The 111,983-nt window shown below is 41.9% G+C and overlaps 5 protein-coding genes and 2 long non-coding RNA genes across 10 annotated transcripts; 2 read left to right on the top strand and 5 right to left on the bottom strand.

Moving 5' to 3' along the window:
- Positions 1-1,371: 1,371 nt before the first annotated feature.
- On the bottom strand, positions 1,372-3,194 carry LOC112842019 (golgin subfamily A member 6-like protein 22). The gene has a single exon (XM_025897756.1). It carries the CDS (start codon positions 3,062-3,064, stop codon positions 1,661-1,663), a length of 1,404 nt encoding a protein of 467 aa, XP_025753541.1. The 5' UTR covers positions 3,065-3,194; the 3' UTR covers positions 1,372-1,660.
- A 4,410-nt stretch (positions 3,195-7,604) lies between these two features.
- On the bottom strand, positions 7,605-9,591 carry LOC109204721 (golgin subfamily A member 6-like protein 1). The gene has a single exon (XM_025897758.1). The coding sequence runs from the start codon at positions 9,459-9,461 to the stop codon at positions 8,139-8,141; it is 1,323 nt and encodes a 440-aa protein (XP_025753543.1). The 5' UTR covers positions 9,462-9,591; the 3' UTR covers positions 7,605-8,138.
- A 316-nt stretch (positions 9,592-9,907) lies between these two features.
- Positions 9,908-14,471, bottom strand: LOC100710163 (uncharacterized). The gene is made up of 3 exons (XR_002064215.2): positions 14,384-14,471; positions 13,115-13,270; positions 9,908-10,418 (listed from the first exon to the last, which is right to left on the bottom strand). It is a non-coding gene; the product is annotated as an uncharacterized LOC100710163 (long non-coding RNA).
- On the top strand, positions 14,384-34,278 carry pdzd7a (PDZ domain containing 7a). Its single transcript, XM_019366260.2, has 15 exons — positions 14,384-14,574; positions 15,455-15,592; positions 15,727-15,901; positions 16,309-16,485; positions 16,780-16,927; positions 19,680-19,740; positions 20,369-20,896; positions 23,303-23,458; positions 24,715-24,875; positions 25,829-25,920; positions 26,000-26,091; positions 26,253-26,321; positions 27,019-27,687; positions 28,023-28,123; positions 31,643-34,278. The coding sequence occupies exons 1-15, from the start codon at positions 14,385-14,387 to the stop codon at positions 31,817-31,819; spliced, it is 2,934 nt and encodes a 977-aa protein (XP_019221805.1). The 5' UTR covers position 14,384; the 3' UTR covers positions 31,820-34,278.
- Positions 33,836-90,400, bottom strand: lzts2a (leucine zipper, putative tumor suppressor 2a). 3 transcript variants are annotated; one of them, XM_013275576.3, is made up of 9 exons: positions 90,085-90,400; positions 62,387-62,503; positions 40,707-41,372; positions 38,523-39,185; positions 38,308-38,430; positions 37,907-38,053; positions 37,152-37,667; positions 36,823-36,927; positions 33,836-36,699 (listed from the first exon to the last, which is right to left on the bottom strand). In XM_013275576.3, the coding sequence occupies exons 3-9, from the start codon at positions 41,337-41,339 to the stop codon at positions 36,517-36,519; spliced, it is 2,370 nt and encodes a 789-aa protein (XP_013131030.1). In that variant the 5' UTR covers positions 41,340-41,372; positions 62,387-62,503; positions 90,085-90,400; the 3' UTR covers positions 33,836-36,516. The 3 variants fall into 3 exon arrangements, with proteins under 3 accessions (XP_013131030.1, XP_013131032.1, XP_013131031.1); XM_013275578.3 differs by lacking the exon at positions 90,085-90,400 and adding an exon at positions 62,982-63,002; XM_013275577.3 differs by lacking the exons at positions 62,387-62,503; positions 90,085-90,400 and adding an exon at positions 55,539-55,860.
- On the top strand, positions 56,839-81,750 carry LOC112841966 (uncharacterized). Its single transcript, XM_025897510.1, has 3 exons — positions 56,839-57,037; positions 60,615-60,620; positions 79,639-81,750. The coding sequence occupies exon 3, from the start codon at positions 79,641-79,643 to the stop codon at positions 81,489-81,491; it is 1,851 nt and encodes a 616-aa protein (XP_025753295.1). The 5' UTR covers positions 56,839-57,037; positions 60,615-60,620; positions 79,639-79,640; the 3' UTR covers positions 81,492-81,750.
- A 4,622-nt stretch (positions 90,401-95,022) lies between the features above and the next one.
- Positions 95,023-109,408, bottom strand: LOC102075882 (uncharacterized). Of its 2 annotated transcripts, none has more exons than XR_266745.3 (4): positions 109,283-109,408; positions 102,628-102,717; positions 101,642-101,716; positions 95,023-95,972 (listed from the first exon to the last, which is right to left on the bottom strand). It is a non-coding gene; the product is annotated as an uncharacterized LOC102075882 (long non-coding RNA). The 2 variants fall into 2 exon arrangements; XR_266744.4 differs by having other exon boundaries at positions 102,628-102,714; positions 109,283-109,402.
- Between the last annotated feature and the right edge of the window lie 2,575 nt (positions 109,409-111,983).

The following is a 111,983-nucleotide window of genomic DNA, read 5'->3' as shown; positions in this document are numbered from 1 at the left end:
AGTGACAACGATGAGGCCGCCTACAGGGAGGAGGTGGATCGTCTGGCTGAGTGGTGCAACAGAAACAACCTGCTGCTTAACACTGAGAAGACCAAGGAGCTCATCGTGGACTACAGGAGGAATGCTGACCCACATCCACCCACCTACATTAAAGGGACGGCTGTGGAGCGTGTGAGCAGCTTCAAGTTCCTGGGTGTCCACATCTCCAAGGATCTCATCTGGACGACCAACTGCTCCAAGCTGGTCAAGAAGGCTCACCAGCCCCTCTTCTTCTTGAGGACTCTGAGGAAGAACCACCTGTCCTCAGACATCCTGGTGAACTTCTACGGCTACACCATTGAGAGCATCCTGACCAACTGTATAACAGTCTGGTACGGGAACTGCTCTGCCTCGGACCGGAAGGCGTTGCAGAGAGTCGTGAAAACTGCCCAGCGCATCACTGGAGCACCACTTCCTGCCATAAAGGACATCTACAGGAAGCGGTGTCTGAAAAGGGCTGGGAAAATCATAAAAGACCCCAGTCACCCATCACATGGACTCTTCACCCTCCTGCCCTCTGGGAGGTGCTACAGGAGCCTCCGGACTAAGACCACCAGGTACCGGAACAGCTTCTTCCCCACAGCTGTCAGACTCCTGAACTCTGCCTCCTGACATCTGACCCACGTTAAACTCATGGACTGAACATACACACACCCACAACCACCTACACACACACACACAATGGACAACCGTACCCTCAAACACACAATAATAACATGGACTGAACCACCACTCACAACCACTAGAACTTTATACAGCCTCTGTAGAAATTATCCACATATCTCACTTATCTTAACTGCACTACTGTATAGTTCTGTGTAAATAATCATTCTGTAAATACAATAATTTTTAATCCTACAACTGTTTATAACTTGCATAGTTCACATTTCTGTATAACTGTATATCTCATATTTCTGTATAGTTTTTTTATTTCATATTTATATCCTGTTCATAGCCTGTACATAACTTGTACTCACTACAGCCTGTACATACTTATAGTTATAGAATATTCATAACATACTTCATACCGTGTACATTATAACATACCATAATAGACCCATTTCTGTAATATACTTACATATCTATATTATTGCTAATATATATTGTAATATATCTATCACGGCTAAAGCACTTCTGGATTGATGCAAACTGCATTTCGTTGCCCTGTACCTGTGACATGTGCAATGACAATAAAGTTGAATTCTGTTCTATTCTATTCATATTTAACACGTTTTATTACCTATTTATTAGTCTGTTTATCCACTGGTTTTTAGTTTATAGGGAAACGGGTTGCATAATTGTGCTTTCTCATAAAAAGAAATGCTTATTTAGTTCTGGTTATGTTCAACTTTATTTTTTATTAAGATACAGAGAAAACAGATCTTCACGTAGAAAGACCTGTCGATGGAGATGGCAAATGGAGGTTGCAGGGGTAGGGGGAAAGGAGGGAAGAAGGGGGTAGACGAAGGGTAGAGGGAGGTGCAGGGAGGTGCAGGGAGGATACGGGTGGGGTGGAGATGTGAAGGGGGAGAAGGAGGGAAGAAGGGGGTAGACGGAGGGTAGAGGGAGGTGCAGGGAGGATCCGGGTGGGGATGTGAATAGTAATGAAATGTAGAACCTCCTACAGTTGTCCAGACTCAGCAGCCTCTTCCACTCTCATCTCACCAGAACCTTTCTTACTCCTGAAAAACCAGCTCCAACAGCCTGTCTTCTTCTTCTTCTTCTTTCCTTTCTCTTTCTCTTCTACTTTGCTGTTTATCTTTTCCACCTTTTCTTCTTTCTCTACACTTTCCTGGTCTTGTTTTGGTTTTTCCTCTTTCTTGCTTGACTTCCTCTTGAAAAAGCTGGATCCTTTTTTCTTTTGCTGTTCTTGCGCCTGCAACTCATCGTTTTTCATCTCCAGTGTGTTATTTTCTTTGAGGTTTTCATTGTCTGCTTGAATCTTCTCAAAATCTTCCTGCAGTTTGTTAAACTTTTCATCCTCTTCTTTGCCCTTTTGTTCAAGCTCCTCTTGTTTCTGCTTTTTCTGATCCTCCTGGTTTTCACTGTTTCTGCTTTGCAGTTCTTTGTGAATCCTCTCAAGTTCTTCATATTTTTGAAGGTGTTGGATCTTCTCCTGAAGCATTTCTGTGCTCCTGTCCTGGACTTCTTTATGCTTCTGCTCAAGTGCTGTATATTTGTCTTCTACCTTTTCCTTCTCTTCCTCCAATTCTTTATTTCTGTCCTCCAGTTTTTTCTTCTTTTGTTCCATTTCTTTATTTTTGGCCTCTAGTTTTGTCTTCTCTTTCTGAATCTCTTTATTTTTGTCCTCTAGTTTTGTCTTCTCTTCCTCCAATTCTTTATTTTTGTCCTCCAGTTTGATCTCTTCCTCCAATTCTTTATTTTTGTCCTCCAGTTTGATCTTCTCTTCCTCCAATTCTTTATTTTTGTTCTCTAGTTTTGTCTTCTCTTCCTCCAATTCTTTATTTTTGTCCTCCAGTTTGATCTTCTCTTCCTCCAATTCTTTATTTTTGTTCTCTAGTTTTGTCTTCTCTTCCTCCAATTCTTTATTTTTGTCCTCCAACAGTGCCTGCTTCTGTTCCAGGTCTTGACATTTCTCCTTCAAATTTTGGACTTCCTCCGAATGTTTCTCCCTTAGAAATTGCTGGTACTCATTTTCTGCTTCAATTCTTAAGTATGCGTCTGACAGCTTTTCCTTCAATTCATCCGCGTCTAGCTGCTTCCCTTCTAGTATTTTGTTTTCTTGTTCCAGCTTTTCATTTCTTTTCTCCAGTTGCTTGTATTTGGACTCCATTTCTTCTCTAAGAGCTACAAGCCCATCCTTATGGCATAAATTCCTCCTCTCTGCCAGAAGACCGTTTAGGCGACTTCGCAGTTGGTACTCGCTCTCTCGTAGGTGAAGGTTTTCCCTCCTGCAGTTCTCAAAAGCTTTTCTGAGACCATTGTATTCACCGGGGGGACCGTACTGTCCAGCGCAGTGAGGAGGAGGTCCTCTGAATCTCGGTTGGTAGTGGTTTTGAGACATGGCAAAACAAACCAACGCAGTAGACTGATGTTCTTGTTTTTTGAAGACGAGTGAAAAATCTTTGCAAAAATTCAAAACTTGTTTTCAGAAATGTGGCGATGTGAACGTCTAACCGGCGAAAACACACTAAAGAAAAATACCGAACACTGTGCTTACTTCACAGACTGCACTTCACTGTAACAAACATTAAAACGTTCTATATGCAAATTACGCTGAGACATCGCGTTCGGCTAATGTCTACCACGTGACATCAAATCTGATTTAAAAGAAAACATATTTTCATGAATTTATTTATTTTGCCATTTTCAATAAAGTTTTAATTTCTTATTCGTCAACATATTTAGGATCCTTCTTACCGAGTGTTTATGTCACAGGTGTAAGTCAGAAGGGAACCCCTTCTATAACGGGGAAAGCAGCAGGGGGTGATCACGGAAACAGAAGACGTAATACCCAGTTAAAATAGTCAATAAAAATAAATGAACTTTATTTACAACACTAAAAATGCCCTGATCAGGGGAGAGAAAAAACCCATCAACCTCGGCACACTAAAAATATGATGATGCTCAGTCCATGAGCTAAGTCCCCAAAGTTCCCGATCAGGCTACGCCACACTTCCTGGCTGTGAAGAATCCGCCGATTCCACCAGTTGGTGGCGTTGTTCGTGCCTTAAGCGTTCACTGACGTCTCGCTGCCATCCACTGACCGAAGGCCCGCTCTCCTTCTACTGCGGCCGCTCCTTGCCGCCAGTTACCGCTCCGTGGCTTGCGCTACCTTTGGCGGTGTCCTACAGGGACCAGACATGAATGAAAAAGATACACAAAGATTGCAGAAATGCAGAAATCCAGAAAATAATATATTTATGACGAATATACAATATAATTGGACTCCAAGAGCAGAAACAGTTTGCAGCTCTGATTTCAAAGTTTTAAAACGATTTTTACATATTTCAGTTTTTGCAGCAGAACATCATTTTGACATGAAACCTGGAAACATATTAAACGTTACTGAGTCTTCTGTATCCGTTCTGGCATTTTTAATGAACCAAACTGTATCCAAATGGTTTGGAAAGTCAACGACTTATGATGATATTTAATTGAATATAGGCATCTGCCTCCATATGGCGCCTCGCTGACGCGTTGTTACAGCGCACAGCAGCAACCAGTGGTGCATCAGCGTGTTTATGTAGGCCTATCTGTGTTGTGTAGACATAATAATGTCAGATTAATAATGACAAACCAGAAATAAAATATCACTGCAAAGCCTTCAACTGACGTTTGTGTGCTTTATTTATTCAGTATTTCGCTGTATGTATTTATATTTTAGAGCATTTGTCTCTTAAGACAATAATGGTCACTTGGAGAACAAATGAGGTGGCATTAACGCTCCGGAGGTGTCCGTTAATGCGTCAGTGAGGCGGACCAGCTCAGTGCGAGCGCATCCACCGCAACATGGACACGGGAGGTAATGCTAATATTCTTTTTTACTTTATTTTAGAGTCAGCAAGTCGAAGATATCAACAGAACTAACGTCCACCTATAATTATGCCTCCCTGCAAACTGTCGCTCATATAAATTACTGTCAAATTAGGCCTGTTGATTATATGCGTGTCCTCTGAGTTGCTGTCCATGGTGCTGATTAAACGACAGCCACGGGAGTGCAGTGAGTGTTTCTTATCCGTACAGGTCAATACTGTGTCAGAATTAAAGGATTTCATTGTCTATTCTGCAGCTCTGAGGCCACATTACTCATCACAACATATTCTTTTCACAACAGGCATCCGTTTAATTAAACATGACCAGAGGGGAACAATGTTCCCTCTAAGCTGCGCACGTGCGCAATTGCGCACTGCTGGCACGGTCTCTGCGCACAGAAAATCTGCGTTGCGCACAAAAAAAAATCTAACCTGAATTGAAATTAAAATTAAAACTTTAACAATTCTGTTTTGCAGTGTTAGTCAGTAAGTGACTGGCTGCTCCTGTATGGGATTAGAACGATGCCACCTTATCCTATAGTCCAGCCAATAATGCGATTCACATTCGTATATACGCAGCCAATCAACGTGGTTGACAGGCTATGACAGCGTCCTTATGTGCCTACACCGGTGTTTTAGCTAGCAAAGCGGCGTGGCTGATGTGGAGTGAAGCCACGTTAATGACAACGTGTACAACCATTGGAGATGTGAGCAGGACAGACGGAACAACTGACGGAAAAAGTGTGGACTTTATACCAGTTTTTAAATTGTGTCGATAAGCCACGTAAAACCAGAGTTATGATAAAAAATATTTGCAATGTTTGGTTTTCTTCCTGAATACTATCGTTGTTTATATTTACTGCGGGAAGAAACGGTAAAAACGGCGTTTTATAAGGAAAATGCTCGAAAGCACTCTCCGCCTGTGAGCAAAAACGAAACCAAAAACCCCCCACCCTTTCCTATTGGTCGAAAAATGTACCATGTCGACCAATCAAAAAAATGATATGGCAACGTGGCATCTAGTTGTTAAGAAACGGGGGGAGGTTTTAGGAGTGACGGCGGTGTTTTGAGATGTGAGAGATTTGAGACGTTTAGCGCAAATCTTGTGTAGTTAGTGTGTAGTGTAGTCAATAGTTTTGTTGGTGTGTCAGAACAATGAGGCGACTGCTGAATGTTACAGGTGTTACAGGAGTGAGACATCTCCTGTTGTCAGGCCTGCAGGTATCAGGCTGTTGTTCTCCTTTATCTCATAGTGGACAAATTATTTTTTGGAGTGGCACAAATAATTTGTGTGGCATCAGATTTGATGCAGAACAGCTGATTGTTCTGTAAATAGTTTGAAATGTTTATTTAAAAAACGCCTTGGCTGCATTAAAAAAAATAAATAGCTGCAAAAAACTTTGTTGTTTGCCAAACTGAGTTAGTTTTTTGAAGAAGTAACTATATAATTAATTGCCCAACATTGGTCATTATATGTATTTTGCAGACAGAGAGTTATAGGACTCTCTCCCAGACAACAGAGTCATACTCATAATACAAGTCAGAGCTTTATGAAGAAAAAAAAAAAAAGAAAAGAAAAGAAAGTTGTGTTTTCAAAATTGGAGTTCAAGTTATTTTTACTTCCAATAGTGTTAACATACTACACAGGTCATGAACAGGATTTTTTTTAAATTTTCATTGTAAGTGGGCTAAAGCAGTTAATTAAAAGTAGTCTAACATAAATGTAATTGCTGTAATTTGATTATTTTAATAAACCATGTAACTTGGATGGATTAGATGCTGGCGTGACCACAGTGCACACGTCTGATGTCGCTCACAGTGGTCCAAGGGATCGCTCAGGGAGTTTGTGTGTTCGCTCAGACACATGAAAAATTAGAGGGAACATTGGAGGGGAATCACCTCTCTGTAGACAGCGGGCACCGGGGACTCTGTGGTTCCGGAGGGTACAGAGGACACTGTTGGATCACGCCAACATCTTTGATTTATAAGACCAGGATTATATCTGAGTGTGGGAAAATCCTACTCTTCAGTCATGGAGCTGTTCTTTTAGCCACCTTTTGTGTTTCAGTATGTGTGGTGGTGTTTTAGCTGTGTGGCTTCAGCTGAAGTCTGAGTTTTTTTCAACGTGTTTTCTATTTTTACGCTTTATCTACTGAATGAAACGGATGTCACTTGAGATTAGGGATGTTACCAGCAGCTTTTTTACTTGTCTCCTCTAGTGGGGTTAACGTTGGACAAGCAGGTGCTAAAGAGTCCATTTTAAAAGTTACTTGTCCCTCACTGCCTTTCCCCAAACCCTTGGCTCCATCTCTGCCATCCTGACCTGGGACTCCACATATCCTCCCGCCTGGATGACTGAGGGAAGAGTTTTTGGACAATTACCATGGCTGACTCCTTTCAAACTCCAGCCTGGAGGGAGATGACAAATGGAGGGGGGCACCCCCACTTTAAAAACAGAGTGTCTGCAGCGGAGGCTGGGCTGACTGTGGGTAATAAGCTGGTGGAGGTGAAAGGGGTCAGCCTGGAGAGCATCACCATGAGCAGTGCTGTCAAGGTCCTGATAGGAAACAACATGCTGAGGATGGTGGTGAGATGGGTGGGCAAGATCCCCGGCATCCGCTACTCTAAGGAGAAGACCACATGGTGAGGCCAGTCCACTCAGCAGGGCTGGAAACTACCAAGATATCAAACATGTACTGTAAAATATTTACTTCTAATAACTGTTTTTTTAATGAAATACTTATTGCTGAATATGTAAGAGACTACAGCTTTGGTATCACTGACCTTTGTGTGGCTCTTGTTTTGTGAAGTCATGTCACTTGACTATAGCTGAGGTGTCCACTTCCCAGAAGTCCTTACTGTATTTAATTTATTATACTCAAAGTGTTCAATAGTCTTGCTGTATCAGCTCCCTGGTATCTGTGTAGTTTCAAAAGCAGCCCAAATTCTCTGATAAAATGAATGCAATTTAAACAATTTGTGATCATTAAAATAACAAGAAGGCTAATTTATAGATAGAAGTACACAGCTAAAGAGAGACTCTCATTTTTGTGTGGTGTGACAGTATATTTTTCAGTGATTTTATGCACAGCTGAAGGGTGTACAATGTACACCATCCTTATAATTCCCCAAAAGGTGGCAGCATTTCTACCCCCTGAAAGCTGAATACTTGTGTTGCTTTAACAGGTTTCAAGTGGAGTCGCAGTTGGTCATATTTAACAAGTTTTATTACCTATTCATTAGTCTGTTTATCCACTGGTTTTTAGTTTATAGGGAAACGGGTTGCATAATTGTGCTTTCTCGTAAAAAGAAATGCTTATTTAGTTCTGGTTATGTTCAACTTTATTTTTTATTAAGATACAGAGAAAACAGATCTTCACGTAGAAAGACCTGTCGATGGAGATGGGAAATGGAGGTTGCAGGGGTAGGGGGAAAGGAGGGAAGAAGGGGGTAGACGAAGGGTAGAGGGAGGTGCAGGGAGGATACGGGTGGGGTGGAGATGTGAAGGGGGAGAAGGAGGGAAGAAGGGGGTAGACGGAGGGTAGAGGGAGGTGCAGGGAGGATCCGGGTGGGGATGTGAATAGTAATGAAATGTAGAACCTCCTACAGTTGTCCAGACTCAGGAGCCTCTTCCACTCTCATCTCACCAGAACCTTTCTTACTCCTGAAAAACCAGCTCCAACAGCCTGTCTTCTTCTTCTTCTTCTTTCCTTTCTCTTTCTCTTCTACTTTGCTGTTTATCTTTTCCACCTTTTCTTCTTTCTCTACACTTTCCTGGTCTTGTTTTGGTTTTTCCTCTTTCTTGCTTGACTTCCTCTTGAAAAAGCTGGATCCTTTTTTCTTTTGCTGTTCTTGCGCCTGCAACTCATCGTTTTTCATCTCCAGTGTGTTATTTTCTTTGAGGTTTTCATTGTCTGCTTGAATCTTCTCAAAATCTTCCTGCAGTTTGTTAAACTTTTCATCCTCTTCTTTGCCCTTTTGTTCAAGCTCTTCTTGTTTCTGCTTTTTCTGATCCTCCTGGTTTTCACTGTTTCTGCTTTGCAGTTCTTTGTGAATCCTCTCAAGTTCTTCATATTTTTGAAGGTGTTGGATCTTCTCCTGAAGCATTTCTGTGCTCCTGTCCTGGACTTCTTTATGCTTCTGCTCAAGTGCTGTATATTTGTCTTCTACCTTTTCCTTCTCTTCCTCCAATTCTTTATTTCTGTCCTCCAGTTTTTTCTTCTTTTGTTCCATTTCTTTATTTTTGTCTTCCAGTTTTGTCTTCTCTTCCTCCATTTCTTTATTTTTGTCTTCCAGTTTTGTCTTCTCTTCCTCCAATTCTTTATTTTTGTCTTCCAGTTTTGTCTTCTCTTCCTCCAATTCTTTATTTTTGTCCTCCAGTTTGATCTTCTCTTCTTCCAATTCTTTATTTTTGTCCTCCAGTTTGATCTTCTCTTCCTCCAATTCTTTATTTTTGTCCTCCAACAGTGCCTGCTTCTGTTCCAGGTCTTGACATTTCTCCTTCAAATTTTGGACTTCCTCCGAATGTTTCTCCCTTAGAAATTGCTGGTACTCATTTTCTGCTTCAATTCTTAAGTATGCGTCTGACAGCTTTTCCTTCAATTCATCCGCGTCTAGCTGCTTCCCTTCTAGTATTTTGTTTTCTTGTTCCAGCTTTTCATTTCTTTTCTCCAGTTGCTTGTATTTGGACTCCATTTCTTCTCTAAGAGCTACAAGCCCATCCTTATGGCATAAATTCCTCCTCTCTGCCAGAAGACCGTTTAGGCGACTTCGCAGTTGGTACTCGCTCTCTCGTAGGTGAAGGTTTTCCCTCCTGCAGTTCTCAAAAGCTTTTCTGAGACCATTGTATTCACCGGGGGGACCGTACTGTCCAGCGCAGTGAGGAGGAGGTCCTCTGAATCTCGGTTGGTAGTGGTTTTGAGACATGGCAAAACAAACCAACGCAGTAGACTGATGTTCTTGTTTTTTGAAGACGAGTGAAAAATCTTTGCAAAAATTCAAAACTTGTTTTCAGAAATGTGGCGATGTGAACGTCTAACCGGCGAAAACACACTAAAGAAAAATACCGAACACTGTGCTTACTTCACAGACTGCACTTCACTGTAACAAACATTAAAACGTTCTATATGCAAATTACGCTGAGACATCGCGTTCGGCTAATGTCTACCACGTGACATCAAATCTGATTTAAAAGAAAACATATTTTCATGAATTTATTTATTTTGCCATTTTCAATAAAGTTTTAATTTCTTATTCGTCAACATATTTAGGATCCTTCTTACCGAGTGTTTATGTCGCAGGTGTAAGTCAGAAGGGAACCCCTTCTATAACGGGGAAAGCAGCAGGGGGTGATCACGGAAACAGAAGACGTAATACCCAGTTAAAATAGTCAATAAAAATAAATGAACTTTATTTACAACACTAAAAATGCCCTGATCAGGGGAGAGAAAAAACCCATCAACCTCGGCACACTAAAAATATGATGATGCTCAGTCCATGAGCTAAGTCCCCAAAGTTCCCGATCAGGCTACGCCACACTTCCTGGCTGTGAAGAATCCACCGATTCCACCAGTTGGTGGCGTTGTTCGTGCCTTAAGCGTTCACTGACGTCTCGCTGCCATCCACTGACCGAAGGCCCGCTCTCCTTCTACTGCGGCCGCTCCCTGCCACCAGTTACCGCTCCGTGGCTTGTGCTACCTTTGGCGGTGTCCTCCCGCACAGCCAATTCTTGTGTTTGCGCCTGCCGCCACGCTACTCCATGGCTCTCCTGCTGCCCTACGACCGGCCACCCACGTCCTTCTCTGACCTGCCAGAGCTTCTTATTGGCCGCTACCAATAAGGGAGGCCCGATTGATTTCTGTTCCGTGTGCCCTTCAGGTGTATCTAATTGGGGAAGCAAGGGGGCAGAGTCTCTCGAGGAGAAGTCCCAATAAATGGAATAAAAGTATGCAACACTAAAATACACTCAACATTAAAACACAAAGCATGCAACCACTCGATAATAAAAATCCTTCTTCCTAGGATCAAATTTACATAAGGTGACCAAGGCCGATATTTCAAAGAAAAACGTAAATGAATCTTTGTATTGGCAGTAATAGTACAACACCGAAAAATTGCCCCTCGTGTGTTTGTTTCTTCTTCTGTTGTGGCCAGGGGCGATTCTAGGATTAGAGCTTTGGGGGTGCTGAGCACCCAGAGAGCTGCCCAGCCAGGCAAAATAAACTTTACACGTCACGATGAGACTTCTTCCCCGTCTCTGTCAGTCCCTGCATCCTTAAATGTCTCCAGTTGTCCCAAGTTCTCTATGACTGTCTCCTTGGTGCATTTAAACCCCTGTTCCTCCCTGTCCTCGTCGTCTGTTGTCTTCGTCTCCATTATCAGTCATCATAATTTTACCCTCTCTGTGCAAGTCTGCAAATTTCTTTATCATCATAAGATTCTTAAATTCATCAAGTCTCTCTGTGCCTGGGTCCTCGTCTCAAAACATGAAATCACTGTTCTGTACATTTTAACACAATTTAATCCCCACATTTGTGAAAGAAAAGCAAAACACTTTTTTGAAAAGTCTGTACCAAAACCATCAAATCTGATAAAGGTTATTTAAATGCTCCAAAAGAAGAATGGATTGGAATAAAAAAAAAAAAAATACATATCCTAACCTTAATTACTGGGGGAGAGTAATGAATGATGCTCATAGTGAGTAAGAAGTAAACTGAGTGCATTTTTTGGACAGAGATTCACTTTTAATGAGTATGTATAATATAATACAGATACATAAAAAATACTCCCAAAACAGAATAAGTTATTACGAATAAATTATTACAAAATATTAATAAAAAAAAATATAAAAATTGAGGCAACTTTACCTGTGGTAGAATGTATACAATGTATGAAAAAATCTTTACTGCAGATACTAATTTGACTAATTTAATAATACTAATTTTGTGTTGTAAGATTTATGAGTTTCATGCTTTCATAGTGGTACTTGGGAGAGCTTGACATTTTCTCAGGTGGTACACACTGTAAAAAGTTTGAGAAACACTGATAAGTGTATGTGTGCTTTTGGAAAACATTTAAAGCTGCTGTACAGAATCTTTGAAACAAGCTAGCTTAAAACATTAATGTTTTTCAGCTAAAAAGAAACATGGTCTGACTCCTACCTAACTATATACAGAGTAACTGCAGGTTAAATGCAGCTAATATGTCCTGTTTTCAGCCAGTCACTTACACCTCCGCTCTGCTGCGTCTCATAGTAGGTGTAGTGGTGAATTTCTGTCCCAAGCTTTGAAAAAATAATTCTTCCACTTCTTAATGTGAGCTGTCCAGATTTATTTCTGACTCGTACATACAAACAAATGATGTCACGGTCAAAAAACCATTTGCTGCTACAGCGCACATTTCCATTGCTGTTCTGGCGCATCCTAACCTGCTACCACACATGCGCTGTAATGTTTTCTTACCCGACACAAATTAAACGCGCAGCATCTATCCTCTAACATAACAACATATTATACAAAATCAAACATGTAACATAATAGCTGAAACAGTATCAAAAAATATTTCTCCATAGATTGGCTCTAACAGTAGGGGAGAGGCGAGCTGGAACAAACCATTTTGGGAGGGGGGGGTTATCTATACTTTTGTTGTTGAAATGTTATGTCTCAACCAAGTACTATATGCTTTTTATATTTTTAGTAGTGTGTCACAAAATCAGCAAATATTGTCAAAAAAGTAAGAAATCTCTGGGGGTGCTTTGATTCATTTTGGGGGTGCTGAAGCACCCTCAAAAATGGGCTAAAATCGCCCCTGGTTGTGGCCAAAAGTGGCAGTACAGGGACAGTAAATGTATTACATTAAATTCTGGCATTCAGTTAAAAACCAGACATGAGTGAAAAAGATACACAAAGATTGCAGAAATGCAGAAATGCAGAAAATAATATATTTATGACGAATATACAATATAATTGGACTCCGAGAGCAGAAACAGTTTGCAGCTCTGATTTCAAAGTTTTAAAATGATTTTTACATATTTCAGTTTTTGCAGCAGAACATCATTTTGACATGAAACCTGGAAACACATTAAACGTTACTGAGTCTTCTGTATCCGTTCTGGCATTTTTAATGAACCAAACTGTATCCAAATGGTTTGGAAAGTCAACGACTTATGATGATATTTAATTGAATATAGGCATCTGCCTCCATATGGCACCTCGCTGACGCGTTGTTACAGCGCACAGCAGCAACCAGTGGTGCATCAGCGTGTTTATGTAGGCCTATCTGTGTTGTGTAGACATAATAATGTCAGATTAATAATGACAAACCAGAAATAAAATATCACTGCAAAGCCTTCAACTGACGTTTGTGTGCTTTATTTATTCAGTATTTCGCTGTATATTTTAGAGCATTTGTCTCTTTTTTATATACAGCCTGTTGTGTTTGGTTTGACTATATTTATAATATCTTTAAACCGACTTTGTTAAAAGTGTGGCAAATTCTTGAGCAATGGCATGATGTAAAAGATAAATGACAACTTCTGTTTTCTGGAAGCCATGTTAACCACACTTACAACAGTCTCCTACCTAGCTGCTTTTCACGATCACTGCTCCTGCGCGTTGAGCTGGAGACCCACATGGATGTGACTAAACTAGCCACCGGGTGGGGTTGTTTACCCATCTTAACGGCGTGGCAGGAAGATCAGCTGCTCCCTTTTCCCCCGCCTTCATCTCTCTCCAGCTCTACCAAAGTCCAGTAGCACATTAATAAGAAAGTTTACTCGAGGACACGCTGGAGCAGTCTTGAGTGAGTGTTACTTCACTGTTTGAGTAATCAGTGTACTTACTCATCTCCAGCCCTAGCGCTAGTGGCTGCACAGTTGGGGTTGAGGGCTTATGTAAAAGACTTACACCTCTTAAGACAGTAATGGTCATCTGGAGAACAAATGAGGTGGCATTAACGCTCCGGAGGTGTCCGTTAATGCGTCAGTGAGGCGGACCAGCTCAGTGCGAGCGCATCCAGCGCAACATGGACACGGGAGGTAATGCTAATATTCTTTTTTTACTTTATTTTAGAGTCAGCAAGTCGAAGATATCAACAGAACTAACGTCCACCTATAATTATGCCTCCCTGCAAACTGTCGCTCATATAAATTACTGTCAAATTAGGCCCGTTGATTATATGCGTGTCCTCTGAGTTGCTGTCCATGGTGCTGATTAAACGACAGCCACGCGAGTGCAGTGAGTGTTTCTCATCCTTACAGGTCAATACTGTGTCAGAATTAAAGGATTTCATTGTCTATTCTGCAGCTTTGAGGCCACATTACTCATCACAACATATTCTTTTCACAACAGGCATCCGTTTAATTAAACATGACCAGAGGGGAATCACCTCTCTGCAGACAGCGGGCACCGGGGAGTCTGTGGTTCCGGAGGGTACAGAGGACACTGTTGGATCACGCCAACATCTTTGATTTATAAGACCAGGATTATATCTGAGTGTGGGAAAATCCCACTCTTCTGTCGTGGAGCTTTTCTTTTAGCCGATGTGTGGTGGTGTTTTAGCTGTGTGGCTTCAGCTGAAGTCTGAGTTTTGTTCAAACTGTTTTCTAATTTTAAGCTTTATCTACTGAATGAAACGGATGTCACTTGAGATTAGGGATGTTGCCAGCAGCTTTTTTACTTGTCTCCTCCAGTGGGGTTCACGTTGGACAAGCAGGTGCTAAAGCGTCCACTTTACAAGTTACTTGTCCCTCACTGCCTTTCCCCAAACCCTTGGCTCCATCTCTGCCATCCTGACCTGGGACTCCACACATCCCGCCTGGATGACTGAGGGAAGAGTTTTTGGACACTTACCATGGCTGACTCCTTTCAAACTCCAGCCTGGAGGGAGATGACAAATGGAGGGGGGCACCCCCACTTTAAAAACGGAGTTCCGAATGGGGGTTCCCACAGCACCACACGCTACATGGTGAAGAAGCAGCGCCACAGACGCAGGTCCTCCTCACCGATGGGCAGGGTCATTCTCATCAATGCACCTGTTGATGGTGAGATCTGGTCACAGTAACAGTTTTCTGCTACCATGGCAACACAGCAATTGGCTGCAATGGTGTATTCAGGACAATCAGTGACACAGATATTTGTCTAAAATTAATTCAGAGCAAGCTGATATACATATGTAAAATACTGTCTACAGAGTTAATCTTATGTGTTTTTAAGCTAAAAGTGAATGAGAACTGAGTTACTAAAAACTTTTTTAGTCAATCTCTTTTCTATTTTTTTAAGCAGAAATACAAACAATTCATTATTCAAGTATCTAAAATGTAAAATTTTGGCAGTCTTCTTCATTTTCAGTGATCATAAACTGAATGTTCGCAGTAGGCTTTATTCATTTAAGATGAGAGAAAAAAGATGTGAATGTGAATTTTGGCTTTGGATATTTCTGACATTTGAAAGACTAATCGGCCAATATTTAATTGAGACAACATCAGACAGAGTGATCAACACAAATGTTAATTCATGATTAGTTGTACTCACAGTAGGCACCACCCAAGCTGTGCAAAAGTTATGGCAGTTAAATAAAGTTGCTTTCAAAGATAAGCCTATAGAAATGCATTTTATTTGTCAGTTAACTTCATTAGAGTCTGTCGACCTGTGACCTGAAAAAGTTCATAAAGATGAAGCTTTTCATTTAAGGTTGATACATATTTTTTAGGTTTAACAGTCATTAGGTTTGTTATCAGTAACTTTTAAATGTTAAATTTATTGTTTGTCATTTATTGTCTGTTCTTTGTAAATGATTTTTTTCCCATCAGCTTTGAATTTTCAAATCATATTTTGTTGCAAGTGTCCCAATCTTGGGAATACTTGTGGTTCACACTGTGGAGATTTATGGTGGATTCATGTCGGTGTTTTGTGTGTTTGCAGGAGGCGATGACAGTGAAGACATTCACACAGTGACAGTAGATAAGAGTCCAGATGGGCGTCTGGGTTTCAGTGTCCGCGGGGGCTCTGAACATGGACTCAGCATATTTGTCAGTAAGGTGCAGGACAACAGCCCTGCAGGTTAGGAAGAAGTGTGTGTGTTCATCAGTCTGTGTATGTAAATGGTCACAACAAGTTTTTTTTTTTTCTGGTGTGCTTACACGTGGGAATGTTGTCTTTTGGTTTTTCATGCTGAATTCTGCCTGTGTCTGCAGCGGAGGCTGGGCTGACTGTGGGTGATAAGCTGGTGGAGGTGAACGGGGTCAGCCTGGAGAGCATCACCATGAGCAGTGCTGTGAAGGTCCTGACAGGAAACAACAGGCTGAGGATGGTGGTGAGACGGGTGGGCAAGATCCCCGGCATCCGCTACTCTAAGGAGAAGACCACATGGTGAGGCCAGTCCACTCATCAGGGCTGGAAACTACCAAGATATCAAACATTTACTGTAAAATTTTTACTTCTAATAACTGTTTTTTATGATGAAATACTTATTGCTGAATATGTTAGAGACTACAGCTTTGGAACTACTATCACTGACCTTTGTGTGGCTCTTGTTTTGTGAAGTCTTGTCACTTGACTGTAGCTCACACTGGTTATCTTTCTTTTGGGATATACAGTATCTTGGTTTCATGTGGCAGCAGTGGATGGATTACTGCTGTGACCTTTATGGCTATTTGATTATCTGATACTGACACGCCTGACTTCAGTGGACAGAGAGAAAGCAGTGTATATGAGTGTTTTCATGTGTGCATATAGAATATGTCTCCCTTTGTGTGTGTTTATGTGTGTGTGTGCAGGGTGGATCTGATTCATCGGCGGATGGTAGTGGAGGAGAGTGGTCGTACCCCGTCAGAGGCCAGTTCAGACAGCGCTCTCCGCAGGATCGTACATCTCTTCACCACGTCAGATGATTATTGCTTGGGCTTCAACATCAGAGGAGGAAGAGAGTTTGGACTGGGGATTTATGTGTCTAAGTATGAATACAAACACTGTTTTTTTAGCATCAGACAAAAAAATTAAATTAGTACCCATTGTAATCATTTGGGCATCGGTATGGTTAAGTTGGTGCACTTGGTGGAATCCAGGTTTACCCCACCTGGCTGCAAATAATAATATTAACCCCAATAATTAAAGATGATATCATAATCTCATTTGTAAAATTTATCTGTGTCTTTGCGGTAGATCAAAGCAAAGAAGCTCACATTTAAATTACATTAGTAGTTACATTTCTTTTTTTCATGTCTGGATTTTTTCATACTGCTCATCAGGTTGGACCCAGGTGGACTTGCAGAGCAGCATGGCATCAAAATGGGGGATCAGATCCTTGCAGCTAATGGGGTGAGCTTTGATGACATCACTCACAGCAATGCGGTGGAGGTCCTGAAGAGCCACACCCATGTCATGTTGACCATCAGGGTGAGCGAGAGAAATATATATATATATATGTATATATATATATATATATATATATGTATATATATATATATATATATATATATATATATGTTTAAAGCTGAGCTAATCAGTTTCAGGGTTTTTTTTTTTATACATTTTTATAATTAACAGGGTATAAGAGGACTGTCACAGTATGATGGCCGCATTTTTGTTCTTCCTTTTACAACCTGTGACTTAAATGTTTTGGCTCAGTTTCTCACAGTTTCAGACAGCACACACAGAGTGACTAGAGTAGAGGATTTAACAGCCAAAAAGCTAAATATATTCCAAGGAGTGAGAGGAACACAAGAAAAAGAGCTAAAATGACAGTATATATTGGGCTTTTCTTCCTCTTTTGGACATAAACATACCTCCAGTTGAATGCTGAGGTGTACATGAGCAACATTTTGTCAAACCACCAAACTAAAAACATACTCAGTGCTGTCTGAAATGAGACTGAAGTTTGATTTCAGGAAGTTCTCTAATTGCAGTGGAGTGTTAATAATTTGCTTCAGTTTAAACTTAACAGCTGATTGGAGCTTTGAGTGCTGACACAATAATAAATGCTAGCATGTAAACAACACCGGCTCTTCACAATGAGCCTGCACTGCTGAGCAGAAGCTGGTTTACAGCCCTCAAAGTCCTTATGTGTGCCTGAGTATGTGTGCAGGGCCGCAGCACTTAACCTGTGTCATTTCTGGATAAAGGTGCCGCGTGTAGGTGCGTATGAATCGGTGTATGTGTGCTGTGCGGCGTGCTCTCAGCTCGCTAGCATTGCTGCATGCTCATTTTACTCCTCTGATCTCAGGTTCCACGTGTGAAAAACAGCCAGGCACGACGTTCATTATTCAAAGGCAGGCGAGGATCAGGTTATAATCAACCGAAAGCCTTAATTTATGCCTTCCTCCTGTCCTGTATGGATTGATCACACACATAGTTAAGCAAGGTTTTGTTATTTCAGTGCTGATGAGGCAATTCCTTAAAAAAAAGTTGAGAGGGCATTATACAGTATTATGTGCTTACAAGAGCCACATGTTTTGTAATTCTGTGAACCACATAATATTTACCCTGACCTATACAGTAAATACAAGCACCTTAATATCCTTACAGCTTTACATTTGAAGTAAGGATTCATTTGAACTGGATATTAAAGCAATTACTGACCATTACTACAACAAACATAAGTACAATAAGTAACATTAAGGACAATAAGATGCTGCTCAGAGGTCAAAAGGTGGAAATTAAGCTGGTACACGTAACTGAAAATATCAAAGACAGAACAACCTGTAAGTCCAGTGCTGGCTTTAATATGTGGACAGCTTATTGATTTGTCCAAATATTCCAGTGATTCCAGGGATTGTCATTGCAAGTGGTGCCCAAAGGATAAAGACTTTCCTTTTGCCCTCTTCACCAAGTTCACATTTTGGTTTTCAGCATCATGTCTTAAAGATTAGTGTATGGACTAGCTTGAAATTGAATTTAGGACTCATGTCAAATGATAATACTTTGGTTAGCCATTGTTTTTCATCTGTGGTCGTCATCATGTCAAATTAATCTGCAGAACTAAAATGATACCTTCTCATCACTCTCAGCTGTATGTGACATGCTAATGAGCACACAGTAACGTGTTTGTTGTGGTCCCAAGAGTTTTTTTTCTATCTCTAAGCTTTGAATTGTTAGTTATCTGCTTGACTTTATCTTTCTGTTGAGATTTTTCTGTTATTCTAGTGTTTGAAGTTTGGGGTCTTATATTTGGCAGGCTAAATTTTTGGACTCCTGTTTTAATTTCCTCATTATTCTCTAGTGAGTCTGATGCTTTATAATATTATTAAGTCTCTGATTTCTGTGTTTACTTTATTCCTCCTCTAGTGAAGAGTTTTAGTTTTTGCTTTCCGTCCCATGCTTCTTATTCTAACTTTACATCATGTTTTAGTGCAAGTTTTTGCATCTCTGTGTTTAGTTTAAAGAAAACAGATTTCCCATTTTACTCATTTTGTTGTCGATTTTGTTTTGCTTTGAATTTTACTTTGAATTTTGCTCCCTTCTTTGCGATTGTCTGATGACTTTCACCCATGTTTTACTTCCTCCCTTTTCTAATTCCCATCTCGCCCTCAGTGTATGGATACAGTAGATAGCCCCGTCCTTCCCTTAAAGGTTTTGTCTCAACATCTGTACACCTTACATTCATGTGCTGACTGTTTTCCCTCTCTGGAGATTTTTTGGGGGGATTCAGGTCCTTTAATTGGATTCAAAAGACACTATTCCTTCTTTTAATATTAAATTCAGATTCAGATCCATATTCACCTTATTGCCAGTTCTTTGTGTATTTTCATACAAAACAACAAAAGGTGCTGTTTCTCTCCAGCTACATACAGTGCAATATGTACCAAACTTTAAATACAAACATAATTAATAAAAGCAATATAACTGTTGTCATGACTTGGTGCTGTCTAAATAAAACTGAATGGAACTGAACTTGCTGACGATCCTCATGTAAACACTGCTATTGTCAACATGTTGCTGTAAACTCTTGTTAAACAGTTCAGCAGCTGCAGATTGTGAATGTGGCTCACAAGTAACAAAAAACTACAGGAAAAAAATCCAAATGAACAAACGCTGGCTCACTTTTAAATGTTGAAGAGCTTCACTAACAGTCAAGAGAGTCTACTTCATAGTCATCATGCTGACAGTTTGCTGTTCTCGATAAACATTTTGTTTTTTTGATCTTTAACAGGAAGCTGGCAGATACCCCGCGTACAAGGAGATGGTGGCAGAATACGGCTGGATGGAAAAGTGTATGTTGACTGTTTTTACAGTCCCTGGACAATGTTTAACACAGGTTTTACAAGAGATAATGAACGGTGGCGTGAGAAGTACTGCCTTGACTAAACAAAATCAATGAAGATTTTATCTGGTTTTCAAAGCTACATGGTGGAGTCTCCTTGGAAACATTTAAAAATAAGTGGGATAGTGGCCTTGTGTAGCCTTCTTGAACAAGAAAGCTGTCATTCAGTTTCTTAATAGGACTCCAGCTCCTTGTTTTTCGCTTTGATACGAGCCCATCTGAACACAGCTAGGGATTAATTCAGTGTACTCAAAGGCAGCTCAGTCATCTGGAACGGAGCATGACTTGACATCTGTCGAGATGCCAAGATGCAGAGTCACTTTGGAGTTTCATTAGGAAAAAAGAAAAAAAAAGAAGTCCTGCTTTATTTTCTGTCTATCAAAAGCTCACAGGATTATGGGGATATGAGAACAGACAGGTTTTCATTCAAAGAAAGCAGAAATAAGAAGGAAGGAAATTAAGCTTTTATGGGAAAACTTTATCCACAGTATATTCTAGCATGTATATTTATGTTGCTGTAACATATAGCAGCTGTTACACACACTAATCCCTTATATTCTTTGGATTGTGTTCTATAGTAGCCAATGGAGGCCCTCCACCATCATCACAGGGTTCAGACTCCAACTCTTCTGCCTCATCATTGTCCTCCACCACCCCTCTCAGTTCCCTCAGTGGGCTCTCCCAGGTCCTCTTCCCTCCTGTCTTTGGCTCAGAGATGGTAGACATTGGCATCTGCACTGAGGACCACTCCCGACGTCCGAGCAGTACCGATCGAACTGCTGACTCCGCCATACAGACTGAACCCCAACCTCCAAACTACCAGGACCACCTATTGCCTAACGGGTCACACCCCGAAAGGCTGTCCACCACAGAAACAAGCCGGACTGTAGGTGCCACATTAGTGTTGAAGGACACGGTCATACGTGGGAAAGGAGAAGGGCCAAGGGAGATGGGAGGAGGTGCAGAGGGTGGACAGGGCCGGGTGAAAACGCTGTCATCGGGGGAGCAGGAAGTTGAGAAACACTCACCAAAGACAGCAGCTCTGATGGCCCTGAGCAGACCGCGGAAGCCAATCAGTCGTTCCCAGAGTCACATCACAGAGTCAGGTGAGGTCTGCAGGCTCATTGGGGTTGTTATATGAGGGGAACTGTGGATGCAAGGTAGTTCTCTATGTGCATTATTAATAGCTGACAAGTTTTTTCCAGCCTATTTAGGACATATTTTAGTCACAGTCTAGGTGTTTAATTAATGCGGTGCTTTCTGAGAAAACAAAACAAACACAATACTTTTTAATTACTTTATTAACTTTAGCAGCAGCAGTTAAACCAAGATGGTGGCATAAAAAATAAAGCTTTCAGTATTTTGGTAGTGAGCGTACAACATGCACAGTTTATTCATGTGATGAAAATATAAGCAGAAAGGTGATGTTTTACGTCACAGGTTTTAATTATGGACTGTATTAGGGACATCTTGCTAGTATCGGGTTGGGCCCTTTTGATGCCCTCAGAACTGCTTTAATTCGTCATGGCATAGTTTCAAGGTGCTGGGCACATTACTCATAGATATATACTAGATATACTCAAAGATCAATAAAAACAGTTAGAGATCATTGAGTTTCTGACATAGTTGATTATCTGTCCATCAGGAGATGGGTACACGGTGGTTATAGAGGGGTGGAGGTGGTCAGTAACAATACCCGGGTAAGTTGTGGCATTTAAACCATGCCTAGTCGATACTAAGGCAAGCAAAGAGTGCCAAGAAAATATCTCCCTTATAGCACTACAGCACCACCAGCCTGACCATTGATACAAGGCAGGAGGGACCCATGCTTTCATGTTGTTTATGCCAAATTCTGACCCTACCATCTGAAGGTCGCAGCAAAAGCTAAAAACTCATCAGACAACAATGTTTTTCCAATCCTCCATTGTCTAATTTTGGTGAGGCTGGACAAGCCTCAGGTTCTTATTCTTAGCTGGCTGCAGTAGTGAGGTCTTTTGTTGTAGCCCATTTGCTTCAAGGCTTGATTTGCAGTGCATTTAGAGATGCTCTTCTGCATCCCTTGGTTATAACGGGTGGTTATTTGCTTTACTGTTGCCTTCCTATCAGCTCTGTCATCAACAAGGCATTTTAGGACCATTCTCTGTAAAATCTAGAAATGGTTGTGTAGGAAAATTATCACTTAAATCACCTTTCTGCTTTAAAAACACCTCACTTTGAACTTCAGCGGGTTGTCTGACCACGTCTACATGCTTAAAGGCATGCATGCAGTTGCTGTCATGTGATGGGCTAAATAGATATTTGTGTTAATGAGCTGTTGAGCAGGTGTACCTAATAAAGTGAAGTGAGGGTTTAAGTTCTGCTCATCTAACCCTGGACATTTTGTCAGCAGGACACCATGAAAGCATGCAGAATGCAGTTACAAAAATGTACAGCAGCATAAAAAATGAGCCAGATGATCATGATTGGTAGAAAACACATGTGCTCATGTAATTATGCAATTATTTATAATGAATACTTATTGGTCAAAATACAAATACTAATATTGTCATGCACTGTGGCTGGTTCATCACATCAAAAGATGCTGTTTAGTCTTAAAGATTTAAAAGATACTTTTTACCAAACAATATTGCAACTTGTAGATCTGCAGTGTTGATATTATCCACCCCAGCTAAGAAATCAGTCTTTCCAGAATTGTGGCACTGTTATCAGATATTGAGCTGATGTTTGTGACAGTTCACTGCTTCTGGGCTCTTCCTATAGTACACGCATCAGTTAAACGACGCCTTAACCCCTTTATCACTCCAGAAAGTGAACAAGAACATTCAGACTCTCCACGGCTGATTTAAGCTCCATACAGAATTTGTCTATGAGCACAAGGTTGCCACAGACTCATGATTAATCACTGCCCTTTACTCTCACTTGTTGTACCTCTGTGAGAAATGAATAAGAGCAAGCATATGGAGAAATATCTATCCAAGCCTTGGTGGGGCTGTTGAGTTATTAGCCTTTCCTTTTCAATTTCTCCAGCTCACTCATAGCTTCAGAACCTGGCTGGGGCTCGGGCAAAGCTTAGGTCTGATTGGACATTTGTTATGTAAGCGGGAGCACGTCTCTGTAGTGCTTCTAATAGATGGGGGTGTGTTCAGGTTGGTGAGGCTGCAATTCATCAGTGATACACTGTTGCTTTCCACAGTGTCAGATTTACTGCAGTGAAAAGAGAAGCTGACTGGAAGAGAAATGAAAAGTCTGTGCTTATAAAGGAGAGTGCGTGTCAGCCACTGTTACTGGCTTACAGTTAAGCATTGAGCACAAGGCCTAATGAATTATGTTTTCAACACCCAACACAGATATGCAGAATGTCCTACTCCTGCTGTGGCTCAGTCAATTTTCCTGTGTACAAGACATAACTGCAAAAAAGATGACATGTAGTCTATAGTTTGTTTAGTGCACAAAGTACAGTATGTGTGTTTATTTAAAAAGAGATATTTGTCTGCTTTTCCCCCCACCTTTAGAAGAGAGACAGAAGAAGAAAAGGCAACACAGAGAGAAAAGCTCAGAGGAGGGTAAAACTAGTCTGAAACGCTCCAAAACCTTTGTCAACCTCTTATTTAAGAAAGACCGTAAAGAGAGGAGTCGCTCCAAGTCGCCGTCTCACCGTGCAAACAAAGGTGAGAGAGCGGTCACAGGGTGTGGGTTTTCTTTCACATACTGCAGCCTGCAAAGTGAAATGTTGCTTCAGGTTTGGAACAAATTTTGGAACATGACTCAGAGGTCGTTAAATTGACTAATTATAATACACAGTGTCTCATTTTAAGGCCACACTTTTAATTATAATCAGGGAATAGCGTTCTCTGAAGGAGATAAGTGAGGACATTATGCACAGCAGAATGTGAGGGCAGGTTTCCCAACAGTCCAGTTGTAGATAAAGTCTTTAGGAGTGTGTGAGTTTCTAACTTGAAGCAGAGATGAGTGAGCTTGGACAGAGGGGCACTGGGTTGTCCTCAGGGTCGTAGGAGGTTGAGAACGCAAGTGAGGTGAGATGGAAAGGCTCCTTAGAAGGAGTCATTGTGGGTAGTGCTGGTTTGAAGGTGGCAGGTGAGAAAGCTCAGGTGGGTCTTTTCTTCAGCTGGTCAGCAAAATCATGAAGACATAGAGGTGAGAACAAGAATAGCTAGGAGTAACCAAGAATGAGGCTGTTTACCAATCTAAGATAGCACACAGTGGTGTGGTGTGCTGTGGTGGAGACTCAGTATGGAGCTTCCCCTTTAATACCAGCTCCTGATGAGGTCAGTGAACTACAAGTGTGTTTTCTGAACAGCAGGAACCCACGCTCCGACCTCCCAACCAATCCTACAACAAAGAGAGAGAGAGAAAATGACCCAAAGACAAGAACCCAGTGCTCTACCATGACAGAGCTATAATACAGAATTCAAATGTTAAAACAGCCTCGTGAGATGACAAGTTTACAGTAATAAGTAAGATTTTGAAACTTTTTGCATTGCTATCCCTGATTAATAGAGGTGGTCCATTATGTTTAGGGATTTATTCATCTCTAATGTTGTAAAGTCCTGTAAGAGTGTAGCATTCATGATGACAATATCCAGTTAATTGCATAAAAATAGGGTCTTGGCTGATGTGTTGTAGAAAACTTAGTTACAAAAAGAAATATTATTCAGATGTGTTAGAAGCAAAAATGTAACCAAAAGCCGAAGAGCATAAGTTAAGATGCCCTGAAATGCTTGATTTCTTAATTTAATATCTTAATTTAAAGTTAGTATAAGTTCTCCTGATGGTAAAAAAAACCCTGCACAATTTATTTATAGATGTTGAGAGGGAAGTCAAACATCTAACTGGAAGAGTTTTAAATGCCATCAGGACAGTTTCTTCTTTGCACATCATTTCTTTTATTTCCATAATTCTTTAGTTAAGGAACGGGGGCGCCCATTCCACCTCTTGACCTCCCCGAGGGAATCCCGAGCTGGCAGCCCACTGCCCCGACTCGAGGTCCTGCAGCACGTGGAGGACATGGCAAAGAAACTGCTCAGTCAGGATGAGGTGGCTGCTGTGATGAGACACTGTCGGCGAGTGAGTTTCCAAACTGAAATTACCATCTCTCACACCTCAGAGGCACGCTGCTGTGAGAGTGCAGTGAGTCACTGAGTATTCTTTAGTCATAGAAGTGTCGTGTAACAGCTGTGACAAAAGATGGATTTTCCTGTCGTTTATGATCGGGATCGAACATAAGCTGTCATTTGATTCTTTCTCAGTCCACCTTAATCCTAAAATATTCAGCTCCTTGGCTAGCCTGTTGTCTGACCTCAGAGGGTATTGAAAAGAGAGCATAGAGAGACGGGACAAAACAAAAGGGAGGTCGAAGACAAAAAAGTTAGCACTTGCTGCAGAGGTATAAACATGTGCTCAGTTCATCACGTAAAGTTCTTCTGCACGCTGAGCTTTTAGTCACAATAAGTGCTTTAAAAACCATACTTCCCCTGATCTCTAATCTGTAATATGTTTTATCACAAATTTGTCTCACGCTGTAAATGCCTATCTTGAGAAACTGGAGCCTCGGTGTGTGAAGCAAACCTTTCTTGAACAAGCTGAGATGTATCCAGAGGTGTAAAAACTCCTAGCAGAGATGACATTATAAAACTAATTTTATAATCCACACTCAAAAAACGATTCTTTGCTCTGATAAAGATGAAGCAATAATTTTGAGCAAAATCATACTGAAATATTTAAAATCAAATGTTTATTGATTCAAATAATTGTTGATTAAGCAAAATATGCTTGATGTAAACTGAATGTATACTAATCAAGTACATTTCTGTTGCTCAATTTCAATTAAATTAATGCTTTTTTAGTGCATTTATGTAACAAAATTACAAGCATGTTTTACATGTAATCAAATTTACTTAAAGTCAGTATTCTGGGTATAAATATTTTTTTGAGCTCAGTCAGATCCTCAGTGTACATGTCCAGCTGGTTCTTTTTGTTTGCCTACTTTAATTTGTGCACCAATCAAATCCTTCCTACAGTTTCTGTCCGACTCTGTGATCGAGGACTTGGTGCGTCCCCTTCTGGCAATCTTGGACAGGCCAGAGAAACTGCTGCTTCTCAGGGAAATAAGGTGAGATACTCAAGGCATAATACTGCTTTATGTGTTTACATGCTGTATGAACTACATGTCTGGTTTATATCCACTGCAGAATGCTGATACCAACGACTGAGTTGGGTCGCTTCGACAGCATGGTCATGCCTTTTGAGCTGGAAGCGTATGATATTCTCAAGAGTCGCTCATGTAAGCATAGGATGTACCTGACATCACTTCCCTGATATTTTGTTGTTGTTGTTGTTTATTTATTCAGTTTTACAAGATTAAATTCTAAGCTGTGACAGAATAAAAAACAGTAAAGAATTTTTCAAGTGAGATAAAAAAAAAAAAGAAGTCTTTCTTTTTAGCGCGTTCCCCAGCTCTGCGTTCTCCTCGTAGTGGAACTCCTCGTCGTCACCTCATCACCCCAATCCCAGGTACATGGGCTGTATCTCTTGCTGTCGCACTCTCCTTATCTAGACCTCGGTCCTTTCTTCAACCTTTCTCTCTATCTGCTTGATGGCTCCTGTAGGAATATAACTTATACAGAGGCTCAAACCTCTCTCTGTCTGTCTCTAGTTTTCTGCCACTTTATTCCTGCCTCATCTTATATTCATAGAGTCAAACCCAAACACCTGCACACGCAGACCATATCCTGTCCCTGGCACACATTCCCCACCCTCATATAAAAAGGACACACACACACACACACACACACACACACACATCGAACAGATCAGGTTTCCCGTGCTCGTGCTGAAGAGGGTTGTTTTACATCTCGGTGGCATACAGAGAAGATAGAGACGTGCTGTGTGACACTTCAACAATGCAAAGATGCTTTGAGCATTTACTTCATTTAAAAGCAATGGAGACACAATCAGTACCATCTTCAGACTGATTGCAGTCGCCTCTCTTTCTGAGGTCAAAGGCCCGGGTCAGAGGGTCAGTATTATGAAAACAGCAGATATCTGTCAAAATGTCTCTGAGCTGTCATTGTTCTGTCTTCTGCCAGCATAGCTTAGTTTTAACATGGAAGTAGAAAGCACGGATGAAACTCACAGCATTGATTCTGCTCCATCATAAGCTTTATAGTATGCACTGACTCAATCACTCACAGTTTATATGTTTGTACAGACTACAAGGGTGGATTTTATCTGCAGCCGGTCCACAACAGACTGCATGAGCGCCGGTTGATCGAGGAGTTGGAGAGACTGCGTGTGTCAGGTCAACGGTCTGGCCATCTCTCTCCATCGCGTGCCTTCACCCCTCTGCTGGATGTACCTGTGGACAACTATGTATCCTCTGTGCGCTCCCGTTCCCCAAGCCCCTTGCCCACTCACAGCTTCCTCCTCCAAGAATCACCACACAGCACTAAACATGGCCACCAACCCCATCGATCCCCAATCAGAAGAGAGAATGGGGCGTCGTGGTACGATGAGGTCTCCTTGTTGTCCGTGTCTGACCGAGGGGACGGGGCTTATGAACGAGGGCGGTCACCTGTGAGGAATGGCCATGGGAGAGCGAGGAGAGAGGGCAGTCCTGACAGTATATATGGCAGACAGAGGAGGCAAGAGGGCTACACGGAGGTCAGCGTACACGTTCCCTCACAGCGGAGAGGTAGAACCCCTCTGGCTGAGGTATTTGATCCCCAGAGGGAGAAGAGCCCGTCCAAGGCCAGTGGGAGTGCTCAGCAAGTGAATGGACACTCACAAAATGGTCAACAAGTGAAAGGAAGTCAAACTCTACCACCCAAGGAGTGTGAAATCGCCACTTTGACCATTTCCAAGGCCAAGCAGTCACTGGGTAAATAAAAAACAGCACTTGTTGTGACTTTCATTTAACTTAAAACTGAAATTTCAAGGTTTGCTTTAATGCCAGCTTCTAAAATCGTTTTTAATCTGTGACTGTATATGCGCTTGTAAGCACAATACAAACTGCTTAGTGACTCATCCTAAGCTGTCTCTTACATGACCAGTAGAGGTCAGGGCATCACTAACTGCTAAACTAAAATGCATTTATAAGAGATTATGCAAAAAAAGACCAAACGGCATCTATAGAGTGTAAGACTAGTTACAAAACATATGGTACTGCCAAGCATGCCCTCAGTTTATTATTATTCTTTTTCTGTGTGTTTACAGGTATTAGTGTCTCTGGAGGTGTAGAGTCTAGAATCCAGCCCATGATAAAGATTGAGAAAATCTTCCCAGGCGGAGCTGCATCTACAAATCAGGCTTTGAAGGTCAGCATCAAGCATGAACATCAAAATATATATATATGTTTAAAAAAAACATTAAAAAAATTACATCTTTCCATCTTAAATACTGAGAATTAACTTTCATAACAACCAGATTTTATAACTAATGTGTTTGTCTGTAGCAGATTGTGAGAGGTATGTGCCAGCCCTCAGGCCTGAGGTTATGAGTTGTTGCTATGAAGTAATTGTGTCTATGACAGAGACGTGTGCAATGAGGAGTGGAGAGTAGATGAGAGCCATCTCAAGTAGCCCATCACTTTCATTATTGATGAGGTACATGGGTGCTGGTCTGCTAATGTATTGGTAATATATTGCCTGCAAAGTAACTTAACAGTCTTCTTGGCCTGGTTCACTGAAACACATATGCTACACATGCGCTCATTCACTAAAGTTAATCACAGACTCATTCTTAAAGCTCAGTGGAATTAGAGATGCTTGGGAAGAAATGTTTGTGTGCAAAGTTGAAACATACTTATTCCGGCAATAGGAGGCTGCTAATATGTACAAGTGTTTGCTGACAAATTCGCATGTTTCCTAGCTGCAAGTTATCAGTTGACAACTACTATCTGAGTGTTATTCCTGATCGGTGTCAAACAAGTTGGGCAATCCCATATCTATCCAACTTTTCCTGGCCCTCAGTGTACAGATACCTACATTCACATTCATACAAACTCCACATCTCTGTAGGTGCATCTCAAAACATTTGAATATTGTGGAAAAAAATCAATATTTTCCATCAGTTTAATAAAAAGGAAGATTTAGGATATCCTAGACTTACTGTGCAATTAAACTGTTTTACTTTTGACAGTTATGGCCTACAGAAAAAAAATAATAGAAAAAATATCTCAAAATAATAAAATGTTGATTTTTTGAATTTCAAACAGTATAAATACTGTGTATCTCTCAGGCTAGTTTAGTACATACAACCACAATTATGGGGAGGACCGCTGACCTGACAGTTGTCCACATGAAACTCATGGACAGCCTCCACAAAGAGGGTAAGCCACAGGTCATTGCTGAAAAGGCTGGTGGTTCACAGACAGCCGGATTGAAGCATATTGATGGAAAGTTGACTGGTAGATAAAGGAGCACAAGCGACAGGGGAGACTGCAACCTTGAGAGGATTGTCAAGAAAAGTTGTTTCAAGAACTTTGGAGAGCTTCACAAGGAGTGGACTGAGGCTGTTGCCACCATTCACTACGTCTTCAGGAGAGGAGCTAGAGCTGTAGTAGTCCTAATATCAAACCACTTCCTAACCACAGACAAGAGAAGTGCCTTAGCTCAGCTAAGTAGGAAAGAACTGGACTGTTGCTCAGTGGTCCAAATTCCTCTTTCAAGTCTGGAGGAAGAGTAGAGGGATACAGAATCCAAGTCCAGTGTGAGGTTTCTGTACGTTGTGATGATCTGAGGTGCCATCAGGTGTCATCTGCTGGTGTTTGCAGTGGTTTGTCCCCTGTGTTTTTATCAAAGTCCAAACTCCACCATCTACCAAAACATTTTAGAGCTCTTCACTGTTCCACCGGCTGAAAACTTTATGCAGACTTCCTTTTCCAGCAGGACATAGCATCTAGCGACAGGGTTACTTGTTACATAATAGTTTTGATTTTAGTACTCAAGTAAGGTTTTCGACATATTAAAGATAACTGAGGTGCTAAATGTTTGAGGATCACCAGTTATCCTAATGAGGAACATAATGCTCTGCATAAAATTTACTCAAAACCAAGCTTTAAAACAAAACAAAACAGGGAAACATTAAAGGTTTTCGCTCTAGGACTCAACAAAAGAATATACCAAATGTAATTCATCAAATATTTAAAGCAACATTTCAGTCTGGGCCAAAGTAAGGGATTCAAGCAACATTGCATCCTAATGACACTATGATCTTTTCTTAGCCATCTATCCAACATGACTAAAAACAGGCAGGTTGTTGGCTATAAGGGTCAGACACAGATATATGGCTACTCACTAGCACTTCTGTGCTATCTGTGGTCTCCTCCTCACACCTAACAACCAGACATGTCAGCTTGCTCATATCAGCTCCACGGCTCAGTGTTATCTCCATGTATTCTGCAGAGGGAAGTGAGATCAGGCAGGCTCAGTGTTAACACGCATCCTGTTTCCTTAGACCCACATGATAATCACACCAGTGAAGAATATTGTATTGTGTGTGTATTAGTCATAAGACACGTGCTGTCCTGTTCATTAGACGCTGCCATCTGCCTTCACCGGCAGGAACGTGGACGTGAGCGAGTCACGTCAGCGTGACAGCTGAGTTAATACCTGCAAAATGACATTCCCAACAGCTGGACCTGCTGATTAGTGCTGCTTAGCAGAAGCAGGCATGTTTACATGCAATCCTAATGCAGTAATTCTTTAAACACAAGGCAAAAAGAAAAAGGGTTTTTTTTAGTATTTTAGAGAAAGTTATTTCAAAATTTGAGCAGCCACGAACCACTGTCCTGAACTACAATTAGAGCATGAGGCTATAGTGGTGTTACATTTATGATAACCAACACTCTGAGCTATACTTCTCCTCTCAGCCCAGTACATGAGCTGTTTGGCCTCAGATCCCCCCATGCAAGCTGTAGTTATTTTTACAGGCCATGTTATTTGTTGGCTGGAAAATAGAGAACCTCGTAAATGCTCAGTATAAATGGCCGTAAAGAGGATGGGGCAGATTAGGTTGTGATCTATTTAATTCAGATAAATTACTTTTCAAAAATGAAAAAGCACTTTTTAATCTCCTCTTTGGTTAAATGGAGCTAAATCTTTTGATACTGTTTGCACGGAGGGCTATAGGGTTGTTTGTGAACACCAGACTGTCTGGCCTGAAAAAAAAGAAAAAAAGAAAAATCAGCAGCCCGGATCTAACCTCATCCATACAGGCCAAATAGGTTTGAGCTGTAACAGATGGAACAGGGTGGTAGAGAATGAAGGGAAAATAATCTATTTGTGTCTAATGACTCGAAAGGAAAAGGGAAAGGGAAAAAAAAGAAGGTACAACAATGGCCGTCGGCCTTGTGTGTTTCTGTGTTTCTAACCTTCGCTGAGGTTGAGCACATTAGGCAGGTGCATCCTTGGCAAACGCTGATGACATCAGAGGAAGTTCCTCTCCTCGAGGCTGCAAAGATTTGCCACTCTCTGCTCGCATCCTGCAGGAAACAGCAAGCATAGTCCTAACTGTTCGGCTGTCTCAGTGTATATTCTTTTTCCAAAGACCTTGTGCTAAAGGGGAAACTTTATACGTGCGCTAGTGACAGCCTTCAGTGTGAATGCATTAAAGAAGTGGGAGAGCTCCAACTCTCTTTGGCATAAATTACATTTTTTCACAGAGGGGCATAATCTCTGCAGTGTTATGGAAACTGTCTTTAATGTTGCTCTGAAAAAAATAGTCACAAAAAAGAGATACACAAATGGAGGAAAACATGCTTACAAAGGATATTCAGTCTTTTTCTGTGGCTTTTCAATGTTCACTTACCCTTTTGCATGTGTTTGAATCTGCAGGCAGGGTATGAGCTGTTGTCTGTAGACGGAGAGAGTCTGCAGGGAGTGACTCATCAGCATGCTGTGGATGTAATTCGGCGTGCATTCAGCAACAAGGCCAAAGAGCCGATGGTTTTTGTGGTCAAGGTCCCTAAGGTCTCTACCGACCCCAGCAGCCCCAACAGACTTGCTGACTAAACTCTGTGTGCCTCACAGCCAGGCTGCAGCTCGGGCATGAAGGACAACAAAACCTGCAGCTCCTCTGGGACTTAATAAATACAGGATTCACCCCAGAAGAAGAAATATGGGATAGGTAGCGCTCCGGTCACAGCGGAGACAGTCAAAGGCAAAGTTATGACAAAATATACCATAAAGTATGTCTTGCATAAAGGTTGCATGGTTTTGAAGACTGATACAGCTGCATATTTGTCAAGATAAAGGTCACATTTGCTATAATGTAATGTGAGATGAAACCCAAATGTTGCAATTGTATGAATTTTATATGATTCTTAGTTTTTACAAAAAATTTTAACAAACGCATATGTTGCACGTTTTCTAAAAGACGCTTTTGTGATAGGATCGTGTAATTCATGATCTTTGGTTAGAATAGTGCCACTATTCAACACGTGGCAACTTTGCCGTGACCTCTGAGCACTGTCTGATAGTGGAGCCAGTGGTCTGCACTTTTTACTTGAAGCATCTCAGCCCAGCAGCCCTGCAGGCATGCCAGAGGGAGATTACCTCAGCCAGCATTATGAGATAGATTTATACCCAGATTAAATCCCTGTATTATGTCAAAACTGATAGTTTGGGTTTAGAGGATGTCTGGGGAGATTATTGCAAATTGCTGCTCAGTATTTTTTTGTGCTGTATTTCTCTGGCAGAGGTGCCTGTATTCTGGAGCCATCCGCCACTTTAGAGGCTTAATTACACCATGCTGTGGATGGAGCTTATGAAGACATGTGGAAGAGTTGGAAAAACATGTCAATGAGAAATGCAGTGCCAGTAGCACAAATAAAAGTAGGGTTAAAGAAATATGGGTGGGAGAAAGCAGTGTGCTTAGTGCCTTAATTCTATAGATGGGCAGTCGGGAAAACGCTGAAAAAATGTTACTCAAGTTTGATTTTAAAAAGTGATAGAAAAGCTGAATTGTTTATATCCCTGCATGGAATTAAATTCTTAAGATGAAAGTTTGTTTCATCGTTGTTAGATGCACTTGTTCACCTGCTCTTTAACGGACCTATCTAATCAGCCAATCAGATGCCGGCGCATCCGTGTGTTTAAGCGCATAAACTTAGTCAAGACAAACTGCTGAAGTTCAAACTGAGTGCGGTATGCCTGGTGGAGTATTTCAGAAACTGCAGATATATTGGAATTTTCTTGAAGAACTATCTCTAGAGACAGACAAAGAGAAAACATACAGTGATCTGCAGTTTTCTGAAATGAAATTCTGAAAATGCCTTGTTCATGTCAAAGGTTAGAGGAGAAGGGCCAGCCTGCTTTGAGTTGATAGGAAGGCAACAGTAACTCATATAAAAAGCATTCAAAGATTGGAAAAACATTTCCTGATTTGATGAATCTTTATTTGTGCTGTGACATTCGGTAGGTAGGGTCAGAATCAGGTGGATACAACATGACAGGACCCAACCTGTCTGGTATCAAGGGCTCAGGCTGCTGGGGTGGTGTAATGGTGTGAGGATATTTCCTTGGCACACCTTGTCCTTGCTCTTGTCCTATAGTAGCTGGGATGGGCTCAGCCCCCCTGTGATCCTGATAAGGATAAGCAGAAGAGAATGAATGGATAAATGGACTTTGGGTCACTTGCTGCTTATTGATGTCACAAAGTTCCAATAATGTCAAACAGGTTTCTTGTACATGAGTTCACTGCACTCAAATGGGCTCCACAGTCACCAAATCTCAATCCAGCTGACCACTTTGGGATGTGGTGCAATGGGAGATTTGTTTAATGAATGTGCAGCCGACAAATCTACTTCAACCTTGTGATGCATCGTGTCAGTATTGAGGATTTTCTCTAGCACCACGAAGAATTAATACCGCTCTAAAGGCCAAAGGAGGTCCAGCCCAGTGCCTGCAAGTGTACCTAATAAAGTGTCAGATGAGTGTATTTTACACTGTAATGCAAAGTTAGTTCATTCAACCTAAAAATAAGCAAATTTTTTTTCAAAAGCAATTAAATCTGCAATCACTTCAAGATGTGACAACTTGTTCTTTAATTAAAAACAGTCATTTGTACAAGAAATGTACACATAAAAATATACATGGACAACTACATACTCTATGAATGAATGAAGACACAAAGTAAGCAAATGTTTGAAAAAAAAAAAAGCACATAAAAGGATGGGGAAAAAGCGCCACAAAAAGAAAAAGTGTGTTACGTTGCTTTGGTCTAGTCACAGTGGCTACATTTGAAATAGATATTTTGTCTAAATAAAAGACAATGTCACTCTGTTATACTATTTAGTGTTTTACATATTTACACAGAAAAATGGTCATGCAACGATGAGGGGGAGGAAATGGGAATCCGATATGCACACAGTACTTTGGAGTGAGGGAGTCTGCTTTCGAACACCTGTGCTTGCTGCTAATATGAACCTGTGGTGAGTAATAACAGTCTAGGCTTGGTTAACAAAGTGAAAGTGGTTGGATAAACTCAGCTTGTTCCGTTCAAAGTTACTTCCCATGGCTTTACTTCGCAATCACAATTTATGCGCAGACCTTTGATGCTCCACAATACCTCCTCAGCCACAGTGATGTGGTGATGTCATGCAAAATATAGCCAAATATAGCCATAACCATTCCTCTCTCTGGCCATAACTTAATAACGAATCCCTCAAAAATGACTCGTGCAGTTTTAAACGAATGACGTGGGAAAACCCGACGACGACAGCGTGAATGAGCGTGAGATTACGATGCGGACAGTCAAGTGAAAGATCAATCAAAACGGAGAGACAACAGACCAAAAAGTAGCCTAAAATAAGAGCTCCCCGCTGCTCGATCACCTGCAAGGTTTGGTCATTAGAAGGTTTTCCACACAGATTATATAATGTAAACATTAAATTTTCATGCATTACAGTATTAGGTGCACTCTTCCTTTGTCGCCGCCTCCATTTGCAATTGATCCATCATTTGAAATATTGGTATGAGATATACATTAATCCACACACTTATACCAGTACTACAACAAAATATCTTCGGGTGCTATATATATATAAAAAATATACAACATCTCCTCCATTATATAGATTTTCATTTAACTATTAATCCTCGATATAGACTCTTTGCAAAATAAAAGCTCTCAGCAGCCCACTACCGCCATGCTCAGTCGTATGCACAGCCCTGCATAATACCGTGAGAAAAACAGCAGCGCAACCCACAGTTTTTATATGTAACATGCTCCTCGCCGGTTTATATTTAGGCCCTCAAAAACTGACCTGCCTTGAGGACATTCAGTGCTGGAGCTACTGCATCTGCAAACTCTCACCTGACTGCTGCGTGAACCAGCTTCTTCTGAAATCTCATACAACAAAGACATGCAGACATGCCAGTCTCACTTCCTGTATAGCAGTCAGTGAAGAGTATAATCTAGTGGGGGGGGGAATGGGAAAGGTAGGAAGACTTTATAAGAGTTATTTGGCTTTGCTTTGCCAAGAGGTACATAAAGGGCACTAATGGGAGTGAAGGGAGATAAATGGAAACTCTGAATAAGAATGCAAACAGTTCAAACACTGGCTTAAATCTCTGTAATACTGTAAATATGCTCTATTTTTAGTTTCCTGATACCAACCACAGAGGTGCCTTTCACTGTTATAAAAATAGCTGAGTAAGAAGCAAACAGAGAGAAGAAAAAGACAGAGAAAGAGGGGAATTGGCAGCATCCTGGAAATATCAGTTATATAAAACGTTTATGTGAGATCGGCGCATTGTCTAAAGAGTTGACACGAGTGCAACAGTTGGTGGTCTAGAAAACTTGAGCAGAGTTCATATAAAGCATTTCCTTTGAGCGTTTGGTTTGGCGTCCCCAGCAGGTTTTCGGCGCACGTCAGTAATGGTTTGTTTGAATTGAAAACAGTTGAGTCCTGAACAAAAAGAGGGCAGGGAAGTTGTGCAAAATAACAGCGTGCTTCTCAGATGCTCTTGTTACTGCATTTCTCAGAAGTGACAATACATTCCTCATCAAATACGCACAAGCAAAAGAACAAAATATTGGTATTTTTTTAGACTTTGTAAAATGAACTGTTGATGCTATCAACACCATGAAATACAAACAGCAGTTAACAGTAATATTTGGGGTTGGAGGACTGGTGCAGCGGGGGTTTGTGTTGCCGATGAGCACGGTTCGCGCGGGTGATGAAGTCAGCTTTAATAACCGGGTGATTGATTGGTCATCTCTCGAGGTGCATGAGTACATGCACGCTGGTGTCTGAGTGTTTCACGTCGTGTGCTACCAACAAAGTTGTAACCAGATTTCTCTGTGTGTACTAATGTTTTTTTGCTTTAAGGTTCCCATCGATTTTCAATACCCTGATCTGAACGTGGTCTGAGAAATAAAACACTTCTTTCCCTCCTCTCGCTCCCACAGATGGAAACAAGTCTTTGTGCTGGCTTTGTAGTGGAATAAAAACCCATTAAAACCGCAGTGGGAGACACCTTATAAGGATTTATTGGGAGTACATTTGTGTTAGCAGGAAGTGAGAATGCACCTTTTGGGAGAGCTCCCTTTTAACAGTGACGTGTGGTGAGTGCTTGCTCGATGATCCGGGCAAAGTCACGTTGAAGATAGTGCAGTATTTGGCCCAGAGTTGATTGTTTAGTTTACACCTTCAGAGTGTTGCCATGGTTTTTATTTGGACTTATTACTTGCAGCGCGTGGGTGTTTATATCTCTGTGGCAGTGATTTCCTCAAAGTGGATGTCATTGCTGCCGCTGCGCACTTCATAGTCCTCCATGTCCCTGTTCTCCAGCTCCAGACTCAGCTCCCTCATCACTCTCTCCAGATCACGGTTGCGACGGTACATCTGGATGTAGTTCTGCTGCAGCTGTTTCTGGTAGTGGATTACCTGAGTTGATGGAAAAACAGCATTTGAGTTAAGTACATAGGTAAGGAGGATTAGCATAAGCTTTAAAATCTAGTTTGACACGTGTCACGCTCAAGGAAAAAGATTAAAAGTCGAAATGTTTACCTTCTCCTTTTCCTCCTGCCACACCCGCCTCTCTTCGTCGAAACGTGACAGCTGCTCCTCACCAGTCCTCCTCTCATACATGAGCTCAGCCTTCAGCCTATCCACCTGTTTCAGTGTATCATGTTTAGTTCCTTTTCTTACAGAAATTTAAAGCAAAAAACTTGTAATGCTCGTCACTATACGGGCCCATAAGCTACATAATACATAAAGGACAGCACAGAACGTCAATATTCCTATCAAAAGGCCACAAAACTGAGCTGACACAAAACCTTGCTAGATGCATCAATTTTCATCACATATGCTTGCAAAAGTTACTGAAAAACACATACCTGTTGCCTGAGTCCCAACACTGTTTCTGCATTCTGCCTCTGAGCCTTGGCTTCATCGCTCTCTCCACCCCAGACCAGATGAGTCTCCTCTCCGTTGCGGAACACAGAGGGACTGGGACCTCCCCTTCCTGCCACAGCTCTACCCTGTTGCAGCGTCAGGCTCATGCATTGCCCCTTCATGGCTGCATTTCCAGGCAGAGTAGGTCCGCTGTGACCAGTCAGAGCATCACGTAGCCGGGCTGTCTCCTCTTCCAAACGCCCCACTTTCTCCCGGAGCAGCTCAGCTTCACTCTTGCGCCTCTGGAGTTCGTTTTCGCAGACCTCCAGCTCCAGTGACCGAGTCCGCAGGGCAGTCTGGGCCTCCTGGGATCGAGCCTGGCTGGCTTGCAGCTCAGAGCGAGCTTCTCTAAGCTGGGCCTTCAAGACCACAATGTCTCCTGCCTTCTGGCTGAGCTCCGACTGGATCTCCTTAAGCTGCTGCTTCAGGAGAGAGATCTCTCCTGACTTTTGACACACCTGGTGAACAACAGAAAGAAAGTAAGAGAGAGGCAAACCTCAATTTCCTCCAAGCTTAGACGCTTGTTTCTGAATTTTATGTTTTTATTAGTTGGTAAACAGTAAGAGATGAACAGAAAATGAAAAGAGCAACTGACAAACAAAAATAGGATCACACAAATTCACAGCTGAGACATTTAATCACTGCGCTGCTTCTGACAGATTCATGACTGACTATCAGGTATCTGGCTTTCACCCACCTCCCACTTTGTCTCCTCCAGACGTGGCCCTAATTGGGTCTGCTCCCTCTGGATTGTGGCGCACCTCCTTTCCAGTGTCTCTCTGTCCTGCAGGAGAGAGGAGAAGTCCTCCTGTAGCTTCTTTTTCTCCTGCTGTAGCTGAAATACCTGGCAACACACAAAGATGCACATGTTCACGCTTTCTTACAAAAACACAGATATGCTAATCTGAAGTAAGACACGTAAGTGTGGAGAGAGAAAACTACTAAAGTATAAGACAACATTAAAAATAACTGGAACAAAAACAAACACATTTGTAGCAGAGTTTAGGTTCACTGCAATTTTATGTGTAATGGATTAATCGAGCTTTCTAATTTAACGCTTAAATTTCTTCATTTAATATTTTTAAATACTTTGCATACCTGTAATTGAAGCACCTGCTGTGCTCTCTGTGCCTTCTGAGAGGCCTGCTTCATCTTTGTGGCACAGCTCTGTCTCAGCTCCTCCATCTCTCTTTCACAGCGGCGCTGCTTCTCTTCGTACACCTGTCACAGTAAAAGACGCGGCTGAGAGGTCAAACATCAGATCCTCATCATATCAAGTTTATGATCGGTGTTTTAGGGTGACAGTGTCTCACCTGGCAGATGGCAGCTTCATTCTCGTCCAGATTTTCTCTGAGCTGCTGGAGCTCCAGGTCTCGTTCCCTCAGCTTCTCCTCCAGCTCCCTCACCACGGCCTCGTAACCCTCTACGGGGGGTGGAGAGTGGCCACAGGACCCGCTGTCTGACAGGGGCTGCCCGCGCCCACTAAGCGACCCCGAGCCTGTGCTCTTGCTGGACGAGGAACGTCCACTGTCCGAGTTACTGTGACCGTGGCTCCCGCTTCCACCAGAAGTGTTTCGGCCGATGCCCGACACAGGCTCCAGCTGGCCTCCCGACCCAGAACCAGCACTGGAGCCCTCACTGGGAGCCAAACTGTAACCTGTGCTGCTGTGAGTAGGGAGGCTGGAGAGAGAGTTCCTCCCTGAATCTGACATGGAGCAGGACTGGCTGCTCCGAGCATTGCGACCACCGATGTAGGAGGTGCACTTCCCTTCAGAGTTGGAACTGCTGCTTCCACCATTCCCGCTTGTACCGCTGGCACTGCAGGATCCTCCATGGGGCAGCAGAAGGTTGAGGCTGGCCTGGCTCTCCGACAGAGTGCTGGCACCTGGCCGTGGCGAAAGGTACTGTACCGAGTGCCGATTCTTGGGAACGACAGGTTTGAACGCTGTTGGACGGATCAGCACTTTCTCCATGTTCTGAAAGTGTAGATTATTAAAAAAATAGCATTAATGACTGTTGTGCTAATTAGTAACGACTGAGTAAAACTCATTAGTAAAGGGTGAGCGATGTGCTGGCAGGCCACCCCACAAGGCTCTGATTAGTTTGGTTTGGTTTAATTGATATTTAAAGGGTTCATTAAGCAATTTCCTTAATGATATTCCTATCGCATAAGATGGATAGACAGACACAAGACGGAGAAGAGTGGAGGAGAGGAAAAAATCTGATTAAAGGGCAAAGAAAGAAAGGGCACAGACGAGAGCGAAGGAAGAGTCGTGACAAAGACTGAGAGCGTGAAAGCATCTTCTCCTCTGTAAGCATTTTCTTAATGATCTTTCTCAGAGTTCACTAAAGACGTCACTGGGTGCGAGCGAGCCCTGACACTCATCATGATGTGTCTGCAAGGTGAGCAGCTGTCAAATGATCCATCTGAGTCTGTCAGGCCGGTTATTAAGCTTCCCTCCGGATCGATAGGAATAAATAGCCAATTAGACAGCTGAGGTAATCTGCTGTAAAACGTGTTCACGCAGGCAGCAGTGATAACAGATTAAAAAAAAGTCCTCAGTATGATATTTGATGTCCTGGTGGGTGATATTGAGCTGTAATTTAAGAAGAAACTGACCTATAAATATCTTCAGATTAGAGGTCAGGGGCACTGACAGAGGTGCTGGGGTTTCAGTGTCATGCTGAAAGGCACTTTCCACTTTCTGCACCACCCTTCAGCCCCAAAGGATGTGAGATATGCAAAGCAGTGAGGTATGGTAAACGATTAATACACGGTTTAAGAGCTTTCAACCACATTTCATAGATTTCTTTAGCGGATGAAGCTGTTCAGAAGATTGGCGTGGACTCAAAAGCACGGCCAATTGATTTGGAGAGTTATTATACTTTTTTATTTTTTTATTTCGTTTTGACTTTTTAAAAATTTTGTTTAGTTTCAATTAGTCACAAGATTCGGTTTGCTAGTTTCAGTTTAGTTTTATTAGTTTCAGTGTTAGTTTTAGAGTTTTGTCAATATTATTGTATTTATTGCAAATGTCAGAGGCAAGAATATTTTTATTCTTATGTCTGACGTATAAACTTCTGTTTATATTTTAATAGATATTAAAATATAAAAAGAACTTTTTGAAAGCAGTTGTCTCACAGCCTTTGTCCCATGTTTTATTGCCTTTTTATATAAAATATTAACCCTAAATCTCAAGGTGTCACTCCTGTTTTTCCCATTCCACCAATTCATTGTGGCAGTGTAGGATATTTAGATTTATTCTATGTGTCAAGGTCGACTGATGTCTGTAAAGCAATCTGCCCTGCAGCCACATTCAAGTTTTATTCTATTTTGACTTCAGTCTTGAACTTTTAATACGATTTTGTCATTTATCACAAGCTGCTATAACCCCCTTTGAGCTAAATACTGCATCCTCTTGTTAATTATCAGCTAAATTAAATCAGCGTATTAAATCAGCAGCATCTTCCCAGATTACCCCGGTACTTCTCCTCACCTTCTCCAGCTGTCCAGACACTGGGATGAGTTTGGGAGGAGGTCCACCAATGTTCCCATTTAGAGTCCTGTTGTCTTTTTGGTCCTCTGAGTCGCTGCAGGGGCTTGCAGCAGTCAGCACCAGGTTGTCGTTCCAGTCTCCAACCACCACCTCCTTGCTCGCATACCCAAAGTTCCCATTAGTGCTGCCACCGACACCGCCTACTGCTCCAGCAACCGTTCCACCCCCTCCTGTCCCAGCAGAGTTTCCAGGCCGTGGCTGCTTCTTTGTGGGAAGCGGTGGAGGCAGAACCTGAGCCTGAGGCTGTGTTTGGTTGCTGATAACCAGCAGCTGCTCCAGGGAGCTCCCACTGCGGAGGGTATTATCGTGGAGCCGGAAGCAGCTGGTAGCTGGCGTGGAGCGGCGTGGCTTGGTGTTGAATTCGCTGGCAGCCCTGCAGTGTCTCTCTTGGTACGTCCGGCCCGATATGAGACTACTCACTGATCCCATGGCTGTGTCAGAGCTGCAGTGCCCACAGGGGCCAGAGCAGGGGCCTGAGGGGGAATGGGATGATAGCGGCCGGCACTGTTGGACGTCGAGGCCTGGATTCGGGTGGTCACTCACGGTCAGGGGTAGTGCCTGAACCAGAGCCATGGTAGCCCGACGGTGTCAGACGCACCACACACTCTGATAAGAGAGAAAACAGACACAAAATGTTACATTTATACCCCAGATGCAACTATTACACAGGCTTTTTATTCAATAGTTAAAAAATGTTATACGTGTATTAATATCATCTATAAATGTACCCCCCCCCCCCCAGAAAAAACTTGTCTTGCAATGGATGTATATGTAATATGAATATGCACAATTAACAAACAACAAAAAAACCTCCCCTGAAAAAAAACACAACACTAGGCGCGAGAAAAGATCACAGCAGAAAGCTGCACTGTGGAGGATCAGTGAAACTACATCAGCGTGGGCTGTAGCTGCAGAGCAAAAGTAGCAGCAGCCGTATGGAAGGGCTCAACTCTGAACTGACGCTTTGCTCCACTAATAATAAAGTATGTCAATCAATATAACATATCTAAACTAATCTATTTTATTTTAAAGCCCTGCAAGAGATCAAATTCTGTGGACATGCATTTCAGCTGATTTGACAGGTGTAAAAACTTGGAGCATGTAAGACGCTTTGGAAGGAAACATTTTCTCATGTAGAACCTTTGGCTCCTCTGTCCACAGCTGTCTCACACATCATGGGTGGGAGGAGATTAAACTTAATGAAAAAAAACCCTCATATTACAAATCACCTCTGAACTCTCTCCAATGTGTTGCCATTATTAACAAAACTTTAAATGCGGACATATGTTTTGGAAGAAATGGTGTTTTGTCCTCACAGTAGAGTTCCAGAGACTTGAAGAATCAATGTTAATGAATTACTTCTTAACTCATTCAATAATATGGCAAACAACCAGGTTATTCTTAAACTGTTGTTCATATTAAAATGATTAAAAACACAATTTAATATTAAAATATCTAAATATCATAGATCTACTTTGCAGCAATGAAGCAAACCTATTTTTTCTGATTCACTACACCCACTTTACAGCTGTGTGAAATATTTCAAACCCCCTCCCCCGTGACCTCCACAGTCACAGCTCATCCCTCATTAAACATACTGTATCTACTGCTAATTGCCAGTGTCATTAACGAGGCAGGAGGAGAAAAAAAAATGAGGATGGATTTAGTAAAGGGTGAGGAGGGTGAGTCACAATCATCTCCAGCTCCAGCTGCTCTGTGATATTCCTGCGTGTCCTCGTCTGAACCTGCGAGCAGTCATCTGGGTATTATTCCTAAAGTGGTTTGAAATTTATTCACTTTACCGTTTTATGATGACAAGGCTCACACCCATCAAAGAGCATCTTTGAAGGAAATGAATATTAGCTTCAGTCAGTTGCTGCACTATTTTTAGGCAGTGAAACATGGATAGATATTATTAACACAATAAGTGGCAGCAGATTAAGTCTTCCATTTGCAGATAGCATTATCAGTATTGCCCAGGGGGGCATAGACGGGACTCGCGTCCTAGCCTGCTGTGCCAATCTGAAACCCGTCTGGCCAAGTGGAATAATCCTTTGGTGCCATGGCTGCACGCGGTTATGTCCAGACCGACCGTTCATGAACATCCATTCTTACAAAATGGTTACAATAATCACCCCCTAAGAGAAGTCTGTATTCTTGGAAATACAATAAATACAAACACCAGCTGTGGATTAAAGCAAGTGTGTTAACTCATGTTTCAGATCACACAAATTGAGGCAACAGTGCAACTCTCACAAAATCAACAACTCCCACAGAGCAGGGTTTATCAGAGACTACCTCGAGAATTTGGGAGTGGAGCGGATGGATGTCAACCCTATCGAACACTTGTGGGATCGGCTCGGGCATGCTGTTCGTGGCAGAGTGAGAACAAAACCACACTGGCTCGCTTTTCTGCACAAATGTGGCAGCATTTAAGGAGAAGTAAACAGGCTTTCCAACGGTATAAGATTTATTGCCAAGAAGCAGTGTTACAACAAAGAAATTATCAACCAAACATAAATTTCCTGACTTTTTATGCTAAGCTTATATACACCTGCTCGAGCAGTATACCAGCAGGGTTCATATATAATCAGCCGATTTTAGCCATTTGCCGGTATATCGGTATCAGCATTCGTAACAGTCAAGTAAAGAAGAGACAGGACAAACACCCATCAGCCACGTTAAGAGTGTTGATGTTGGATAGTTTGTCTGCCAAAGATTATCCTGAAACTTTTAAATGTTGTCAAAAGGTGTTTGGGACACAACAAACACAAGAACCAGCTGATCCGAAGAGAGTCAGCAGCATGTAAATGACTTACACAACTGACTTTTTAAAATGCATGATCATCTTGTCTTAGTAAGAACATATACATAACTGTATATGAAAACTGTTAGGGAATTCTGTTTCTTTCATGTATCTTATTGAAAATACTGGCGGATGTTGACCAGTAGTATTGGATTTTTAGATGAGTGGCCCAAATGGGTGAGTGACATTGATTCCATCCATCACAGACCACTACTGAAGTAGGTTTTTTCTTACACTCAGTATTTCACTCTCCAACAAAAGTCGCTCATCAAACGACCCATTTTAATTTGGAAGAAAAGCGGTCTTTTAGCTGCTAACCATCCGCAACAACTGCACAGCTGAATTAAGAAAAGCTAAACTATCCGCTCCACCCCTCTCTCGTCACATCTAGTTTCAAAACACCAAGATGGCAATGGTGAAAATGCTCATCTCAAGGCTTAAAAATGGGACTTAACGAATTAAAGGTTTATATCATGACGGCATGCAATCCTCAAGTGGTCACTAGAGGAACTGAGGTTTTTGGCACTTCAATGTTAGCCTCATTTTGTGTGCTCGAGGTTGCCTCACACATGACACACAGCAGGAAACAGTCAAGTTCAGACATGTTTGTACTATTGAAAATACTGTGTGATTTAGATGAGAGAGCCTTATGGGCAGAGCGTGCAGCAACTCACACATCACACCCGCTCGCTAGTGGTGAATGTAACAGATATTAACTGTGCTGTTTGAATACTGGTGCAATCGGATATCACATGGACTTAGTACTTGGAAGCTGGGAGGTTAACTGGGAATTTGCTGTTTCACATGCAGCTCTGTTGGGTAAGAAAATATTTTGATTGTTCGTGAAAGTATGTTGAAATAATGGATTTTATTTGTCATTAATGATTGAATCTTGATCAAGTAATCAAGTTTACAGTATCACGCTTTGATTTTATCCCTGAAAAAATACAACTCACTGGATAGGAGATCGGGGAAAGCATATGTAACAGCTCAAACTATTCATTCGTGATCAGTAAGCAGGATGATTCAATTCCTGCCAGTTCACTCCATACTGACTAAACTGTCTGCGAGTATGTGGCGGAGAGTGACGGGGAGTTAAAGAGACGAGACAGGCTTCGTGAGTACTCGTGAGTCAAGGAGATAAAGATATGCGTGGTATGTGATCATTTCCAATGCCAAAATAATCACGCCTCACACAACCTCCTTTCCCCTTTGATCCAGCCATCACTAACCCCCACCCTTCTCCTCTTCACTCCCAGCCCTGACAAGGACCTCTCAGGCAGGGATAATAGAATTAACAAGCCTCTGCGACCGTCAACCGTGACCCCCTCCTCCTGAGGAATGAGGTGGGGGACGGCTGGTCTGATTCTGCCCTCCCCTCCCACCCCTGTGACCTCCGAGGGCAGGGTTTTGTTCTGGCTACTCGGGCAACAAATCTCAAAAGCTAATTTCCCCCTCTGATGTTGCTCACTGGTTGGTTCTTAAAAGTTATTGAAGGCCTCCTCTCCTCCTTGGTTCCTCTGAGAAAGTGAAAATACTTTCACAATCCGCTCCATCCGCCCTCGCCGCTTCCTCCACCTTCCTCATTACACGCATCCTCCTCTGCTGTCAGCAGCACAAGACAGGCAGAGAAAAAACAGCCATCACCACTAAATATAGAAAACATCTCAAGTGCCTGAAATCATTCTGATAGTCTTTCATGAGGCATTTCTCCCGGTGAGGCATTTGATTCGGCGTTCAAAAATAAACTCCAATAGTGTTACAGCTAGCTGTGATGGGGTCAACCCAGGGGCACTTTACACCACATCCTGACACTCTAAAACTATTAAATGATGCTGAACCGCTTAAAGGCAGCCTTACTGCTTCTGACAGTAACTGGAAATACACCAAGTGGATGCGAGAGTTTAGCGTCCACATGGTACCAACTGGCTCAGGATGAACAGGAGCAGAGCTGATAGAAGAAAGAAGTTCCCAGGTAGCTCTCTAACAAGATCCAGAAGTCAGTTCTGTGACGGGGAAATAATCCCGTTATGATAAGTCTGTTAATAATGCCAGTCCTACCCAGGAGAGGAAACCCCATTATTGTGCAGCGGTAGATCACCCCTTGCAATCACACGCAACCTCAGAGCTGTTCCAGAGACTCTGCTGGGCTCAGAACAAACTTAGAAAAGTGAGAATACGAAGGAAGAAAAAGAAAGAGGATAAGGGGTAAACACACAAAGGAAGGCTAGCTGAGAGTGTTGCCCGGGGTTTTAGGGGATTTTCCAATATCAGGTTGCCCAAAAAGAGAAGCCAAACAGAAATGAGCTTCAGGGAGAACCGTGCATCCATAATCCTGTTTATCATTATTTTGCCAGTGCAGAGACACAGAGGTCTGAGCACCTTAACGTCTCAAATCAAATGTGAAGCGAGACAACTTGTCTTTGCTGAACCACCTCCTGCTGACCGAGCAAAAATGCTGTTACTCATGTCGGCTTGCAGGAATTTTCCTTCAACCCAGCAAGCCAAAGACGGCAACAACATGCAGTGAAATCTGCATGGCAGGCCACAGCTGTGTTATGGCTGTGAAAACAAGTCATGCTGAAGCATCTTTGGTCCTGTAAAACCCGAGGGTTTATGAGTACATGCGGTCAAGCAGCTGAGTGTGGCAGTCTGTTTAAACTTAAATATTGTAACTAGCAAACAGTGCTTTCCTTTGTAATCCAGGACATGCAGTTTGATGACATTGTAAAAAACTAGCGTATGCCCGAATCATGATAAACGTATCCATTACTGACACACAGTGCTAAATTTGCTTAATTAATCCTTTAAAATTTGAACATGTTTTGACAAACGACACAAAAGTCCCCATTTTAGACTAATTTTAATAGAGCAAAACAGCAAATGCTCACACTGGAGCAGGAAGAAAAAGGAAATGCATAAACTGCAGTGTGCTTTCTGTTTATTTAAACCTGCATTAGATCACCCCAATTAAAGTACATCCAGTATTCATTCTGCTTTTATCTCAGGTCTATTCTCCACCAAATATCTTCTTGTTTCTAAATATCTAAATATCTTCTATATTTCTGATATCTGTATTTTAACTTCACTGTCTGCCAAAAGCTCTCAAAATCCTGTCAGAAAAATGTAATTTATTGAACAGTTTCTGATGAATAAAACTGAAAAAGGAGGAGGAGGAGCCCCACCAACCCTGACTTCAAGATGGGGGCATCGCAACGGTAATAAAAACTTCGCTTCCACTGTTGTGAATTTAAAGCCGGCTAAATAAGCCATACACAGAGCACTGACCAGGATTTATGCATGAACCTGCTTGCAGTGGTGTTTAAAGTGCATTGTTCCGCCTTGTTAAGGAGCAAAACCATTTTTCCTTGCTTTTCCAAATTTACTACTGGAACAACCTCAACTCGTGAGTTACACCCTCAAAACACCTGTGGGTGTGACCTGGCCAGCGAGCCAGCAAAGTTTGCCCCTTTAATGATGCTGCAGACTTTTCCACCTGTGGTGATAATGTTGCATGGATTGTAAACATTGCTGTGTTTAATCATATAAGAACATGTTGCAAGTGAGTATTTATGTATTTCACATTGTTACCAAAGGTACTTTTGTTTCCTCCCTTTTTCACAAGGAGTTTGCATGTTTGATTTGGCAGCATTTTACATCTATACCCTTCCTGATGCTACCCCAAAGGTGGATTTGTGTTCCCAATGAACTAGCAACCGAGCGCTTTCCAAGAAAATGTGTAAACCACTACAGTATGGAGCCACTAAAAACATTTCAAGAATAGGCAGAAGTTTTGAAATTTGAGGAAACATAAAAAACATAAGGCCCAGGGGCCAGAGTGGGCCCAGCAAAGACCCAAATCCAGCCCAGTGGACGGCTTTAAAGAAAAATTTAATTAGTCACAAATTTTGGATTTGTAACTGTATTTTGACAAGTTTTACAGCTTTCCCTACTGATAAGATCCTGCCCCGTGGCCATTCATGTAAACTAAAGCAATTAAGTAATAGATAAACAAATAGATTACAGAAGATAGACATTTCTATAGTTCATAGAAATACTCACTGTTTTTTTATATAGTTTTGTTACAGTAAAAAAAAGTCCAAAGAATTGTGCTGACAGATTTCTTCGATTCGAAAAACTGAGATGTACTGTGGAAATTGCACTTGTTTTTCATATATTAAGATATCTCAGGAATTAAATGTGTAGTTAGCTTCTTTACACTGACACAAAAGGCAGTTTTACTAGTTCGGCCCAGACTAAAGTGGGCTGTATGATTTTGGCATCCCTGTCCTACCTTTGACAACTAAGTTATAATTAGTACATATTTAAGTCCAAGTGGATGTTTGTGGTAACATTTTAAAGAAATTCTTTCAAGGTGTTCCTCAGATGTTGCATTCATGAGAATAAATGATGACCTCAACTTTCTTCCTCTCATTTCATCCTCTTTAGCATTTCTGCTCAATTTCACCCGTTTCCCCTCTGATTTTCTTGCTTCTTTGTTTCCTGCGCTTCACTGTTGCTCCACCTCTCTCCTATCACTCCTCCTTTTCCATCCTCACCATTTCATACCACTCCCTGCTCACTAGTCTATGCAGCTAGATTTTCAACTGCTCATTCTTTAACTGCAACACCACAGTGTGACTAACCAAAGGTAAAGCCAGTGTATAGATCAGAGCAACAAGTGGAAAGAATAAAAATCATCAGATGAGAGTCGGCGCTGCAAAAATATCAGTATGCAAGTGGTGATAAGAACCACACATTATGATGGATGGCCGCTGGGCTGTATATTTTGATCAGTGGCATTCAAGTACTTCCACAGCAGGACAGTGAGAGTGCATGACATGAAATTGAACACTCGCAGCAGAAATATGCCACTCTGGTATACAGATCCTGGGTGGCCTTGATTAATCTTGAGACAAGTGATCGCAGTGGATGGAAACAGAGAGAGACAGAGGTAGAGTGAAAATCAACAGGCTAGGTGAGTCACAATAATCCTCGATGGCTGCTAACAAAAGAGAATCCACAAGTACAGGCAAGGCAGCGACACACAAGCACACACAATAAGGCAATCAGTCCACCCCTAATCTGCTCACCTCTTTATTTGTCACACATCTACTTGCTGAAACGCCGCAATAAAACTTCAAACGGGCAAGAAATGGTATTATAATGAAGTAAGCCGACACCACTGTAAAATGAGACACGTCTTTTAAAGTTTTGCCAGAAGACCTGAGGTTATATTATTCCATCATTCCTGCACAATGACTGTCTGTCTGAGTGGGCGCTCACTGTCACCTACCCCCACATGGCTAGGCTTTACAGTCTCAGTCTGTGTGTTTTGCTGAATGCATGCATACTTTCTTAGTCCTCATTAACTCATCACCCTAGAGCCAAATCTCTCTTCACTCAGGAGAGATATTGTCCTCTTTGTTTGACACTCTAACTTGTTTTGTGTTGAGCTCTGACTTCATTTTTTCATTTTCTTTGTCAAAAAACCCCCAAACAAACAAAATAACTGGAGAAATAAGTTTTCTAACAAAGTGCAAGTCTGTGCAGGACTAACTGGCAACAGGTCCTCCTTTGCTCCATTTTTTTCCTTCTGTGCTTTTACAACCAACTTGTTGCTGTTGCAGACCTTAGCCTCTCCCTCTGTTTGGAAGCGTTGCCATGGCATTTGAGGCCCACATTTTTCATGTGCATGGCGAAATGAGATAGAGTCAGGAAGTGTGGGAAAAAAAAGAAAGGAAGGGAAAGAGTGATAGAATAGGTGAATAGGTGAGTGAAGGAGTGTGTTTTGTGCATTTGTGACAGTTTGACAGCAGACAGGTTTGGTTCTTTAGCATCTCAAAGCATCTGGCCTCAATTTGAACTTGAGAGCGGGCTTACCGAAGCCCAGATTCTCTTGCTGTCCTATCACGCACAGGCACGCGCACACACACACATATAGCTGCAGGGGCAAATCATAAAATTCTCGTGGGGGTTGAAACTACTGAAAATGGGAAATGGAAAGCCATTTAAGTTGACATATAGCCATGAATAGACCTTGGGAAGATTATTTCTAAGTTCAGTTTGGAACACACTGCCGTGTTAGATTCTCCACAAACAACCACAGCTGACTTAAGAACTGAATCTACTCATACATTTTGTCAAGATGCACCAGACGATACATGTGGTCACACACAGACCAAGTTTCCACAGCCAGTATGTCACTAATAAATGGATTATACTTACTTACAGATGCACACATGGACAGCTGCAGACAACATAGACGAGCAGTTAGAAGAACAGTTACATTACCATTACCAAGTCTAGTCTAGTTTTAGTGTGTATATGCACATGTTTTGTTTATTCAGCTACTCCTTTTATACACTTCAACCTTGATGGGTTTATGGCTGAGGTGGTGTACCACTGTTACACCAACACAATGGATTTTTTTTAAATCATACAATGATATACATGATGTGAAGAGAGTTTTACAAAAGTAGCGACTTAACTGTTTAGGACATTTTGATACATAGTTCGCCATTTAGGCTCAAAAGTAACTGGACAATTGACTGACAAGCAGATTCACTGCCAAGTGAGACCTGTTCCTTCATTATTCCATTGCAAGATGAGAATAAAAGGCATAAAAGATCTAGAGTGGATTGCAAGTACTTAACTTGCATTTGGTAGCTGTTCACTGGAAGTCTCAATTAGGCTCAGAGATGTCAATGAAAGTTAAGAGTCCTTTACTAGGCTTAAAACTAAAATACACCTCAGAGAGACAGCAAAAAGTTCAAAAGTGATCAAGTCAGCAATCGAATGAACTGGCCCGGTGAACAAGGGTAACAGGTCTGAAAAACCAAAGAAGACAACTAATGTGCATGATCGCAGATTTATTTCCATGGTTAAGAAAAACAAACTCTAACCAAGTCAAAACCACTCTCAGGGGGGTAGTCCGTAATCAAGAGATGCCCTCATGAATGAAAACACAGAGGGCTTACAGTAAGGAGCAAAGCACTAGTTAGACTTTGCCAGAAAACAATTTAAAAAAAAACCCTGTCCTGATCCAAAAGAAATTCTTTGGAAAGGTGAGACCAAGATGAAAGATAAAAGATAGATCGTTAAAAAAAAAAGAAAAAGCATGGATAAGGAATCAAACAGCTCATGACAGCATACCACGTTATCCGTCAAACACAGCGGAGGTAATGTTATGTCATGGGCATGCATGGCTGCCAGTGGAGCCAGGTCATCAGTGTTCATTGATGATATCACTGCTGATAGAAATAGCAGCATGCGTATGAATATGAATTTAACATGGCATTAAATTTTAGGTCTGACACATTTAAATTTGTATTAGAAATGACAGAGGACACAATACCCAGCCTTTAACAGTGCTTCAGTCAGCTGACGCTGGAGGAAACTGAGGTAGCAGCATGTGTAAAAAGGGGAAGATGGCTGACATTCCTGGTCTGCTCCAAATGTTGGATTTTCCAGGAGGTTTTCCAGCCACTGAAAGTTATCCAGCAGTGGTCAGCGGTCAGACCCACAGACACTGGAAATACCAAGAATGCCGGTGGTAGAGACACATGGATTAGTCTGGCCAGTGGACTACCGTTTGTCAGGATCAATGACCAGTTCATACTAAAGTATTTCACTTAATTTATGAAATCTTATCAGTGAAAAGTCATGTCATCTGGTCTTTAACAACATGGCTAATCCAAGCTCTGTTTGGAGGCTCATTGTCCCAACAGTGGTGAGAAGAGCAAAGTTTTCCCTCCTAAACTTCCCTTCCTTCCCCCCTGCTGCTTTGGCTGTACGACAGTGGAGGGCCATTGTTTCAGTTTAACAAGAGGGTAGAAAGCAGAGAGAAAAGGCCTGTTATCTTACACTGAAAGCAACCACACTTTGGCACACAATGTGACCTATAATGCCACGCAGAACAAAGACGGGGTAGCGAGCGATATGACTTTCTCTTTACTGGCATCCTTCAATGAGGAAAAGTAGGACTCGATATCTGAAAAGTCTCAAATTTTTCTTATGTTTCACAGAAAGTGTCACAGCTCGAGAGTGAAATCAGTAATCATAGCTGAAGCAGAAGATAACAAAGACAATGCCACCCACACGCACACACAAAAAACACAGAGTGCTACTAAATACAGCCAGGCAAATGAGTTCCACAGCAGCTATTACATAAGCAACAACGCCTCGCTTTAACTGTGCCAGCCTCACTGCATAAATTCAACTCCACTCATGTGGGAAAATATCTGACATGGCGAAGGAGCACATGTGCAGACGTATTCAGACATACTGTCCGTGCCGCTGCAAACTCGAGAAAGACAGAGTGGGGACAGGCTGGCTTGGAAAATACTCATTCAGCAAACTGAGCACAAGCCAGGCCGACTTCGAATCTCTTGCCGTCTCTCTGTCTTCCTGCATATCTGTCTGTCTCTGTCTCCATTCATCCACCCTGCTCTTCAACTAGAGGCTTTACATAAACACCTGGCATGAGATTTAGCTAAATGGGATCATTGGAAAACAATGGAGCCGAGCACAGAAAGTGTGAAAGGGGCTAGTAAAACTTTATGGAATCTGAATCCATCCTTATAATTCGGTCTTTTTGATGAACTTGGTGCCCATACACCAAAGAGACAACCACTGCTGAATGGGTACATGTATTTCAACACGTAATTTGTCCTATCGCTTTAACAAAAACAGCATTTTGTTGCTCTGCTGCAGCTGAGAAAGTAATAAACGATACATGGGAAAGAGCTGTAATTCTAAGGTACATAAATAACAGATTTTTCTCCAGGTACGATGCACTCATCATCACCTGAACCGTGACAATGTAACCCCCGTGGAAGCCTAAGTTGTAGCACTACTGTAACCAAAAAACAAGTTCCTAAACTAATATGAGACAAGAACAATGACATTTCAGCTTTTTAAAAGCATTCTGCTGTTGTTTTATTGACTTTGGAACATTTGCCGTTCTCAGTCAATCATGTTAGTGCACGATTAGCACATAGATTGTAAATCACTACAGTTTGTTTCTTTTCATGGGCGAGTGCTGTCGAAAACCAGTATGAAAAGCAATAAAAGCCTTTACTTGAGAAAGACTGAATAGTTTTGAATAACATTTTTTTTAATTGTATCTTGTTTTATTTTAAGGCTACTGCCATTAAAAAGTCACTGTTGCACATGTTGGTTATATTCAGAGGTTATGTGCAGCCTACCGTACATCTACCTTTAAATGCTTGCATAGCAAGCTGATACTGATACTATATCCTCCACCAAGTAAACAGAAACAAGCTCATTTATTTCCTTTGGTGTGACAGCTGAAGTCAAACTGGAAGCTTGCTAATGCTGTTGTAGGACCCCTTTATTCTCACTGTTCTCACCCTCTCGCACACAGGGCTTTGGTGTTATTTCGGCCGGTACCTCTCAGATGCTGATTGTTGTTAGCATTTATCCCTGTGTGGGTGCATCAATGGCCACGTGCACATTTATAGAGAGGTATCAGGTTATGGTGTAGTGTTTCAGAAAGGGTTTGAAATTATGACATACCTACAGCATAGGCACATCTGGTGAGTAAAGAAGCGAGCCCTAAAAAGCTATTCGTTCTTATCGGCCAGCAGGGGGCGACTACACTGGATTTGGAATAAAGTCTAGTTGTATAGGACAGCAGTCCCCAACCTTTTTTGCGCCACAGACCGGTTTAATGTCAGACAATATTTTCGTGGACCGGCCTTTAAGGTGTCGCGGATAAATACATTAAATTGAAATGATACGACCAAGACAAAAACTGTGGTATTTTGTAAATATAATAATAAACGCAAATTCACTGTGTAATTGTGTAACTTTATTAGCAGCGTCCTACTGAAATGCGCCAACATCATTGAGAGTAACATCCTCCTCTCTGCCCCTTAATGCTCTCTGGTCGCTATGGTAACACGTAAATATTTCTTCCAAAATAAGACACACAACTACAACACGGGAAAAGACCCAGGGAAACAGAGTTAACGATAAAAACCCTGAAAACCATGAATTTCACACCCGAGCCTCAACTCTTGCGGCCTGGTACCAAACGACTCATGGACGGGTACCAGTCCGTGGCCCAGGGGTTGGGCACCGCTGTTATAGAAGTCATGGAGAAAACGACCCTTCTCTTGACTGTGACCTCAGTAACACGGTTTAATGATGGCCTCAATCACTATTTTTAAGTCTTACTTAATACAATGTGAGATTTATTTTGTGAATTTGATGTGATTGGAGTCACAAAGAAGGATAAAGCAGGGTATGTTTTACAGTTTGACTGACTAGCATCTATCACGAGTGTCCCTCAGTTTTTCAGTTAGAGCCACTGCCTTCTCATCACATCCAATTTCAAAATACGAAGATGGTGCCTGTAAAGCAGTTGGGTGACATCATGGTGGCTATGGCTATCCTTTCTTTAGGGTAAATGACAAATGATCTAAAGTTTTTGCTGGCATTCTGTGTGAGAACGTGACTTTAACAAACTGGAACATGATCTTAAATGAATCCAGCCCACCTAAGCTCAGCCTAAACAGAGAGTGGATAAAAGGTAAAGGACTTTCAAAAGAGAAAGAGAGCCACAAAAGGTCTCAATACCTGTTTTTGAAGCTGCTTAACTACCTTTTAGTACTGTGCATACACACCCACAGCACACAGGAAGCATTAGTCAACACGGCTGCAACATGTGACACGTTACCTCATTTATTTTGTCCAAAGAAGATGAGGTAACCCTTCTTTTCCATCTCTGCCCCCATTCTCACTCCCCTTCACCTTACCCTTAACGTCACGTCAGCGTTTGTGCATTTATAGAGTAAAACGTCACTTCTGCAAACTCTGCCAAATCCCATTCTGGGTAATTACAGTCTTCTCCTAGCAAGCCCTCAAATGAAGCCTTAACATGATACAATCAAACACAGATACTACAAAGAGTTGAGTGAATGGACGGCACTGCGAGCTGTCTATAAACATATCTGCTGACACACCACTCTCGGGCCAAAACAAACTTGATGAGAAACTACAATATGTGGCCCAAGGCGCATGAGGAGGCTTGTAATTACACACATAGGGAAGACATGAGAGGAATAGCAGCGGGCTCTACCCCCAGTGCTTTGTCATCAAAAGAAACACAAAGATTCCCTTTGAGTCTTCTGGATGAAAACATGTTGTTTTGCAGGTCACACTTTTGAGATGTGGCCTAATTGTCTGCTTTGGTGCAAGTGTACATGCTGCCTCATGCTTTTCTTATCTTCACTGTGAGTGTGTGTTAAGACAGATTGAATAACACCCTCCTCCTCCTCCTTCTTCTCCTTCTTCCTCCAGGCCAACTGTCCAAAAAGGGGGGCAGCTTTTCTTAAGGCTGAAATTTCAAATCAATACCCCCAACAGTGTGTAATGAGTAGATTAGCCAGGGTCAGGATTAGAAAACCTGGGCTCAGACACCACAAAAACCCCTCATCATCCCACCTCAACAAATCCAGGCAACCAGTTTTGTTTGTCCCTGCACAGAAACTCTCCAGGGTCATTTAGCCCAGCCACAAAAGTGACAACTTCAGAGTGGTAACTTCAAGCTTCTGAGTCTGTCAGCTGACTGAAGTTTGTGAATCATCATTTAACTATTCATTACTCAGTTTTTAGAAGTCACCAGCATTTTTTCTTTACTAAACTAGTTTCCATTCGAGTTGCAAAATCCTTGTTGCACGCGCCTGCCTGTCCATGTTGCTTGCACCTTTCGTTAAATGTAACTCACCCTCATAAGGGGCTTCACACACAGAGTCAAGGTGCTCATGAATACAAAGTTTATTCTCAGGCGAATTTGCATAAATTTAAACGAAGCCAAACGGCAATGGAAAGCAGGGTGAGGAGAGCCTGAGTTTGGAGAATCTGAGGCATATGCACTGACGTTTCTCATACAGACACATGTAAGAGCACACACACTCTCTCTTTCCCTCCATACTCACTCCAGTGAGAGCCCTGCATCGCTGCCTTCACTTGTCTCTCTTGGAAAAAAAGTTTAAAAAAAAATCACTCCGGTGCTGTGATGGTTCAGATTCTCCGCGTCTCTCCTTCCTTCTTCTGTCGACTATCTCTCCCCTACAGCATTCCAGCTTCCTGCCGTTGCCTCTGCGCCGCTCCTGGACTTCATATCCTGACACAAGGACTTTCAAATGGAAGCCCTTTTATTTTCCTGTTCTCTCACCACCTCCTTCTCGGTCTTCTCACTTCACTCCACTGTTTCTCTTCTCAGCTTTCCTTCCCTGCTGTCTGCCTTAGCACCGCCTCCCCCACCGCCTCCTCCTCCTCCTCCTCCTCCTCATTCCTCCCTCCCCTCTCCCACTTTTGTCTGCCAGCCCCTCTGCCTCTAGTTTCCCTCTTTTAGCACACACACTACTCTCTTCTGACTCCCTTTTTCTCCTCCCCCTTCTCTTTTTAGCCTTAGAATCAACCCCCTCCTCTTTCACATATACTCTCTGCATCAGCACAGTCCTGCGTCGGATATGACATTTTGGGAAATCTTATCCACTATTTCTGTTAAGTGGATTTGTTTCTGAGCACAATGGCCCCAGGCACTGGGGGAATACCCCTTTCAACACGGTTTACAGCACCTATCCCCTTTGGCTAAATACTAGGCCTAGTTACACCCAATTAACAAACATCATCCACCACATGAAGAGCAGCAGCCGCTACAGAGGAAGAAAGAGGGCGGGTCAATTATCTCAGATGGGGTATATTATATAACATCTTTGTGGCTGTGTGCACCTCATGTTCTCCAGTGCACATGAAAGTGAGTGTGGGTATTGTTCAGCAGGTATTAGGAAGATGCCCAGGTCCAGTGGCTGCAAAAACAAGCCCAATTCATCACCCCTTCACTACTACACTGACAGCTGATAGGAGGTCTTTGTGCTGATATACTGTGCTTGGTTTTTTCCAGACATGGCGGTGTGTGTATTATGGCCAAACATCTACTTTGGTTTCAACGTTGTTTCAGAAATCTTGTTTGTTCAGATGCAACTCTGCAAACCTGGCAACCCTTCCAAACAAGCCAGTACTACTGACATTATCTTTAACATTTAACATACCAACTGTAGAGTCAGAGATGTAACTCTCTCATTTCGTCATAAATTTACTTCAAGTTTTTTATGATATTAAGTGCTAATGTTATCAAAGCACTATCATTGTTAGCGCCACTATTGCTAAGTCCAGCCTAATACAGCTGTAACAGTGGGTACAGGCAATTAATTGATCAGGACAGCTCAATTGTTGAGTTATTTTTTTTACAAATAAATTCATCATTTAATCAATAATTAAGTCACTGACTGTTTCAGCCCTAATTTACTTTCAGATCACACACTTGGCTCTTGTGTGGCACCCAGCACTTAGCACTCTTGGTTGGTTGTTGTGTGCTGCCATGGTGGAAAACCAATAAGAGGACTGAATAATGGTGTGTGTGTGTGTGTGTGTGTGTGTGTGTGCCATCGCTTTCTCCCTCCTTACTGGAACTCCCCCATTCCTCCCTCTGAGTCCCACGGTGGTAAAGCGAGAGAGGGGGAAAAAAAAAAAAAAAGACTTCACTTTTGCTCCCTGACTTGGCACTTTGCTACCATTAACACAGCCCACCTCTCTGGGCTTAAAATACAACACCAGAAAGCTTTTGAGTCTTTTATATGTGTGTGATACTGAGTGAGTGTGTGTGAGTCAGCAAGAGTTTCTATTTCAGCCTTTGAATAGGTAATAACAATCCACAAAACCAGTGCATCAGCTCAGTTTGAGTCAGTGAAAAACAGGACTTGTGACGTATTAAAGAAAAGTGAGAGACTTTGTATCTAAAACTAATATAAATCATTTAAGTGGACATATTATGCTATTTTCAACTCCATATTTCATTGTTGAGCTCTACTAATGTAGTTTTCACAGTTCAAAGTGATACACAATATACTTTTTACAGCTCCTGAGTTCATCCACTGTCTGAAACAAGCAGTTTGACCTTCTTTGTTGATCCATTTGATTGACCTGAGATGGCGCCAGCAGTATGCACGGCGACACGTCAGTCAACTCTGCTAGCTTTGCTTTGGCTTTCGCTAACCTTATCCTTTTCTATTTTATTCCAAAATGCTCTCGCTCTGCGTGTGTACAATCGCCAGTTAATCTTAGAAATCAAAGCATCGTATGACCTGGCTCTTAAACAAACGGAGACAGGAGATGATTATGGGCCTCCTCCACCACTTTTTGAGCCCTATATTCTGGTTTATCTGTGCCAACACTCCTACACTACTTCCTGGAAGAAGCGCCCAAGGAAACGAGGAAAGCGGGCTGGTACACTCATCAAAGTCCGAGCTCTTCCCCGTGCTTCTCGTGGAACTACTGGACCAGCAGAGTGCATCTTTCGATGGATCCTGCCTGTTGTCCCTGGAGCTCCCATGACACTTGATCCCCCGCTCTCAGCTTTCTATTTCCCTAAGCGGCCTCGGACCCGTGGATGCGGTGTGGACCACAGAAATCTTCGCACACTTAACCGAGCTGGAACATCTGATGTTAGGATCTACACACTCCAAATGGCTTTACTAAATGTAAGATCATTAGCAAACAAGACGTTTGTATTAAATGACTTCCTAAAGTCACAACAGTTGGACTTTCTGTTTCTGACAGAAACATGGCTTCAACCCGGTGAGTCTGTAGCTTTTTCGGAACTGGTTCCTCCTAATTTCTCATTCTTCAGTCTCCCTCGGCCCTCTGGTGGGGGGGGAGGGAGGGGCTTAGCCACTGTGTTCAACGCTTGATTTCATTGCCATCAAACATTACAGCACGACTCATTTTCTAGTTTTGAACTCCAGCTACACCTAAACTCTGCTGCGCCTTTGCTGTGTGCCCTCCTATACCGTCCTCCCAAGTTTAATAAGGATTTTAACAAAGAGTTTTCAGGTTTTATGGCTGGAATTGTTCTTAATTTCGACAGTTTTTTAATCCTTGGTGATTTTAACATCCACGTCTACTGTGACTCTAAACCTTTGGTCAAGGACTTTTTAAATACTAATGACTCTTTTAACTTGACCCAGTGGGTTACCGGTCCCACGCATGAAAAAGGTCACACACTGGACTTGGTGCTCTCCCATGGGCTGGATGTGTGATCACGGAAATATCCGAGTTGCGCATCTCCGATCATCTTCCTGTGTTGTTCACTCTAACGCTGCGCTGCTCGGTAGATAAGCCGTACGCTCCAGCGCGCAAAAAGCGAGCGCTTAATGCTCTAACAGCGCCCGATTTTTCTGCTGCCTTCATGGATTCTGGAATAATGATCTCCAACTGTAAAAGTGTTGAGGACCTTTCGGACATTCTTCATTCTACCTGCACTGATATCTTGGACTCTATTGCTCCGCTCAGGACTGTGCGCGCTAAACATTTATCAGAGCCATGGTTGAACGAACATACGCGCTCCCTCAGACGTGACTACAGACGCGCCGAAAGGAGATGGAAAAAGGACAGATTGCACGTTTCCCTACAGATTTTAAGGACTCGTCTTTCTGCTTACCAAGAAGCTGTAAAAACTGCAAAGACAAAGTTTGTCTCAAACTTAGTGTCAGTAAACAGTCACAGGCCTCAGGTACTTTTTAATGTCCTTAATCGCTTTCTTAGTTCACGTGATAATGCTGGAGTCATTTCTTCACCAAGTATGTGCGATGATTTTTTAGCATTTCTTAATGACAAGATTCTATCGATTAGGGCTCTTGTCTCGTCGTCTGCTGCTTCAGATCCGAGTCTTTCTCCGGTGTGCTCAGCTGTCTTAGAGCAGTTTGATCCCGTCTCCCTTAATGACTTGACTGCGGTAGTTAGTAACCTAAGATCATCACACTGCCCCTCTGATTGTCTCCCTCCAAGCTTGCTTAAAAGCACTTTTAATACTGTTGGGCTGTTTATCCTGAGATTAATTAATATGTCCCTTGCTACAGGCTGCGTTCCATCATGCTTTAAACAAGCTATAGTTCAGCCTCTTCTTAAAAAACAAAACCTGGACCCAACTGTTCTGTCCAACTACAGGCCTATCTCAAAGCTTCCTTTTCTATCTAAAGTCTTGGAGAAAGTGGTCTATCTACAGTTGCAGGCCCACCTTGATTTTAATATGATCTCTGAAAAATTTCAATCTGGTTTTAAATCACTACATAGCACTGAGACGGCACTTTTAAGGATTTTTAACGATATTCTTTTAACTCTGGCAGCCCTGCTGCCCTTTTATTGTTGGACTTGTCAGCAGCTTTTGACACGGTCGACCATGACATCCTGTTATCACGGCTAGAATTTCATGCTGGCCTAAAAGGATCTGCCCTACAGTGGTTTCGGTCCTATTTGTCAGAAAGGTCTTTTCATGTCAATATGGGCCCCCACAACTCCAAAATAGCCCCTCTTAAATACGGTGTACCTCAAGGCTCTATTTTGGGTCCTGCCCTGTTCGCACTCTGTTTGTTGCCATTGGGCTCCATCTTCTCGCGGTACAGCATTTCATTTCACTGTTTTGCTGATGATTTGCAGATTTATCTACCTTTAAAAGCAGGGTCATACCATCCCCAGCTCTTATTACGCTGTCTTGACGATGTCAAACAGTGGTTGTCATTAAATTTTTTAAAGCTAAATGAAAATAAAACTGAGGTTGTCATTTTTGGCAACTTTAATCATATCGACAGCACTCTGGGCGCCCTTTCCTTGTATTGTAAAACACATGTAAAAAACCTCGGTGTCTACATTGATTGTTCTTTTAAATTGAATAAGCAGGTGAGTGCAGTAGTTCAGTCCTGCTTTTTTCAGCTAAGACAGCTAGCCAAGGTAAAGCCATACCTCCCGGCTAACGTCTTTGAGCGTGTTATTCACCTTTTTCTTACTTGCAGATTAGACTACTGCAATTCATTGTATTATGGTCTAGATCAGGCCTCCATCTATTGTCTTCAGATGGTTCAAAATGCAGCTGCTCGCCTGCTAACTGGTACCAAACGGAGAGAGCACATAACCCCAGTTTTAGCTTCTTTACACTGGCTTCCTGTCTCCTACAGGATCCAATTTAAAGTTTTACTTTTTGTTTTTAAGTCACTTAATGCCCGAGCCCCTGCTTACCTGTCTGAGCTCCTCTCTGCCTATGCTCCAGGAAAAACCATGAGGTCTAGCTCAAAATGAATGCTGTCCATCCCACGGACTTATCTCAAATCCCGTGGTGATAGATCCTTCTCTGTGGCAGGTCCCAGACTCTGGAATAGTCTCCCCTTAAATATTAGATCTGCACAAACACTTGAGCAATTTAAATCATTACTAAAGACACATTTTTATGCCCTGGCTTTTAACACACTATGATCCAAGCATTTTGGTCTTATTTGAATTAGTTTTAGTTATTGTTTTAATTCTTTTATTGTCCTATTATTGTTTTTTATTGTTATTATTGTATTACATTGTTGCTTTTTAATGCCATTTTTATATTGTTAAGCACTTTGTGCAGCATTGGCTGTTTGAAATGTGCTATATAAATAAATTTGACCTTGACCTTGACCTTTCCTTTCTTCTAATTGGCTGCCCTTCTCAAACAGAAACTTTGAACAGCACTTGGGAGGAGCAGCTGAGTGCCTGGGATATCTGCTGTCAGTGACATCATACAGATCCAAGAGTAGAAAAAATGTTTGAAACCAAGCTTTTAGAGCAGTCTGAAACCAGAGCTTTTGGACCACAGGGATTAGTTGAATACACTCTGGCCAATTTTACTGTGAACTTGTACCTTAAAACCCAGAAAACATTCATAAAGATGCTGAAACTCTCTGTACAGATGAGGACAAAGTGCGCTTTGGTTTATCACATTAAATCTCCTCATTTTACCCAGCCAAATACAGTTCAGTGTAGGGTTAGCATTTACTAAACAGGTATCAACCAAAAAATGAAATATTAAGTAGGACTTTGTATTCTGAAAACGACCTTCTAACACAGGTGGTGAGTTGTGTTTTGGGACAGATAATGAAGGAAGGAGACAGCTGGGCTGAGACAGGGAAGACTGGAGGACAAAAATGCAGTGGAGATAGCAGATCTGTAATGGATACAGTGGAAAGAAGAGAGGAAGACAGCTGCTGCTGCCTTGACCACATAGTATTATCACCCCAAATATCTTACAAGTGCTGCCATTTACTGTTCTTTAGCTGATAGAAATGATAAGGGGTTAATGTCAGGATCGAGTGTTGTGTGACTGCTTTTGAAGAACAACAAACACAAAAAAGTGCATAATAATCTCTGCATTAGCTATATTAGGTGTGGGAAAAAAGCGAATTGCGAAGAAAATTGTGTTTTCTGGACGAGACAATTTGATTAGCAGCACCTTCAGTGCCTTATGTGAGACACTTGACTACAGTATGGAACAGCATGAGCTCAGCCGCAAATTTCTAACCTCTTGACCCCCTCATCTCTTCCTCTACTCCTTCTAACCCCTGTGTCACATTCTCCAACTGCTATCCTTCTCCAAATCTAGTCCCTAAACAGAAGCAGCAAAGAGGCCAAGACCCCTATTTCCATAAATGTGCTTGCATCTGTGTGACAAAATGAGCACACTCTAATCTGAGCCCACACCTTGTCAGTCCACTGATCAGCATTCACAGCTCCTATGAAAAGAAAGAAGAAAAGAAACAGAAGGGAGAAAGAACAACGCAAAAAGGGAGGGCAAGAAAGAACAAGAGCGGGTAGTAGGAGGAGTGGGGGATGCTTGAGTCAGCAAATACTGAAGGTCAGCGTTATCAGAGAAGGGTTTTGTCTGCAGAGGGTGTTTTATTTTTTGTTTTTTAGCGTGGTTCTTTACCTCAGTGTGTCATCCAGCGTCCTCCTCCTGGTGGTCTGGGGGAGAGAGGAAAATGGCAGAGAGCTTTCATCCCAGGACTTTGCTTCTTTCTGGGATTCTCTTCAGGTGGACCGTGGCCTGAGGAAAAACAAAGAGTTAAGATGAACTAATCTGACCAGTTGTGTCCGTCAGGTAAGAGTGAACTGAAACAGTAAAGGCCAAACATCTAAACTCTACAGTGTGGATTTGAATTTATCTAAAATGGTTAGCAAATTATTTCTGCTTAACAGAAATCCATATTAACATCCATGTGAAAACAAAAACACAGTCAGATATAGCAAGTATGATGACATCACAGTGACCACAATCCTAACATGAAGCTGAAAATGCACTTTTTGATCAATAAAATCTACAATCCTTGATCTCTTCCTTCCTCCTTCTGTCTTTAAACAAGCCACTTTTGAGCTGTTCGTATAGTAACTTAAGTCTCACGCGTATGACAGTAGATGTTTTTTCTGCAAATACACAAATACTTATCTTTATACATCACGCTTTTATTGTGCAAAGGCTAAAAAATAATCATGAAATTTGTACAAATTGTAAATTAAAATGTCACCTTGTATTGTGGCTCTTACAGCTGGAGTTTTGCACAAGTTTCCTCAAACTAAATGTGGTTCCAATCTTTGGAAGAGACATGGAAAAATCCTCATTAAGGCTATAAAATGAAATGAAAAAGAGAAAGAAAACTTATCTATAAGCAGATAAAGAATATGTGTTTGCCCATAATATCAGCTCTGCTTCATCAGAATACCCTTGTGTGTAAATACCTTATCATAACTTCAAAGAGTAAATGTAGTTCCATTAGTACTACCACCCTCTGGTGTCCAGTAATATTAACTATAGCATTTTTCTTGTGGTTTGCAGTACATGCACATGGGAGGATTTTATCTTCCACACCCACCAAAAAATGCTGCTTTGCTGGGGGGTTTTTATTTGTAATTTTCATAATCTTTCGATGGCACTATTTTTTCCTCTTTGCTTCTTTTCCACTATCTTCACTGGCAGCCGATGAGGTAATCAGTCAGCTTGTTACAGTCTGAAGCGATATGATACGACTATTGATTTTGGCCCCCATGTCCCAGTGGAGCAGGGGGTCAGTAATGCCACATCACCCGACCTCCAGGCCAGGATTCAGAGCGGCTTTCAGGAATCACAGACCAGTGCTGACCGGGCACTGACAGCCAGTGCCACCAACAGATAGACTGTAAGAACACAGACCATCAAATTGACAGATTTTCCTAGAACTACTGAGACCAGCCGGAGTTTGGTGTTTTTTCTGGTCAAACTTTAAACAACAAAAAGGACCGGAGCATCACACAGCTCACACATCAATCTAAAGCATATATGTCAAATTTTTTTTAAACATTTGTCCTTAATTGTTTGTGTAACTTTGTGTCCAACAGAATACAGACAAAGTCAGAAAAGAACAGCGATCATCATTGGCTTACAATGCAAATGCATTACGTTTTATATAAATCAATACAATCCATTTAATTCAATCAAATGACCACATAAAACACAATTATTGACTAATTTGGTTCCCATATGGCTCGCATGCAGCTGAAGCCCAAATAGCATCAATATGGAACAACAATGAAACAAAACCGGGTGTCCATCTGTGTCTGTTAACAGGATAGCTCACAAATTTAGAACCAGATTTCAATGAAATACAGAGGTCAGTAAGGCTTTAAGCCAAGGTATGACTGATTAAAGTGGCAATCAGGGTCTGGGATTTCTGCCATTAGATGATTATTGTGCTCCAGGCCTGATTTGATGGACACGTGATTTGTAGCTGCTAACACCACGAAACAAACAGTAAAGGAAACGTTGTGAGGGAGAAGGTGCGAGAGACGGGGTGGGCCAAGGGCATCTAGCATGTTAAATTTATTCACCCTCTTTAAGCTTCACAGATAAATGAAGAGTGAGCGCAAGCAGTGTCCCATAAGGCCAGCTCACAACCAAATACAAGAAAATTTTTTTTTAGAAACACTAATGTGCAAATACATCAATATATACATAGATTTATAGATCTAACCCTGGTCTGCCTGTCTTTTAATTGTCATAAAACCCACTGCAAGGCAATAAAACATGACCTGTGATGTTATAATGATCTCTGCAGTGGTTTAAAGGCTTCAACACACACATACATGCACAGGCATAAAAACTTGCTTCGATGCTCTCTGTCTAATCAGGCGATGAGATCTCACCCAGTATGATGGGCTGATGTAAACCCATGGGTGCAGATTAGATAGAGATTATTCATCCTTTAGATCACTGCTAGATAGATTACATCGCAAAAGCAGCATATGTCCTCACTGCAGGGATGACACTGTATGTCAGGACAATGACACTGTGACTGAGGCTCCTCCACGGTGCTGCAGTATTAACTTCAGCTGAGGGTGGCGGTAAGGTCATGCAGCTTGTGTGTGCGCTTGGCTGCCTTAGGCTCACTTTGTAAATCAAAGCAATCCTTATGTTAGTAGTAGTTTTCGGTTACTGGAGAGATGCAGTATGGTGTGCTGTTGAGGGAGGAGCGAAGGAGGATGAAGGGGAAAGTCGCTACCGTCACCCAGAAGGCGCGGCTAAATCTGTGCCAAGGTGACTCTTGCACAATGAAGCAAGAGAGACAGAGAAGTGTTCAGTTCGGTCCATTAATACACGTATTGGATGTATCTAAGCGTAGTAATGGGAGAAATTTGTCACTGTATACATCACTGTATAATACAATATCAGCAATTATTCTCTAGTGTGTTTGGTCAGTGTAAAAAAAGTCAGGTAATCATGAAAAGTTGACCATTATCAGATTCCCAAGTTAAATGGGAAATCTGAAAATTAAAAAAAAAAAAAATGGGAAAAAAGAAGGACCTTATGGTGCATTTCATCTGAGGTCGGAATTTTTTAACTGGAACGCCCCCTCAAGCCGGACTTCCAAAATCAGACAGTGAGAGCAGCCCCACCAACCCTAACACAATCCATGATTGCGTCAGTGCATGTAAACAGCAGTAAAACCGTAAAATGTGTGACCAGTTAATAAGTCAGGGTCTATCCACGAACGTGTGGCAATGGTGGTTTTAAGTGCTAAAAAACAAACAAACAACAAGTCATTCCACTGAATTGATAATGATGCATGAATATTTTTTGTTTTTGTTTTGTTTTGCTTTTGCCAGCTGGATAGTGTAGTGGTAAGACTACACACCTTCGGAGCGGGAGTCACAAGTTCGATTCCCACCCGGTATCCAGTAAGGGTCCTGGCTAGACCCCTCATGCTAAAAACAAAGCCCTGGAATGGCACGGCTATGTCTGCAGCCTGTCCGCAGCTCGGACACAAGAGTTTCACTACATGTTGTACTCTGTATAACTGTGTATGTGACAAATAAAGGTTGTTTGACTCTATCTTGCTAAAGAGCGAAACTAATCCTGTTATTCCTTGTTTTTCCGACTTCACTACTGGAACACACACAGCTCAGGAGTGACATCACTTCCTCCTCAGTCATCCAACTTCTGAGGTAAATAGAAAGCAGCATTATAGGTTCCTTATACTTTTCTGATGACCTGCAGGATGGAAAATACAAGAATCCAAGAATAAGCTAAACTGCAAAAGTGAGAGAATGCACACCTTTGATACTAGCTTCCAGCTCCCGGTTAGAACCTTTGCGTTTTTTCCAAACATGCTGATTTGCATATCTCAGGTAATAACCTGTTGAATTCACAGCTACTCAGCCCCTCCCCCCACTGCACAGTGTACTCAGAAAGCATCCTGACCTAAACCGAGCATCAGCATGACCAACTGTGTTCTCCTTGTGTGAAAGCATAACCTCAGACAAAGACCAGATTCTCCTTCATTCTGTTGTGAAAACAGCCTAGGAGAAAATAACCCAACTTCTCACCTGACTTGATAGCGCAGTAAATACTTTCCTGGTGAGTTTCAGTTGCTATTTTTATCCAGTTTTTTCTGCTTATCCAACTCTAGGTTGGAGGGTGGGTTGGAGCCTATGGAAGCTATCGTCAGGTGAGAGGCAAGGTACAAAGTGGACAGGTCGCCTGTCTGTCACAGACCTAACACATTAACTCACACTAATTTACAATCACTGAATAACCTAACAAACATGTCTTTACACTGTGCAGGAGAACATGCATGTTCAGTTTGCCCACACAGAGAATCCTCAGCCAACTCATTTCTTCATACCAAAGACCTTGTTGATGTGAGAAATGCTAATCGCTACAACACCACGCTCCCCGTTGTATGTATCTATTTATTTTTATAGCATAATAATAACAATTATGTTAATTATCCTCCCATTTAGAGAAAAATACACAGTAAATAAGGGTACAATTTAGGCTAGATTAACAGTTTGCTACTCTATTAGCACTCAGTGTTCTCAGTTTCACAGTTACCTCACTGATGTTTCGAAAAACCTTGAGGGTGATATCAAAAATACTGAACTCACAGCTTTAAAATGGGAGTCAAGAAACCAGTGGGTGATGTTCATCATATCAGCATTCAACTTCTATGCCCAAAACTCACAAATATTATGCACATATATTAATGGAATAAGAAGGGAACACTGTGAGGGGAAAGTAACCAGACAAGAACAGCTATTTTTGTTTAAACAAGCAGATTACACATCAGTTCAATAACACAAAGTTTTTTTTTTCAGTTTGAGCCACTGCTCATATTAACCATGCACTGTCTTTGTAAACTATTTCACATTGGTTCAGACTGTTGTTCAGACAAAAAAGTGAATCTGAGTTTAAAAAAAAAAGAAAAAAAAAAGAAAGAAAAAAATCATCATCATTTTTTATTTTAAAAACATTTTTAAAATTTCAACTTCACACCATTTTCTGAAATTTAATTTAATCCATCAATATCCAGGAAAATAAATACTGGCTGATAATGAAAGTGAACAACCGCTGCTACTTAAGTGCCCCAAAACACCTGAAAACATATAAGTGTAAACTACTTCTGCATAATGTGAAAAATCGGGACATGTGTCGAGCGTCTCGCATCCATTCTCACATTGCTCATCCTCGGATGCTCGTATTGAGTAATGGAGCTGGCGAGTGAGTCAACAGCACCTTTTCTGCACCAGAATAGAATCAATGGGAATCGTAAAGCACTTCCCAGGAAAAGAGCAGTCGGGTAATGCAGTTTCTATGTATCTTTCTTTCTATTTTCTCTGTCATTAGCCATGTTGTACTCCGTGTCTGGCACTCTGGCGGTTGTGGCTGCCGTTTTCCCAAGAAAGTGGAAAGCTGCTTTGTTGCCATAATATGCCCTGTGTGATGCTTGGCCCACTTTCCATCTTGCTTTCATTGTGTAAGCACACATACATAAAACATGATTTGCTGCTTCAATTTCTGACTTTTATTCAGCTGGGATTTGGTGGCAGACAACATCAGAGCCATGAAAAGCAGAGCGGAGCAGTGACGAAATGCAGCTCTCCCTCTGATCCTCTGAGTGAGGAAGGAAAGAGAGAGAGAGGGAGACAGAGAGCTGGCTACGATACAAAGAACAAGGTTTAATCACTGACCTCTAGACTTACAACTAAAGACAAATGGCCATGATTAATGAGGCCCATTCATCTTACAGGTTAAAGAAAAAAAAAAACCCAGCAGGGACTGTGTGTGCCCGTGATGCTCTCGAGCTTCAGTCCTGTTAGTTTGCACTTCACTTGTGAGTCCAAGGAGCTCAGATCAGGATCACTGTAGATCCAGCATTGTTCACTAGAGGGCAGCCTGCAATGATGTGAAATCTGGCATCTGCAATGATGGCTGCTCACACTCAGTCCTGAGTGGAACTTGTTCATAGCAACAAATAACAGAAGGAACAGATAATATAGTATAAAGTTATTTTATTATCTGCTGTGCAAAACTATTGCACTAGCTATTTAAATGATTATTTTAACCTTCATTTAGGTTTATTGCTTTTCCTATATTCAGCACTCTATGTGCATTGCTTTAAAAAGGTACATACGGCCACATTATTGAGACTTGTCACAATGGGTTACCACAGTTGGTAGCTCCACTTGGGAGACTTTTATGCAGGATTTCCTTCCTAATGCAACCCAAAAGGGAATTTGTGTTTTTGGCTGGAATTAATTCAGTTATTTTACTTTATTTAGCTGCTTATTCAGATATTTTGGGTCTTTTCTAGTTTACTGAGCTGCCTCACTGCACTGGGCCACTTTATTTTACTTATACTTGTTTGGGGGTTTTTTCAGTTTCTGCTGCTATAACACAGAAATCCATTCATTTATCATCTATCTAAGCTAAGTCTTTCCCATACCGGAGATTGGCCCCCTCCAGTGGTGCATGAGAATAATTAGGGCGATTAAAAAAGTACAAATTCTCTGTTCATTTGACTTTTCTCTAACCTTTGCTTTTCTTATGAAATAATGCTTTGCACTGTGTAAACATGTCTTGTTGATGCCATGAAATGTTTATCCAGAGAACGTTGCTATCTATCATCTTGAAGCTGATAGACAGAAAACAGTCATTCAAATAACCGCTTTTTAAGACCAAGGTATGCAGAAGAGCAGCTCTGAGTGCACAACACATTAAACCTTGAAGCAGATGGCCCACACCAGGTGTCACTTCTGTCAGCTAAGAACATGAAACTGAGGCTACAGTTCACACAGGCACCAAAATCATTCCATAAAAGACTGGAGAAATATGGTCCGGCCTGATGGGTTTTGATTTCTGCTGTGAAATTCACATCTTAGGGTCTAAATTTAATGTAAACAGCATGAAAGCATGGACCCATCCTGCCTTGTATGAATGTTTAGGGTGGTAGTGGTGCAATGGTGTAGGGGATCTTTTCTTGGCACATTTTGGCTCCCTTAGAACCAGATGAACATTATTTAAACACCACAGCCTACATGAATATGATTGCTGATCTTGTCCATCCCTTTATTACCACCGCATGCCCATCTTCTGGCTGCTCAAATGGCCTCCACTATCACCAGATCTCAATGCAATAGAGCACCTTTGGGATGTGGTGGAACAGGGGATTGATAGCACAGATGTGCACATGACAAATGTGCAGCAGCTGTGTGATGCTATCATGTCTGTATGAACTGAAATCACTGAGGAACGTTTCCAGTGTGTACCTAATAAAGTGGCCAGTAAGTGTATGACAAGACATCCAGTTTGGTTACTATAATAACCATGCACTCCTGTTTTTTTGTGTAACCAAAATGATAAAATCTGTGAGTAAAAAAAAAAAATAAACAAAAAACAAATTTACAATATTTGAATGAAAGTATTTAGTTATGTCAGAGGGGAGTGACCTCATCAGTACTCTCCACCCTAAAGTGAAAGGTCTAATCGATGCACTCCAACTCTTCGACCCCTATCTCCACCCCTATAATGTTTCTAAGGATCTTAAGTCATCCTCCTTTGAGGCCAGATTAGATGAGATGACACGAGATTGCAGGGGATGGTTGCAGCAGCAGCGGTGGGTAAAGCGGTGGCTCTGTAACCGAGCTCAAGAGCAGCAGCTGATGTGCGGACACAGCTGCACACAGTCAACCTCTTATTAAAATCTTGGCAGAACAAATGATGAGTTTGCATGTTCGCCGACAGCTGATGACTAATGAGGGACTTCTGTGCAGAAACAATGCAACATGGGCAGGATGAGCAAAAGGTGACCACACAGAGGAAAATTAAGTGCGCAGGGGAAGATTAACAAATGAGAAACAATGACCGCAGGAAAAATTTTCATTTTCCTTTTCAGTGCTTAAATCACAGCCGGAGCTAAAGGCTTTGTTTTGCTTTTGTCTGTTTCCAGCTCTATCAGCCCCAACACTGTTGTTGTAACAATTTGTCTGTCTGGAGGATATGGACCATCTCTCTTCATTCACACGCTTTTTCTCCTCTCTTATTATTCCCATCCTCCCTATCTTTAGCTTTTCTTTCATTATTTCAAACACAATTTTCACACAGATTCCACCTTTTTTGAAGCTCCTCAAAAACACAATCAAGCACCTGTCTAAAATGCTATAGTATGGGAGCTGCTGCTTCACAATGGTTTTCTATCATGTTTAAGCATCTTTTATTGACTGCACAACAAAAATGCATTATTAAGAAACAATAAAAGTTGTCATTTTTCTCAAATCAAGAGATTATTCTCTTGAAAAGTTCTTCCAGTACGTGCTAGCGTACATTGCAGGAGTGAAAGCACATGATCACTCTTCCTGCAGACGCCTGCACATGTGCACGTAGTGAATGCTGTTTTTATGTGTGTTCGTGAATGTGTACCCTCTGTCACAGAAAGTGTTATTGGAGCGGGGTTAGCCAGGGGGAAGGAACAGAAGAAACAAACGAGGTCCTGTGCAACCCCAAGACTGTTGCACGAATCATCCATAAACTTGTACAGTAGCTGGCCAGTTCTCACAGCATTCAGCTCACCAGTAATAACTTCCTATGCAACATGGCAGGTGCTCAAAATATATATTACTGACCAAATGTAATAAATATATTTATATATTTGCAACAGAGGCACAAATGCAAGAACATAAAAGCAAAACTACCTCCAGTCAGAAATGCTACTGCAAATAACCAACATAAATAAATGTGTGGGGTTTTTTTTTTTTTCAGAAATACTGCACTCCTGCATTTAATCAATTTAAACGATTGTGCATTTTTGCCTGTGTGTGTGTGCGTTTGCCTGCAGCAGCAATGACATCAGACTCAGACCACAGTTAGACTGGGTCGAGTGAACATGCTTCTCCCTCTGAAACACATGCATTCACCTTCACGTGTACCTATAGCTGTACGTACGAAGGAGACCGCGGGAGGGAGGAAGTGAACAGATATGCAAATGTGATCTGGGAACAAAAAGGAGCTTGAAGAGATGGTGTGATTAACTTATTCCCAAGATTAAGAAGTGAAGGCAGGAGGAAATGTCAGAGGAACACAAAAAAAAGTCTCTGTGTGTGTTCTGAATCCTCTCAGAAGTGCAGCCTTTGTCGAAGAGCTGAGCTGAATAGTGTGCAGTTTTTGCCTATTTTCTGTCACACACCGTTTAACGAATATCTCCAGCATGTCAGTGCTTCATACACACACACACGCTCAGATCTGCTGGTGTGTAATTTTCCTTTACTTCAGTGGCAGGTCAGCGTACCCATGTTCTTGTGACAGCCTGTGTTTACATCCTCGGGGTATATACAGAACTTATATATATAGTGCGTGTTTGTGCGTGGAGCTAATGGAGACTGACATGAGGGCTGACATGGACACTGAGCTGTGCTGCACTGGACCATGCGGTTTAACCCAACAGCAGGGATAAACTATAAATAGACTCTCTCATCCACCCCCAAAGCTCCCCTATTCCCCCTTTTTCTTCCTGTTTCCTCTTTTCCTTTTGCTTTATCTGCAGATCTTTATAACCGTCGCTGGTAATAAAGATTGTGTCTTCCATTTCCTTCTATTCCTGATGGTTGTCTCTCTCGCTATGTCTCTCCAACATCTCTCCCTGTTGTCCCTCCATTTGCAGTCTCCAGCTGCCTCCTGTCTTTATGCATTTTTCTCTTGAAGAGGAAAAAAAAAGAACAGAGAATCAAAATACTGGAATAACAAAGAGGCCAACACCAATCGAATGGTCTCAGAAGAGAGGGAGAGCGTTTGGGGAGGGTGGGGAAAAGGGGGGGGTATGCTAGTTAGGGGGCTGGGGGGTAGGGGAGATGGAGTTATGTAAGTGAGGCTAATCCCCTCCCAACCCTGCATAATAAATGAGACGGGATGACACTGGCCTCATTTCATCCGTTCATCCCTGCATCTGCCGCCACTAGCCTTCCAAACCGCTCCGTCTCCACCTTAATCTGTCTGTTTGATCTTTGACAGCAGACTAGGGCTTCATTTTAAACTCCGCACACCAGCAAATCCTGCTATGTTGAAAACTTGTATAATTGTATAAGCATCTTGTATAAATATCTTGTATAATAGCTCAACAGCAGTTACACAAGATATTTGAAGTTTTAATTGGGAAAATGCTGCCAGAAAAGAAAAATGGCATCAGTTCCTCCTCTTTTATTCCCCCCCCCCGATATCAAAGATAACATCAGATTTTTGAAAGCCTTCTTGCGTAACACAGGCCAATGCGGGACAGCAAGAATAGAATTTTAAAAAAAAACAAAAACACACCAGATCCCCTGAAGTTTTTAGAGCGCCAATGATAACATGTCAAAGATTATGATACAATCATTTGAAGTGCTGTCCTCCACAGCTTTCTCTTCTCAATCCAGACATCCTAATCTGCAAAGGCATGCTTCACAAGGGTCAACATGACCATTTTAAACATGCTATTAATGCTGAGATGCATATCAATTATACCCCACAAGACCCTGCTTCAGACTGTGTCAGACACAGAAACCTAATCCCACCGACTGATTTATGATCTGCTGCTTTGAAGCGTAAAGTTTCACATCTGGGTGATCAAGATCTGGGCATTTTGAAACCTGATGTCCTCAAATTTAGGCAAGAGGGTCGAGTTGATCATGCAGTTCAGGGATATTAACATGGATGTTAATGTTGGCTTAAGAGAAAAAAAGGCTTAAAATAAAAATGCCTTACCAAAAAAAAAGAATTTCTGACTCCTTAGAGGCTCTCTTAGTGCAACCAAACACAAGAGACACCAAACAACTTGTCAATCACAAGATAGCCACCCTAACACCCTAAAACTGCCTGCATCATCTATTTTACTCTGAATGGGACTACCGTTTGCAAAATGAACACCATGCTGTATAGAGAAAGACCTGAAACTACTGATGAAGTCCATGAACTCATAGGAATTCATAACCTAACATCTTTTGGACCCATGCTTCAGACCTGGTGGCTACGTCCATCTTTTATATACAGACTGTGTTCACACGGACATAAAGGAAATAAACAAAGGACATGTAACTTTTCACGAGTTAAATGTTTCTGGTTTAATAGTTCAGTGTTGAGCAAGTTTTAAGGCTAATTATCACACTGCTTAGGACATTTTATCACTGAAATGGCAACCGATACTAAATTTACATATGCAGAAGCTCAAATATCAGAATAAAAATAGTGCATTAGTACCCTAAACAGTTGAAGGATTGTTGCTTGTTGCATTCTAATGCATTATTTATGCATCTGCACTGAATAAGCACAACTTAACCATGTGGTCAATGTCGTTGCCAATATTTATACTCGTGTGTGGTACTTTGCAATTTTACCACCAAAAGAGTCGTTCGCTGGGAAGTTTCTCCACTTGAGGTGATCAATTCTCTTCTAGACAGTTCAAAACAGAAAATAAGGCAGAAGATGACAGAAGATAAGCCAGTGTATGGTTACATTTCTAGGGAGGTGCACGTCAGGTTATTGCATAGGTTATGGTGTAGGGTTTCACAGGAGTTTGTGGTTACAGTGTATCTGTGGCGCAGAGACCCTGCACCCACCATTACTCATGAGCAGAGTCGGTTAGACCTGTAACTTCACCCAACACTGTCACAGTCACACATAATGGGGTACTTTTCTTCATCCCCACAGCAAGGTGAGCAAATCCATTACTAGAGGTCAGTAAAATCAAGAGGTTGTTAAAGTATCTTTTTATAGATACTTATTGTTTTTTAAAGAGTTCTCCAAAACAAATGCAAGAAGATATATTACATTTGAAGACATTTACATTCATTCATACGTAGTCCGCTTTTTATAAATTAAATTCTATTATCTTCTAAAATGAATTTTAAGCTTTTTTTTCCTTTACAACAGCAGAATTTCATACATGTACCTGAGAGTGCTGCGTGAAATCACTGCCGGCTAAACCCCATTTTAATGCAATCAACTGGATCATTACTGATCTGTAGCACAGACTGTATATACAGATGTGGTGATGAAGAAATCTATGTTTATTTTATACAGTCTGTGATCAGTGGAGTATTTATAAGCAGGATTAGTACCAGGTAATTAACTCCTTTATAAGTACCATGGCTGTTATTTTAAGCAGTTTTTGAACTTTGTTAAACTTTTTAAAAGTTTTAATATGAAAAAACAGAAGCCCCCACCATGTAGGAAGGAGGTCCCTGGCACCAACAATGCCCTTTAATACACGTGTCCATATTTATGTTTCCAGATTGTTTGTATAGTGCACTTTCTATACTGTGCTCTTGGTACAGTTTTTATTCTTGCTGCTTTTTTCTTGCATTTTCCACTTGTGTGACTAATAAATGCAGTGTGTGTGTGTGTGTGTGTGTGTTTGTTTGTGCAACATTGGCATTTGTTTACTCAGATCCAAGGCAGGCCAAACCTCTGTGTTACAGCCATATCGATACAAAAGACACACATTCACAATATATGGGTACACAAGTCTGTTTTATTTCAAAGTGTTTCAAACTGTACAGCGTTTGCAGACCCAGTGTTCATCATCCCTGCATTTGGCACAGGTGAATTTCTGACATGTTGCACATTTAAACCTGCTGCGATTCCTGTTGCAGCTCTCTTGCACCTGGCACTGCGTTGTCTTTACAGTCCCTGGCACAGCAGCTGCAGCAGCTTCAGCAGCCTGTGCAAATATTTCCTTGTGCTGCATGAATCGGCAACGAAGTTCCTGAGCTAGAAGACTCAGAAACAATCTTCTTTTGCCTGTCCACCCTGTACATGCGTTGTACAAAATGTAGGCATTCCCCGCCGCCAGGTCCAGCATATTGTAGAAAACTGCTACTGGCCACCTGTGTGTTGCTGCTCTTACAGAATACATCCGTGCAAGTTGAGGAAGTTCACGCCGGATTTTATTCACCGTGTCCAGTAACGTTGTTTTGCGCTCCAGCAGTCTGTGCGACAGTGACAGTGAAGTAAAGAAATTGTCCGTTGTGACGTTTCTCCCATCATCCAAAAACGGCTCCATCAGGTTCATGACCACGTTCTCTGCCAGCCTCTCTCCCTTCTGACGACTGGGGTCCTTTCCCAAGTAAGGAGATGCACTGCAGACATATTTGGTGTCCAAATCCGTGGCCATCCAGAACTTGATCCCAAATTTGTCTGGCTTGGTTGCGATATACTGTGTGAATGGACAACGAACCTTGGTAGGGAACAGCTGTTCATCTATGGTCATGTGTTCTCCTGGAGTGAAACTCTTAGCACAGTTCTCGTTGAAGCGTGTCCAGATGTCGGAGATCGCCGCAAATTTGTCTGTTTTCACCCGTTCTGTCCGCGTGTCCTTGTCATCAAATCGAAGGTGTTGCATAATTGAAATGAATCTATCTCGGGGCATTGTCTCTTTGATTACTGGCACCAGAAATCTTTCTGACCAGCAATCCACAATGGCACCAACGGGACACATGATTGCTCTTACAAACAGGATTGAAATGAATGCCATCAGTTCATGAACTGACAAATTCCAGTCCGGCTCTGTTCTGCGGGCTTGATGGACCGTACACTCCCTGATGGTGTGCAGCATTCCCACGTCTAACAGGCAAAGGAAGCTTTGGAGCACACTTGTAATCTTACGCTGTTGGAAGATAAACAAATAGAGAATGGTAAATTTACATGAACCTCACTCTAAATGGGTTTATATAAATATCATATGTAATATGGCAATGACAAACCTTAGCAGACTCTGTGGGTCCAGCTTGTGCAGTGAAGCACGAGCGATTTGCTACTGCACTGGGCATTCCAATGTCCTCCTCAACCCACACAGTGCCGTCTTTTGCCGTGTGGCTCTGGCTGGGCTTCCCAGTACCACGGGGCCTCTTCCGTGGAGGCATGTTGGGTTCTTGTTCCGTCTCCTTTTCAGATTCTTCTGAGGAGGCATCAGTGGCCTGCTGGACAAATGAAACTTCTCCTCCATCAGAATCTGCTGCGTCCATTTCCTGAAGCAAGGCCAAAGTCTTTTGCGCAGAGAGGTTCTTCCTGCGTGGCAGTGATACGGAGGCCATCCTGATGTGCATTCTCAGAAATGCGAAGAAGAAATGATTCTCCCTCCTGGTCGGTCTGCTTTTATGCACAGCACTGTGCTGTAGTCATGCAATGCCACTCCTACACATACACAAATCTCTCCTGGTTGGTGGAGGGTGTGTTTGCACAACAAAAGCAGGAGAACAAAGGAGCTGAAGGCCTGTGAAAATCTCAGCGGGGTGCTAGCACTGGAATTACTGAGCCTTTTTTTTCCTGGTGCAAGTCTCTACCACTACATTTACTAACCCTGCGCATATTTGTGTAAATTCCCCTGAACCTAACACCTCATAGCACCCTGCTGAGATTTTCACAGGCCTTCAGCTCCATTGTTCTCCTGCTTTTGTTGTGCAAACACACCCTCCCCCAAACCCCAACCAGGAGAGGTTCAGGTCTTTCCTTCCAATCATTTCAAGACTCTACAACAAGTACCTGCAGCCTCCAACACACCATGGTAGTTTATATGTGCAATATTTTTCATATGCAATATTAGTTCTTGTCAATCCTTGTCACTACATTGTGTGCCTGTCCATAAAGATATATACACAGTGTTGTACATATAATTATATATCCACTCTGTACATAATATACATACAGTCTATTTATACATACATACATACACACATACATAATACACACACACCAATATTTTTCAATACACGTGTCCATATTTATGTTTCCAGATTGTTTGTATAGTGCACTTTCTATGCTGTGCTCTTGGTACAGTTTTTATTTTTATTATTATTTTTGCTGCGTTTGTCTTGCACTGTCCACTTTTCTGCAATGACAATGCAGATTTTCCACCTGTGGAACTAATAAAGACAGATTAGCTGCATTTGTGTTTGTGCAACATTTGTATTTGTTTACTCTGAGTCGCGAATTTCTGACACAGGTTAACCTGCTGCTATTCCTGTTTGTTTTTTTTGTTTGTTTGTTTGTTTGGTTTTTTTTGTCTGTCCCATTTGGTTCTTTAGCCGTCAGAATTGTTGTCTGAAGACCAACAAGGATACCAAATGGATTTATTTTGCCAAATGGATCATCATGGCATTGCCGTATTGGTCCATTTGATCAAACTTTGTTGTTATCATTTATTTTATTTTCAGTTGTTACAGATGGGACAGACATGACTGGGGGATAGGAAAGGGAGAAAGAAAGAGAGGAAGGAAAAGAAAAACAGAAGGGAAAAGGGACAGTGAGAAAGGGCACTTATAAAGACAAAGAGAAAAAAAAATCTCCTGGATCACCTGTTGAGCGAAAAAGAAGAGAAGACAAGCAAAAAAAAAACCAAACAAAAACTAAGCAACATACTAAACACAACACCATCACGTTAATCTAGCTGAGTGTGAACAGCAGTAAATACTAAATATTGAAAGTTGTTGTGCAGCATGCAGGACAGACAGCGCACAATGTGCTTTGAAGTAGCAGCTAAGAAAGGTGTAGTTAATGTCTACGAACAGTGAACACCCGTGTGCACACCTGTGTGGATCAACGCGCTTGTATACAAAAGGTTTCCCCATGTAACGGTCTGCTAGAGGGTGTGGAGGGCCATAGCCCCGTCCCCCAGGGCATGAAGCAGGCATGGAGGAGATCCAGGCTCCAGACATCCAGAGGCCCCAGAGTGCTTGAGCCCAAGGAGTACCACCGGAGGGGCATCCGTGCCACCCTCCTGGGAAGGGCTGAGGAGATCCCCAGACGAGGGGGTCACCCAGTAGCCCCGGAGCAGAAGCCAGAGGGGGCTGCACTGGCGTGCCCGCCGGCTCTGCCGGCAGCCAGCTGTGCCAGAGTGAACCGAGTTGCAGGCCCCGAGGCCGGAGGCCCGAGGGCCCCCTTTGCCCCGGAAGAGGCCTGACCGAGCGACAGGCACCAGGCCCCGCCAAGTAGCCACCGGGAGTGAGCTGGTGCATACCTGAGCGCCCAGCCCCGGACACCAAGAACCACCAATGCACCAACCCCTGAGGGCATCAGTTACCAGCAGGGAGTGTGGTGAGGGGAGATAGGCCTCCACACTTGGAGGGCCTGGGAGTACCCAGGGAGGTGGAGTCTAAGACCCGACCTGACATATAGACACAGACAAACAGGCACACACAGACATAAACATGCTTTCCCACCCTCATGCACACATATACAAACACTCAGCACTCACCCAACGTAGGGATAGACATACATGGACATGTACACACAATCATACTCCCCAAACATACTCTATGCCCCGGGTCCAGGTACCCTCGCCCCCAGAGGGGGAAACGGCACCCAGACCCAAGAGATGTGACCCTTTCCCCCGGGGTGGAGGCAAGCAGACCGCCCCAGGCTCCGCAGCAGCAGGGAGGCCAATCGGACAGCCAACACCTCCTCCCAGCCCCCGCCCCGATGGCTAGTAGAGAACGGGGTGTGTGAAGACCCCATACCTCCCTCCTCCCGCTCATGTGTAGTGTTGCTGCGTGTTGTTCTAAAGTGCATTTAAAACAAGGGAGGGCATGGTGCTGTTGCCAGAGAGCAGCAGGTGTTAGCACGGCCCCTCCTGAGAACCCTCAATGTCTACATGGATTTAAAATTGAGAGGTGGGCACCGGCGCCAGAGTGCTGCGATTCCTGTTGCAGCTGTCTTGCACCTGGCACTGCCTGGTGCAAGACACTTCTAAGCACTGAAGTGGAGAATACCTCTCGCTGTGTAGTGTCTTTTGCAAGTTGAGGAAGTTCTCGCCGGACTTTATTCACCGTGCCCAGTAACATTGTTTTGCACTGCATGAAGACATATTTGATCTCCAAATCCGTGGCCATCCAGAACTTGATCCCAAATTTGTCTGGCTTGGTTGCGATATACTGTGTGAATGGACAACGAACCTTGGTAGGGAACAGCTGATCATCTATGGTCATGTGTTCTCCTGGAGTGAAACTCTTAGCACAGTTCTCGTTGAAGCGTGTCCAGATGTCGGAGATCGCCGCAAATTTGTCTGTTTTCACCCGTTCTGCCCGCGTGTCCCTGTCATCAAATCGAAGGTGTTGCATAATTGAAATGAATCTATCTTGGGGCATTGTCTCTTGGATTACTGGCACCAGAAATCTTTCTGATCAGCAATCCACAATGGCACCAACAGGACACATGATTGGTCTTACAAACAGAATTGAAATGAATGCCATCAGTTCATGAACTGACAAATTCCAGTCCTGCTCTGTTCTGTGGGCTTGATTGACTGTACACTCCCTGGTGGGGAGTAATTAAAATAATTAGAGAATGGTAAATTTAGATGAAGCTCACTGTAAATGGGTTTATATAAATATTGTATGTAATATGGCAATGACATATGGCGCCGCATATGGATGCCCTGGTGCTTCAGTGCGTTACTTCTGTTTTGTTTTTGTGCATAACTTGTGTGTCTAAGCACTCCTCTGGATATTCTTACACCAGAGAAGAGCTTTTTAACTACAGGACTACAACACCTGTGGATTTACTTCCAATATTTGTCGCATCTGCGGCAGATTTACTGCAGACTTTGACCAGGAAAGTGAGACGCCGAAGGAGAGGAAAGCGAGCCGGCGCACTCGTGCGTCTGCGAACTGCTCTTCCTGGGATCTTCCTTTCCAACGTATGCTCACTCAGGAATAAGATGGACGAGCTGCCCCTGATGAGAAGCATGAACAGAGACTTTGCCTCCTCCTGTGTCTTATGTTTTACGGAGTCGTGGCTCTGTGAGGACATCCCGGACTGCGCGCTCAAGCTGGAGGGTTTTCATCTGCTGCGCGCGGACCGGCAGGCCTCTCTCTCTGGCAAGACCACAGGTGGAGGTGTCTGCTTCTACATTAATAGTGGCTGGTGCACAGATGTAACAGTGATTGCTCAGCACTGCTCTTCCTCTCTGGAATACCTTTTTATTCACTGCAAACCGTTTTATTCTCCGCGGGAGTTTGCTTCATTCATCTTGGCCGCTGTTTACATCCCGCCAGATGCGGATGTGCAGGCAGCTCAGTGCGCACTCGCGGAGCAGATACTGCACATGGAGCGGACATTCCCGGACTCTCTCATTATTGCTCTTGGGGACTTTAACAAAGTCAATCTGAGCCAAGAGCTTCCCAAATACAAGCAGTATATTAAATACCCGACCATAGAGGAGAGGACATTGGACCATTGTTACAGCACGATCAGCGGGGCCTATCGTGCGGTGCTCCGCGCTTCACTCGGACTTTCTGACCATGTCATGGTCCACCTGATCCCCGCGTACAGACAGAGGCTGAAGCTCTCCAAACCTGTCGTGAGGACTAAAAAACTGTGGAGCAACAAGGCTGTGGAGGAGCTTCACACGTGTTTGGAGTCTACAGACTGGGACACAATGAAGGCTGCTTCTAACAGCTGGGATGAGTTTACGGACACTGTCACCTCCTATGTCCACTTCTGCGAGGACAGCATTGTGCCATCATGCACCAGGGTGAGTTATAACAATGACAAACCCTGGTTTATTCCTAAACTCAAAAAGCTGTGGCTGGAAAGGAGAAAGGCGTTCAGAAGCGGAGACAGGGAGTGCTACAGAGAGGCCAAGTACAGGTTCACTAAAGAAGTGGACATTGCTAAACATCAGCACTCTGAGAAGATGCAGCAGCAGATTTCAGAGAATGACTCGGCCTCTGTGTGGAAAAGTTTTAGGAATATTACCAACTACAAGCCTAAAACCCCCCACTCCACTGATGACTTGCTCTTGGCCAACACCCTTAACGACTTTTACTGCCATTTTGACGACCCATCGAGCAGCCTTCACACCTTCAACGGCCCCAACAATAGAGACACTTTGGACACTCATTCCCCCACCTCTCCCCCCTCCATAGAGCCATCACCACCATCAAAAACTTCACCTACAACACCTCCCTCCACACCCCACACCAAGGAGGATTTCACACCACCTTCTCCCACCACAACTCTTCATATTCATGAAGCAGATGTGAGGAAGCAGTTCAAGAGTCTGAATGGTCGAAAAGCTCCTGGCCCAGACGGTGTGTCTCCTGACACCCTCAGCCACTGTGCAAACGAGCTGGCCCCAGTGTTTTCTGGCATTTTCAACTCCTCACTGCAGGCATGTCATGTGCCTGCCTGCTTCAAGTCCTCTACCATAGTCCCTGTCCCTGAGAAACCAAGAATTTATTTTTTATGTTTTTTGTTTTTTTAATTTTTGCTATTTTTACATGAACAGGCAGAAGAGAGAACATGCAAAGCTGGAGAGATCACATATGCCACTCATGCCATTATATTAACAACTATTGATTCTGTTTTCACACAATTTTTTATAAATTAAACAGACTTGTTTTTCCATATATTGTGAATGTGTGTCTTTCATATTTGCAGGTCAGTCAATGTGTGGGATATTTTGTATAGATACAGCAGGCATTTTTGAGGGTTGTAACACAGATTTTTCTCTTGCCTTGGATCGGAGCTACTCTCAGTGAACAAATGCAAATGTGCCAGGCCTCAAAGACAATGGGTGGTTTGCACAACAAAAGCAGGAGGAGAATCGAGCTGACGACCTGTGAAGATTTCAACAGGGATGATAAACACCTCGGGACTTCCACCAGAAAATAAAAAAGTCAGTAATTCTAGGAGGTCTTAGGTTCAGGGGATTTACGCAAATTTGCGCAGGGCTAATAAATCTAGTAGTAGGGACTTGCACCAGGAAAAAAAAAGGCTCAGCAATTCTAGTGTTAACACTAGAACGTTAGTGTTAACACTAGAATGTTCTAGTGTTAACACTAGAATTACTAAGCCTTTACTAATTTAATTTAATTCCTTCACTAGATTTACTAAACCTCCGCAAATTTGCGTAACTTCCCTAAACCCAACACCCCCTAGAATTACTGGGTTTTTTATTTTCTGGTGCAAGTCCCGAGGTGTTAAGCACCCCTGCTGAGATTTTCACAGGTCGTCAGCTCGATTCTCCTCCTGCTTTTGTTGTGCAAACCACCCATTATCCTTGAGGCCTGGCACATTTGCATTTGCTCACTCAGAGTTGCTCAGATCCAAATCAGGCCAAACCTCTGTGTTACAACTTTCAGAGATGCCTGCCGTATCTATACAAAAATCCCACACATTGACTGACCTGCAAATATAAAAGACACACATTCACACCTTCCTTGACTCTCAGCAATGATCTTCCATTGTTACATTGTCACTGTGTATGTGTAGGAGTGGCATTGCTTGACTACAGCACAGTGCTGTGCATAAAAGCAGACCGACCAGGAGGGAGAATCATTTCTTGTTCACATTTCTGAGAACGCACATCAGGATGGCCTCCGTATCACTGCCACGCAGGAACAACCTCTCCATGCAACAGGCTTTGGCCTTGCTTCAGGAAATGGTGTATTGTACGCTGCAGGTAAGGAAGGAAAGTAGCTTTGCAGGTAAGGAAAGACCTGAATCTCTCCTGGTTGGGGGTTGGGGGAGGGTGTGTTTGCACAAAAAAAGCAGGAGAACAATGGAGCTGAAGACCTGTGAAAATCTCAGCGGGGTGCTAGGAGATGTTAGGTTTAGGGGAATTTACGCAAATTTGCACAGGGCTAGTAAATCTAGTAGTAGGGACTTGCACCAGGAAAAAAAGGCTCAGTAATTCTAGTGTTAACTCCCCCTCCAGCTCTCCTGCCCAGACAGGACGCTCCACTGAACTTTGACCTACTTCTGTCTGCCATCAGTCTGGGCTCTGGGAGGAGGAGGAGGAGGAGGTGGGGGCACCAAGGCCTCAAACGCAGCGAGCTTCACGCTGATCCAGCCTGTTAATAATAATAATAATAATAATATGAATATCAAAGGTTTATTTGGACAATACATCTTTTGAAGGTCAAATCACAGAGTGAAGCTGGGGGACGCTTGAGGACGTGTGCATGTGAAATAAGCAGAGAAAGACTGAACTCATTGTTTAATACAGTTCCTCTAAATTTTAGCCGGGCACACACTCATGGACACATGCTGAGGGACTTGGTTTTACTTTTCCACCGATCAGCCACAAGACAAGCCCTGTCTTTCTTCGTTTTATCCTTTCCGTGCCTTTCATTTCCAAGAAATCTCATTTACCAGATGGACACAATCCTCTGCAGGATAATGCCAAGCAGACAAAGACACCATGACAAAGAGGCAGACAGCACCTCCAGGATTCAGCTCTGTCAGTCTGAGCCCAAGCCTCACTGAAAATAAGCAGAAACCAAGTAACAACATCACTCCATAAACTGCAAGTAAGTTTAAAAATATGCCAAATGTTTCATAAGCGCAGGACAGCTTCCAGGCCAGCTGAGTCCTGGCAATCCACTTGTGACAGGACAGCTTCATAAACTGAGGGATGAAGTGTTGGCTCGGACAGGAGGGCGGTGGGAGTTATGTTGCCAAGATTTGGGATGGGATCCCAAGAATTCTGGGAACATCGGGGCCTTACATGTGTGTATGAGAACGAAAGCGATTGAGGCACAGATGATGAGAGAGGAGACATCTGTCGCCAATTAAAAAGGAGGGATTGATCCCAAGGTTACACCAGAGAGATACAGTATGCAGCGATACTCTAGAGTCAAGATGTAAACACTTTTCTCATGGTTAATAATTCCCAGCCCCCAGCCTCCTTCCCCTCTCCGCTTCCACAGACAAGCCAACCACAGTTTACCCAAGCAGTCAGCTGATGCAGGAAAGGGGGAGGAGGGTGGGGAGCTGCATGGTACGCATTCTGCAGAGAGGTCATCTGGCAGATGCATCCTCCGGGCTGGCTTCACTCCGTCGAGCACACACTGGGGAAGAAGGCAGGCCAAGAGGGTGGAGGAAATCTAATCTATAAATCCAACACATGTCCAAACAACTGGGTGTCAGGAGATCTTTGCTTATGTTATTAGCTCAGGGGTGTCGCACTGTAAGTTGTAAGCTGTAAAACACGCTGATTCAATTCGAATGAGGTTTGGCAGGGCTAAGAACAAATATGCAGTGTTTTCCTATCTAAAACTCGACACCGGCAGGCGCTGATGAGCTTTTATACTGGATCAATAACTCATGCTTTGTTTCCCTCGCTGGCACAAATCAGGTTTCCAATAAAGGCAAATCAACCAACAGCTTAATCAATGACTTTCACGCTTAAATGGAAGCAGGCCTCTGTTAGTCAAGTTAGGAACTGTGCAACCAACAGGCAATTTCTTTCCTAGCTAGAAGGAAAAAAAAGTCTCCTGAATGAGTTTTCTCATAAAAACAAAGACTGCTACCATTAAGAACTAATTGTTGCAGCTGCAGGTCGTCACCTCCCCACCTCTTAAAATATTTCATCTGCCACCAGGCAACGAGCCTCAATACTGGGCCTAATACTTGTGTCATCCATCAATCTTGCGTTTGTGTGTGTGTCTCCGTGCGTGTGTGTGGTCTGCTGTTTCAGCACTGGCCATTTCGGTCCTCATACATCACCCTCCCGACAGCAGTGAAGTGATGCTTAGTGACATATGATGCCACTTTACCTTCTCTTCAGAAAAAGAGAGAAAGAGCTGGAGAAAGGCCTTGCTGTTCCCAGATAGATGAAAACCATTTCCATGTGCAATGACGACACTTTCCTAACGGGACGGCGAACGGATTTGTGCACTGCAAAGGTTGAGCACGTAATAACCGATTTTTGTTGCTCCAGACTTTTATTTCAGTGACTCTGAGAAGCTTCTCTACGGGATCTTTCGGGTGCTGTGAACAAATACATAAGTGTTGAGCAAACACAGTTTGATTGGTCTACTAATGGATGTTTGGAGCACTTGGCAGACTTCAGCACTGCTGGTTCTAATGTGATCTGTGCCAGAGCTCTGCTCACTAATGTCCATTATACCCTGACTTACTCCACCCTGCATTGATTCCGGCTCTTCTTACAGACTGCGAGGGCTTTCAGAGCCCATCTCCGCCTGCCATCGCAGTTATCAGATTGCAATGGCAATTTAATTGAACTGCAATCTACTTACGCAAAGAAAAAAAGGGAAAAAAAAAAAACACATTTTGAGTATCCTTTGGCGCTGGAAAGGTTCTGTAAGAGCATGATAATTGACCTGCTGCATGCATGTTCATGGGCCATCTCATAGATGCTTTTCTTTTGTAAAAAAAAAATAAACTCAAAGGAGATAATGGCAAGCTGAGGCTATGGGCTGTTTGACAATAAGAGAACAGCAGTGGTCCACCTTAGTCTGTATGGCCACATCTGTCTCAGTAAGCTCGTACAGCTTCAAATACAGAACTCCTGCGGTTCACCTTTCGCTGACATCCCAGATTTACCTGTAAATTTATATCACAGTAATTTCATTAAATCTTGGGTTTCTGCTGCCTATTTTGATTTCTTTTAGATTTTAATTATTTTTGCAGTAAAATAAGTATTTTCTAGCTTAAAAAATGAATAACAACACCTCATTGCTGATCCAGCCTATGGCTCATGGTGTTATTCACACAATTAAGGCACTTTATATGTGAAACTGCCTGGTGGACGATAACTTTTCGCTGAATACGTAAGGATGTGTCTCAAAAGTGTGCAAGGAGGAAGGAAGGTTTAGAGACACTTGATTCACATTCTTTAACAAAAAGAAGTATAATACTAAACCTCTGGAGTACCATTTACCCCCACCTACCCTTGCCTCTCTCTGCAGATCTGACCTGATCTCCTGCAGCTTGATGGATAAGCCTGCTGCACGTACACATGACTTGATAAATGTGGGTTATTTCGAGTGTCGCAGTCAGAAGAATCGAATCTGACTTTATTTTGCAGACCAACTGCACCTCATGTGTACTCATTTCCTTCCTTCTTTTGCTTTCCTCTGACTAGATGCAGCAGTGCGAGATTCAAAGATTTGATCCATTTAGTAAAGAGCTTCATAAACCCAAAATACCACCTGGATTTCTTGTCAGCATTACAGGGTCAGAAAGTCAAAAGGCCCCAGCTTTCATTTTTCTAATGGGTTCAAAAAAAGCTTTGAAAGTATGCAACAGAAAGGATTCAGAAAAAAATGACGAGCGCATTCTCACAACAGTGTTTACAGGAAACAGCCACCACATGATTTCTGATCCAGTGCCACTTGTTGATAAGAATTTTGCTTGCCCATTACAACATTTCACAGTGCACTGCTACTGCAAGAATCCTTTTTTTTTTACTAAAGCCATCAGTAACTCAAGATTTCATGAAATAAAATTAAACTTAACCGTGAAAAGCCCTCCTGATGTCTTTTAATATTTAACAAGGAAATGATATAGATTTGCTGTAGTCAAGCTTCTTACAACAACTTCACTTCAGTAGTAGCAGAAAAATCTAGTCATCATTATGTGATCCAGAACTAACCTCAAATGATGATTTGTGATCTTGATTTTATTCTGCAATTTAAATACTGAATGTCAAACTTAAAATTAATGTGACTTCATTTCTTTCTTAGAGTCTGAAATGTGTAAAGCAATGATACGTCTGCAGGAAGCTTAGAAGTGTCTACAATCAGCCTTTAACAGTATGGACATTACTAGTACATGCATTATTTTTAAATGCTAAACTCTGAAAGTTATCTGATGATCGATCACAGGAAATAATCAATAGCAAATAGAGGAGGAATGATCTCATCCAGCGCTCTTTTCTAAAAGAATGGTGCAATCACAGGACTGCAAGCTCGGGAAAGCCTTTTTAAAACTAATGAAGTATAAATGCTTCATTTAAAATTACTTCAGGAGTCTGCTGGCCTACGCTGAGCGATTCATATGTAGATCCATAATGAGTCTGTCTAAATAACTAACCTGATCAACAGTATAACACCTCAAGTGACTTTAAAAATGAAAACTCCATGAAGATACTGTAAAGTAAAGTCATTAGCGGTGCTGCAACATTTATGGTCCTGAATGGGCCTTTTTTAAAAGGAAAAGAAAGGTCACTGCAAACCCAGGCAGCTACTAATTACAGTCTCACATACAAGGGCAGTCTTTGTGCGCACGTGTGTGTGTGTGTGTGTGCGCGTGTGTGTGTGTGCGTGTGTGTGTGTCTGACTGACAGCTTGTCTCTCCCCTGCTGTGCTCCTGCTCATGTCCTGTTCTAATAGGCTGACAGCAAGAAACTGTGACGGAAATCTTAGTGACGCACTGCTAGAAAAATCACAGCTGAGGGGAAACTGAATCTTGGAACCAACACGCTCAAAAAAAAGAAGCATATTAGACACTGAAGTACTACATAAAAATCAAACAGTGCTTCTCTCTGACATGCAATTGAAGACATGAAATGGAGGCACAGGAAAAGACAAAATATCAGATGGAGAAAAGGTATCCGTTGAGCTCCTCTGAGTGCGTTTGACTCTCTCTGAGGAATTCAAGGCTCCTGTGGTGCTTCCACACAGAGGAGTTTACATGTTAGAAAGTTAGAAAGAAAGACACTTCCTGTTTTCTATCAATTGTACTTGCAGTGTTTGTTAAATAAGAGCAGCGTGAGATAGTTTGAGCTGCACGAGGCTTTTGCAGTCTGCATTACATCCAAACAGATGACATTGCTGACACGCTGTTTGCACACCTTTTAATGACATCACCATCATCATCACTGCAGAGTGGTAGTTTTCTGGATCAGATTGAGCTGTATTTATACACCTTAACAATAAAACCACCAACCTAATACTTAATAGGCATCCATTAGTATTTCTGACTGATCAGGGGCCCTCTGGCACCTTCAGGTTTGGTAGGGCCTGTGGGTTAGATTAGATTAGATCAGATGAAACATTATTAATTTCTCAGGTGGGTTCCTCCGGGAAATTCAGTACAATGTTCTACATTCAGGGTTGTGGTGTGGCATCTTGTGGCTCAGTTATGTTCTGGCTTTTTCACAGTTTAAAAGGCTGGGGCTGTTTCTTGGGCTCACTGTTGTTGAACAAGGTGTTTGTGAGGGATTCTGAGTCAACAACCACGTTTAGATTGGTAGTGATTAATGTCCACATGAATGCCAGGAGCCAAACACTTCGCTTCACCTGCGAGTGGTTTTAATGTTGTGGGATAACGATGTTTGCTGCTTCACGAGGGATTCTCCTTTACATGTTATGTAAGTGTGCGTCTGTGTGCACAGACTTGCCCGTGTGTATGTGTGTGTGAGCACGTTCATGTAAGTGTCACTTTCGGCTGAGATTATCTAATGGGCAAATTAAGCTGCTGAAGCCCGAGTGACATTTTGAACAGTGGGTTGCATCTTTAATGTTTCATCGTCCTCAAGTGCTGGCAGATGTGCATCAGCTGTGATTGCGCCTCCAGCTGTGATCTAGTTTTTTCACACTTAATTGTTAATGTAATAAAAAAGATGGGAGGTCGCGTTATTCGACCGCAGAGGCAGAAGGATTTTCATAACCTTGTTAAAAAGGGAAAACAGGAGGAAAGGAGACAAGGAAAACAGTTTGAGGACGAGATGCTGTAAGAGCAACCATGACCTTGGTAATGTTCTCACTTAGCTGCCTGACATTTCACCCCCTCTGGGTTTTACTTGCTGTGAAGGGGACATGTGATTTAAATGATCACAGGCATCCTCCCCTACCTGTCCTCCATCCACCTCTTTGGCTACTTCAATCCTAATGGCCTGACAGGTTGGTTATTACCTCCCACTGCTACCGAATCCCCCTCTCCCCCTTCTCTTTAGCTGTGTTGTGTTGTGGTGACAGAGCAGTATGATATAGGTTCTCCCAGAGAGGGAGCATGATGCTTGAGCACATCATGGTGCTGTGATGCTACTAGTCTGTGCAGGAGGATGGAGTATGTGCGTGCCAAGCATTCACAAATTCACATTTGCAGCGTGCATGCATTCATTCATGCGTGGTTGTCCTCGTGTTTGCATTCAGCTAAAGTCGTACAGCTGTGACAACAGGACACCCAACGCATCAATCATCTGCGAGGGTTCACCGCAGATGAGAAAGAGATGGAGAGAATCTCAGGCACGCTGCTCCTTCAGCATTTATATCTACTCCTGTGGGGATTATTTATGGTCCAATCAGACCCTGGGTATTTCCAATACAACTCAAATCCAATCCATAAATTAAAGCAGGCCTTGAGAGCATAAAACAAATGGCCATGAGAGCTCTCCCTCTCTCTTTGTCTGACCTTTTTCTTTTCATCATTTTCGCTTCATCCTCTCCCATCCACTTCTGTCTTTATAGTACAAACAAAACTGGCTGCGCATTTTCAGACGGAAAACGGCCATAACAGGAAACGCGGTTTGCAGGAATAAGTGTGTATGTGTGCCATTTCCAAGGGGCAGCCCCCCTATTCACTGACACAGCTGGATGAAGATAACAGTATAGCTTGTTCTCTTGTTTCTCTCTCTCTCTCTCTCTCTCTCTCTCTCTCTCTCTCACACACACACACACACACACACACACACACACGTAAACACACACACACCAGCTCCTGAGGAAGAAAAACTGAGGAAACTCGTGTAAAGCAAATCACTGCATTCAAGTGGATTAACTGCACAAGTACTCAGATCAAACTATCAATAAAGCAATTGGTCATGCAGCTAGACCGCAAGCCATACATACTCTAACCACGCAACTCAGCACAATCAAAGCACACTTTTACATAAATATCCACGCAGGTTTAAGCAAAATTCGTATTTTACCATAAAATTATAACTGAACTTCAACAACTACTTCTATTTCTATTTTTGCATGCGTTTATAAAGCAGTTTGAGGACGCTTGATAAAAGTCAATAAGTACTTAACCCTTCTGTTAAAATACAGGACAAAAACACAACACCCACTCAATCACTGTTGCACACTGCGTGATCTGCTCACCTTTAAAGATGTTATTTACAACCAACCCGTGCGGGGGTATTTCCTTCAGCAGTGGATATCTTGTGCGTCCCGAGCAGATGCAACTTTTTCACAGAGCACCAACACGCCAATAAAAATCGACTCTGCTGTCCGTTCCTCGTAGTTACAGTCCGCTTCTTCTCCCAAAGCCGCGCAGTCCACAGCGGTTCTGATCTGCTGCTGATCCACGGCTGCTGCTCAGGTTGAAGGTGTTTGGTACTGTCACCGGCACAGCCCGATCTAGCGCTCTGCGAGGCGGGCTCACTCTCTGCTTCAGCGGGGGCTCGAGAAAAGATCCACAACAGTAAAGGTTCAGGACAGGGACGGGGAAGGCAGGGGCTGTGCGAGGGGGGGCCGCGACATCCGATGAAGCCATTCCTTCACGCTCGTGCCATTTGCGCCAGTGCGATTGATATACTGATATAAAAACCTCAATTAAAACTTTAAAACACTATCCATGTGGAAACTAGTTTTTTCAAGCTCAACGGAAGAAAATCCACAATTCAGAAAACTGCACATTTTTAGTTTAGTAACTGTTTGAAAGTAACTGCTGAGCTTGTTGTTTTGCTAACTTGAATATTGTTCGAAATTATATAAATCACTTTAAAAGACATGCTACTATTCCTTAATAGAGTTTTATGATTGTGTCTTATTATGCCACTGATTTGAGACAGAATGTTTTATTAGCAGTTTTTCCAACATGCAAATGTGCATGTAAAATTCTGCAAAGACTAAAAGACTGTGTACATTTTGTCTTTATTGGACAGTTAATTGTTATTTTAGATTCCCTAATCTCTGTTAGCTGCACTGCTTAAGCTGTCAGTGGTCTAATCAGCCAATCACATGACACCAGTGCATGTAGGTATGCAGATGCCATGAAGACAAGTTCAAACCAAGCATCAGAATGGGGAAGAAGGTGATTTAAGGGAAGTGTGTGGGTATTTCAGAAACTGATGGTTTTCTGGGATTTTCTCATGCATCTGTCTCCAGAGTTTATAGATAATTGAATATAGAAAATATTCAATGAGTGACAGTTCTCTGGAAGAAAATACTTTGCTGATATCAGAGGTCAGAGAATGACCAGACTGTTTCGAAGTGATTACAACCAAGGTATACAGAAGAGCATCTTTCAACCCAAAACATGTACACTGAAGCAGATGGGCTACTGCAGCAGAAGACAACATCTGGTGCCACTTCTGCCAGCTAAGATAGGAAACTGAAGCTACAGTTAGCATTGGCACATCAAGATTTGACAACAGAAGATTGGGAAAAACATTGCTTGGTCTGATGAGAAAAAAAACATACATCAGTATCTTCTTAACTTAGGCTCACAGTGGGTTTGTGTGGAGCTGTGTGGAGGCAGGGTACATCCCGGACAAGGCTAACAGAGAGAAACAGACAACTGCACATTTCCACCTCCACGCATAGGTCCAATTTAGAAAAACCAGTTAACCTAATGTGCATGTCTTTGGACTGTGGTCGGAAAACCACTCAGACACAGGGAGACCATACAACTCTACACACAAAGGCCCCTGCCAAGAGGGCCAAGAGGTTGAAACCTGAAACCTTACTGTAAGACAGTAACAAAAAAGTCAACAAATAAACTTAAAGAATGGCTTTAACATTGAAACAGATTACGAAGTATAACTGAGGTTATACTCTACAGTAATTTGCAAGCAATGTAACTATTCTCCTGTGATTTAAAGCGTGTTTAAAGCTGTTTGATGAGTTTTCTCTAAGACATACCTAGATAAATATGCAATATGTGCTTTATTTTGGAAACTTTTCCCATCTTCTCAGCTGGATCCACCCTCTTAGTATGTGGCCATGCAGATATTGCTTTACAGTCTGAACACATAAAAACTAACATTTACAGCATGTGATGGGCAATATATGCAATAAAAGAATATTAGGTATAAAAAGTCATCAACACTTGAAATACTACCTGTGAGTCAGCTTGTCTGCAGCTGAGCTGCTGCTTTGAACCCTTTGGGACTGAGCCTCCTACTTACTTACTTCTGTCCCCTCTTATGTCCTGGGAACACAATATAGCGTCTCCTCTTCTCATCACAATAGACTTCCACCTGCTTAATTCATCCATGAAACCGGAGCTGCAGGAAAGCCTGTATGTCCTAATTTCTTAGATGTGGACATATGGGTTGGTTTCCACCAGATCGTAAGATGCAGAAATCAGTGCCAGTCAAAAGGAGCAGCTGTCAGGGTTTAATGTTATGTGATATTGGTGGTAGCAGGCTCAGTTTACTTTAGTAGGGACATCTGGTCCACAGCATTAAAGGTTAAAGAAAGCAAGCGTAACCCATTTTCCCCACACACAGTTATCAAGAAAGTAAGGAGCCTCTTATAATCATTAATGTAACAACCCTGAAGTGTGACCCTGGCTCTCTTAAACCCTCATTTACAGCTGATTCACTTATGAACTTATAAAATGCATTAAAATATTTGGTTATATAAGGTTGTCTGTGATTTTTCTTTTTGTTTTGTTTTTTGTTTTTTTGCTCCTTCCCTGAGTTGTTTTTTTTTTTACTCAGTGTGATTAAATAACTCATTAAGGTGTATGCATCTGCATCCATCCATCTGCAGGGCCGGATTATATTAAAGGGCCGCTAATAGTGTTTGTACAGCAAAAACCAAAGACCTGCAAACCTGAAACTTCCACCAATACTCAGACCCTAAAACCATATGTTGCACTGTAATAAGCAAGTTAATGTTAATAACCTCGAAAAAAGCAAGAAAACTCCTTAGCACGGAGTTAATATTCTTTTATTATTTTAATCAATTTAATTCATCTGCATCATTGCTCCACTCTTTTCACCTTTAAAAATGTATGTTCTTAGACCACTCACCACCCCAAAAATGATCAAGTACTATCTACAGACTTTTGCTTGTCTTAACTTGCTCAGTAGTTTGTTTGGTTTTTTATGTCAGTTTATTTAAATGTTGCCAGCGATTCAGAGCAAGTCATTCATAATATGGACTAACTCACGGTCACTTCGAGATATCAGCACATCCACTGGTGTGTGCTAAAAGTTGTCTTCACTGCAACCTATGAACAGCGCTAGAAGTCAATCATTCTGTCCGTTTTAAAATATTCAAAGTCAATTAACATCAGTATCCCCTTAAGTCTTTCTTTAACTGGAACCAAAACCAGCACAGGCTTCCTTTGCATACTGGAAATCACATGTTTTAGATGGTGTTAACATGGATCAGTAAGTGTGCAGTGACATCCAGTAATTAGTGCTGTATGCAAAACATTTGCTTGATCAAACTTAAGCAAAGTATTTAAACTGCATGTAAAATCAGATTTGTATCCAGTTTTGCCCGTTTGGTGTCACTGAGAAGGTGTGAGGAAAAAAAACATATCCTTAAAATCACCACGTCACCTTTTCTATTGTAAATTGTGCCCGTGTCACATTTTCAGCATTCAGCGCTACCAAATTACCATGCTCTCATGGTTTACTTGGACCCCCCCAACCACGGCTGCTTGAGGCTGTAATTCTTCCTGATGTTTACTTCTCCACTCTAAAAGTGTGACCTGGAAAAATTCCTGGAACCTTAATGCCATAGCCCTCAATTCCTTATACTACTCAGATGCCAAAATGAGGAACTGCACTCCAGTCATCATAACGTCTTTAAAACGAGGGATAATGGATACAAATCAAGCGGAAATTATATTTTTGAAAAACCCAAGGTTAGAAGAGATATGAAATGTCACTGTATTTCTGTTAAACAGAGGTTTAACTTTTGGACTCTGAAGCACACTGTAAGTATTTAAAAAATGGCACAGAAACAACATATTTAGCCAGTACTGTTATGACAGTTTAGTGTGAGGATGGTTTAAAATCTGAGATTTCATGAGTGGTTTTATTATTTATTTGTTTTGTTGTGATTGTGTATATAATTCCTAGGTTACAGATGTACTTTAGGTTTAATTTTCCTTACATGTTGATTGTTGCATCAGGGTAGGTGTTACCGACGCGTTTTCTGTTTTTTTATGTGATTTCTTATGATTGTATTTTATGTCAGTTATGCTATCATGGTTAAAATGAACTTTACTGAATGAAAAAGTGAAGATAAGAGTCTTCAGTTTGTAATTTCTAAAGAAAATCTTTAAAAATAAAGTTCTTTATTAGATTGCATCTTCAACAGCATCAACCTGTGTCTTTGACGTCCAGCCAGCTCTCCTGCCAGAAGACAAAGATATTGAGGACTCCCGTCACTGCTGAACTCCAGCTAACCTCTCTCCTCTGCGTACAACATACCAATTTATTTTCTGTTCCAATGCCAAGTACATAACCCCCACCTCTCCTGCTCATCTGTCTTCAGACTGTCAAGTACGTCTGTTTCTTTTCATCTGCTCAATACGACTCCTTACAACTGCCCACCATCATCTCAAGCCTATACACATACCCTACTTACCACAACACTCCTTTTCTCAACCCCTTTTTTCCTTTAAATCATCTCCATGGTTCAGTTCAGCTTCAGGCTTCGGCAGTCTGCAATGCTAATATGATTTCTAGCTGAAATGAATCGTGCAAATGTGCTGTAGCCTCTCCTTTTCCCCAGTGGGTTCCCATTTAAGTCCACTTCATTTGACTGGAGTGGGTGGAGGGTTTTTTTAAATATTATTTATGCTTTTTTTTTTCTTTTTTTGAACTGCGGAGGATTACAGTGGACATTTTTCTAGGCTTGATGTTTGTGGGTGGAGTATCTCTTATTTTTCCAGCATCCAAAAAGCCCTGTTAGTTTATTGTCTTCTGCAGTATGCAAAGAATATGTGTGAGTGTGAGTACGAGTGTGTGTGTGTGTGTGCCGCTGCAGCAGTATGTTGCTGCAGATCTCTGTGTGCCCAAGAGTGTTTTCTAAAAAAAAGTCCTTGCCCTCGGCAGGCAGCGAGGTTTGTACACGACAAGACTGTTTATTTCATAATCACAGGGAGGAGGTTGCTGCCTGTGCAAAGACAGAAAGAAGTCCCGCTCGTGCTATTGTTCTCATGCTTTTGACAAAAACTGCTTTAAGCATGCTTGTAGGGAATCTGGTGGGTCCACCACATCCAGGTTTGTGTCCAGACTGAAAGATACAGTCAGATTTGGCTCGTATATTCATATTTTCCAGATGATTGTTGACTGGTCAAGACTGTAGTGATCCACACCCTCACTGTGAAGAGCATCACATTTTGTTTTTCAAATTGAAATTAATGTTGCTGTGCTTGGTCTCCAGAGGATAAATCCTAATAGGTTTAAATGAAACTCCACTAAAGGAGAACAGATGGTTTCAATGCTTTAGATTTTTTTAAAGAATGGGCCTTTTGGGTGGTGGCTACACATAGTGTAAGGACAATCACTTTCCACAGAGCACAGGTCTGTTATTTCTGGCCCTCTGAAAAAGGAAATCATCTATTAAGGAGGGGGCACAAGCCAGTGTAAATGGACTGGTAATTACATAGCCCCTTTCTATTCAGATGAACACATAAAGTGCTTTCTACTAGAAGTCTTATTCACCCAATCCTAGACACATTCATACACCGCTTCTATGAATGGCTAAGTGTGTTTTCATCCATACACACACACACTCACAAATGGATGCATTGTGGGAAACTCAAGGTTCAGTAACTTGCCCAAGGATACTTCAGCTTGTCGACTGAAACGGATCAACCAACCAAGCTAGTGTACTCCATGTGCTGGCCCAAAGTCGGGATTTAAGGGGAGATTTGCATCTGGAAGCTCCAAGTAAAATTTCTGCCCAGTCAATGGGCTTTTGTGGGCAATGTGGGTTCGAATAATTCCATACTGGACTGGTTGAGGCCTGGATGGAGGTGAATGATCTGCTGTCATGACAAATGATCGGAACAGCTAAAAGGAGAAGAAAAAAAAGAAATAAAAAACCCAGAAAACATTTAACTTTCTGTGTAGGAAAAAGTCAAGATTAAAATAACTTTAGTCAGCTTATTTCAAGTTGTCCCATATTTGAATAATTACAGGCACAAGTTTTCCCATCAGTCTCAGTACTAATCAGAAAATGTTATGCCCTAACGTACTAAACTAAGATGGTAAACAGGATAAACTGTCACAGTTTTAATAACAGCATTAATGTGAAAACATTCATGATAATCATACAGTGAAAATCTGAAAGCCCCATCTGATATCAACACATAGGATAAACCCAGAAAAGTAGCAGTCTGGTGGGGTTTTTGTGAACAGAGAAAGCCGGAGTGGAGTCAGACTGAAACATGCTGCTGGCATACTCTTTGACTTAAGCCAGCTAAAGCATGACTGTAGACTCTAAAATCGTGTCTTGTTAAGACCAACTGTATGTTTAAGTGGACTTTAAGCACTTTTAAACAATGATTAAGGAGTGTAGCTGCTAATGTTGCTGTGTGTAGAAATATGGGCAAGGCCCAAAATCACAAGAACATCAGATATTACTGGCTATATATGTGCGATTAACATGGCTACAGATTCAGTGATCAGTTTTGAGTTGATGCAGGATTTGAACCCCACTCTCCTGGGTAAAATGGCTGCACTTAAATTATCTGAGAATGGCCAACATCACCCAGCATAAGATAGATTTTCTTAAGCCTAAAGACAGAGGAGGCAGTACACTTGAAATCCCTTCTTTCTAGTGATTAATCACAATATGCAGAAAAATGATATTATGGACTTTTTTTGGGTGCCACAGGCATAATCATCCACCCCAAACTCAAGTTTCTACACAAACTGCCAAAAATGCGTTTGCGTCTAATTGTTCTGCAGCTGTAGTTGTTCTGTAATATATGCTGTGTACATGCTGTGTGACTCAAGTATACATGTGCCTCCACAGCATCTCTTATACTGTGAGAACAGGCACAGGGCTCCCGGGGGGGGGCTCTGACAAACGACTCTACTGGCACAATTTAGCAAAACAGCTTCATAAAACAGATTAATGGAGAACTCCTCGCTGCCATGCCAAAGCAGAAATACTACACTGCGGGTCTTTGTTTCTACTGTGCTTTAGTCTGTCTGTAGTGGTCTGTGTGAAGCCTGGATCATATGACTCACATGCTCTGTCCCCTCAGGGTCTTCATCCACTGCCAGACACCTGACCAAAGCTCGACCCTCAGCTGCAACATGATTCAGAGATACGAAAGAGCTCCCGGCAGTGCTCCTAAAATTATTCACATGAACCTGACAACGTTCCTCACGTGCATTTCTGTTTGCTTCCGTTTCAACATAAAGTGCCGTTTACTTGTCCAACCTTTGAGTTTAATGACTCATGAATAGTTTATGCCTCATTTGCCAAGTGGATGAATTTTAGCTGTTCAATAAACAATGAGGCTCAAAGTGCATCCAGGATGAATCTGCCAAACAAAAAGAGCTACAGCGTGGGAATTTGAATGATGCCATTATCTTTGTTTTTGGCCGCTGAAGAATTCATCAAGACCTATGACATCTCTGTCACGTTCCCAATTAGACTCTCCTGCACGGCTGGCACTCTGCTGAGGTTTATTTACATATTTCTATAATGGTCAAATCAGGAGAGTGCAGTATAGCATGAAACACTTTACTCCCTCAGATTCCTGCTCTGGTCTGAGTCTGCAAGCTCATCCAATATTGAACTCTTTGTCTACAAGACGAGTCAGTGTGGCTGGGAAGCAAAGAACTGGGGCAGAAAACAGCTTCATCTCTGTTTTGATACCGCTGTCTGTTCGGAGCCTCTCATCTCTTTGCTGTCAAGGTTGGTATTGTAAACCAGTATGACAGCTCAGATTCTGTCTAATTCTATGAAATGCTGCAGTCAGGGTTTTGGCAGGGCCAGCTCACTCAGACCAGGCTCTGAAGATGTTTATTTAATACCACTATTCTGCTATTCAGTACGCTCATTAGGAGCATGTCTGCGCAACAAAAAAATCCCACATTGATAATTTATTCACTCACCAGCAACCACTTTGATGTTCCCTTTATTCGCCATCCTGATGCACTTTCATGCATTTCAATTGCTGTCCTATAGCTCATCCATCTCCCTCTGCACTGGCACTGAACTCTGACCTCAACAAACCCCCAGTGTATACAAAAAAGATGTAATTATCACAAATATACATTAACAAAGTCTAGTCTCAAAATCCATTCTTTTTAAACGGCTATTTCTGGAGTAGCTTGAATTTCTAAAGATCTGTTTTGCAGTTCAGTGGTGCATTTTTCTGGTCGACTAACTATAAATGATGTGAACTAATGCTGAAGTTCACGGGCAGCTATGGTACAGAGGGGTCTGGAAGTAGAAGAGAATCTTAGGGCTGGCTGTCATTGTTGTGCATAAGAATCAACGCAGCTCTATTTGCTTTGTAAGCAGTAACATCTTTAGACTGAAGTGCAATGCAGGTTTGATTTAAGCAGTGGTTTAAATGCCACAATCTAAGAATGAGAGATGGTGCACGACTCGGACTGCAATAAAGTAGTGTTCTACTCCCAGAGAGTGCACAGCCTCACAGATCAATGAGCTAACTTTTTCATTTTTAATGTAATGCTCCATCAGAATTCTCTCCTTTTCTGCATCTCCTTGCGATGTGAACACACTGTAGACACTAATCACAGCGGAGCAGATTTCCACTCAGAAAGATTAAAGCTAACTACCTCCAGTAGCTAACACTTCTTCTCAGCCTCAACCTCTAAATTCAGGATATTTTTTTTTTTTTTTTTTTTTTTTTTTTTTTTTTCCACCCACTGAGCCAAAAATGGGATGCCAAGAGCAATCCTCCCTGGATTATTTAAACAGCCACTTCAAAGCGGAGCAATTATAATCCTGCATTATTGATATGGGAAAACCAGTGAGTAAATGTCATAGTAACTAGAAAAAGAAGTGCCACAGACATGTGAGAACATGCAGAGTGTGAGCAAAGGAGAAGTGCTTTTAGGTTTGAGGTTTAAATTCTTTGATAAGAATTTAAGTTAATCTCACCCCTCCGTTCAAATACGTGAGACACGCTTGCATGTTCATATAAAACACCTTCACTTGCTTGAATATGTGAAAGACGAACATAGATATTTGAGTCTCACACAACATCTTCCTAATCTGAAATGCAAAATTCTCCTTCCACACTTGCATTTCATCTTCACAGATACATAAAACTGCATTATCTAAACTGCAGTCCATCGCTGAGGGAGAGCCAGCCTTCTTTGTTCACACATCACATACATGGCAGACTTATAGCCCTAACCTTCCTTATGGAGTCTTCATAAATGTCACCGGTGTCATGAGTACTCCAACATAAGCGTAGATGCATGCACCCACAATGACATCCATGAGTGCTTGCTGCAAAAAATAAGCTCATGCACAATAACTGTTTTTAGTCTATAGTAGTGAAATAATGTTGTGCTCACACAGTAAGCGTTCTGACCCAGATTAGAGCATGTATACGTGTGTCCGTGTTAGTAGTTAGTAGTAAGGGTGCGAGTGAATTAGGATGCACGTGTCCCAGAAAACAGAGTGCAGATGGTTATTTTAGTCAGGCAAAGGCTGCAGGCCGCGTACTGTCATGTTGTGTAAATCCGGTGGCAGGAAAATGGTCCATCCCTCCAGGTTAATGATGAGATAGCTGCACATTTGGGGAAATGATGAATGAGAAGAGTGGTGAAGAAAACTAAAATTATGTAACAGTCAGCCGAGCAGTTGCGATTTTAGATCCTGCGAGGCTTGCAATAAGTTTCTGCTCATTGCCATCAGCACTTCATGAATAATTACATTTCTTGCCTCAGTGACCTTGGTGGATTCAAAGTTTACTGACCTTTAAAATGTCTGAGCAAGAACCAAAAGCATTTGTCTTCAGACTTTTACAGGAAGAGTGCCTGTTCACAAAAGTGGATGTGTTGAAGGTTGATGATGCATTGATGGCGGGTGACTTATTGCTTCCTGCCACTGCGCCGAGAACAGCTTCCAGCACGTTTCAAAGAGGGTCAAGGACTTTGCAGCAGAAACACTTTACACTTAAATTATCTACACACCTTCACAAAATGTGCCTAGAAAAAACAAAACTTTGTCTCGTGACTATTTGTCCGTGCAAACAGATGTGTGTCTGGGTGAAAAACAGAATGTGGCGCCTTAGTTTCAAACAGAAGCTGTGGAAATGTTTGTGTTGGCTGTGGTGATATAAACAGTGTGACAGTTCCCAGACACTCTGGAGATGTGCATGAACACACACAGATATCCATCTATAGCGTCTTCCCATATGCTACAGTATGTCAGAATGGGAGCCATAAATGTTGTTGCAGGATCCTTGAACTCTGAGGAGCATCTTGTGAGTCATACAGAGTTTCTTTGTCAAAGCAGAAAGATGAGCTGTGTGTGTGTGTGTGTGTGTGTGTGTGTGTGTGTGTGTGTGTGTGTGTGTGTGTGTGTGTGTGTGTGTGTGTGTGTGATTCCTACATTTCAGCTGGCACACCTATTCTCCATCGGTTCATTTACTGCAGCATATATTCCTTCACTCCCTAGCCAAACCTGCAAAAGGATTTAATGTCATGCCTGAATCTTTGATTTAGTGTTTTGTGTTTTTGGTCTGTCGAGTTCTGTTTATTATTAAATATCTTCAGTTTGATTCTATCATGGTTCCTCGGTCATTGACTCGGTGTTTTGAGTTTGTTATTCTTTGTCCTCAGTCAAGAGTTTTCTCATTTGTAATTTCCAAGGCTCTTATAATTATGTTTGGATTAGATGCTGGAGTTGCAGGTTTTTGGTAATTATTTAATCTTGGACCTTTGTTCATGTCTATTCTCAGTGAGCACTCTGCTTTGGGTTATTTGTAGTCTCCTGTTATTTTTCTTATTTTGCCAGTTCTTCGTGTTGTGTTCTTTGTCTTCGGTCTTTTCGTCTCCGTTTAAGTTTGAGGTTTTACAATTCTGGCCCCAGCTAAGTTTTGTTTTGTAATTTGTCCCTGTATGCTCCAGCAATGAAGTTTATGTTATGTGAGGAGTTCTGCATATTGGGTCCTAAATCTGCCTGCCACACAGCGTATTGTAACAGATTCTTAATTTACTTATTCTTTACATTATCACCGTTTCCTTCTCTGTCAATTCCCCCAATGTTTAGTTCTGTCTCAGGTTCCCTGTTAGCTATTGTGCATCATTTCCCATTTTATTTTGGCACCATTTGCCTCATGTGTATTTTTGGTTTACATCCCTCATCTCATTTCCCTGATTTAGTTTAGATATGTTAAGCTCCCCAGCTGTGTCTCATTGCCCTTTAGCCCTTTGTGTTTCTGTGTATTAAAGCCTCCGTTTGCCTTAGTTCTTTGTTACATCATATTGTAGTTTTGTGTTGCGTTCCCAGCCTTTTTAAGACATTGTTTTTCCCCCTGTAATCATCCTCATGTGCTACTTGTTGGTTCTCAGCTTTCTTGTGGATACTTCACTGTGGGATTTTCATGGGCTTTGTGTTTTGGACTCTTTCATCGCCTACAATAAAAGTTTGTTCTTATTTGATATCTGCCTGAGAGTCTGCATTTAAGTTTTCATTCACATGCACACACACGACATTTAATGGCCCTTCCACTTACCTGCACTTATCTACCTGCCTGCCCACTTCCAACCGCTCTGCTGGAAATGACTGACCTGTTCATGCCCTCCACCATCTGTAAATAAAACACAGACAACTATGTATGAAAGACTAATTCCTGCACAAAGTCCTTCCTCGTGCCAAACCCTAACCTGTCCAGCAGGTGTCCCATCCAGTTTCTGTAGGAGAGAGAACCCCCCGTTCCCACATACCTCCACCAAGATGAAGGTTAACTGTAAGTTCAATAGGGAAGAATTGTAATTACTCATCTGCCTGCTTTCCTGGCTGTTCAGGCGGCCAGTTTGTTCTTTATATCACTTTCTCTTTCCTATCCTTTCAAATGCAATATTGACCCCATTATTCTATTCCAGCCATTTATTTTTGCAAGTCGATCAAAAATCTGTGTTTATCTGTTATTCTGCCTTTTAGACTCTCATTCATGCAGCCCACATCCTTCCCATCTCTGCCTCACCTTAGTCATCCAGACCCCTATCCAAGCCTCCATCTTTATCTTTGTCTTTATCTTCACTATCAACGGTATCTAGAGTCCAGTCTAGATTTACTGGAGTCTATTTTACAAAAGGCTTTTAATTAAACAATATATTTCAAATCCTATTCAGTTCTTCCAAATGATCTCTCCTTTTCGAGCTCTTTCCCTGTTAAATCTGCACAAATTTAATAAAATCTTTAGACTGAATTATCTGGGTTCTGCTTTCAAATCTGAATTAATCTTTTGGTTTGCGATTTTTACACAGCTTTTGACCAACAGAGTTTTATACAAGATTTAAGATCGCTAATTCATGATTATCTTTGAATTTAATGTAAAAATGAATGATGGCAAATGATATCCCCACTGGGTTCCTGACTGACAGCAGAGTATAGGCAGAGTCATTTAAGTGTTTGAGCTCTTTTGCCATTTCCCTAGGGGAAACAGCTTTGATTCGAGTGACTGCTCTGTATCCTGTAGATATTGCAGTCAATACTGACCTCTTTGGCAACCGTCCTGTTCTCCCTCTCTCCATGTCTTGTGAAGCACATTCCATTCAGTCTGCTGAGCTGCTCGTCTTTGTGCTTCTGCTTTGAAAAAGGTGCAAAGTTTGATGAAGAAAGTCACAACTCTCTCTGATAATACAATTAAACAACCTCTCTAAACATTTGTTGCACTTATGACTAATATACTTGTCGTTAAGTGTGTTCAAAAGGCAAAAAGTCAATAGAGGATGACCCATCTGAACAAAGAGAAACTTGAGCAATTGTGTAAAGTACCCCACTTGCAGTGCACTTATTTTGCAGGACCAATATTTCTAGAAAAAAAGGCCTTAAAAATAAATATAGCAGAAATTTTAAATACTCTTTAAGATATATCATAATGATTACACTACCTCATTCTGAGGACAGACGTACGAAGTCATGCACACCCTGAACATTTGTGAAAACCTTGTCAGGCTAAATCGAGTCCTGGGGGATGTTTTGTTCTGCTGTTGAGGCTAAATGCTTCAGATTCAAAAGCTGTAAAACACTTGGGTTTAAACCAGCTCAAGGGTCGAGAATCTGCGGCACCAACAGATATCGTTTTCTTGGAAGAAGGTGATTAGCAGGCGTGGCTCATATTCCCCCAGGGATCAATTTACCTCCATCTCCTCTGAAATAATATTGTTATTTTGACAAAAACGTCAAGGCAATGTGGTGTGCTCTACTGGTGAGTTTTGCCCACTTTCTCTGACCGGATGAATGACAGAGAGAGGCAGCTGATTGACTGACTACCACAACAGCAACCTGCGTGTAGAGGTGGGTTGGGCTGTGCCAGGAGTTTTGCTCAATGGACTCTTAATTTTCAGTCCACCTCAGCAGTCTCGTGGGTGCTTCTTGTGCCACACTGATGCCACTTTTGAAGTTAATGTGAGAGCTCATCATGTCATCTAGTTTTTAACGGTATTTTTTTAAACCATGGCGTTCCCCTGGAACCCCCTTTCTCGATGGACTTGAGCTCCTGAATCAGGAAGTTGACTTTTATTACTCACATCCATTATTCTCTCCGTGTGAGTGAATTACAAGCTAGTAAACAGAAACACATTGCTGTGTTAAGGTTTAAGCGAGGTGAGGAGAGACCTAGAGATAGCTTTTATGGAAGGAGGTAAGAGGTACATGGGTGAAGTAGGAAACAAGAGAATGGAGGGATGGCACAGGAAGAGAGGAAAAAGGGTACACTGCACTAATGTGGGGAGACAGGGCCAGTCAAGGGAGCATCTGTTTTTAGAGTCTATAAACCCTCCATCCACCCTCCCCTGTTCTAACCCCCTCTGCTTTTTTTTTTAAGCAACATCTCTTTCCCAGAGCCCGTAGTTTCTTTTTTTCCTTTCTGTTTGTGTCCACACCACAGTGAGCTCTAAACAGCCCTCTTTTCACCATCAGAAAGCAAAGACCAGGAGCTTCTCCCGTGGGAGTTGGATAACGGCGAGTGGAGACAGCGAGTCTGCCTTTGTATTTTGATATTTTAGGGTCAGTCCGGGCAGTTCTATTCAATAACAGAAGGCTATAAAAATATTGAATTGTTATTAGAGTCAAGGCCTGAGAAATAATTCAAAGCATGTACACATATATGTGTGTGAACCATTATTACATAAGAGATTAGCGTTTGCAAAGGAAAGAGTGGGGTGGGTTTGGATGCTGAAACAAAGATTGGAAAGAATTGAGGGGAGGTTTTATAGTCATCTGTCCTCATTCATTTGTCATTTTCATCCAATAGAAAGGAAATCTGGAAATAATTAAAGGCCGATCAGCCTCAATCACTGAATGTCATTCAATAAATTCGAGGATTATTTAATAGCTGTTGGAATCCAGCCATTTGCTCTTTGCTTTTCTCAAAAAAAAAAAAAAAAAAAAAATCTCCCTTCATGTGGAGTTGCATGTTTCCTCTAATTCCATCAGAAAAGAAGAATTTGTTGAAAGCATGCATGTCATGCTCCTCCCATGTCCTCCGCTGAACCCTGCAACTATTTTCCTCTGGTGAAACCTCCAAATGGCTCCTCTGGATGACTACATCATTTCATCTTCGTATCGTGCTTCATATTTCACCCAAGGAGCACAAGAGAAGGACTGGGAAAGTACAAAAGAAGATACTCGTGTTTTTACTGGAGCCTCAGGGTCAGCCATGGGCTCATAACAGACCTTAATCAGAGAGCAAGGAAAGAAGAGAATTCATAAAGGAAAAACAAGAAAAGGTTTCTATGGTGCTGTAAAATCTAGAAATGCACTAATATTAACCCTGTGGATGCTCTGACCTTCACTTTCAGAAAAACAGCAAACAGTAAAACATAGTAAGCATGAGTCTTGATTCAGAACTACTTGAACTACTGGCACCTTCAGTTTCTCTGCTGTTGTGCACATTTCTCCAAATTCTTTTTTTTCATGAGAGCAGCTTAATGTGAGACCTCCCCACAGATCTCGGTGATTAAAGTTGATGGTTTTTCGCTCCCTCATAAAAATAGATGGATCTCTAGTGAAGCACAGGGCTTGTTCCCATTAGCCAGTTGACTAACTGCATCGTCGGTTATGGAGCCAGGTATTGAGATGGTGACGAGACGGACGCAACTGCTGCAATGCAGATCTCACAGGAACATGCAGTCACTGTAGCCTAAAGCGAAGGTAACAAGTGGATTCACCAATACTGGCTCTCAACCACACACACACACACACACACACACACACACAAAGTCATTAATTGCTCCCCGCTGACTGGGCACCTGGTACTGTTGTTTCTGATAATCAATCACCAGAGCAGTAACTCCCACCCAGATTTATTCATCATTTTATGCTGCAGTTTTGTGTGGCTTTTGTCTGTGTGCTGCTGTGTTGCTTGTGCATATGTCTTTGTGTGTGTGTGTGTGTGTGTGTGTGTGTGTGTGTGTGTGTGTGTGTGTGTGTGTGTGTGTGTGTGCGCGCGGTGTCTAACTGGGTCAAACCCTTCCATTGCCGTTCAGACAGTCCACTGGGACATTAATCCAGGATTGAAGCACGATCCTCTAACTCAATTAAACATCTCTGTCTTATAGGACACACAAACACACAAACGCGTGCCTAAACTAACGCTACCATCGCTCTAGCTTATCCTGTCACATGCAGATGACTTGGAATAATTTCTTGAAAATACTCATAACCATAACTAAGTTTTCATGGTAATTTTTTTTATGCAAGGTGATTTATGCATGAATTTATGCTTATCCCAAATTAGAGGCAAGTCCAAACACTTGACTATGTCCTTATAACATAAGTTATATAGATAATTGTGTGTGTGCAGGTGAGTGCACAGAGTCAGTGAGGGTTTTAAAACTGATATCTCTGCATCATCCTTCCTCTGCTGTTTGTATTCTGGCATCTGTGTGTGATGGTAAGGGATGCAAGACATGAAGTGCTTTGTGTTTTTGTCTAATTTTCTATGTAGTTAAAATGTTTAAGCATTTATTTTTGACTTGTTAAAATCATCTCAAATCCATTTCAACTTATTTGCTCGTAATGTGGTACCTGACTGTATCATATTTCATTATTTTTTCGGTTTCTCAGTTTTGACAGCACCTGAATTTTACCAGCAAATCTTTAATGTTACATTTTAAATACACAGTTCACAGAGCTGCACTGACTCTATCACAAATACATTCTCATTTTAAAAATCTATCAGTTAAAAAGAAAATTGGCCTTGTCAAGTTCAAACAGCAGAATTCAAAGTACATTTCTGATCAACAAACCGGATGACGCTGTAACACCCATTCCTGCCACCAGATGTCCTCAGACTTCCATTCTGCTCTTAGGCGCCTCCCTGCCAAACTCACCTGGTTCCAATTTCCCACTAACCCCCATGTACATAGTTATGTTTTCAGACCTCACTCCTTTGTTAGATAGTATTTGGATCCTATGTGCATTTTTTGGATGCCTTTTACAACAGACCCTTTTAAAGTCTTTTCTGCATATCTGGTTCAGTCCGCAGTGGGCCTTACTTCACAGGAAGCAATAGTTTCTGTGTTTTTGACCCTGACAGCCTGCCGACAAGACTAGTCTGCCACCTTTCCCGTTGAGTTACACCAGCAGTTAGTTGTACTCTGCTCCTCGTGCACTCTGTCTTTCCTTTCTTAAAGCACCACGAGGATATGAATTTCATGTCACTATGCATTTGGAGTTAATATATGTTTTTCTGTATTTTTGAAAATATTTCACTCCCACACAGACTGTTCAACCAACATGCAGGTTTAAGTGTGGTAGGTGTATTCAAACACTGTGAAAAGGGTTTATCAAGACTGTGCAATAGGAATTAAAAGGGTAAGTAGCAGCCAGGTGCTCATAATAGAAATCATTTGATTAATTAAACATCAAGAAAATGTGAGCACCTCTAAAAAAGCAGAAGTTTTGGTAATTTGCCCATCTGGAGCATTCAGGTGTGAGTTGACACAACGCTACTATTCTTCCAGGAGTGAACATTGCAGCAAATTCACCAACAAGATCAGACCGTGCAGCACTCAGAATCTCTAGAGGTCTCAGTCAGCATGTTAAACGTTAAAGTTTATGACAGTACAATTAAAAATCAAGACTGAACAAGTGTGGGTTGCCAGTAGAATGCCCTCTTCTGTCTAATAAGAACATGGCAGCATGGTTTAGGTTTGCAAAGCTGCATCTGAACAAACCACAAGACTTCTGAGAAAATTTCCTTTGGACAGATGAAACCAAAGTGAAGATGGCATAATGTACAGCACCAATGGAAGATAACCAAGCACAGCACATCAGCACTTCATTCTAACTTTCAGGCACATTGGTGGAGTAGTGATGATTTGGGCTTGTTTTGTAGTCACACAAGTTCCTCTGTATACCAAAGTATTCCAAAGTCAAAATGAGTCAAATGTGAGGCCACATTTCACTTGGTCAAGACTGGGTCATACAACCAACCAATGACCCCAAGCAAATTTACAAAAGAATGGCGGAAAATGAAAACAATTAAGGGTTTGTAATGGTCTAAAGTCAAAGTCCAGACCTTAACCTGATTGAAATGCTGTTGTGAGACCTTAAGAGAGATGTGCATTAACAAATGAGGTGAATCTCAATGCACTGCTATAAAGAAAAGCAGGGTAAAATTCATCCAACGATGTAAGAGACTGATAAAGTCATACATAAGGAGATTACTTCAAGACATTGCTGCTAAAGGTGGGTCTACAAGTTAATGAATTATAGGGTGCATTTGTCTTTTTCACAGGAAGGCACAAAGCCCTGTGAAAACTGTACTTTTCACATGACTATAAGATAATGTCATTCACAGCTGATGGAGTCAAATCTGGCTATCTCTAAGCTTTGGATTTTGTTACCAAGATTTTCTCTTAGCAGCTTTATATAAAGCTCTTAGGAAGAAACTTATAGTTTTGACTTTTTAGCGCTCCTCCTAGTGGCAAAATGTGATCTTTGTGAATACAAGGGAATCTAAATGGGGTAGTGAGAGAGTGGCTTCAGTTTTGATTCAGGGTAAATAAGACTGAAACAGAAATTTGCTGAGTGGACAAAATGTCCTGTTAGAAACTTAAATAATGAAACAAAATAATTATTGTAGAAATGCATTGTGAAAAATATTTGTATAGCTTTTCTGTTTATCGGTTAAATGGTGCGATACATTTGTTCATTCTCAAGTTAGCATTAAAAAAATGAGGCTGCTGCAAAGAATAAAAGTAAATGAATGAATATTTGTGATTTAATGTGAATGTACCACAAGACTATTAGACTACCCACTGACTATTAGGTCAGTGTGCTTGCTGCCCGCCATCAGCATTATACAGAGAGACAGTGACTGTCAGGGGCAAAGATTGCTCCAGTGAAATAATTTGACAGTGTTTAGACAGCGCTGGCAACACGTGTCTTCCAATAAATGGCCGCACAAAATGATGGAAAGAGGGAGGAAATGGTGTAAGTCAGCAGAAATGAGACCCACACGCACGCGCGTGAGCACGCAAACACACACTGCGTCTGATTTCTCCATCCACCCTAAACGAGAATGACACTGAAATACAGACAAGTGTTCTCGTCGCTGAAGCCTGAAATTGCCTTTTCCCTCCTGCTGTTGATTGTGTTTCACACTCAGTGAAACAAGAGCCAGGACCCCGGCACAACTTCAGTGTCGATGTGTGTCTGTATCTAGTCTTACTCATTAGAGCTGCACTCACACCAGCGTGAAAGAGATTTTATATTCAGGCAGTAAGACTGTTTTTATGAATGGAGGGCGCCCACTGTTCAACAAGAGAGCGATCTGGTTAGTTAACCAGCCACCAGTCCAACTTCCCTCCTCTTAGCATGGTGTGACTGTGGCTGTGCAATACTGCACATTAATTTGTCTACAACACTGCTTCCTTATTAACAGCCTCAGCCATTTTTTTCCTTTCTGTTCTCAGTCTATAGTGATCAGACTTTCATAGCCAAAATAATACATTTTTTTTAAAAGCAAATTTGTCCTTTTACAAATTAGAAACTTTAAACACTCTGGACTTTGAGCCTGTAGTCAGACATGTCCTTGTTTGAATGGCTAAAAAAAAATTTTTTTAAACTTAGATATTGTTTACTGTTTAGTTCACTAATTTTACTTCTTAGTGGAGAAAACACAGACAGTACATTTACTTACGTGGTGTCATTTTTAGCTCCTTGAGCAGGGGTCCCCAATCTCAGTCCACGAGGGCCGGTGTCCCTGCAGGTTTTAGATCTCACCCTGGGTCAACACACCTGAATCACATGATTAGTTCATTACCAGGCCTCTGGAGAACATGTTGAGAAGGTCATTTATCTATTTAAATCAGCTGTGATGGATCAAGGACAACTAAAACCTGCAGGGACACTGGCCCTCATGGACTGGGATTGGGGACCCCTGTCCTTGAGTATTTTTTCTGATTCACTACGTTTCAAAGGAAAACTGTAGTTTTAGCTGTAGTTCATTACAGATTCTAATTCATTGTTTGTTTACAATATATTGTACAGTCATATACAGAAAAAGTTGGGACGCTTTTATTTAAGCTTTAAAAAAAACAGAATACAATGATTTGCAAATCTCACAAACTCATATTTTAATGTACAACAGAACAAAAAAAGTCGACACAGGCAACAAAAGGCTGGAAAAGTAAGTGGTGCTAAAAAGAAACAGCTGGAAGAACATTTTGCAACTAATTCAGTTAATTGGCCACAGGTCAGTGAACATGATTGGGTATAAAAAGAGCATCTTGTGTTTTCAGTGTTCTGTTGTGAACAAAATATGGGTTTAATTGATCAACTCATTGCATTCTGTTTTTATTAATATTTTACACAGCGTCCTAACTTTTTTGTATTACCTCATTGAGATGGTTATTTAATGAACAAAGAGTCTGAGTACCCGTTTGAACCATTACATTTTAATGTTCAATGTCATACCCTAATCGTCACTTTTGGCTACACAAAAGCGCACATACATGTCGTTCAAACTTTAGCTGCTGCCTTGCATAAGTAAAGAAAATTGCTTGTCTTGTTTCAGGAGACAAAACTAGGACAGTAACACATTGTGTTGATTCTTTACCGCTTCTGGGGAAGGTTAATCGTGTTTTTGCACGGGAAGGTTGGAGGGCACGGTCACCTTCAAAGCTGACAGGAGTTCTGCTTCACCTTGGTTCAGTGACACATTCATGAGTTTGGACGCTTGCACACATGAAGGATTGATAGCAGGTCAAGGTCAGTCTGTTATTCATTATGCCAGCCCCCAGCCCTGTTTCATTCTGTCCAGCCGAGTTTCGTTTTCCTTACAGGACGGTACGATAACAGACTGGAACAATCAGAGGAAATCTCCTCAGACATAACTGCCACACTTAAGCAATGAAGTCAGGTTAAAACAAAGACTTGTACAACTTTTACTACATGCTGAACTAAACAAATAGAAAGAGGTGATACCTGCAGTAGCATAAGTCTTTACAAACCAGTAAAATGAAAGGCATCACCGATTGTTACGTTTTCTTTAGAGATTCTATCGTTTCAGACAAGTACGAGGTCTGTCTTCTGCAAACAGAAACTACAATTAAATTTGTAAAGGTAGACAATATCAGAGTTTGTGCTGGCAGAGGTGTATGCTCTATAAGCAGGCTGTCAACAACCTCTAGTGGTAAACGGCGCACGGTGCATTTGACATAACGGAGAGGAGAAAAACACTAGATGGCGCCACATGAGTGAGAATGAAACACCACATGGCACATGGCGTGAGCCCAGCCCACAGTCCAAAGGCTGACATGGTTCACAGCTCAAAGCCACACACACGCACGCACACACACACACACACACACACATATACTGAAATCTCACTGATTACTGATCCAAGCATCCTGACTACACATCCATAAAATGTATCTCCAGTTTAAAACACGTGCTCACTCCTGCTGGTTGTGCTTTACATATCAAATCAAAGACAGATAGCCTTAACTACATGTGCTGAGCTGGTTTACACTCTGTCAACACTTCCAAGTGTCAACAGAGTCCAAAAAGTCCAAAGGTCAAAGATTAGACATTTAGTTTCCGTTTCTCCAGGACATATCAGCTGCCTGTGTGAATCCCCTCTTACATGAGCATAATCACACACAAACACCTGAGAGGAAGTCTCTGCGTTTGTTTGAATCTGAAACTGTTATAATGAAATCAAGATAAACAACATCACGCGTCAGCCTACGCTTGCTCATATTACTCACTGAGTTTCAGGTGAAACTTGAGCGAGCTGCAATCAAAACATCTCTTTGCAGTGGAAATGTAGTTTAAGAAGACATTTCAACGTGTGTGTGTGTGTGTGTGTGTGTGTGTGTCAGAAGTCATTGTGATGTGTCACTAGGACACCTGGGCGTGTCCATGTCCTCTCTCTGGTAGCAGCTGCAGCTCAAATTTCAGTCTGCTGTTACTTCCTTCATTCCCACTGCATGAACAGAGAACCCTGGGGGATCTTTTGATGAATTTGTTGTTAGAAAAAAAGGAAAAAAGCTGCCTTTGTATTGATTTTGTTGGCTGCTGTCGAGAAAAATCATAAAATTGGCTGCTTTTTAACCAGAACAACGCCAGCAGTGGTTTATTCACCATACCTCCCATTACAACATAACCAATAGGCTTTAAAGGCCAGTTGGATAATTCAACCAATCATTTAATCTCCTATCATGATCTCAAGGGGTACTCAGAGCAAAATAACCTCTCTGACTTTTGACAGGCATATGTCTTTCTGTTTCTGAAGAAACTGTGACAGACAGGCAGTGAGTCGGCTGAGTCATGTGGAGGAAGCAGATAAAGAGCTGATTGATATGCCAGTGTTGTGTGTGACAGCAGAGACGCGTGGA

The sequence above is a fragment of the Oreochromis niloticus genome, linkage group LG13 (genome assembly GCF_001858045.2).
Source record: "Oreochromis niloticus isolate F11D_XX linkage group LG13, O_niloticus_UMD_NMBU, whole genome shotgun sequence".
Taxonomy (NCBI): Eukaryota; Metazoa; Chordata; class Actinopteri; order Cichliformes; family Cichlidae; genus Oreochromis; species Oreochromis niloticus.
This window is presented reverse-complemented; position numbering and strand designations above follow the sequence as displayed.

What these genes read in the sequence shown, in the direction of transcription:
- LOC112842019 (XM_025897756.1), bottom strand. Translation starts at nt 3,064, where the DNA reads ATGTCTCAAAACCACTACCAACCGAGATTCAGAGGACCTCCTCCTCAC.
- LOC109204721 (XM_025897758.1), bottom strand. Translation starts at nt 9,461, where the DNA reads ATGTCTCAAAACCACTACCAACCGAGATTCAGAGGACCTCCTCCTCAC.
- pdzd7a (XM_019366260.2), top strand. Translation starts at nt 14,385, where the DNA reads ATGGCTGACTCCTTTCAAACTCCAGCCTGGAGGGAGATGACAAATGGA. An exon ending in CATCAATGCACCTGTTGATG is followed by an intron (nt 14,575 to 15,454) that starts GTGAGATCTGGT and finishes GTGTGTTTGCAG; the next exon opens with GAGGCGATGACAGTGAAGAC. An exon ending in CCTCATCACCCCAATCCCAG is followed by an intron (nt 26,322 to 27,018) that starts GTACATGGGCTG and finishes ATGTTTGTACAG; the next exon opens with ACTACAAGGGTGGATTTTAT.
- lzts2a (XM_013275576.3), bottom strand. Translation starts at nt 41,339, where the DNA reads ATGGCTCTGGTTCAGGCACTACCCCTGACCGTGAGTGACCACCCGAAT. An exon ending in TGGAGGAGACAAAGTGGGAG is followed by an intron (nt 37,668 to 37,906) that starts GTGGGTGAAAGC and finishes GTTGTTCACCAG; the next exon opens with GTGTGTCAAAAGTCAGGAGA. An exon ending in TGTTGGGACTCAGGCAACAG is followed by an intron (nt 36,928 to 37,151) that starts GTATGTGTTTTT and finishes ACACTGAAACAG; the next exon opens with GTGGATAGGCTGAAGGCTGA.
- LOC112841966 (XM_025897510.1), top strand. Translation starts at nt 79,641, where the DNA reads ATGGCGCCGCATATGGATGCCCTGGTGCTTCAGTGCGTTACTTCTGTT.